Source organism: Dermochelys coriacea, chromosome 5 (assembly GCF_009764565.3).
Source record: "Dermochelys coriacea isolate rDerCor1 chromosome 5, rDerCor1.pri.v4, whole genome shotgun sequence".
Classification (NCBI taxonomy): Eukaryota; Metazoa; Chordata; order Testudines; family Dermochelyidae; genus Dermochelys; species Dermochelys coriacea.
In genome coordinates, this window is record NC_050072.1 from 44,845,903 (window position 1) to 44,980,299 (window position 134,397).

The 134,397-nt window shown below is 42.9% G+C and overlaps 4 protein-coding genes and 2 long non-coding RNA genes across 13 annotated transcripts; 5 read left to right on the top strand and 1 right to left on the bottom strand.

The window, feature by feature from the left end:
- Nucleotides 1–24,735: 24,735 nt before the first annotated feature.
- On the top strand, nt 24,736–29,523 carry CCNB1 (cyclin B1). Its single transcript, XM_038401496.2, has 9 exons — nt 24,736–24,964; nt 25,353–25,508; nt 25,589–25,702; nt 26,161–26,343; nt 26,966–27,124; nt 27,645–27,881; nt 28,316–28,456; nt 28,811–28,921; nt 29,284–29,523. The coding sequence occupies exons 1-9, from the start codon at nt 24,944–24,946 to the stop codon at nt 29,392–29,394; spliced, it is 1,233 nt and encodes a 410-aa protein (XP_038257424.1). The 5' UTR covers nt 24,736–24,943; the 3' UTR covers nt 29,395–29,523.
- A 3,636-nt stretch (nt 29,524–33,159) lies between these two features.
- On the top strand, nt 33,160–54,992 carry CENPH (centromere protein H). Its single transcript, XM_038401501.1, has 9 exons — nt 33,160–33,514; nt 35,183–35,238; nt 35,800–35,848; nt 37,922–37,996; nt 41,273–41,329; nt 41,923–41,986; nt 43,716–43,767; nt 44,619–44,782; nt 53,888–54,992. The coding sequence occupies exons 1-9, from the start codon at nt 33,363–33,365 to the stop codon at nt 53,978–53,980; spliced, it is 762 nt and encodes a 253-aa protein (XP_038257429.1). The 5' UTR covers nt 33,160–33,362; the 3' UTR covers nt 53,981–54,992.
- On the bottom strand, nt 37,839–61,394 carry LOC119855479. The gene is made up of 3 exons (XR_005292894.1): nt 61,280–61,394; nt 39,511–39,589; nt 37,839–37,934 (listed from the first exon to the last, which is right to left on the bottom strand). It is a non-coding gene; the product is annotated as an uncharacterized LOC119855479 (long non-coding RNA).
- MRPS36 (mitochondrial ribosomal protein S36) lies at nt 60,800–68,167 on the top strand. 5 transcript variants are annotated; one of them, XM_038401502.2, is made up of 4 exons: nt 60,800–60,943; nt 62,729–62,792; nt 66,372–66,595; nt 68,010–68,167. In XM_038401502.2, exons 1-4 carry the CDS (start codon nt 60,905–60,907, stop codon nt 68,025–68,027), a joined length of 345 nt encoding a protein of 114 aa, XP_038257430.1. In that variant the 5' UTR covers nt 60,800–60,904; the 3' UTR covers nt 68,028–68,167. The 5 variants fall into 5 exon arrangements, with proteins under 5 accessions (XP_038257430.1, XP_038257432.1, XP_043370234.1 ...); XM_038401504.2 differs by having other exon boundaries at nt 60,802–60,943; nt 66,393–66,595; XM_043514297.1 differs by having other exon boundaries at nt 60,837–60,943; nt 62,733–62,792.
- Nucleotides 68,168–75,263: 7,096 nt separating this feature from the next.
- On the top strand, nt 75,264–106,769 carry CDK7 (cyclin dependent kinase 7). Of its 4 annotated transcripts, XM_038401498.2 has the most exons (13): nt 75,765–75,782; nt 78,613–78,672; nt 79,952–79,985; nt 80,479–80,508; nt 85,232–85,299; nt 87,127–87,195; nt 90,169–90,279; nt 91,177–91,295; nt 93,499–93,598; nt 95,156–95,242; nt 96,624–96,773; nt 104,324–104,471; nt 106,548–106,769. In XM_038401498.2, exons 6-13 carry the CDS (start codon nt 87,178–87,180, stop codon nt 106,571–106,573), a joined length of 759 nt encoding a protein of 252 aa, XP_038257426.1. In that variant the 5' UTR covers nt 75,765–75,782; nt 78,613–78,672; nt 79,952–79,985; nt 80,479–80,508; nt 85,232–85,299; nt 87,127–87,177; the 3' UTR covers nt 106,574–106,769. The 4 variants fall into 4 exon arrangements, with proteins under 4 accessions (XP_038257425.1, XP_038257428.1, XP_038257426.1 ...); XM_038401497.2 differs by lacking the exon at nt 80,479–80,508 and having other exon boundaries at nt 75,264–75,782; XM_038401500.2 differs by lacking the exon at nt 80,479–80,508 and having other exon boundaries at nt 75,762–75,782; nt 79,925–79,985.
- A 15,711-nt stretch (nt 106,770–122,480) lies between these two features.
- Nucleotides 122,481–131,344, top strand: LOC122460155. Its single transcript, XR_006281262.1, has 3 exons — nt 122,481–123,118; nt 127,144–127,153; nt 131,333–131,344. It is a non-coding gene; the product is annotated as an uncharacterized LOC122460155 (long non-coding RNA).
- The last annotated feature ends 3,053 nt before the right edge of the window (nt 131,345–134,397 follow it).

Here is a 134,397-nt window from a genome sequence, read left to right on the forward strand (position 1 = left end):
ACCAGCTCTTTTCTCTAGCCATTCTCTTCCTGTTAAAACTGTATAATCCAGTCATTTTTAGATGCCTAGGTTTCTTTCTCGTTAACAGGGTAACTAATTATGGAATTTTATGCAGTTGATTATATGTAAGTTCTGTGGCATTGAATAGAAAATTGTGGAATATCTCAGCATTGTGCAAAGAGCTATTTCATAGTCAATTGAAGTTAATTTATAAAGCAGGAGGAGCAGCTGAATGAGCTGGTAGTGAACTCTTCAGTACCTTGTTTATCATTTGAAGACTCTTTGGATTAGGTGTGAAGAAGCTCACAGTGTTGTTCAGGAGCAGCTGAACAGTATCTGTCCATCAACTGAAAACGTAATATGTCTAGACAAAAAAGCATGGCTTTCTATTGTGGCTAGATAGTGGAGCCCTACCCTAAAGCTGTCATCTAGTTCAAAAAACTATCCCATAGACTGGATTTACTATATTATGTCTCTTCTCATAACAGATTTACTTATGTAAACTAGGTCATTGTACAGTACTAAGGAAAATGTCCCTGTAATCCATATTAACAGTCTGGGGCTTTGCAAGATGTGGCAAAATGTGTAAATTTAAGTGAAAAATATTTACTTTAGCCAATATATACATAACAGAAGAAAAGCCTTACTCACTGTTCTGTTAGCAGAAGCCTGCTAATAAAATAATCCACAGTAGTTAAGTGGGCACCTGTTTCTTACTGTGTGTGTTGGAGACAGACTTCCTTAAAGCTATTAATTTATTTCCCTGGGCCGTGCTCATGCTTTTTCTCTTCCTATATTAAAAACATGTACATGTGTCCTTCAAAATCAGCAATCACATAATGCAATGGTTAACTTAATGTAACTGAGTAGTTCTTTCATCATTTAGTCCACATATTTGCTCAATATTTTTATTGTGACACAAAGCTTGTCCTGTAGCAGGGGTAGCCATGTTAGTCTGTATCCACAAAAAACATTCTTGATGTCCAATTTGTGTCCATTTATTCTTTTACGGAGGGACGGTCCAGTTTAGCCAATATACATGGCAGAGGGGCATTGCTGGCATGTGATGGCATATATAACGTTAGTAGACGTGCAGGTGAATGAGCCTCTGATGGTGTGGCTGATAGTATCACTAGAGTAGATATGGGGACAGAGTAGGCAACGAGGTTTGCTACAAGGATTGGTTCCTGGGTTAGTGTGTCTTTGGTGTAGTTGCTGGTATTTGCTTCAGGTTAGGGGGTCGTCTGTAAGCGACGACACAAATCAGAAATGATAACATACAAAAGCCAGTAGCAGAACACTTCAATCTTCCTGGTCATTCTATACCAGATTTAAAAATAGCTATACTTGGACCAAAAAAAGAGATTTCAAACCATTTTAGATTTGGTTTTTGGTGAGTAGTGAGGACCTCATAGAAGAAATGGTTCTAGGGGATAATCTTGGTTCAAGTGATCATGAGCTAATTAGTTCAAACTGAACAGAAGGATTAACAAAAATAAATCTGCAACTAGGGCTTTTGATTTCAAAAGGGCTGACTTTCAAAAATTAAGGAAATTAGTTAGGGAAGTGAATTGGACTGAACTTGTGGATCTAAAGGTAGAGGAGGCCTGGGATTACTTTAAATCAAAGCTGCAGAAGCTATCGGAAGCCTGCATCCCAAGAAAGGGGGAAAAATTCATAGGCGGGATTTGTAGACCAAGCTGGATGAGCAAGCATCTTAGAGAGGTGATTAAGAAAAAGCAGAAAGCATACAGGGAGTGGAAGATGGGAGGGATCAGCAAGGAAAGCTACTTTATTGAGGTAAGAACATGTAGGGATAAAGTGAGACAGGCTAAAAGTCGAGTAGAGTTGGACCTTGCAAAGGGAATTAAAACCAATAGTAAAAGGTTCTATAGCCATATAAATAAGAAAACAAAGAAGGAAGAAGTGGGACCGCTAAACACTGAGGATGGAGTGGAGGTCAAGGATAATCTAGGCATGGCCCAATATCTAAACAAATACTTTGCCTCAGTCTTTAATAAGGCTCATGAGGATCTTAGGGATAATGATAACATGACAAATGGGAATGAGGATATGGAGGCAGATATTACCATATCTGAGATAGAAGCAAAACTCAAACAGCTTAATGGGACTAAATTGGGGGGCCCAGATAATCTTCATCCAAGAATATTAAAGGAATTGGCATCCGAAATTGCAAGCCCATTAGCAAGAATTTTTAATGAATCTGTAAACTCAGGAGTTGTTCTGTATGATTGGAGAATTGCTAATATAGTTCCTATTTTTAAGAAAGGGGAAAAAAAAGTGATCCAGGTAACTACAGGCCTGTTAGTTTGACATCTGTAGTATGCAAGGTCTTGGAAAAAATTTTGAAGGAGAAAGTAGTTAAGGACATTGAAGTCAATGGTAAATGGGACAAAATACAACATGGTTTTACAAAAGGTAGATAGTGCCGAACCTGATCTCCTTCTTTGAGAAAGGTTTCAGAGTAGCAGCCGTGTTAGTCTGTATTCGCAAAAAGAAAAGGAGTACTTGTGGCACCTTAGAGACTAACAAATTTATTAGAGCATAAGCTTTCGAAGTGAGCTGTAGCTCACTGTCTCTAAGGTGCCACAAGTACTCCTTTTCTTCTTTCTTTGAGAAAGTAACAGATTTTTTAGACAAAGGAAATGCAGGGGATCTAATTAACCTAGATTTCAGTAAGGTGTTTGATACCGTGCCACATGGGGAATTATTAGTTAAATTGGAAAAGATGGGGATCAATATGAAAATTAAAAGGTGGATAAGGAATTGGTTAAAGGGGAGACTACAACGGGTCCTACTGAAAGGTGAACTGTCAGGCTGGAGGGAGGTTACCAGTGGGGTTCCTTAGGGATCAGTTTTGGGACCAATCTTATTTAATTCTTTTATTACTGACCTCAGCACAAAAAATGTGAGTGTGCTAATAAAGTTTGCAGATGATACAAAGCTGGGAGGTATTGCCAATTTAAAGACCGGGATATCATACAGGAGGATCTGGATGACCTTGTAAACTGGAGTAATAGTAATAGGATTAAATTTAATAGTGAGAAGTTTAAGGTTATGCATTTAGGGATTAATAACAAGAATTTTAGTTATAAGCTGGGGACGCATCAATTAGAAGTAACGGAGGAGGAGAAGGACCTTGGAGTATTGGTTGATCACAGGATGACTATGAGCCACCAATGTGATATGGCCGTGAAAAAGGCTAATGCGGTCTTGGGATGCATTAGGCGAGGTATTACCAGTAGAGATAAGGAGGTTTTAGTTATACAAGGCACTGGTGAGACCTCACCTGGAATACTGTGTGCAGTTCTGGTCTCCCATGTTTAAGAAGGATGAATTCAAACTGGAACAGCTTCAGAGAAGGGCTACTAGGATGATCCGAGGAATGGAAAACCTGTCTTATGAAAGGAGACTCAAGGAGCTTGGCTTGTTTAGCCTAACCAAAAGAAGGTTGAGGGGAGATATGATTGCTCTGTATAAATATATCAGAGGAATAAATACCATGGAGGGAGAGGAATTATTTAAGCTCAGCAGCAATGTGGACACAAGAACAAATGGATATAAACTGGTTATTTGGAAGTTTAGACTTGAAATTAGACAAAGGTTTCTAACCATCAGAGGAGTGAAGTTTTGGAATAGCCTTTCAAAGGAAGCAGTGGGGGCAAAAGATCTATCTGGCTTTAAGATTCTACTCGATAAGTTTATGGAGGAGATGGTATGATGGGATAACGTGATTTTGGTAAGTAATTGATCTTTAAATATTCATGGTAAATAGACCTAATGGCCTGTGATGAGATATTAGATGGGTGGGATCTGAGTTACCCAGGAAAGAATTTTCTGTTGGGACCCCTGCAACGAGCGTGTGCTGTGGACCTGCGGGATCGGTCAATGGTACGCACGGCTCATGCGGCGCCTCATGGTCTCGGACACAATCCGATAGTCCAGGGACATCTACATTGAACACATCACTGGCCACTGACAGTACCAGGAGGTGTGAGCCGCTACAACATCGTGCATCGACTATGGGAAAGGGACTGAGAGACTTTTTTTTTTTCATTGGATCGTATGAACTGGAACCATAAACTCACTGAACATTAAATCCCACCAAATGAGGGTAGATCCATCCTCATCATGGCATCCACTCATTATACTCCACACCTGAACATAGCCATTATATGGACAACCTACCCCCATCTAAATGTCTGTACTTTGACCCGTTAAACTTTTACCCCCAATCGGGGAGATTGCAGATTATGTATTCCTTACGCCACCCGCTCCGAAACTGAATTTCGCACCCCTTGATACTCTGTACCTTATTCCCTGATAACCAGAAACTTCTATGCCTAAACTCTGTACCGTTTTCTTTTTACTTCAACATTATCTTAATAAAATTATTAAATTTAGCTGGTGAATCTTGCCCATATGCTCAGGGTTTAGCTGATCGCCATATTTGGGGTCAGGAAGGAATTTTCCTCCAGGGCTGATTGGAAGAGGCCCTGGAGGTTTTTCGCCTTCCTCTGTAGCATGGGGCACGGGTCACTTGAGGGAGGATTCTCTGCTCCTTGAAGTCTTCAAACCATGATTTGAGGACTTCAGTAGCTCAGACATAGGTGAGGTTTTTCGCAGGAGTGGGTGGGTGAGATTCTGTGGCCTGCGTTGTGCAGGAGGTCAGACTAGATGATCAGAATGGTCCCTTCTGACCTTAGTATCTATGTAGAAACAGCAGAACAAAAATTCATTTGCAAATTTAACACCATTAATTTGGGCTTGAATAGGGACTGGGAGTGGCTGGCTCATTACAAAATCAGCTTTGCCTATCCTGGAATTGATACCTCCTCATCTATTATTGGGAGTGGACTACATCCATCTGATCGAATTGGCCCTGTCAACACTAGTTCTCCACTTGTGAGGTAACTCCCTTCCCTTCATGTGTCACTATAATAATGCCTGCATCTGTAGTTTTCACTCCATGCATCTGAAGAAGTGATGTTTTACTCACGAAAGCTTATGCCCAATTAAATCTGTTAGTTTTTAAGGTGCCACCAGAAAGCTTATCCTGTTTATATAGTTTGGAGAAGGTACCTGAATTCTTATATTTTGATCTTAATTATGAAAGACGTGAACTAGTTTGTGGAATTTAGCATACAATGACATAGTAACTACTGTATCATATCAAACTGAACAATAATATAATTTAAAATATCATTTAGCAAACCAACTTCTTTTGTGATAAGAATTTTTCTTGCCTTCTGTATTAATTTCCAGTATGTGTGTGTTAAACAAGGAAATTCCATACCATTCTCTTCTCTTCCAATGGTGCTGAATTAGAATAATTTCTACAGCAACTGGACTGATTTTTTTTAAAAAATGTAGCTGGGGCCAGAAAAAACTTCTGTAAAAATGGCATCTTCCTTACTCAACAAATCTTACATGTATGGATTCAGTTGTGTTTGCAACTTAAATAAGTTTTTACTTCTGTAAGCGCTACAGAACCAATACAGCCCTGGAAGTGTGATCAGGATGATCTTCTGACTACATCAACAGAATTTCTAATGTTCTGATTGCATTTATTTTATTGATGGTGTGTGAGCTAGAAAGAAAACCTCTATCTTGAAAATCCTAATGCAAATTCAACGTGCAAAGGAGATTTTTTTTTCTGCTTTGATTTTTTTTTAATTGTCCATTTTTTTTCTGGACGGGCTCTGGCCAACTACGGAACTAGTAGCCTTATGTGATCGCAGCTATCATGCAACTTAAACCTGATTATTAGAGGAGGAGAATAATGTGTTGACAAACTGTTGAACAAGTCTTTCAAACAATGTTTGGGACCACCTTCACACATCATGGTCAAGCTTGAGTTGCAGTATTGTTAGTTGAGGTGGCTGTAAACTGACCAACCTGAGCAGGAAGCCAATGGCATGTCCTGATGGGCAAAAAAGTATGATACTTCAAGTTTTCAGCAATTGAATAGATCTCTTAATGCATATTAAGGTCTTGTCTAGACATGCTAACATCACACCATAAATTGTAGCCTAGATAAGGCCTAAGGCTAGCACATTTAAAAGCGTGTTCTGTGGTGGTGGTGGTGTAGCCTAAGCTCACTCTAGCGTACAGCCTATCATACTTTCAAACGTATTACCCTGCATCTTAATAAGCATTAAGAGGGCTCCTCAGCTGTTTTAGGGCAACAATTGGAAATCACATCTTTTTTGCCCATGTGGGATAGAGTCAGAGAGAGACATTCTGCCACTTCCGTAAAAACGCTTTTCAGGCTATAACCATATTTTTAAGCAAAGGGTTCAGGTTTCACTGCACAATCAAGTTGGACTGTGAGATAATTTTTCAGCTCTCACACAAGTTCCTGTTCTAGTAATTTGATTTGTGTACAGGTAGAGAGTGTTTTATTGTATGTTCTAAATCAGTTGTATCCTTGAAACTGCTGCTATCTCATTTCTATTTTTTGAATGTTTATCATGCACTGCATCTTGACTTCTGGAATTTTATTTTTGTCTTATGGGATGTATAAATAGGCAGATTAAAAATTTTATAGAAGGTTCAGTTTTACCTTTTGCAACGTGCTCGTGGTGCAGAAGATGAACGCAGACTGCTACTGCTCATATTAGTCAATACTACAGCACTATGCTATGTTCGATTGTGAGCTTTACTACTCCTTGTAATGTACACTTACATCTTACTAGCTTCAAAGAAACCTACTGTCCTGTTGTAAAGTGTAAAAATTTGCAGTTTTAGTAGGTATCTGATACCATCTTACTGACCTTGACATAGAGACTTCCTTCAGAAAATACTTACAGCTTTTCATGGAAATCCATTATAACTCACAATGCACTTTGGTTTTTGTTCTAAAATTGGTTGTAGCATGTGGAAATTAAGACAATACTGCATATTTCTTCTTGTCCATATCCCTAGAACACAAAATGGGGTGGGGAGATGCCCCTCTTCTGTAAAAGTATGTTATCTTTACATGTTTTGTGGTAGCCTGTGCCAATGCAAGCAGTGGGTTCCTCCTCCAGTTCTGTGAGCCACAATGATCAATTACCCTCCAGGATTTTTCCTCTCTTTAATACTATTTTGCAAAAACCTGCAGATGGCTCTAGATGCAAACTTTGTCCTGTCGGTGGTTGGGCAGGACTTCCACAGGAGAGCTTCCATTTGGCAGTAAGTGAAAGTCAGAGATTCACCATCTCTTTACCTCTGAGGCAACTAATTTAAGACTTTGTATTCACTGTGCTCTAACCTGCTGTTGGGGATCACAAGTTAATTATTGGAGCTGATCAGAAAATAGGATATTTTTTTCATAGAAAAAATCATGATAATTTGCCAATTTTTCCACAATTTTTTTGAGGAAAAATTTTAAACTGAAAAAATTCAATTTAGAAATGCTGCCATAGCATCTCCAAAGAACAGTAGTTGGGGTATATCATGCTTCCGCTCTCCTCTATATGGTGGGCTCTCTTGTCAGACTACATCTCCCATGATGTATCATAGTCTCCCCTCCTGAAGAGGGTTGATGGTGCATTAGGGGAATCACTGGCTTTGGTGTGTTATGGCAGATATAGTCGGGCCAGAGAGCCCAACCTGTAAAGGAGCCTGCAGAGATGCGACAATGCAGCAGCATAGCTGGATCAAAATATTTCCATTTTGGGACATGTTGAGTGCTTCACAATCAATGAGGAGAAGAGAGAATATTCTGGGGCAAAATGGATGGAAGACACTAATGGTTTGGAGACTCCTTACAGTCAGCCACTAGTGCCCCTCTTGATGCCTGTCCAGGGTCCACTACAGCAAAGGCAGTAAGATACCTCGTGCAGCTGGGTTTTTGAGCTGTGGGGTGAGTACACTGGGCTGATTCATGGGGCTGATCACATGTTGCTGCAGGAGGGTGACATGCACTAGACTTGTATGAAATAAATATGGTGAACTTGTCATTTTCTGTTTGTTGTGTTTACCCATTTTAACTCCAGACACACATCCACCAAAGCTTTATTGAAGGTAAACATATTTAGGCACAGTCCAGCTGCCATTACAAAGCTGAAACGTGGGCAAATCAAACAAGGGTGAAACAGCAACAGATGTACATAATATAACAGTGGAAAACTGTCCAACCACTAAAGAGCAAGATAAACTGAAAATAGTGATGTATTACATGTATTTGGGTAGCATATCATCAAGCTAGCTGTTTGCTTTCCCCTGCACTGGAATAGGGGGAAAGTGCAAGGGATGCTGCTGATGGTAGGCAGTTCCACAGCTCATTGACAGGCTCCCTCGCAGGTAGAGTTGTCCATAGGTTAAAGGCCATGGTAGTGTGGAAGCCAAACAAGCAGACTCCATAACCCATCCAACCCTCTGCCCCTTCTTAGACTACTTCTGGGGCTGCCACTCAGCCTTCCAGCACCTTTACCAATCCTGACTCAGCTATCTGCAGCCTATGGCATCTTCTCTCTCTCATCTGGCTCACCACTCCTTCATCGCTGTTGCTTCACTTTTACTCCAAAGCTCCTGATCCAACTGACTCCCTCTATTTACATCAAAGCTCCAGAGCTGCTCTAGTTTTTCCACGCTTCCTTCTCCACCCTCTATTTCCCAACTGCAGTTTCCTTTAGGCCACCCTCCATGTTCCCACTCCACACCCACACAGCCAGACTCACCCGGCACTGCAGTGCCGTTACTCAGGGTACAATCTGGACTGAGACTGTCACCTCAGTTTTCCAACCTGGGGTGCATAGGGTTTATATTGGTGTAGTTAGTTGGTGACACAGTGTCCATGCAGACAATGTGTTACTTACATCTGTGGTTGACTGACATTCTTCTCAAGAAAGGCTGGTAGGCTCCCTGCTGTGAACCCCACACCTGGCTCACAGCTCCACCTGTCACCCTAGGGCAGGTGGAGGGCTCCAGATAGAGTCTGACTTCCCCCCAGGCTCCCAGCCAGGTTGCTGCCCAGACCCTTGGCACACTGCAAGGACTGCTGCCCCCGGCTCCTCACTGGGCTGCTGCCCAGGGTCCCAGCTCCCTGCTCTGAGCCAGGTTGCTGTCCAGGCTCCTGGTGGGGAGCAGTGAGCCAAGAGTCCAGGGAGGCATCCCAGCTCCCGACAGGGAATTCCTCATGGAGCTGAAAGCCCCATGGTAGCCAGGCTTTCAGCCCCCTCCCACCACTGCCTCTCTTAAGCTGGTGGAAGCACTTGTTAGGGGCTTATCCCTTCACCCACTTACTTCCCTGGTCCTTCTCGCATGAACAGAGAGCAACAATATCCAAGTCCAAAGGGGCAAGCAATTCAATATTTATTGGGGTGAACTTCCAGGAAGCATGATTCCAGTTTCCTTCCTTAGTGTCCCCCTTCCCAGCTCTGACACCACAGAGCCTTACCTGTGTCCCTGTTCCCATTTCTTCCTTAGCAAAACATGATTCCAATTTCCCTGTTCCCATCTCCCCCTTACTTCCTGATTGACTGCAGACTATATAGTAAAACTTGAGTTCTGCTTAGCTATACCTTAACCAAACATTTTACTGAAATTTAACTAACCCATCCTAACATATTGTAACATGATTTGCCAACCAATTATATCCCACCACCTTAATTAGTTTACACCCAGCAAAATTAATTATACAGCAGATAGAAACAATCACAGAACCAGACAGAAAAGGAGTACTTGTGGCACCTAAGAGACTAACACATTTATTTGAGCATAAGCTTTCATGAGCTACAGCTCACTTCATCGGATGCATTCAGTGAAAAATACAGTGGGCAGATTTATATACACAGAGAACATGAAACAATGGGTGTTACCATACACACTGTAAGGAGAGTGATCACTTACGGTGAGCTATTACCAGCAAGAGGTGGGGGGAAGAAAACCTTTTGTAGTGATAATCAAGGTGGGCCATTTCCAGCAGTTGACAAGAATGGCTGAGGAACGGGGGGGGGGGGGGGCGGGGGGAGAAATAACATGGGGAAATAGTTTTACTTTGTGTAATGACCCATCCACACCCAGTCTCTATTCAAGCCTAAGTTAATTATATCCAGTTTGCAAATTAATTCCAATTCAGCAGTCTCCCGTTGGAGTCTGTTTTTGAAGCTTTTTTGTTGAAGAATAGCCACTTTCAGGTCTGTAATCAAGTGACCAGAGAGATTGAAGTGTTCAAACAATGGGGAAAAGGGGACTACAGTGATAGAACAACACAGAAATGAGGATTTCACATCCGAGCTATTGATAAGTGAGTTCTTGCCAGACAGGATGCTATCAAACTAAGTTTCCTTTTACATCTTCTAGGTACTTCCCTTTCTCTGGAGGTGATAGGCATTATCAGGACAGGATTGTATTTCTAACAGCCCAATAGCTCCTTATTTCAATGTGACTAGTTTGGAATGTGAGGAGGTGACCGGTCGCTTCCCAGCTTATGGCTGCCTCTGCTATTTAGCCAGAGGCCTTCGCCTAAGAACAGGGATTCAGACTGTCACAGTGAGAAAAGGCCTTATAGAGTCAGACAGTGATTTTGATTCTCTCTTTTATACCTCTATAACTAGCTAAATGATAAACATATATCTAAATTCTTAAAGTATAGGCCTTTGCAGACAGGCCTGAATATCGAAACCCTAACAGCACTCCTGATGAGGATGTGCATCACCAACAAAGGATGGCAACATGGGCATGAAAAAACACAGTAATTACTGCGGTGGTTGTAAATCAACCTAAGACGGGTCAACTTAGCCCCGGTCTACACTAGGCGTTGAGGTCGAATTTAGCAGCATTAAATCGATGTAACCCTGCACCCATCCACATGACGAAGCCCTTTTTTTCGACTTAAAGGGCTCTTAAAATCAATTTCCTTACTCCACCCCCGACAAGGGGATTAGTGATGAAATCGGTTTTGCTGGGTCGAATTTGGGGTACTGTGGACACAATTAGATGGTATTGGCCTCCGGGAGCTATCCCAGAGTGCTCCATTGTGACCGCTCTGGACAGCACTCTCAACTCAGATGCACTGACCAGATGGACAGGAATAGGCCCGCGAACTTTTGCATTTCAATGTCCTGTTTGGCCAGTGTGGCAAGCTGCAGGTGACCATACAGAGCTCATCAGCAGAGGTGACCATGCAGAGCTCATCAGCAGAGGTGATCATGATGAAGTCCCAGAATCACAAAAGAGCTCCAGCATGGACCGAACGGGAGGTATGGGATCTGATCGCTGTATGGGGAGAGGAATCCGTGCTATCAGAACTACGTTCCAGTTTTCGAAATGCCAAAACATTTGTGAAAATCTCCCAGGGCATGAAAGACAGAGGCCATAATAGGGACCCAAAGCAGTGCCACGTGAAACTTAAGGAGCTGAGGCAAGCCTACCAGAAAACCAGAGAGGCGAATGGCCGCTCCGGGTCAGAGCCCCAAACATGCCGCTTCTATGATGAGCTGCATGTCATTTTAGGGGGTTCAGCCACCACTACCCCAGCCGTGTTGTTTTACTCCTTCAATGGAGATGGAGGAAACACGGAAGCAGGTTTTGGGGACGAGGAAGACGATGATGAGGAGGTTGTAGATAGCTCACAGCAAACAAGTGGAGAAACTGGTTTTCCCGACAGCCAGGAACTGTTTCTCACCCTGGACCTGCAGCCAGTACCCCCTGAACCCAAGGCTGCCTCCTGGACCCACCAGGCAGAGAAGGGATCTCTGGTGAGTGTACCTTTTAAAATACTATAAAAGGTTTAAAAGCCAGCATGTTTAATGATTAATTTGCCCTGGCATTCGTGGCTCTCCTGGATGTACTCTCAAAGCCTTTGCAAAAGGTTTCTGGGGAGGGCAGCCTTATTCCATCCACCATGGTAGGACACTTTACCACTCCAGGCCAGTAGCACGTACTCGGGAATCATTGTAGAACAAAGCATTGCAGTGTATGTTTGCTGGCGTTCAAACAACATCCGTTCTTTATCTCTCTGTGTTACCCTCAGGAGAGTGATATCATTCATGGTCACCTGGTTGAAATAGGGTGCTTTTCTTAAGGGGACATTCAGAGGTGCCTGTTCCTGCTGGGCTGTTTGCCTATGGCTGAACAGAAATGTTCCCCACTGTTAGCCACACGGGGGGGGGGGGGAGAGGGAGGCAAAATGTGACCTTGTAACGAAAGCACATGTGCTATGTATGTAATGTTAACAACAAGGTTTACCGTGAAAGAGTGTACCCATTGTTCTATAAAAATTTGTCTTTTTAAATACCACTGTCCCTTTTTTTTTCTCCACCAGCTGCATGTGTTTCAAGGATCACAGGATCTTCTTCCCAGAGGCTAGCGAAGATTAGAAGGTGAAAAAAACACACTCGCGATGAAATGTTCTCTGAGCTCATGCTGTCCTCTCACACTGACAGAGCACAGACGAATGCGTGGAGGCAGACAATGTCAGAGTGCAGGAAAGCACAAAATGACCAGGAGGAGAGGTGGCGGGCTGAAGAGAGGGCTGAAGCTGAAAGGCGGCAGCAGCGTGATGAGAGGAGGCAGGATGAAGTGCTGAGGCTGCTGGAGGATCAAACTAATATGCTCCAGTGTATAGTTGAGCTGCAGGAAAGGCAGCAGGAGCACAGACCGCCGCTACAGCCCCTGTGTAACCAACCGCCCTCCTCCCCAAGTTCCATAGCCTCCTCACCCAGACGCCCAAGAACACGGTGGGGAGGCCTCCGGCCACCCAGCCACTCCATCCCAGAGGATTGCCCAAGTAACAGAAGGCTGGCATTCAATAAGTTTTAAACTTTTAAAGTGCTGTGTGGCCTTGTCCTTCCCTCCTCCACCACCCCTCCTGGGCTACCTAGGTAATTATCCCCCTATTTGTGTGATGAATTAATAAAGAATGCATGAATGTGAAGCAACAATGACTTTATTGCCTCTGCAAGTGGTGATCGAAGGGAGGTGGGGAGGGTGGTTAGCATACAGGGAAGTAGAATGAACCAAGGGACGGAGGATTTCATCAAGGAGAAACAAACAGAACTTTCACACCGTAGCCTGGCCAGTCATGAAACTGGTTTTCAAAGCTTCTCTGATGCGCACCGCACCCTCCTGTGCTCTTCTAACTGCCCTGGTGTCTGGCTGTACGTAACCAGCAGTCAGGCGATTTGCCTCAACTTCCCACCCCGCCATAAATGTCTCCCCCTTACTCTCACATATATTGTGGAGCGCACAGCAAGCAGTAATAACAGTGGGAATATTGGTTTCGCTGAGGTCTAACCAAGTCAGTAAACTGCGCCAGTGCGCTTTTAAACGTCCAAATGCACATTCTACCACCATTCTGCACTTGCTCAGCCTGTAGTTGAACAGCTCCTGACTACTCTCCAGCCTGCCTATCTATGGCTTCATGAGCCATGGCATTAAGGGGTAGGCTGGGTCCCCAAGGATAACTGAAGGCATTTCAACATCCCCAACGGTTATTTTCTGGTTTGGGAAGAAAGTCCCTTCCTGCAGCTTTTAAAACAGACCAGAGTTCCCGAAGATGCGAGCATCATGTACCTTTCCCAGCCATCCCACGTTGATGTTGGTGAAACGTCCCTTGTGATCCACCAGTGCTTGCAGCACTATTGAAAAGTACTCCTTGCGGTTAATGTACTCACTGGCTTGGTGCTCCGGTGCCAAGATAGGGATATGGGTTTCGTCTATGGCCCCACCACAGTTAGGGAATCCCATTGCAGCAAAGCCATCCACTCAGACCTGCACATTTCCCAGGGTCACTACCCTTGATAACAGCAGATCTTTGATTGTGTTGGCTACTTGCATCACAGCAGCCCCCTCAGTAGATTTGCCCACTCCAAATTGATTCCCGACTGACAGGTAGCTGTCTGGCATTGCAAGCTTCTACAGGGCTATTGCCACTGGCTTCTCAACTGTGAGGGCTGCTCTCATCTTGATATTCTTGTGCCTCAGGGCAGGGGAAAGCAAGTCACAAAGTTCCATGAAGGTGCCCTTACGCATGCGAAAGTTTTGCAGCCACTGGGAATCGTCCCAGACCCACAACACTATGCAGTCCCACCAGTCTGTGCTTGTTTCCTGAGCCCAGAATCGGCGTTCCACCGCATGAACCTGCCCCATTAGCACCATGATGCCCACATTGGCAGGGCCCATGCTTTGAGAGAAGTCTGTGTTCGTGTCCTCATCACTCTCGTCACCGCGCTGATGTTGCCTACTCGCCCGGTTTTGCTTTGCCAGGTTCTGGTGCTGCATATACTGCTGGATAATGCAGGTGGTGTTTAATGTGCTCCTAATTGCCAAAGTGATCTGAGCGGGCTCCATGCTTGCCATGGTATGGCGTCTGCACAGAAAAAAGGCGCGAAATTATTGTCTGCTGTTGTCCTGACGGAGGGAGTGGCGACTGACAACATGGCTTACAGGGTTGGCTTACAGGGAATTAAAATCAACAAAGGGGGTGGCTTTGCGAGAAACTGAATGGTCGCCTCAAGGATAGAACTCAAAACCTCAAGGAAAGAACTCAAAACTGGGTTTAGCAGGCTGTCGATTTCACAGAGGGAGGGAGGAGAAAATTAATACAAAACAAATCTGGTCTAGTTCTTGTTTTGAGCCACTTCATCTATCTTTAAAAAGAAAAGGAGTACTTGTGGCACCTTAGAGACTAACAAATTTATTAGAGCATAAGCTTTCGTGAGCTACAGCTCACTTCATCGGATGCATTTGGTGGAAAAAACAGAGTAGAGATTTATATACACACACACAGAGAACATGAAACAATGGGTTTATCATACACACTGTAAGGAGAGTGATCACTTAAGATAAGCCATCACCAACAGCAGGGGGGGGAAGGAGGAAAACCTTTCATGGTGACAAGCAGGTAGGCTAATTCCAGCAGTTAACAAGAATATCAGAGGAACAGTGGGGGGTGGGGTGGGAGGGAGAAATACCATGGGGAAATAGTTTTACTTTGTGTAATGACTCATCCATTCCCAGTCTCTATTCAAGCCTAAGTTAATTGTATCCAGTTTGCAAATTAATTCCAATTCAGCAGTCTCTCGTTGGAGTCTGTTTTTGAAGCTTTTTTGTTGAAGTATAGCCACTCTTAGGTCTGTGATCGAGTGACCAGAGAGATTGAAGTGTTCTCCAACTGGTTTTTGAATGTTATAATTCTTGACGTCTGATTTGTGTCCATTCATTCTTTTACGTAGAGACTGTCCAGTTTGGCCAATGTACATGGCAGAGGGGCATTGCTGGCACATGATGGCATATATCACATTGGTAGATGCGCAGGTGAAGGAGCCTCTGATAGTGTGGCTGATGTGATTAGGCCCTATGATGGTATCCCCTGAATAGATATGTGGACAGAGTTGGCAACGGGCTTTGTTGCAAGGATAGGTTCCTGGGTTAGTGGTTCTGTTGTGTGGTGTGTGGTTGCTGGTGAGTATTTGCTTCAGATTGGGGGGCTGTCTGTAAGCAAGGACTGGTCTGTCTCCCAAGATCTGAGAGAGCGATGGCTCGTCCTTCAGGATAGGTTGTAGATCCTTGATGATGCGTTGGAGGGGTTTTAGTTGGGGGCTGAAGGTGATGGCTAGTGGCGTTCTGTTGTTTTCTTTGTTGGGCCTGTCCTGTAGTAGGTGACTTCTGGGTACTCTTCTGGCTCTGTCAATCTGTTTCTTCACTTCAGCAGGTGGGTACTGTAGTTGTAGGAATGCATGATAGAGATCTTGTAGGTGTTTGTCTCTGTCTGAGGGGTTGGAGCAAATGCGGTTATATCGTAGCGCTTGGCTGTAGACAATGGATCGAGTGGTATGATCTGGATGAAAGCTAGAGGCATGTAGGTAGGAATAGCGGTCAGTAGGTTTCCGATATAGGGTGGTGTTTATGTGACCATCGCTTATTAGCACCGTAGTGTCCAGGAAGTGGATCTCTTGTGTGGACTGGTCCAGGCTGAGGTTGATGGTGGGATGGAAATTGTTGAAATCATGGTGGAATTCCTCAAGAGCTTCTTTTCCATGGGTCCAGATGATGAAGATGTCATCAATGTAGCGCAAGTAGAGTAGGGGCATTAGGGAACGAGAGCTGAGGAAGCGTTGTTCTAAGTCAGCCATAAAAATGTTGGCATACTGTGGGGCCATGCGGGTACCCATCGCAGTGCCGCTGATTTGAAGGTATACATTGTCACCAAATGTGAAATAGTTATGGGTCAGGACAAAGTCACAAAGTTCTGCCACCAGGTTAGCCGTGACAGTATCGGGGATACTGTTCCTGACGGCTTGTAGTCCATCTTTGTGTGGAATGTTGGTGTAGAGGGCTTCTACATCCATAGTGGCTAGGATGGTGTTTTTAGGAAGATCACCAATGGACTGTAGTTTCCTCAGGAAATCGGTGGTGTCTCGAAGATAGCTGGGAGTGCTGGTAACGAAGGGCCTGAGGAGGGAGTCTACATAGCCAGACAATCCTGCTGTCAGGGTGCCAATGCCTGAGATGATGGGGCGTCCAGGATTTCCAGGTTTATGGATCTTGGGTAGCAGATAGAATACCCCAGGTCCTGGCTCCAGGGGTGTGTCTGTGCGGATTTGTTCTTGTGCTCTTTCAGGGAGTTTCTTGAGCAAATGCTGTAGTTTCTTTTGGTAACTCTCAGTGGGATCAGAGGGTAATGGCTTGTAGAAAGTGGTGTTGGAGAGCTGCCTAGTAGCCTCTTGTTCATACTCTGACCTATTCATGATGACGACAGCACCTCCTTTGTCAGCCTTTTTGATTATGATGTCAGAGTTGTTTCTGAGGCTGTGGATGGCACTGTGTTCTGCATGGCTGAGGTTATGGGGTAAGCGATGCTGCTTTTCCACAATTTCAGCTCGTGCACGTCGGCGGAAGCAGTCTATGTAGAAATCCAGGCTGCTGTTTCGACCTTCAGGAGGAGTCCACCTAGAATCCTTCTTTTTGTAGTGTTGGCAGGAAGGTCTCTGTGGGTTAATATGTTGGTCAGAGGTGTGTTGGAAATATTCCTTGAGTCTGAGACGTCGAAAATAGGATTCTAGGTCACCACAGAACTGTATCATGTTCGTGGGGGTGGAGGGGCAAAAGGAGAGGCCCCGAGATAGGACAGATTCTTCCGCTGGGCTAAGAGTATAGTTGGATAGATTAACAATATTGCTGGGTGGGTTACGGGAACCATTGTTGTGGCCCCTTGTGGCATATAGTAGTTTAGATAGCTTAGTGTCCTTTTTCTTTTGTAGAGAATCAAAGTGTGTTTTGTAAATGGCTTGTCTAGTTTTTGTAAAGTCCAGCCACGAGGAAGTTTGTGTGGAAGGTTGGTTCTTTATGAGAGTATCCAGTTTTGAGAGCTCATTCTTAATCTTTCCCTGTTTGCTGTAGAGGATGTTGATCAGGTGGTTCCGCAGTTTCCTTACTCCCTGAAAGAGCACAAGAACAAATCCGCACAGACACACCCCTGGAGCCAGGACCTGGGGTATTCTATCTGCTACCCAAGATCCATAAACCTGGAAATCCTGGACGCCCCATCATCTCAGGCATTGGCACCCTGACAGCAGGATTGTCTGGCTATGTAGACTCCCTCCTCAGGCCCTTCGTTACCAGCACTCCCAGCTATCTTCGAGACACCACCGATTTCCTGAGGAAACTACAGTCCATTGGTGATCTTCCTAAAAACACCATCCTAGCCACTATGGATGTAGAAGCCCTCTACACCAACATTCCACACAAAGATGGACTACAAGCCGTCAGGAACAGTATCCCCGATACTGTCACGGCTAACCTGGTGGCAGAACTTTGTGACTTTGTCCTGACCCATAACTATTTCACATTTGGTGACAATGTATACCTTCAAATCAGCGGCACTGCGATGGGTACCCGCATGGCCCCACAGTATGCCAACATTTTATGGCTGACTTAGAACAACGCTTCCTCAGCTCTCGTTCCCTAATGCCCCTACTCTACTTGCGCTACATTGATGACATCTTCATCATCTGGACCCATGGAAAAGAAGCTCTTGAGGAATTCCACCATGATTTCAACAATTTCCATCCCACCATCAACCTCAGCCTGGACCAGTCCACACAAGAGATCCACTTCCTGGACACTACGGTGCTAATAAGCGATGGTCACATAAACACCACCCTATATCGGAAACCTACTGACCGCTATTCCTACCTACATGCCTCTAGCTTTCATCCAGATCATACCACTCGATCCATTGTCTACAGCCAAGCGCTACGATATAACCGCATTTGCTCCAACCCCTCAGACAGAGACAAACACCTACAAGATCTCTATCATGCATTCCTACAACTACAGTACCCACCTGCTGAAGTGAAGAAACAGATTGACAGAGCCAGAAGAGTACCCAGAAGTCACCTACTACAGGACAGGCCCAACAAAGAAAACAACAGAACGCCACTAGCCATCACCTTCAGCCCCCAACTAAAACCCCTCCAACGCATCATCAAGGATCTACAACCTATCCTGAAGGACGAGCCATCGCTCTCTCAGATCTTGGGAGACAGACCAGTCCTTGCTTACAGACAGCCCCCCAATCTGAAGCAAATACTCACCAGCAACCACACACCACACAACAGAACCACTAACCCAGGAACCTATCCTTGCAACAAAGCCCGTTGCCAACTCTGTCCACATATCTATTCAGGGGATACCATCATAGGGCCTAATCACATCAGCCACACTATCAGAGGCTCCTTCACCTGCGCATCTACCAATGTGATATATGCCATCATGTGCCAGCAATGCCCCTCTGCCATGTACATTGGCCAAACTGGACAGTCTCTACGTAAAAGAATGAATGGACACAAATCAGACGTCAAGAATTATAACATTCAAAAACCAGTTGGAGAACACTTCAATCTCTCTGGTCACTCGATCACAGACCTAAGAGTGGCTATACTTCAACAAAAAAGCTTCAAAAACAGACTCCAACGAGAGACTGCTGAATTGGAATTAATTTGCAAACTGGATACAATTAACTTAGGCTTGAATAGAGACTGGGAATGGATGAGTCATTACACAAAGTAAAACTATTTCCCCATGGTATTTCTCCCTCCCACCCCACCCCCCACTGTTCCTCTGATATTCTTGTTAACTGCTGGAATTAGCCTACCTGCTTGTCACCATGAAAGGTTTTCCTCCTTCCCCCCCCTGCTGTTGGTGATGGCTTATCTTAAGTGATCACTCTCCTTACAGTGTGTATGATAAACCCATTGTTTCATGTTCTCTGTGTGTGTGTATATAAATCTCTACTCTGTTTTTTCCACCAAATGCATCCGATGAAGTGAGCTGTAGCTCACGAAAGCTTATGCTCTAATAAATTTGTTAGTCTCTAAGGTGCCACAAGTACTCCTTTTCTTTTTGAGAATACAGACTAACACGGCTGCTACTCTGAAACCTGTGATTATGCAAGGCACTGAATTTAGCCGTATAGAGTGGAAATCTGTCAACTTCATGAAAAAAACTCGCACAGATACAGACAGACATCATCTTCCTCTCCAAATGCAAACAGATGGACATCATACCGAAAGGACTGAAGGTAAAAAATCCATTACAATCTACATACCACACAGACTATGCTGACAGCTTGTGCCACACACTCTCAAGGAAACTGCGGAACCACCTGATCAACATCCTCTACAGCAAACAGGGAAAGATTAAGAATGAGCTCTCAAAACTGGATACTCTCATAAAGAACCAACCTTCCACACAAACTTCCTCGTGGCTGGACTTTACAAAAACTAGACAAGCCATTTACAAAACACACTTTGATTCTCTACAAAAGAAAAAGGACACTAAGCTATCTAAACTACTATATGCCACAAGGGGCCACAACAATGGTTCCCGTAACCCACCCAGCAATATTGTTAATCTATCCAACTATACTCTTAGCCCAGCGGAAGAATCTGTCCTATCTCGGGGCCTCTCCTTTTGCCCCTCCACCCCCACGAACATGATACAGTTCTGTGGTGACCTAGAATCCTATTTTCGACGTCTCAGACTCAAGGAATATTTCCAACACACCTCTGACCAACATATTAACCCACAGAGACCTTCCTGCCAACACTACAAAAAGAAGGATTCTAGGTGGACTCCTCCTGAAGGTCGAAACAGCAGCCTGGATTTCTACATAGACTGCTTCCGCCGACGTGCACGAGCTGAAATTGTGGAAAAGCAGCATCGCTTACCCCATAACCTCAGCCATGCAGAACACAGTGCCATCCACAGCCTCAGAAACAACTCTGACATCATAATCAAAAAGGCTGACAAAGGAGGTGCTGTCGTCATCATGAATAGGTCAGAGTATGAACAAGAGGCTACTAGGCAGCTCTCCAACACCACTTTCTACAAGCCATTACCCTCTGATCCCACTGAGAGTTACCAAAAGAAACTACAGCATTTGCTCAAGAAACTCCCTGAAAGAGCACAAGAACAAATCCGCACAGACACACCCCTGGAGCCAGGACCTGGGGTATTCTATCTGCTACCCAAGATCCATAAACCTGGAAATCCTGGACGCCCCATCATCTCAGGCATTGGCACCCTGACAGCAGGATTGTCTGGCTATGTAGACTCCCTCCTCAGGCCCTTCGTTACCAGCACTCCCAGCTATCTTCGAGACACCACCGATTTCCTGAGGAAACTACAGTCCATTGGTGATCTTCCTAAAAACACCATCCTAGCCACTATGGATGTAGAAGCCCTCTACACCAACATTCCACACAAAGATGGACTACAAGCCGTCAGGAACAGTATCCCCGATACTGTCACGGCTAACCTGGTGGCAGAACTTTGTGACTTTGTCCTGACCCATAACTATTTCACATTTGGTGACAATGTATACCTTCAAATCAGCGGCACTGCGATGGGTACCCGCATGGCCCCACAGTATGCCAACATTTTTATGGCTGACTTAGAACAACGCTTCCTCAGCTCTCGTTCCCTAATGCCCCTACTCTACTTGCGCTACATTGATGACATCTTCATCATCTGGACCCATGGAAAAGAAGCTCTTGAGGAATTCCACCATGATTTCAACAATTTCCATCCCACCATCAACCTCAGCCTGGACCAGTCCACACAAGAGATCCACTTCCTGGACACTACGGTGCTAATAAGCGATGGTCACATAAACACCACCCTATATCGGAAACCTACTGACCGCTATTCCTACCTACATGCCTCTAGCTTTCATCCAGATCATACCACTCGATCCATTGTCTACAGCCAAGCGCTACGATATAACCGCATTTGCTCCAACCCCTCAGACAGAGACAAACACCTACAAGATCTCTATCATGCATTCCTACAACTACAGTACCCACCTGCTGAAGTGAAGAAACAGATTGACAGAGCCAGAAGAGTACCCAGAAGTCACCTACTACAGGACAGGCCCAACAAAGAAAACAACAGAACGCCACTAGCCATCACCTTCAGCCCCCAACTAAAACCCCTCCAACGCATCATCAAGGATCTACAACCTATCCTGAAGGACGAGCCATCGCTCTCTCAGATCTTGGGAGACAGACCAGTCCTTGCTTACAGACAGCCCCCCAATCTGAAGCAAATACTCACCAGCAACCACACACCACACAACAGAACCACTAACCCAGGAACCTATCCTTGCAACAAAGCCCGTTGCCAACTCTGTCCACATATCTATTCAGGGGATACCATCATAGGGCCTAATCACATCAGCCACACTATCAGAGGCTCCTTCACCTGCGCATCTACCAATGTGATATATGCCATCATGTGCCAGCAATGCCCCTCTGCCATGTACATTGGCCAAACTGGACAGTCTCTACGTAAAAGAATGAATGGACACAAATCAGACGTCAAGAATTATAACATTCAAAAACCAGTTGGAGAACACTTCAATCTCTCTGGTCACTCGATCACAGACCTAAGAGTGGCTATACTTCAACAAAAAAGCTTCAAAAACAGACTCCAACGAGAGACTGCTGAATTGGAATTAATTTGCAAACTGGATACAATTAACTTAGGCTTGAATAGAGACTGGGAATGGATGAGTCATTACACAAAGTAAAACTATTTCCCCATGGTATTTCTCCCTCCCACCCCACCCCCCACTGTTCCTCTGATATTCTTGTTAACTGCTGGAATTAGCCTACCTGCTTGTCACCATGAAAGGTTTTCCTCCTTCCCCCCCCTGCTGTTGGTGATGGCTTATCTTAAGTGATCACTCTCCTTACAGTGTGTATGATAAACCCATTGTTTCATGTTCTCTGTGTGTGTGTATATAAATCTCTACTCTGTTTTTTCCACCAAATGCATCCGATGAAGTGAGCTGTAGCTCACGAAAGCTTATGCTCTAATAAATTTGTTAGTCTCTAAGGTGCCACAAGTACTCCTTTTCTTTTTGAGAATACAGACTAACACGGCTGCTACTCTGAAACCTTCATCTATCTTTATACATCATGCTGGCAGCAGACTGTGCAGTATGACCGCTAGCCATTGTCACCTCCTGGGTGCTCGGCAGAAGACGGTGCAGTATGACTACTGGCCATCGTCTTCTGCTGGCTGCAAATTAAAAGACAGTGCACTGCCGGTAGGAGTCAATGGCCATGAGACGAAACAAAGGAAATGACCTGGCTGAGTCACTCCCATGTTTGCCCAGGCGCCCGATTAAAAGAGCACCCAGGACTACGTCAACGACGGCTACCAGTCATACTGCACTATCTGCTGCCAAAAGGCAATAAACTGCTGCTGTGTAGCAATGCAGTACCATGTCCGCCAGCAGCCAGGAGACATACGGTGATGGTTAGCTGAGCGGGCTCCATTCTTGCCGTGGCATGGCGTCTGCACAGGTAACTCAAGAAAAAAGGTGCAAAACTATTGTCTGCCCTTGCTTTTACGGAGGGAGGGAGGGAACGGGGGCCTGACAATATGTACCCAGAACCACCCGCAACAAAGTTTTAGCCCCATCAGGCACTGAGATGTCTACCCAGAATTCAAATGGGCGGTGGAGACTGTGGGAACTGTGGGATAGCTACCCACAGGGCAAAGCTCCGGAAGTCGACTGTTGCCTCGGTACTATGGACACAGTCCGCCGACTACATGCACTTAGAGCATTTGTGTGGGGACACACACACTCGACTGTATAAAAATGCTTTCTACAAAACCGACTTCTATAAATTCGACCTAATTTCATAGTGTAGACATACCCTTAAGTTTGAGTATAGACATGTCCTGAGAGTTACCACTCCCAGTCTGAGACTTTCTCCCAGAAGTGTATGCCTTGTATTGCCAAGCCCTCTCCTGGAGAAGACAAGCTCATATAAAATCTACCATTTTATTAATAGAACATGATATGCACAAATTCTATTATCGCAAATGGATTTTCCTAAACAATTCAATCCAAACACACTGATTTAGATAAAATAGTAAAACAAGTTTATTAATGACAGAAAGATAGATTTTAAGTGACTCAAGTAATGAGGCAAAAAAGTCATAAGTTAATAAAAATAAAATGCAACTAATGTCTAACACACTGGTTCTCAAATTTTTGTACTGGTGACCCCTTTCACACAGAAAGCCTCTGAGTGCAATCCCCTTTATAAACTAAAAACACTTTTAAAATATTTAACATTATTATAAATGCTGGAGGCAAAGCAGGATTTGGGGGTAGATGCTGACAGTTCGTGACCCTCCCATGTAATAACCTTGTGACCCCCTGAGGGGTCATGACCCCTAGTTTGAGAACCCCTGGTCTAACTGAACAAGATAGAGTGAATTCAAAGTAAAGGTCTCTCTCACCAGTCTTACTGGTTTCAGTCCAGCAGGGTGCACCAGGTCTCAGCGCATCTGCCCGTCAGGAAGTACTGTGGCTCCTGTGGGTTTGAAAATATTTACCAGAGCTCTGCTCTGGCTGGCTCTGGCTACATTTAAGCCCTGCTTTTGTCTATGGAGAACCAGTGTGTGACTGCTCCCCAAATTTGAAATATGTCTCAATAACATCATACACTAGAATCTTATAACTTTACATACAATGTTGCCACACATATTTTACCAGGATAATAATGATCAGTAACTTACAAATTTTCAAATGATACCTCACAAGGCATACTGTGTACATGATTTATTGTCGTCCTATAAAAAGGACTACAGACTGGCACACTCCCCATCCTACTTTCACTCCACATAACCCTATCCCCCTACAACCCTGGATTTCTGCTCCAGGAGACATGCCCCTGACTCTCCTTCATACATCTGTTCCTGGCTTACCTGCTTCACCCAACATCTCAATGAGATTTCATCTTTTAAAAATATTAATTCAGACACAAAGAGGTCAATGTTTATTTTACTTTTTAATTCCTTATTTAGACTGACAGTGAATTCTGAATCCTGAAGTACAGACTGTGTTGGAATTTCCAATAATAGTGACTAACCCTCAGAACCAGCACGATCAGGAAACAAAGCTCGATAAGGCACCATGCAGAATATTACATTAATGCTTCCCCCAGGCGAGCTTGCTTTTAAGAATTCCTGAGTTAAATGAATGAGACCGGACACAGTACACAACCACTGAAACGCTGTCCACCACGGATCCAGCCAAACTCCCCTTCCCACCCCCAGGCTCCAGCCTACGCAGCCCCACGTTCCTGAGACGAAATCATAAATGCAAAAGGCGGCACGTGATACGAACAGCCCCCGCCCCAATCGCCCCGCCCCCTTTTCGAACGTCCGGGGGAATCAGCGCCTGGTCTCCACGGAGACGCATTCGGGGTGGAACGAGGAGCGGCCAATGGCAATGGAGAGAAGACGAAGGGGCAGCCAATGAACGCAGTCCGGTGCGTGGTTTAAACCTGCGGCGGTAGGTGCTGCGGGATCGTGCATTTGTGAGCTGAGCAGCTGTCGGGACAACAAGCGGCAGCGGAGGAGCCGGGGTTCTGGGCTCTGTGGTGCAGAAGGCGCGGGGGGGGCCATGGCGCTGCGGATTAGCAGGGTAAGTGGTGGGAAGAAGGGGTCATGAGCCCCGCCTGGCTTCCCCCGTGGAGGGGAATGGGCGGCTGCGGCCCTTCCTTCTCCGGGGTGGGGGGGCAGATAGCGATCGTATAAGCGGGGACCTATCCGTCGCCACGCGGGGTGCTGCTACAGCTCCATCCCCGGGCCCGCTGCAGGGAGCAACCCTCACCCCGCAGTTTGCTCGTCTGGAGCAGGCTCGGGTAAGCCTGGCTAACGGCTTGGCTCAGCGGCGAGCCCATGGCCTGGGAGGACCGGGGGGGCAGCGCTGCGCCCGAAGAAGCTGCCGCCCAGACGGTTGCGTGGAGGTGCCGTAGGGTCCCCTCCCCGCCCAGGCATGCCGCGCTGACCGGTGCTTTTTTTCCCCGCAGAATACCAGAGTCCACACCGAGAACCAAGTGAAGAGCAATGTGGCCGCCGCCAAGCGGGGAGCGGCTGTTGCCAAGCCCGGCCTCAGGCCGAGAACTGCCCTGGGCGACATCGGCAACAAAGTGGGCGAGCAGCCGCCCAAAGCGCTCCCCAAAAAGGTAAGGCCCGGAGCCTGCCCCCGCCGCAGCCCTGAGCAGCCCGAGCCTGGCCCGCTCACGGCCCCCTTCTCTCTCCTCAGGAAGCGAAGCCCCCCAGCGCTGCGGTGAAGCCCCTTGCCAGGAAAGCGATCAGAGCCGCCGAGACGGTGATTCAGCCGGCTAAGGAGCAGAAGCCAATCACCGAGCCTGCTAAGGTATCCGTGCGGTGCCAGTCCCCTGGGCATGCAGCCCCAGCTCTGAGCTAGCCACAACCAGCAGGAGGAACGCGCTTCTTCACACTCCACACGTACCATGTCCTCACTGACTCCTGCGTGGCTTGGAGCCTCTGCCTGTGGAGCCTGCTGCTCCATCACCTACAAGCTCTGTTCCCTCCCCTGGGGGAAGGATAAAAGCAGTGGTGAAGTCAAGTAGCAGTCTGTGAGTGGATTATTTAGCTAACTTATCTGTTAGTAGAAACAATAAGGTATCTATATGGCCCCATTAGTGCAGTACCTGAGAACTTGCCTACACTTGAAAGGCTACGGGTGCACCTGTAGCTCTTCTTCCGTGTAGACTCTAACCACGTGAGGGGTTCTCCCATTGCTGTAGGCAATCCACCTCCCTGAGCACCAATAGCTTCTACTGAAGACTCAATCTTAAACTTTCTCCCCAGTTGGAGTCTCCATCCCCAAGCCCAATGGAGACCTCTGGATGTGTGCCAGCAGAGGAGGTGCTGTGCCAGGCTTTTTCTGACGTCTTGCTTGAAGTGAAAGATGTAGATGCAGACGATGGGGCTGACCCAAATCTCTGCAGTGAATATGTAAAGGACATCTATGGCTATCTGAGAGACCTTGAGGTTGGTACAAAGAACCATATCTGCTGCCATTCTACTTTACCCTGACTCTAGTATGTCTCCATATCTCTAGTGCAATGGCTATTTGGGAAACTGGACATCTATTCCTTGAGTCTTATGGTATTCCTAAAGTGCAGGAATCTCAGCAAGCATTTCTCTTAGTCTAACAACTTTCTAGAGAGACAAGGTGGGTGAGATAATATCTTTTATTGGACCAATTTCTGTTGGTGAGAGAGGCTTTTGAGCCACACAGAGCTCTGCTCTCTCGCAACAGAATTTGGTTCAATAAAAGATTCCTTCACCCATCATGTCTCTCTAATATCCTGTGACCAACATGGCTACAAATACACTGCATATAAGAGCTCTAACAGATTCTGAAAAAATTAGTGATTAGCAAAACTAGCCTGCTAAAACTACCAGCACTGACATTTACTCTACTAATGCAAAGTAGCTAACAATTGCCATGTACTGTTGCCTTCTTTGGCCAAGAGATATTTGAAGCGAGACTCTGCACTTTTTTTTGGTCAAGACTAGCAACCTCCAGCTTTCTAAAGGGTCTACAGTAGTGCCAATGCTCTTCACATGCAGGAATTGCTATCTAACAAACATTCCTTTTTCCATGCAGAAGCAACAAGCTGTCAGACCAAAATACCTGGCAGGCCAGGAAGTTACTGGAAACATGCGGGCTATCCTAATTGATTGGCTTGTGCAGGTTCAGATGAAATTCAGACTACTTTCAGAGACTATGTATATGACTGCTGCCATCATTGATCGTTTCCTGCAGGTAAGGGCATGATCTGGCACCTTGTTCCTTTGCCATGATTCCATTGATTTCTAGCATATAGCAGATAAGAGTGACATTTGAACACAGCGCAAGCTGAATGTTACTTAATGTTGCTATGCAGTCACTATGAAAAGCAATCAGCCTTTCCTATAACCCTTTTGAAATTAAAATTCAGACTTTAGGATCATTAAACATGACTAACTTTTTAAGCACCACATTTGTGGACCTAACTTTGTACTTGACACGAAACATTGTAGCTTTAGTGTGCTAATTACTAGAAGCTTCTTAATTGTTTTCCTTTAACCCCTTCATAAATTGCTGTAGCACATTAAACCTCACACTACCTTCTAACAGGCCAGGAACTTCAGTGTGGTCGTGACAGTGACAGGCAGTAAACTAAATGTAGTATAAAGACTCTTGTGTTTAAAGCTGACTTCATCAGCATGGTAGCCAGCTGTCCTGTGACAAATATGCTTTATTGGCTTTTGAAATTCCTGTCTTAAACACTTCCTTACTATAGGACAACAGTGTGCCCAAGAAGATGTTGCAGCTGGTTGGTGTCACAGCCATGTTTATTGCCAGCAAGTATGAGGAAATGTATCCTCCTGAAATTGGGGACTTTGCTTTTGTAACAGACCACACTTACACCAAGTACCAGATCAAACAAATGGAAAGGAAGATTCTACAAGCTCTAGACTTTGCCTTGGGCCGCCCTCTGCCACTGCACTTTCTAAGGAGGGCATCAAAGATTGGAGAGGTAAAATTCATGAGGCTCTATAAGCCTCTGTTAAAGGAACTTATTAGTTTAGAACTTCTGCAAGTAAGTCTGAAGGTTTTCATAAATGGACAAAATTCCATCCATGCTAGTTTCTCCAAAATGAGTCTCTTGTCCTGGCTGGTAGCTAGCTGCCACTTTAGAGCTCTGCACAAACACAGCTGATATTCAGGGGAATGGAGTTACTTGCAGACTTGACTAAGCTGCTGCTAGTACAGTCAAAAGGAGAAGCCACAACTGGCAGAAATAGGTGCACTAATAATGGGACAAGACTAGCATAAGCTATGCAATGAGAGCTGTGGGGCTAGGGACAGGCGTTTTCTCTACCTTGTGGAATAGAAGTAAAATGGGTTTGGTTCCCCTCCCCCCACATTAGGGCTTCCTGCAAGACAACTAAAGCTTGATTCTCATTCTAGGTGGACCTAGAACAGCACACTCTAGCCAAATATCTGATGGAATTATCCCTGGTGGATTATGAAATGGTACACTACCCTCCATCCCAGATTGCTGCAGCTGCTTTTTGCTTGGCTCTAAAGGTTCTTAATGGTGGAGAGTGGGTAAGTCTAACTTGGTGCTTGCCAGTTTTGAGACTAAACTGATCAAGTGGGTACAAGTAACATTACAAGGAGTACCCCCATCGAATTCTGTAGCAACCTACACTAAACTCCAGTCTATATTAGTGGCTAGGGTGCAATGTTCCATTTCCCAAAATGGGAACTCTGGGCTTAGTACCAAGCAAGTTCCACCTGAAATAGGATGGGCTTGTGGAAAGCATGACATCCTTCCCACTCTGGAAAGGGAACATGGGATGTAGGTTGTGCTCCTTGAAGTAAGGAGCATATCTTTGCCTCTAGATGGTGGTTAATAGGATTGGTGTAAACTACTGAATAACTCTAGTTTCCTTGTCTTAGACACTAACTTTAGAACACTACATGTCGTACACTGAGAGTGCTCTTCACCCTGTCATGCAACATATGGCAAAGAATGTGATCCTAGTGAACCAGGGCCTTACAAAGCACATGGTAAGGAACTTAGAGGAAAATAAGGATGGATATGGTGAAGGTGGGAACTAAGGAATACAGAACACTTGGTGCAGCACAACTCTTAACTCAACAAATGGCTCACTATTAGACTTGGATGCTAATGAAGTTTAACCAGTAAATACACTCTGGTCTATCTGCCTAGTGTAGACAGTCTCTGGTGTGAGCTCATGGAAAAGGTTGCTTAAATGTGGGTTTTGGATATTGATAGTTCATAGACCTGCTATGGCACAAGCAGACTAATTTTCAGCTCTTGTACAATGTCTAGTTGGAAGCTGACCCCCCCCCCCAAACATCTGGAATTATAATATGCAAGACTTAACCTCCTTTTCTTCTCATTTCAGACGGTCAAGAACAAATATGCCAGCAGCAAAAATGCTAAGATTAGCACTCTTCCACTGCTGAACTCTGCAGTCATACAGGATCTGGCTAAGCCAGTGTCAAAAGTGGTATAACTTTTTTTTATATAAAACTAGCAAAATTAGTCTAAAGTTGGCACCATGTGCCATTGTATGTTTGTGTGTATATAATATCTTTGACCTAAAGCTTTTAATAAAGCATTTTATGCTTCTTACTGTTTCCTATCATGAAGTCTAAGTATAATCTCTTTCCAGTGAGAAACCTTAACCTAGGAAGCTGCTTGCTTATTCTCAGCCACCTTGTAGCTCTAAGTTTACCTGGAGTGCTCACAGGGGTAGGGGTTGTCTCAGCTTTAATAAAAAAAAAAAAAAAAAGCTCTTTAGCACTAAGAGCAGAGGATCAGTGGGCCCTATAATGCCAGAGAAAATCTCAGTAGCAAAAGAGACCGTCCCCACATCTACCAACTGTATTTGCCAGAGCAAGGGCAGTTTTCCCATCATAGCTGCAGAAATGTTTATTGCACTGTAAAAGTGCTGTGCAGCTTTGCTAACATCAAGCTATGGGTTCATCCTTAAGAATACAGGGAGCGTATAACTTACCACTACCTCTTGCTACAGGTGTCCAGCTTCTCTAGTCCTTATCTCCCCTCTAACCTAAAGTGCCATGGGTGTCTTAGCCTGGAGAAATGATGGCCTGGGTAGGTGAACCATACACTGCATCCATCAGCTAGCAATGTAAAAGTTTAATCTCTCCACAGGAGATACAGTATGGGCAGGTGCCTGTCTCAGTCTAACTGGTTGGTCTCTCTCTGTCAGAGATGACATAGAAGTAGCAGGCATAATCTTGGAATATTAAAAGTGGTCTCATGACTACCATAAATCCATTCAGTGTTTGTAATGGATGTATATGACAACTAGTAAAAGTAAACTTTTGTGTAGAACTTGTACTGTCAATTAGTTGTATAGTTCACTACTATAATTGCATTTGGTTCACCAATCCCAAAGGATTGGACACATCCTGAGGTCAATATGAATCTCAGATATTTCCTAAATATCCTCCTGTCAATCCTTGATAACTAAATCTTAGATTTAGTATTAAAATGAAAGTTAAACATGGTTTAAAAGATCAATATACATACAAGTGATTCTGTGGTCATAGTTCAGGATCACAGCAGTGCTAGAATCAACTGCTGGCTTGTAAAAGTCTCTCTCGAATCATGTCAACAGATCAGAATGAAAAGGCAGCTTTGATGTAAAATCAGTCCTTCCATGCATTTTTCCAGTGTACTCCAAATCTCTATTTGGAAGAGTTCCATCCAACATGTTTTATCTATGCAAAGTTTAAGCAGACTAGAGATGAAAGGATCAGGCCCCAGGTTTCACTTTTCTACCTGAAGCAGCTGTTAAGTGTGTGGTGTGTGGTGTGGTTTTTTTTTTTTTTTTTTTTTGAGCACATCATATGACTGAGGATTCTTTGAGCACACACTGCCCCATCACTTTAAAGCTAACATTCTGTTTACGAGGCATGCATAGGGAAGCTGTTACCCTGATTAACATATGGCAATTAACCATAAGATTAAAGGTGTAAAATACTATAGGAAACTAATACCTACATTGTCTTCAGCTTATCTCTGTTATAATGGAGGACTGGTTAACTGGACAGTCACATAATTAAGACATGAAAGGAAATTAGCATCTACAAGAGTGGTTCTCAAACTTTTGTAGTGGTGGCCCCTTTCACAGAGCAAGCCTCTCACTGTGACCCTCCCACTTTAAATATGTATATATTTTTAAGTGTTTTTAATTTATAACACCATTATAAATGCCAGAGGCAAAGCAGGGTTTGAGGTGGAGGCTGACAGCTGGAAGAACTCCTGATCTATAAGCTATTTAGTTATTCTTTTAAACTTCTCACAGATTATAGGTAAACACAAACAAATATACTTAGCATCTACTCTTCATTTCTATTACTACAAATGAATTAATTGAGTGCTAGTCTAGTACATCTCTGAAATACACATAAAATAAACTGTCTTGATAAAGTGCAATACCTCTTGCTATGGTTCATACACTGGTTGGCTAGTCTGTCAGTGTCACAAAATTGGACTCAGAAGTGGTAATGTTCAAATTACTTTTATATATAAATTAAATGTGAAACAAATTTAGTAGCCTGCTCAATGAGATCTTATAATGCAGGGGGGGAGAATTACTTGCATGTATTGTTTCCTTAAAAGATCTGTGTGGGTGGATATAGAAGCACATCACTCTTAAACCTCAGGCTGGTCTTGCACAAGCTTTCAAGAAAAGGGATTGCATGCATTGTATCTTCAAAAGAGAAAAGAGGGCAATGGCCCAGGGGTCCCCAGCCATCTTATAAGGCAGGCTTCCTGCCCGCCCTCATTCCACACCACTCCCAGAAGCAACAGGCATATCCCTGGAAAGGGGGGTCTCTGTATGCTGTACCCCCCCCCACGCCAGCACCAACTCTGCAGCTCTCATTGGCTGGGAGCTGTGGGGGCAGTGCCTGCAAGCAGCAGCACACAGACTCTCTAGGCCCCCCCGCCTATTAGCCACTGCCAGAGAGATGTGCCAGTCGCTTTCGGGAGCCACCTGAGATAAGCGCTGACCACCTCCGCCCCAGCCTAGAGCCCACGCTCCTCACCCAAACTCCTTTCCAGAGACCTCACCCCTCCCACATCCAAACCCCTCCAAGAGCCCAACCCTGCACCCTCTTCTGTACCCAAACTCCCTCCCAGAGCCCACACCCTGTCCCGCACTCCTTCCCCAGCCTGGTGAGAGTGAGGGTGGCGAAGAGCAAGCAATGGAAGGTGGGGGGATGGAGTGAGCAGGGGCAAGGCCTTGGAGAAGGGGAGGGGCAGGGGCATGGTCTCAGGGAAGGAGCTGGGCCAGGGCCAGGGGCTTTGGGTTTGCATCATGATTAGACAGTTGGCAACCCTACAGGGCAGGCATGTGAAAGCCCTGGCTGTGCTGGAAGAGCACACCCAGCAGCTCAGCTGGCAGCCTGCTGGGCACCAGCCAGCACAAGCACAGCACCCCCTAAATGTCAGGTGGACCATGTCCACATGGCTTGTGCATGCAGGGGGGCCACTGACTGTTCGGCCCTGAGGCCTGGAATTTCTGACGGTGGGCCTGTTCAAAATCACTACACTTAGATGTAATGTTGCAAGTGCACTTGGCCCCAGGTATAAGCAGGAAACACTGCTACACCTCGGTGCTTGAAAAGTGAAGGCATAGGAGTATTTCTGATAAAATCCTCTTGGCTAGTGCAGCAGACCGTCAGGACAGGGCTGAATTGTGAAATGAGCGGGGTATGAAAGTTGATAAAGGAAAGAACATGGACGGGCCAGGTCACACAGCAGCTCTGTGCCTGGCTGGAGTCTAGTGGGAGGGCAAAAATACTGGCGGGTGAAGTATGCAATGCATTGTTCAGATTAGCCACGGGGTGGTGCGGGGTCAGAGCACAATAGTGTCTCGCCCTGCCCCGGGAGACCATCTACCCTTAGAGAGCTGCCTTGTCCACCAACTCCAGCTCACGCTGTGTCTGCTTGAGCCATCCTCCCTTTCGGCTGGGCACGCCGCTGGAGCCATGAACCCTCTCCCGCCTCCCTGCCGGAGCCATTCTCCCGCCCCCCGCTGGGTGTGCTGGAGCTATGAGCCCTCTTCCCCCCTCCCGGCTGTGCCAGCTGGAACTACGCTCCCCCCCAACCGCCCACAGCTGGCAACCCTACGGGGCGGGCACGTGGAAGCCCGGGCAGTGCTGGAAGAGCGCACGCGGCAGCCCGCCGGGCACCAGCCAGCGCAGGCGCAGCACCGCCCAAACGTCTCTCGCCCCCGCCCGCGGGGCCTATCCTCTCATCAGGCCTGAGAGGCGAAGGCCGAATTACGAGCCCGGGAAGCGACCGGGAGGGTTGCTGGTACCCAGCCGGGAGTAGCCGCTGGCCGCGCTCATCGATGGCGCTAGTGACGTGCGGCGGCGGCGCGCGGCTTGAAGGCGCAACCCGGCGGCGGTTGAGCTGCTGTCGGGCGTTGTTGCCGCCGCCCGGATGGAGCCGCTACAGCGAGTGGAGGCCGCGTCCAGAGCTCTGGGGAAGCTGGCGGCCCACAGCGCTGCCGCCGGTGGATCCGTGGAGGCCGGGGCGGCCCCGAGGCTGGGGGCTGCGGCTGGCGAGAAGCTGGACCTGGTGACCCTCCTCCGGTCAGTGCTGCGGCCCGGGGCAGGAGGGGGCCGCGCCCGCGCCGCGGGAGTCTCCAACGGCCCCAAAGCATCGGCCGTACCCGCGGCTCTCCGCGCCGGGCCTCTTGCTCAGAGCCGGACGCAGGGACCTGGACTGAAATGACCCCCGGGCCAGGCTCAGCCCGGCCCAGCCCTTTCTCTGTGACACCCGGCTCCTGGAGCCCCCCCCCCTCCTCCGGCCGCTGCCCTGGCACTCTCCGTCCCGGGCCCTGGCGTGGACGGGAGGGGAGCCGAGGGCGGGCCTAGCCCCCCTCCCAGGGGCCTACGTGACCTAGGGATGCAGCCCGCCCAGATCTGAACCCCTCCGGGCTGCTGACGCGTCCAGTAGTAACCATGTCTGGTGGCTTTGCTGGTGCAATATCCGTCTGGGGCCCCCTTCCGAAAGAGCCAGGGGTAAGCCTGGAGCCCTTCAGTTCTATGCTTACCATGACATTGTAATATGGAGGGGTGTGTAGCTGAGGTTATGTCTGTGTAAGGGGACTCTTGGCCCCCTTACTAAAATTCAGTGTTGGGGGGGGGGGGGTTGTTGGCTAGTTCCCACTATCAAAAGGAAGGGGAAGGGTCATTGGGAAATCAGAACCCTGAGAGTAATAGTCCCCAGGGGCAATGAGGAGAGGCCAGTGCTCCAGGGCAGGCAGGCTGATGGGGGAGTCAGGAGGCTGGGAGGGGGGCGTGCTCCATGTGATCTGGAATTGCCTGGGTCATACAGAGTGGGCCTGAGCTGAGCTGGGGAGCAGAGCTGTGCTAGTCAGGTAAGCAGCCCTGGGATCAGGCCAGCGCTAGGAGCGGAACCACAGAAGCATCCCAGAGAGTAGTCCTGTGCTGGGAGCACAGCTGCAGCAACCAGAGCTAGAGGGGCCAGGAAAAGCAGCCCAGGGAGCTGGAGCCAGAGCACCAGCAGTGCTGAGGCAGAGTGGAGCTGGGGTTGGAGCTGGAGCAGTCTGGAGCCAGGTGCAGTGAACAACTGGGGAGATGGTTCTTATCTTGGTTAATTCTCCACTAGGATTTTTACATCAAGATATCTATCCTGATGAAAACCCACGCTCTTCCCACCCTCCCCCTTCAGTGAAGATGTTGCCCTAGTCCATCGAGGTCATTGTTATCACAGTGACTGTGCTATTGTTATTCACTATTGGGGATGCCTTTAGAATAACAAAAAGAAAAGGAGTACTTGGGGCACCTTAGAGACTAACAAATTTATTAGAGCATAAGCTTTCGAAAGCTTATGCTCTAATAAATTTGTTAGTCTCTAAGGTGCCCCAAGTACTCCTTTTCTTTTTGCGAATACAGACTAACACGGCTGCTACTCTGAAACCTTTAGAATAACAGATGCTGTTAAAAAGCAAAAAAAAACCAGAACTTGCAAATATTTTGCTGGGTATGCTGCAAAATACTCTTTTGATAGTGTTTTTGGAGAGGGCTGAGGGTATACTTCCCACAATAACAAATGGATGGAAAGGAGTTTTTTTAGGTGTCTGACTTCGTTTTGAAGTGTCTGGGATTTTATTTGTTGTATTTATGATGTTTGGGGGTGTCTAGAGCTTTAGATTAGGTGTCTTTTTATTGTTTTAAATCTATAAAATAAAAAATATTTTATTTTATTTATTCTTTTCTTGTTTCCTCTTATAGACTAAGAGAGCAAATAAAACAGCAACTTATGGAATATAATACAACAGTTCATGCAGGTAAGTCTTTGTCTTTTTTCTTTTGATTCCTGTCCATTAGCTCCGCAGCAACGACGGAGCCAAACAAAGTCTTCCACCGCTTTCTGTTTTGTATCACTTTCCTGGCTTCATTCATCTTTAAACCTTTTTTTTTCTGTCATTCTTCACCGTGTCTATCCAATGCAAGTAAGTGTACATACTGTCATAACAGGAAAATAATGTACCTGCACGCTCTATCTTAATTTGACTGACCTTGCAGTAAAGTAATAAAAGATGAGAAACCAATAATAAATGTAAACTTGTAAAGTGTTTCTTACTTTACAAACAAGATGCTTGTTCAGATTTTTGTTAAATACTTTGTTCTTGCACTGAACATCCAACCTCTTTGTCTGCAAAGTCATAATCTTGTGAAAAGGATGTGGTTTTGGAATTTCAAATTAGACCCTTTTCAATATCATCACAAAATTAAAACTATAATAAAGACTTTCAGAAATCTGTTCAACTGACATCTCACATGTTCTGTATAAACAGATATTTTTTTTCTTTCAGTTTTGCTAACTTAAAAATACTATTGATTTCCAGGTGAAGAAAGCATTCCAGACCAAGCCATAGAAGAAAAGCTAATTGAGGCGTATGTCTTCTGATAACTATTTTTAACTTGGGGGTATGGGGAAAGCTGTCATAGGTTCTATTCTGACTGTTCTCCTTTTAATAAGAATGTTGGGTTAATTATCAGAGCTTTAATTCCACCCTCAAATATTTTTTTCATATGATGTGGACTCTGCTCTCTCATACTCATAGTCTTCAGAGTGTTGACTGGGATTTAGGTACAAATACCCAAGTGCTAAACTAAATTCCACTTTTAAATGAGAATAGGATCTTATGTAGAATCATAGTATTTTGCCTGTGTTAGGCATTCAGATAGCAAGTTGCATTTAGGGTCCAAAACTACATTGGACTTTCCGGGTACTTGTTCCTCTTATTAATTATACTTTTATAATAAAGATGCTTTAAAAAAGGGAATGTACTCTTGTAACTGGTTGTAGTGATCAGAATATTTCTAATATTCTCTTTGAGTTCAGATAAATAAGCATCAGAAGCAGAAACTCAATACAGATGCTGTTTTCAAACAAATATTCCTAATGATTCAAACAGTGGGAGATACAGAATTCTCTAAATAATGTGTTTTCTTTTCCTTCTGGTCTTTAAAATGCTGATTATGAATAGAAAAGTGAAGGCATTCACCTTCCTGATTTTTCTCCATCCCCAAATCTGTTCATAGTAGGATTTTTGTTCTATTAGATATTTTTTAAGCAACCATAATTGGAGGAGAACCATGATCTCAGTTTTTGGCACTAGTTCTGAGTGTTTTTTTGCATTACTGAGGGACAGCAGGAGCTTCTAGTATTATGGCCTAGAGGAAAAAAGCTAACACATTCATGTGGTGGTGCTAGTTAGTTCTGCAATATAAATATTCTTATATAGGAAAAAGTCATTAATATTGTTTAGGTTGCAAAACTGGACACAAAGTTAGGAATTGCCAGATTCATGATGGCTCATGCAATCTTAATTCAGCCCTTTTATGCATCCAATTTGTGTGTGGAATGAGACAGAGGTCCTACAGAAAAAATAGATTGTGATCGTGTAATTATAGATCATAATGCATATACTTAATGTGGTTGAATTAAGGTTGCATGGACAATTATAAATCTGGCACTTTAAATTTCAAGTGCTTGATTTTTGGAGGCTAAATAACATTCTTTTAACTTTGGGATTTGGGTTTGTTTCATGTGTAATTTCCTCAACAAAACTATTAGTTAGGATTTGGTACATGTGTCTCATCAGGAGGATTTAAACCCTCAGCTTTTAATGCTGCAGCACCAACTTCTACAACTTGGGCTACAAGACTAACTCTGATAGTGGAGGGCTGGCACCATGTGCTGAATCAAGGGGGTAGCTGAAGGGAACTAGGTCTGACTCACTCCCTCTGCCACTTTGGAGTTGAGGGAGCTTCTATTCCGTCTGGTGCCTTCAGAGTAGGGATGAGGATCTTTGGATGCTGGGGTCAGGAGAGTAGTTGCTGCTTTGGTGGCAGCGGGACTGGGCTCTTTAGCATGTTCATTGGGTTTGCAGGCTACCAACATCTTCCTGAGGAGCCTAATTACACTTTACAAAGCGGTTAAATCTGAATGGAATGTCATGGGACAAAGAAAAGGCACTTCTATAGGCTAGAGGATTTCTCCCTGCTGAGTATTAAAGATCTGCTGCAGACGATGGGAGTGACGATGGTTCTTAAAGGTCACAAGAATACTTCATAATAGAGAGTTTAGACAAGCAGGGGTTGCTATCAGCTCCCCCTATGGTTAGTTGTGGGGGGGGAGGGGGGTTTAATCTGTGAGTTGGTGGGTCTTAGTGGTTCTTTCTAACTTTTGTTCCTCCAAAATCATTATACAAATTCTTTCTGCCCTAGCACTGGAAACCAAGTTGGTATCAAAGCACAGCAAAACTCATGTACTGTGATACCGATGGCACAATGGTACCATAATCAGGAATCCTCTGCTTTTTAAAGGGGAAGTTCATCAATCATATATTGGAAAAGTGTCTTACTCCAAAAGAAGGCAGTGTAACCATGTTTTATTTAAAGTGTGTAGTTTTTGTTTGTCTGTAGAATTCTCAAGTCTTCTGCTATTGCATTTGTTTTTAGTGCCACAGAAGATCTGGAAAAAGAAATGGAACAAGTGAAAGTCTCCTTTCAAAACAAAACACTGGTGTTACAAAGGTAAAGCTCTCCTTAAAGTTTTATTCTGAAATTTTGTTTAAATAGTAACAGATCTACGTAAGACTTTATTAATGTTGAAGCAAGAAGTTAGAGTTGCAAATGACATCAGAAATGTTAGAATGGTAGTGTCATGTTTTGCGGTGCCATCCACACTAGTAAGGTTGTGTCAGTATCTGCCCTGTAACTCTGGGGTGCCTTAAATGCTCTGCTGCTGTGGCTCACAGTCCAGACACCAACAGTCAGCAAACAAGTATACAATGTCAGTTCAGCATTCTGACTCCACCAGCTGACCTAGAACACAACAGCCCCACCCTGGTCTTCACCAGCCTTGGTTCAAAGTAAATTTCTTACCAATTTTTTTCTTTCTAGCCATGACAGACTTTCAGTCAGGACATTCCACAGAAGTACAAGATGCTGGTTTTCCTTGTCTTCCTAGGTGAAAGATCTTTGCCTAAGCAGGTTTTTCCACTAGTATTCCGTTCCCAGAGACTTTAATTACCTTGGCTGCAGGAACTCTGACCCCTTGTGTGTCCAGCAGTGGATACTGTCTTCTCTCTACTTATATCTGCCCAAACTCAGTTTTTTCCCCAGACTCAGATGACTACATGGTATTCTTCCTTTCCTGTGGACTTCACATTCCCTGGCTGATTTGTGTGTAAATAGGGTTTCCATTGGTTTTTGGCCAGACCTTGCTTAATTTCACTGGAGGCAGATAGATAGTTCCTTTTCTTCCTGTCTGGGGGAAACCTGTTTCTCCCTGTGGTTGATCAGACTTTAAAGTATAATATCATTAAGTATCCATAATTCCTCATATACTGTTAATATCTTTGTGAAATGTATGTATTAATAACAAATGTTAGCTTTCATAAAAGATTTTACTTGATATACTTTTATAATACAGTAATATTGTGTACAGTCGATTCAATTGCTTATCATTTGAGGTTCATACTCCTGCAAGAAGCTGTCTCCACTCACTAGCTGATGGCTTTGTTTACCTTTTATGAAAATATAACTTCATTATCTCTGCCTGATGACCAGGCTGGTCAGACAAACAAATATATATTCCTTTGTCTAAGGCAGACTGGGCTTATGCATTGCTTGCCAAACACCTTTTAAGAACATAATTCTAACACATATCCATAACTTTGTACACACCCTCATACATACATCATGCAAGAATATTAATCGGTGAGTTATTAGTTTTCCAATGATATGTTAGATGCCACCTTGTGGGTATATATCATGACAACAGTGTGTTTGGTGTAGTGAGTATGCCAGGCTTGACGAGAGCTGTTGACACAGCATAATGAACCACCAATGGGCCTCTGTCACGGGTGACCAAAAAGAATGTAGACAAATATATCTTATAAAGGGACATGAAAAGGATAAAACAAATAATACTCCAAACATAAGTCATGGAAGTGCCCCGATGCTGAAAAGATGCATTTTCTCATCTATATTCAAATAAAGTCTTACTAAAGCTAATAGGACTGTTAACATGAGAAGTTACTTACATGCATAAGTCTTTGCAGGCATAGGCCCATAAACTGTACATTTCTAACACTTCAGTTGAAGAAGTAATCTCTGAATTTCCTGCACAGTAAATACAATGAGAGAAACGGGAAGCAGGAATTAAGAAAATAAAGCTTGCTTTTTCCAGCTTGGGTACCTAAGAGTTGATCTTCTTTAAGCTATTTATTAGGAAGCTCATAATACAACAGATCAATGAAGTTAACAGGAATAAAATATGGTACCAGTTCTGGAGTACAGGTTCACAAAATAAAACAATAAATCCAAATTCCTTCCTCTCTCTCATTATCAGCTTTTTAGGTATATAATTGAAAGGTCAGAACTGAATAATTTTTGGGGGGGGGGGGCTGATGAAAGTGGCAACACTGGCAAAAATGTTGTCTTAGTCGAAGGGTTTGTCTATACACAGAATGCTACAGTGGCACAGCTGTTCTGCTGTAGCAATTCTTCCATGAGGTTTTATGTCATCTTAACTACACCACTCAGGGATGTGGATTTTTCAAACTCCTGACTAGCATAGTTCAACCAACCTAATTTTCTAGTGCAAACCAGGCCTAAATTTCCACTAGATATGTCTTCCGTCCTCTCCCCTGTCTAATATTCTACCAAATCTCCAGTGGCTTCTGTCTCAAGGACTTTCTGAATAACCGCTTTCTTCAGATCCTAAATACTGCAGTGCTTCCCAATGTCCCACAACTGGCTAATCCACAATTCAGCTCCAGAGAGGAGAGCTGCTTAATCAGATTGTCTGTCTAGTTCTTCCTAACAGAACCCAGCTCCAGGGGATTCCTGCTTAAGGAAGTACTGAAAAGAGGTAACCCTCAAAGGAACCGGGAAGCATTCCTGGCCCACACATGGTTTTCAGGCACAGGAAAGAAGAGTCTCCAGAAGGAAGGAGACAGAGAAAAATTGTTAGTTGGGCTTAACCTAAGGCAAAGAATGTCCCTGGGTATATCTGAGTGAGCTTCTACCTGTGCTTATGGCTGTCAATAAATGAGACTCTTAAAAGGGGATGGAGGGGCACTGGTGTTTATGGCCCGAGGAAGGGTTGACCTGTGGTACCTTGCCTGACTGAAAGACAGTGACCTCCATGCCATCACACAAACCATCAAATTGTTCACTCTGCTTGTATGTTAGATCTTTTCCCCCAAAGTCTTTGTCTGTCTGGTCTATTTAGACTATAAACTCTTCTGGGTTAGAGACCATTATTCTACATACAAGGGCTAGCACGATGGGACCCTAATCTGTTAAGCTCCCTAGGTGCTATCCTCATACAAATAATTAACAACTGTTAATAATTAACAGTAATTAACAACAAATTCATTGGAACATAGGGACAGATTATTTATATAAAAATGCAGCACGTGTGGAAAGCGGTAGCTCTCCTGCATTGGTGTTTGATTCCCTCATAGAGATCAGTGTCCCTGCACACCACCTTCTCTCTCTTTCCCTCCCCCCCCATTCATAGTCTTCGATTAAGGAGGATTACTGAAAGAATTAGAGTGGTTGGGGGACATTCTCACTTTAACACACACACAAACTGGAGGGAGCATATTGTATTTTTTTTAATGACCATTAATAAGAGAATCCTCAGATACCCAAAATGTATTTTACATATGCACCAAATACATGAGAGGAGAAACAAAAGCTGAGTTCTGAGCATCTCTTTCAGATTTATCTAAGGTTTTGTTTTTTCTTTGGCTTTCTCATCAACCAGAATTTTTCCTCTTTCCCCACGATGTGTAGGATCCAGCTTATGGATGCCCTCAGAACCAAACTGAGACACAATGATGGCGACTCAAAGTAAGGTGCTTTTTTGTGTGCGGTGGGTAGGTGGACCTGACACTGTAGGGTAGAGAGCCTGCCAAATAACCTCAGTCACTTTTAATATGCTTTCCTCTTTCTGTTTGTTGCACAGTTCTGCTAGGTAGCTAGAAAGTGGTACTAAGGGATGCTGTCTGAACAATTGGCTTGGGCAATCTTCCTTCCCATTCTAGGAAATAATAATGCTCCACCTCCATGATGCCTTCACTGCTAGCCTGAAGACAAAAGTTCTAGGTTACTTCTTAACCTAGATTTTCTTTTGCATGATGCCGCCTCTATTGCCTTGATGCCTAGCAAGTTGTGTAACTTTTGCACAGCGCTAGAAGTGTTGAAAATTAAAGCCTGTCAGCTGGGTGATCTGATGAGGGTGCAAAGAGAATATTTAATTAATTTATTGAACTGTATTTAGCATAATATACCTAGGGAATAAATGTTTATATTTTCAAGTGTTAAGCACATTATGCTTTTAATGATGCTAAAGGAACAGTCTTTCCCTAATCCAAATCATTATGGTTAAAATGTTCATAGTGTTAACTTATGGTTTGGTAATTAATTATTTGTTCCCTTATTAGGTTGATCTTGGAAACTATAAAACACATAATAATGCTTAGTACTGCAATACTTGAATCTCAGCAGGCAAGTATCTTTGGTATTACTAATTATTAAATAATTTTCAGACTTTAGTGGGTTGCCAAAAAATTTTTTTTTTAAAATGTAGTTCTGAAAGGTGGTCTGATTCTTTTAGGAGAAAACTCTAACTTGGTCTAGACTGTTGACATCTTAGGTTTGAGATTTATGTTGATATTGAACCTATTACGATGGGGATAATAGATGCTATAGATTTGTGATTGGGACTGTCTATCTGCTGGAAATTACTCTACAGCAATTGAATCAACAGCTATAGAGAGGAAGGGACATTAGCCAGAGCGATAGAATTGCTGTGAGGAGCCTGAAACACAATGCATTAAAAATCTACTCTAGAAAACGAAGTTGTTTTTATTTTTCAAGGCATTGTGTGTTCCATATTTACAGTTTTGATGTAGTCTATATCAAATTTAGTCTACAATTAAAAAGACTGCTAGTCGTGGATTCACAGACTTAAATCAGTCATCCATTCTGGCCTTAATCTAGTCTAATCTGCATAATGATCACAGAATTTCACCCAATAATTCCTGCTATAGTCCCAATAACTTGTGGTTGAACAAGAGCGTCATTTAGAAAGACATTCAGTCATTGTTTAAAGACTGCAAGTTTTCCAGACAGGTCATTCATGGAGCCTTTATGAATCCTCAAATTTTAAAACGTCTTTCTCAGTATGTGGACACCAAAGATGGATGCAGTATTCCAGTAGTGGCTTCATCAATGACTTTTATAAAGCTAATATTGCATGCCTACTTTTACTTGAGATTTCCATGTTTATACATCCAAGAATCAGCCTAGCCCTTCTAGCTACAGCTTTCAGTTGGGAGTTCAGTTGGCTTTCTACCACGTCCCCTTATTCTTTTTTTATAGTTGCTGCTTTCCAGGATAATTCCTTGTCCTGCAGCTGTGACCAGCATTCCTAGATATATAACTTTGCAATTGGTTGTATTAAAGTGCATATTGTTTGACTGCACCCAATTTACCAAGTGATTCAGATTGCTCTGAGTAAATCTGTTTTTTACACTATTCATCACTCCACCAATCTTCGTGTCATCTGCAAAGCAGTGATGTGATATATATTCTTACAGATCATTAATCAAATATTGAAGAGCATTGGGACAAGAATCCACTAGAAACCACTCATTAATGGAGAATCCTCAAGAATTACATTTTTTGAGATCTGTCCAAATATGTGCCCTACTGACTTTGTATCGTGCTATTTATTTTAATCAGAGTATTGTGTAGTAGTAAGTCAAATGCAGAACTGATCTTGAGATCTGAAAGTCAAGCTGGATTTTTCATGGTTCATGCATCATCACCTTTAACAAATATTCTGCAAGCCAAATTGTGCCCTCAGTTACAACTGTACAGGTCTGTTGTCCTCAGTGATCTTGTACAGATGTGATGTAGGGCAGAATTTGAAAACTGGGAATTCACAAGCAGTCCTGCATTTGGAACTTAATAATACACAAACCAAAAAACCATAGTTCTCATTGACAGTAATAAAATTATTTAAAAAATGATTTTTTCACTAAAATAAACAGGTGACTGAATATACAAAGAGAGTCTGATCAGTAAAGTCCCTTTTTACATAGAACTGCACTTTACCTTATTTTATTCTATTTAATTTATTTTGTGTATAGGATTAGTACTTATTAAACGTAGTACTACAGATTGACAATATATTAATATCAATATGTCAAATCCTTTTTCTTTAACACAGCAAGCACGTGAGTTGGAAGAAAAACTGAATGAGATTAAAAAAAGGAGATTCGGTAAGTGTATACAACTTGCTACCTTCTGTATCTTTCAGATTGTAAACTCAAACTTTTGTGACAAGCTTTAAAAAGAGTCTGCTGACAACTACATTATCTTGTATAACTGTAAAACTCTGGTCTAGATGTAAAACTTTCTATAAATTAAGTATGATGTGTACATGAAAGTGAGCTGGTATGTTGAATGTCTGCAGGCAAACAGAACAGGTACTATGTTTCAGAACAAGGAGACTGGAGAACTTCAAAAGAATGCAGTCTCATTCCACTGTTTCCTACTAAACCTCATTTAGAGTGCTTTAGTACAATAAACCCTTATCTTACAATACCTCTTCACATACCATTTTATCATATTGTACCTTTGTGTAATATTTTGGCAGAAAAAAAAGTGTGATTCATAAAGATCTCTTTGTAAAGAATAATAATTTTGGGGGGGGAAGGACCAGGGGAGGAGGGAATGGTTGTAACATGCCTACATGACTTGGCCGGGGTAGGATTTGGATTTCTTTAAAACCATTCTTCAAACCTAAATTAATATATTGTATGCAGATCTTTACAAATATCAGTAACAGCCTTTTGAATGGCATAGTTAGTTAAAACTACTGACAAAACAATCAGCTTTGTTCTTTTACTGTCAGTTTAACATAGGGAAAGTGTGAGTCTATGTTTAGAAATCCAGGGCACCCAAACTTTTCTTTGAACAATCTCTTCACCGGATCATAAAAATTAGAAAGAGCAAGATATGTTAGGTAAGATGGGACATCATTCTGTCAGTCCAAGAATTGTTCTCTACAGTACGCTTGCTAGGATTTTATCCAGTCTAGTCTAATCTTTTTTTCTGTGAATTGAATTAGCACTAAAGCAAGATGGAGAACACAAACTGCTACAGATACACACTCTGAAGAAAAAACAAAAAGAGGAACTAGAGGGTATGGAAGTGGGTGAAATGTTAAAGAGAATATGTCGAAACTTGCAAAAAGAAACACAGATGACTACGTTAATTCAAAATATCTTCCAGGTAACTTAATCTGTTGCTTTGAAAATAGGACAAATTTGTAAGTCTCATTTCTATCGTATCTCAACCAAACACAATTTATGAACTTTTAGTAGACATTCAACTATTTTTTGGTGATGGCTATTTACTTGAAAGAAAAACATTATAGAATTTTTAAAAATGTCTGATTAACTTACTCTTTTAAAATTGTAATTTTTATAAATGCAAACTAGCCTGTATGTAAATACCATGATTATGGTACTTCAAATACTGAGAATCTGAAACTGTCTTAAACTCTTTTTGAAATGATGTTTACCAGATTTTTATCCATTTGTTATACCTTTTTAAGGTACTTAAATTATATGATAGATCTTCTAGTTGAATGTCCATTAAATCCCAATTAGGAATGAACATGGGATTAAAAGTCTAGAGTGGAAGAAGGGGGAGGAGCATGTTTTGAAGGTTTTGGATATTAAGAGGAAAGGGGCTGCTGGCTGTATCATCATCTTCTGTAAAGATGAGTGGCATTGGGGAAAATTTCAAAGGGAGCCCCATACATTTCTGTGTTGAGTGATCCTATGTTTACCAGAGGTTGGTGTGGATGTTAGCATTGCATTAGTAACTCCATAGTTAAGTATGAGAAGGTACTTCCATTCTAAGGGACTGATCTAGAACCCACTGAAGTCAAGATGGAGATTGCCATTGTCTTCAGTAGGATTTGGATCAGGCCATAAGTAAGGCTAAGATTATGTCACAGAGGTCGCAGAAGTCATAGAATCTATGACTTCCAGCAACCTCCGTGATAGTGGGGGCCGCACAGCTGACCAGCGACAGCCAGCTGCAGGGGACTCTGCAGCAGCCCAATCTCCACGGGTGGCAGGGGACACTCCCACAGCTGGTGGGGGTCCCCCCCTGCAGTGGTTCAGCTGCCACAAGCAGCTGGACACCCCTGCAGCTCCCAACTGCCCCCACTGGCAGGGCCCCTCCCCTGCAGCCGCTCAGCTGCCATGAGAGGCCGCCCCCTACCCCACAGCTCCCAGGTGGTGGCAACAGAGGGATCCTGGAGTTGCTCAGTGGCTGTGGGTTGGTTCTCTGCAGCTCCCAGCTGGTGCCAGCAAAGGGACCCTGGAGCTGCTCAAGGCTGGCAGCTTCCCCCCCACGCAGCTTCCCAGCCCCGCAGGGCAGTGGGGGACTCCCAGCTCCAGCCCCTGCAGGATGGCGGGGGGACCCCTGTCAGCTGCTGTCGGGAAGGGGGAGAAGGGAGTTAAGATGCTGAATCCACCTCCCTCCTCATTTTGTCATGGATATTTTTAGTAAAAGTCAGGGACAGGTCACAGGCAATAAACAAAAAATCACGGAAGCTGTGATCTGTCCCTGACTTTTACTAAAAATATCCATGACAAAATCGTAACTTTAGCCATAAGTACCTATTTTCTCTTGTTCTTTGAGTGGCTCTGCATATTCCCACTTGGGGTACTCTGCCACCTTGTGGTGCCTTGCAGTAGCACCTACTAGCAGTGTCAGCTGGAGCTGTGGTTCTTAACCTGGGATCTGCAGACTGTGTCTAATGGGTCCACTTAAACTGAAAACTGACTGAACAGAATTCTGTTATATTTACAGACAGTAGAATTCCAAAGGAGTCTACACTTCTACTTGAAATGTTTTAGGGGTTCGCAAATGAAAAAAGGTTGAGAACCACTGAGCTAGAGCACTCTTTTTGCGCCTTGATCCTCTCCCCAGCATCACTGATGTACTGAGGTCAAGGCTTTACGGGGCAGAGCATTCTGCCCACCTCAGTTCCTTCCAACAGCATGCCACAGACGGATGTGAACCTCTTCATTCTCACCCGAGCATCTTTTCTCAATAGTTAGTGTGAGCTGTTAGTTTAGTCAGTTAGTGATTCTTTTTCGGTTCCATGTTATGGTGGAACTAAAGAAACGGAAGAAGCTGGGATCTAAGGGGTGCTCTTTTGCCAAGCCATCTTTCCAGCATCCAACCATGTGCGGTGTCTGAAGTGCCTGGGTAATTCTTCATCTTCTGGGTGTTTAAACTGCCGGACCTTTATTCCCAGAGCCCATAAGGATAGGGAGACCCACCTTTAGTTTCTTTTGAAGGAATGCCTTGAGGCCAGGCCCTCTGGATCCGAACAGTCCTTTGATCTAACAGTCATCCAAAAAAGGCAAATTTTGGCCCCTGTGGCCCCTCAGCAGCAAAGGCTTGAAGGTTTTCAAGGGGCTGCATCCCCAGTCGGGACTGGATCTCTTCCCTGTGGCTCCCTCATTTAAACCTCTGAGGTGACATGTGGCCAAACACAGGGCCATGTGGCCAAACACTACTGCTCTTGTTCCAGAGGAGAGGTCAAAAGACAGTTCGGCCACCTTCATCAATGCCATACCTCATGCCTGACAGCTTTCCGATCCTGGCAGAACTCCTGTGACTGCAGGACCATGATCAACTTTGATGTCCGCTTCCAGATCTAGGAAGACGGACTTCGTTGCGGCATCAGAATTAGGAGTCATCAGTGTTTTTGGTGTCAACCACTGTGGTACCAAAGAAAAGGAGGTATGAGGACAAAGTGACCACTGTTAGCAGTGCTGGTTCCTGTGCATGAGAGCTACTGGAGCAGTCTGATTCATACAAGAGTGCTTCAGCCCCAAAATGCAAACCGGTTCTCCCTCACTGTCAGTATCATGGGAGATGGACTTGAGTCCAGCACCAGTTCCGATATTGTCTCAATCTTCAGATCTGCTATCTGTTCCCATGTCGTCAATTCCAGAGAATTCTATCGTTATGGGAGACCAGGTTCACTTCTTGACATCACTGCGCATGTCAGATCCAAGTGTGAACGCAAGAGGCTTGTGTTCTAAGAGAAGGCCCATTTCCCGAACTCAGATCCTCTTCCACATTCCCCATCAGGAAGAAGATACTAGAAGGCGTGTGGGGATCATTTCACAGATCCTCCTGTTCTCCTTCTTCCAAGGACCACTGCAGGTTCTCCACAAAAAGCCAGTTCCCCATATCTCCTGCTGGATCTGTTGTTATCCCTGGTTCACTCTATCTCTGATCCAGACCCAGGTTTTTACTGTGGGAGATATAGGAAGAATGCAGAGACTGACAGTGTGACTGGGACTTGCCTTTGGTCCTCCCCTGGCTGGCATATTCCCACATCCTAGTTGTTAGGGAGGCTGACAGCCCTGGGGCCTATGATTGTACTGGGGGCCACCTCAGGAATTTTTGAGCTATTCGCCATATGGATGGAGAGGTAATGTCTCATCTGCGAAGGATCCAGAAGCCCAGAGATGCTTTTATCCGACTCTTCTGGATCCACTGATGATACAGGCAGTGATTCCTGAAGCTTTGTCCAAGGGAGAAGAGTAGGAGGAGGTAGCTCCCCTCTTTTAACAGAAGCAGATAGACACGAATTATGAACCAAATCTATCACCTGACAAACATGTGGGAGTGGCTTCAGCATCCTCTCCAGTTGAGGATACTATGCAGTTCCACAATCCGGTGGACAGCATGGTTTCCATCTTGAATCTACCTGTGGTGTCTTTAGAAGAGACTTTCTGCCTGGTATTCAATATCTGTGGTGTTACAGCTAAGAGTAGGATATCCCTACCCATCCTGGATGGACTGTTACAGCCAGCCAGATTCATTTGGTCCACTGCTGCATCATCAGCCCATCTCCAAAAAGCCAGATAAACTGTACCAGGTGCCTTCTGAAGGTTTTTCTTATTTTCATGCCCATCCTATATTCAGTTCCCTGGTGATGGCTGCTGCCAGCAATAGATCAAGAACTGAGCAGAAGCACTCCATACCAGCTGATAGAGGGCAAAAAGATCAAGTCGATAGGGAAAAAGTGTTTTTCCTCGTCCCTCGGTATTAGGGTGATGAATTATCAATATTATTATGGCCCATTACCAATTCCATTTATTGGGTGGGAAATGACTATTTTTATTTGACCTGCCGAATGACAGAAAAAGGTTGGCTAGTGCCCTCTTAGTAGAGGGTCAGAGTGTAGCTAAACTTTCCATTTGAGCTGCCTTTGATGTTTCAGACTCTCTTGCAAGCGCATTGGTATCTGCTGTGACCATTAGGAGGCATGCATGGCACCATTCCTCATCCTTAACTATGGACACTAGACTTAAGTTAGAGGGGAAGGGGAAGGTTTAGTAAAAAGACAGATGAGTTACTGCAAAAACTGAAGGATATGAAATCGATGGCTCGTTATCTGAGTCTGATTCCCTCTCCTAGAAGGAAGCCCTCCTCTCCCCCTTTCAGGTATGAGATGTAATCCTGTCCGCAGATTTCATTGTCCTGTTTTTTTAACAGATCGGACATTAGCAATACCAGCTAAACTGGCAGTTTCTCAGTCAATATGAAAAAAGGCCTTTCAACCAAGGTCTAAACCTAAACAATCCACTGCATCAGCATCCTCATCACGAAGCCTCAAGCCCCAGTTCTGACAAGATATGCAAGAGTCAAAAAGTCAACTAAGACCAATCTACCCTTTAATTTGGGAACAGACTAACCTACTTCATCAAAGTTTGGAGGCAAATTGCCTTGGACCAGTGGGTCCTAGACACTATTGAAACAGGCTATGCCAAACAGTCCAAAGGTTGCCTCCCTGCAATCTTCCTTATCCTTCCTTCTTCAGGAATCCTAGTCTCAAGGTGATTCTTATTGCAGAAGTAGAAACATTTCTTCTGATAGAAGCAGTCAAGGATGCTTTCAAATACCTGAGAGTTCAGGATTTGCAGAAGGTGGCTGGGGGATTTTGACGGTTGTTCGACTGACAGGCCTTGAACATGTACATATGGAAGTTTTGGTTCCATATGTTGACTCTGGCCACCATAGTCCCATCACTGTCGGTCATGGATTGGTTCACAAGTCTCTATCTAAAAGACGCGTATTTTCATACTTTGTTTTGTCAGAATCATTGCAAGTACCTTTGATTTATGGTGGCTAGTTGCCACTCCCAGATGACCTTTTTACAGCACCCAGACTTTTTACAAAGTGTCCCTCTGTGTTGGCAGCCCATTTGAGGAGTCAAGGTTTACCCTATTTAGATGAGTGGCTACTGAAGTTCTCTTTGCACAAGGATCTGTTAAGCCCTATCGTCTTAATGACCAATCTCTTTTCAGACCTTGGGCAACTGAGAGAGCCCAAAGCCAGTCCTCTGCTTTTCACAAAGGATTCAGTTTATAGGTGCCTATAAAGGGAGAAGGGAGACCTTTTTCTGCCAGAGGACAGATTTATTAACAAATTCAGGGGTTGTCTGTCTATTCATTAAAAATTAATTTGGCAGCCATCTCCATGTATTACACTCTAGTTGGTGGTAGATTGTTGGTTTGTTCATTTGTTGGGTTAAAACATTTTATGAAATGTGTATCCCTCTGTTAGAGATCTTGCCCCTTCTTGGGACCTCAATTTGAGGTTGGCCATACTGGTAAAATTGTCCTATGAACCTCTACCACAGGGGTCGGCAACTTATGGCACGCGTGCCGATTTTTAACTGCACACTGCTGCCTGCCGGGTCCCAGCCGCAGGCCCTGCTCAGCCCGCTGCCAAATCCAGGCCGGGACCCCGACAGACAGCAGCGTGCCATTAAAAATCCTGCCCTCCCCGTCCCGCTCTTCTCCGCGCCCCCACCCCTCGCAGGGGCAAGGTGAAGAAGCCTGGTTCTGCCGGCTGCTGCTGCTGCAGGGTAGGCAAGTTCCCCCTCTGCCGCCTCATCCCCCAGTATGCTGCGTTCCTGCCCCTGCTCTCCCTCCCTGCTGCCGATCAGCTGATGGCCCTTGCGAGGGAGGGGGAGGAGGCGGAGAAGATGTGGGGATGGGGCCTTGGGGAAGGGGGTTGAAATCAGGGCATATCCCCTCCAGCCCCCTGCTGTGAGCCGCTCTGGGCAGGGGGCTGGGAGCACTCCCACGACCCTAGCCCACACCCCAGCCCCCTGCCCTGACCTCTGCACCCCCACACATACCCAGCCCCCCCACACCTCCTGCCCTGACTCCTGCACCATCCTCACACCCCCAGGCCCCCCACACCCCATGCCCTGACTCTTGCATCCCCCACATTCCCATCCCCATTCTGAGCACCAAACAGGAGCTCCCGCACCCCCCCACATTCCCACCTGCACCCCTTGCACCAAATGGGAGCTGCCCAGGTAAGCACTCCACACCCAAACCTCCTGCCCCAACCCTGAGCCCCCTCCCTCATTCTAGCTCCTGGTCGTACCCCACACCCCAACCTGCTCCTTCATCCCCAACCCTGTGCTCAGTGCACCCTCAGCTCAGTGCAGAGAGAGAGGAAGAGAATGGGCTAGAACGAGGGAGAAGGTAGGTTCCCACTCTATGTGGGCAGGGCTGGGATCCCAGACCGGCAGCGGGCTGAGTGGGGCTGGCAGCCAGGACCTTGGCTGGCAGGAGCCAGCGGATGGAACCCCAGATTGGCTGCCGGTCTGGGGTCCTGGCTGCCGGCCCCACTCAGATTGGCTGCCGGTCTGGGGTTCTGGCTGCTGGCCCCTTGCCAGCTGGGGTCCCGGCCGCAGGCCCCACTCAGCCTGCTGCTGCCCTAGGTGAACGGAACCCCAGACTGGCAGCAGGCTGAGTGGGCCGGCGGCGTAAGATCAGCATTTTAATTTAACTTTAAATTAAGCTTCTTAAACATTTTTAAAACCTTGTTTACTTTACATACAATAGTTTATTTATATAATATATAGACTTATAGAAAGAGACCTTCTAATAAAAATGTTAAAAATGTATTGCTGGCACGTGAAACCTTAAATTAAAGTGAATAAATGAAGACTCGGCACACCACTTCTGAAAGGTTGCCGACCCCTGCTCATCTATCAAAAGGGCTTTCGTTATTGCCATCTCATCAGCCAGGAGAGTGAATTGAATGCCGTTCTGGCTAATCTGCCTTTCACTTCTTTTCATAAGGACATGGTAGTTCTCAGACCTGATCCCAGATTTTTACCTGAGGTAGTGTCTGATTTCCATATCAGTTAGACCATTAATTTGTTGTTCCCCCCCCCCCCCCCAGCCACACACTAATAAGGGGGAATCTGTCCTACACACTTTGGATGCCTGGAGAGCCCTCACCTATTATCTGGACAGGACTACATTTTGTAAATCTTCTAGAGTCTTATGCCAAGAACCACATTAGAGATGCAGTTTCTTCCCAGACTTTCTCGATGGATTAAACAATTTATTGCTGAATGCTACATGCTGGCAAAAGCTCTGGTACCTGCTGCTATTTGATTTCATTCCAGTAGAGTCATGACTACTTCCTTGGCTTGTCTTATGCAGGTGCCAGTTGCTGAAATTTGCAAAGCTGCAACCTCGACTTCAGTTCACACATTCACTAAGAACTGTGCCTTGAATTTGGCTTCTAGGGCGGATGCCAGATTTGGCAAAGTGGTGCTTCAGTCTCTATTCAGCTAGGACTCTCTGTGCCTAGACGTCTTATGAGTCTGTCCCATAAATGGAAATGTGCAGAGCTAGGCAAAGAAGTAATGAAGGTTCTTCAAGTGATTGCATATGTCCATTCCACTCTAGGTGTTTGTGCCCTCCAAACTGTTGGAGAGATTTTACCCTTAGCAGTATCTGTCAGGGTGGCTCAAGCACCTGCTGCTGTCTCATGCACGCTGAGCAGGCATAAAGGACCAAGCTGCCACTGACCCTCCTCAGTTCTTTCCTACTGCTCATGACAGTTGTTGGAGCTCCCTATCCTTGCCTATATAAGTCTTTAGTCAAAATCTGTGAATAGTACCTGTGTATAATTAGTGTAGATTAGAGTGGAAGGTGGGTTGGTTGGTTGTTGTGTTTGTTTTTCTGTGGTTCTAGCACCCAGTTTGGATACTGGAGATATGCTGTACTCTCTGGGTTTCAAGCCTTGCCAGTCTTGTGATACGGCAATGCCTAATAGTGACCCTCACCCCAGCTCTCAAGTGCTTGAGGGAGGCTCATGTGAATGACAAGTGTGACATCTGTAAGGGCTTTAAGCCCCATTCCATCTGCTGATGGAGTTGGCGCCATGTCCTCCATCTGAGCCATCTACCTCAGTTTGGGTACCAAGCACCTCCATGTCTGTGCACATCACATGTTTGCCTCTTACTATGCAATCTCTCAGCAACCTAGAGACTATGCTAAATTTGGATGAGTGGTCCTTCCGCCCCTGTTCAAATAGACTCTAAACCCATCTCCAGATGGGACTGATTTTGAGTCACCTACAGTGGAAGGGACATGGGCAATTACTCGAAGAAAAACTGTTACTAACCTTCTTGTAATTTGTTCTTTGAGCTGTGTTTCACGTGTCCATTCCACAATCCACCCTCTGTCCCCTCTCTAATGGAGCTGGTCTGGTAGGAAGGAACTGAGTGGGGTTGGGGTAGCTCAGCCTTTTATGCCTGGGCAGTATGTGTGAGACAGTAGAGGGTGCTCAGGCCTCCCCATCAGGTACCACTAAGGGTAAAAACTCTCCAGCTGTGCACTGGAGCACACAAACACCTACAATGCAACACCTCTCAAAGAACAACCAGAGTTCGAGATGGCTCTGCATGTTTACACTTCCCACCCAGCTTACATCTCTGTTGGAGTCCTTGTTTTGTTCTGTCTCTCTGGCTTTGTGGTGGAAGGAACTGAGGTGGGAAGGGAGCTCAGCCCCCTATATAGCCTTGCCCGCAGTACATCAGTGATACCGGGGGCGGGGGCGAATGAGAGTTCTCGAGCTGACACTGCTAGAAGGTTCTACCACAAGATGGTGCAGTACTCCTAAGTGTGAATATACTGAGCTAGGTACAAGTTACAAGTAAGTAACCTTCATTTTTGTAAGCACTCGAATATTTCTTGAGCGGAGCTATCCTTTGAGTTGAAATTAATACTTCCTGTTAGCAGCTCCAAAATCGTATGCATGGTGTTAACAACACACTTTCTGTGTTTTGAGTTACTAAAACTACATGAACTGAAATCTTTACTTTATGTACTGATTCAAACTTTAAAAAAACAACAACTTGGGCAACTTCTTAATAAATGACAATTTAAAAAGTGCTTTAACATTTTAGGGTGTGGGGTTTTTTTAACTGGTTTTCCTATGGCATTTAAACTAATGATAACTGTCTTATTACAGAGCATCATTATTGGAAGTAAAGTCAACTGGGCAGAAGATCCAGTTTTAAAGGCAATTGTTCTACAGCTTGAGAAAAATGTGAACTGTATCTGAATAGGCCACAAGAATTTTTTTTAAAGCTATAGTTTTTATATAATATGCATCAATAAACTGGAGTTCAACTAGACTGACACAAGTAATGTTAACAATAGCAAGACAACTTAAGAGGCACTGAAAACAGGACCTTTCTACAAGTGCATTTCCTCTGCTATGGTGATTCAGATGTGCCTTTACATAGTTGTTGGTGCAAAACTGAATCATTTTAAGGGCTTAGATTGTAACATTACAGTCTGATCTGAGGTAAGTTCATAGCTGCTCAACCCCAGGAGCTGTCCAGGGAAAGGACTGCAGCTGTCTAAGTCCTGTCTGTCCCTCACACCAAGGAGCACAATGATCTTCTACTGGCTGGCACATTGAAGGGTGGAACCAAGGCACTGCTCTTTTCCCCCATCTTCCTGCCTGGGAGTGGGAGTAGCAGTCCCCCCTGGTGCTGTTCCTCCCTGAAGTGTGATTCTCACTGTGGGATAACCTGTGCAGGAAAGTATAGGGGCACCTCACTCCCCTTATTCCCCAGCATCCTTTCCTAAGGACATTTCCCAGTACTGCACATTGTGAAAATAGTATTCTTACAAAGGTTGTATAGTCATTATTTACTAAGGCTACCATTGATAACCAAGGTAGCACTTTGGCCAAAAGTGTTATGTATGATTTAAAACTTGTTGTGCTCATTTTATTTTTTATGACTTCAAAATTACTCTAGATGATCAAAACCAATTAGTCTGTGCTGTATCTGCTACTATAACTCTCTAACGCCAGCTTCAATAAAAATTGTCTGTCCTGAATCACAACAGCCAACATAGAGAAAATGGGGGCTGTGCAGAAGGCATGTGGAATTTTTATATAGGCCAGTGCCTGAGTTTGAATTGAGGACAAAACTCTTAAGATGAGAATGTGACTTCAGTTTTTGTTAAGCTTCAAAATGCAAAAATAGATTAAACTATATACTGTAGTTTTTAAAGTCTCTTTCTTAGTAATAACCTCAATAAAATGACTCATGCTGACTGCTTCCCTTTGTCTTTTCATGAATCTTTCAGTTCTTCTGAATTGGTGATAATATAGTAAATGGTCTGTATATTTGAATGTTCCCATGTGAAGTAATGTGTATGGATGACTTGGTGCTATTTTAGAGCTTACTGACATCCTTCTGTCGACTCAGACAGGCATGTCAGTTTATATTTAAGTGACTGCAGACAGAAAATTCAGTATCTTCCATTGTTACAGCTTTGTTGGTCCTAAGATATGAGAGAAAAGGAAAGTAAGGAAATGTCTGTTCTTGGACCAGTGTCTTTTGGTGAAAGATACCAGACCTGAAAAAAGAAAAGGAGTACTTGTGACACCTTAGAGACTAACAAATTTATTTGAGCATAAGCTTTCGTGAGCTACAGCTCACTTCATCGAATGCATCAGATGAAGTGAGCTGTAGCTCACGAAAGCTTATGCTCAAATAAATTTGTTAGTCTCTAAGGTGCCACAAGTACTCCTTTTCTTTTTGCTAATACAGACTAACACGGCTGCTGCTCTGAGATCTGAAAAAGAGCTCAGTGTAGCTTAAAAGCCTGTACCTTCCCCCAACAGAAGCTGGTCCAGTAAAAAAAAAAAAAAAAAAAAAAAAAAAAAAAATTACCTTAGTCACCAACTTTGTTTTTGTTGAGAGAGAAAAGGCTGTTTACCAGTCTAGCTTATGGTTCTTTATTCTCCTACTACCTCCAGTCTCTCCCCTCTGTCCCCACTACTGTGCAGTCTAAATTGGTATCTGCCTCTTCTGATTCAGCCCCTTCAAAGAGCACTATTGCAGAGTAGGGACAGCAGTAATATTCTCACCCTGCAAAAGCAAGGACATCTCTGAGTGAAAACACTGTCAGTGGTAATAACCTCCTTAAATCAGAGAGAAAATGTAGCTGTCACCATTTTTGGCAACAGGGCACCCTTTGAAAGAAAGTATAGTACCCCTACTGCTGGCTGGGGCCTGTGAAAGGAAACTGGCCCAATGCTCATGGCAATAAGGCTTCACTTCTCTCAGCCCTCTGGAAACGGCTGCTTCACAGAAGACGCCATCAACCTTCTGGCCATAGGCTCCTCTGAAAGAAATGCACTGGCCTGTCATAAGAGGGAAGTGTTAGCTAAGTTAAATTTGTCAAACTTAAGATAAATTTATGTTCATGTTACTAAGGTACATGGCTAAAACTAAAATTTAAATTAGTGGGTTTTTTTACCCTAATGAGCATTGCACTGATTATCACCTCCCTTTATAGTAGCAGGTGTGAAAAGTGGTAAAGCCAGGACCTCCATTTCCAGCTGAATTTTAGAAGGTATTAGTGGGTCCCTTGAGAGGAAACTTCAATACCATTCTATTAGGGGAGGAACTTCCACAACCTATGAAAGAAGCTACTATGGTGGTTCTCCCTAAAGCTGTCAAAGACCCTATCTTTATGCAGCTCCTGTTGACCCCATATCGCTGCTGCATCGTGACAAAGATTTTAGGAAAATTACTAGTTAGCCAATTGCAGTCAGTGTTCTCACCTTATATAAATCTAGATCAGACTGGATTTATTAAGGATAAACAAATGTCAGACAACATTTAGAAAGTACTAGCAATCATCCATAATGCCAGAACAAAAATAAATCTTTTATGACTTGATGCAGAGAAAGCCTTTGATTGACTGGAGTGGAACTTTGTTTCAAGTCCTGTCCTATATGGATATTAGTCTCAGTTCCTTAAAGGATAACTGCTCTTTAACTCTCAGCTGCTTTTGGAGTGGGGTAAAGGGGTTAAGTCTCCCCTGTTTGAATTACACAGAAGGACTAGGTCCGCTGTCTCCTTTACTTTTTGCACTGGTGCGAAGGAACAGTTAATGTGTCATAAGAATAAAACTTGCAGGAACACATCAGAAAATAACAATATTACATCATCTGCATATAAAGCTATCTCATTTTCCCAAAAATTAGTTTCTAAAGAAATCCAGGATCTTGGGGAAATGTCTGGGTTTAAAATTATACCAAATCTGAAATGCTAGCTATAAATTTTCCACACTTTAAAAAGTCACTCTTCCAGAAAATATCTGGGCACAAAGCAGTAAATAAACAAACTCTAAGAGCTCTATGATTTAAATATCAAACCATGACTTCAGCAAATGAAAAAAGATCTGTAGTGCTGGGGGAAGTCTGCCAATTTCTTGGTCGGAAAGAATTGCTGCAGTCAAAATGAACATTTTGCTAAGTATCTTTCTTGTTTCAAAATATTCCTGTAATCATCCCAGGTAAAACCCTAGCAGCAATACAGAGCATGTTGTTAGAATGTATATGGAATAAGAGAAGACCAAGAGTAAGTGTAGACATTTTGTACTATCCTATTAAACACGGTGGACTTGCTGTTCAAAATATTCTATGGTACTGTGAAAATCAGCCAGCTCAAAGCAGTAGTGGAGTGGTAGCACCCTAACATTGCCAAACACTGGGTCTTTATTCAATAAAAAAGTTGTGCCAGTGTAAACCTCACTAAGCTACCATGGATTAATTAAAAACCAAAAAAAAAAAAAACCACTCTCCATAAATGTATACATATCTTTTAGCAAAGACACTCTGGTTTTGATACATATCATCTTGTCTCTTGTTTTTTTTTTTTCTTTCCCAATGACACTTATTTACAAATAATCCAGATCTTAACCAAGTGCCAAACTAGAGCATTTTAAAGATTCAAAGAGCTATAGAATATATATGGTTGTCCAGCTCTTCAGTAAATAAACTTTTCTAACTTAGAGATCAAAATTAACTGGCCCGCTCTTGTGTAGCACCAGTACTTTTGAATCAGGCATTATGTCTCATCTTTCTAGCAAAAAATTGTTTTATACAGAGAGAGAACTTTAACAGAAGTGATGGCATAACAACTTATTTGGCATATACAAATATTTGGTCAAACCAAGCTACAGCATTCTTATCAATTATTTATGTATTGAATTGATAATATTTACAACTTTACTAACAAAAGTCCACGTATGACATACTGGGAAAAGGACCTGTAGAGAGAAATTACTTCGTAGGCATGGAAAAGAGGGCCAGCAACCTTAGTTTGTAGCACAATAAAATACATTTTAAGATACTTGTTTCAATGGTACCTCTCACCAGTCAGGTTAAAATGTAGAGAAAGACTGAATAGGGATAAATGTTAGAGAAATTGTGGTGAAAGAGGAGATTTTATGCATATATGGTAGACTTGTCCAGTCATTAAAGAGAAATAGGATGCAATCTGTAACCAACTATCACAATTTGGTGGCTATATTACCCAATGATCCTTTGGTAAACTTCCTGGGGCTTTCTACTGGAAATGATCACACGAAAGGAAATGAAGAATTGATCTTGTGTCTGCTAATAGCTGCTCAGCTATTGATAGTATCTCATTTGAAAAATAAAAATAGTCCAACTAAAGAGGAATGGTTCAAAAATTTGGGAGATTGTGGTTATGGAAATATTAACATGCCAATTATGTACCCAGGAAAATAGAGGACAAATAGATACTTAGGTATTTGATAATTTTGTATTCGATGCTCCAAATACATTCACCTGCAAAAACATCAGTATACCAGTCCAATTTTTGTATATTAACATTTGATAGACATGCCTAGTCTGTTAAATGTGTAATCATAAATTTCATTCAGTTTAATAAAATAACGAAGTGACATGCCATGCCTGTTGTAATTATGCCCACTCTAATACAGTAACATCCTTTTGAATAGAGAGATTAGTACATTCCTGTATGTCTCCTTAAAAGCTCACTGTTACAATAATTTTTTGTTTCTGATATTTATATAGCAAGGATTTGTGAACCTGTTAATATTTCCCAAATAAATAAATAGTAATAAAAATATGTAATAGTCTTTGGAGCTGAACAACATTGGAGCATATGTTACCTTAAAACTCAACAGAACTTCCCCATTTCTTCACCTCCCAGTCATTGGACCTTTTTCCTATCATCCTCACCTAGTAGGTTTAAACCCAGAAGAGACCGTTATGATCATCTAATCTGCCCACCTGTATTAACACAGGCTATAGAACTTCATCCAGTGATTCCTATATCAAGCCAAAAATTTATGATTGTACTAGTACACATCTTTTAGAAAGGCATCCACTCTTGATTTCAAAATCTCAAGTGATGGAGAATCCACCACATTTCCTTAAATCATTTTTTAAAAAGTGCCTTATTTCTAGTCTGAATTTTCAGCTTCCACATAATGGATCTTTGGTAGCCTCTCTCTGCTAGACTACTCTGCTTAGGGTGACCATATGTCTGGTTTGGCCAGGACAGTCCATTTTTTAAGCCCCGTCCCAGCTGTCCGGCAAGAACAAACTGGACAAACGCTAAAAAAGTGGGGTGCAACCCCTTGTGGGGTGTGGAGGAACGTGTGGGGGAGGCAAGGTGGACAAGTTGCAATGCCAGCCCTGCGCAGAAGGGAGGGCTAGGGAGAGTGGCTCAAGCACCATTCCAGTCACACATGGAGAGGGGGAGTCTTAGGCTAGCCCTGTATACCGGGGGTAGAACAGGGCTGTGGGCCAGCCCCATGGTCTTTCACTTTTTCTCCTTGGGAAAATATGGTCACCTTAACTCTGCTAGACTAATAAGCATTCTACTACCAGATAGCCTCTCCCTGAGTAAGCACATGATAACATCATCTCTTAACCTTCTAATAATACTTCTGACAAGGAAGTCAGGCTTGCTGGGATAGAAGGTGCAAAACTCTTTGGAGCAGTGTATTTAAAACACCTAGGTCGGGTCTAATAGTGAATGTACAGCCAGAGGTGCTGGAACCAAAGGTGTGGGGGGTGCTGCAGCACCCCCTGGTTTGAAGTGGTTTCCGTTGTATACAGGGTTTAGTTTAAAGAAAAGGAGTACTTGTGGCACCTTAGAGACTAACAAATTTATTTGAGCATAAGCTTTCGTGAGCTACAGCTTACTTCATCGGATGCATTTGGTGGAAAATACAGAGGGGAGATTTATATACACACACAGAGCACATGAAACAATGGGTTTTATCATACACACTGTAAGGAGAGTGATCGCTTAAGATGAGCCATCACCAGCAGCAGGGGGGGAAAGGAGGAAAAGCTTTCATGGTGACAAGCAAGGTAGGCTATTTCCAGCAGTTAACAAGAACATCTGAGGAATGGTGGGGTGGGGGGGGAAATACCATGGGGAAATAGTTTTACTTTGTGTAATGACTCATCCATTCCCAGTCTCTATTCAAGCCTAAATTAATTGTATCCAGTTTGCAAATTAATTCCAATTCAGCAGTCTCTCGTTGGAGTCTGGACTCCTCAATTCTGTTTTTGAAGGTTTTTTTGTTGAAGGATAGCCACCGTCAGGTCTGTAATTTAGTGACAGGAGAGATTGAAGTGTTCTCTGACTGGTTTTTGAACGTTATAATTCTTGACGTCTGATTTGTGTCCATTCATTCTTTTACGTAGAGACTGTCCAGTTTGGCCAATGTACATGGCAGAGGGGCATTGCTGGCACATGATGGCATCTATCACATTGGTAGATGCGCAGGTGAACGAGCCTCTGATAGTGTGGTTTGGTGCAATGGACCGCAGCACCCCCACTGTACAAATTGTTCCAGCATCTCTGTGTACAGCATAAGATTGTACTCAGCGTAGCACTTCGCTAACTGAACTAACACAGCCAGAGCTGCCACAATTGTCGTAGACAGCCTGGACGCGCGGGCCTCGGAGAGCAGCCAATACTCACGAGGCCGCAGAGCTCCGCGCAGCGAACCCGACTCCAGCCCCACCTTCCGGGCGGTTCTGGCCCGGCCACGCCCCCTGCCCGGTCCCCGCCCCCCGCAGAGATCCTGACTTCGGCCCCGCCCCCGCTCGCGGTGGGCCCCGTGCGCGCGGGTTGGAGGATGCCGTCAGCGGCTGCGGGGCACTATGGGCAGCAAGATGGCGGCCGCCAGCAGGGTCGTTCAGGTAACTAGAGTTGTTTCCCCGCGAAAGGGGCGGGCCCGGCGGGGGGAGGCTAGTGGGATCTGCCCGCCTCTGGAGCGGCCGATGCCCTTGGCCTGGAGGTGCCGTTAGGGAGCCGGGACGCTGGGGCCGCGGCGGGCCGATGTGTTTCTGGGCCCGAGTTCGGCGCGGGGGCGAGCGGGTCTGAGCTGCGGGGCGGGATTGCGAGGGCGCTGGGGGTCAGTGACAGCAGTGGGGGGCCTCACCTGGCCCGGGGCGGGGACTCTTCCGCGCAGAGGTGGGAGGGGTGGAGCCCGGACTGCCTGTCGGGCCTAACTTGGGGCCCAGGGCGAAACTCACTTGCCATGCAGTGCATACAGCCAGGCTCCCTTCAGAGCTGCTGCCAGCTTCCCGCACTGGCTTTGTCCTGTGACCACAGCTTGGCTCTGCTCCCACGCCCCGTGCTTTCGAGGCCAGTTTAATAGCTGGGAATGGGCCACATCCACCCTAGTTGAATTGGCCTCATTAGCACTGACCCCCCCTCCCCCCACTTGATAAGGCAACTTACATCTTTTCATGTGCTGTATATTTATACCTGCCTGCTTACTGTATTTTCCACTCCATGCATCTGATGACGTGGGTTATATCCCACAAAAGCTTATTCCCAAATAAATGTTTTAGTCTCTAAGGTGCCACAAGGACTCCTTGTTGTTTTTATTCCTGTCCTTTCCATTCTGGTTTAGTCATGTGGGCAACAGCCTGCTCTGATTGTCTTCAGCTTCTGCTTAAAGGGACACCATTTTGCAAATCGCACCTCTGTCAGAAATATGGACCAGCTATTAGTACAAGTAACCGTTAAGATACATGAAAGGAATTTGAGAAAAGTCATCTTTTCTGTTTTTTCCAGTCTTGTTTCCTTTGTGCCTTTGACAGCATAGTAGAATTTCTGTGTAGTAGAATTTACTTTTCTGCTTCTTGGACCAAGCAAACAGGGGCTCTACGGTATCATGATGGCCTCACATCCCTTTCTTCCCTGCCCCTGTTGACTGGTCACCTGGTCTGTTGGACCCAGTGCTCCATTGCCTGCTTCTCTTGTGGTATTATTCCTACTGGTATAGGGATGCCAGCAAATTGCATATCTTGCAGTAGCCCTCATGAGAATTATGTAGCCTCAAAATGACCTCATGAGAATTATGCAGCTTCAAAATGACACCTTCCCAGAAATGCTTTTTTGCAACTCATAAATTGCTGCTCTTGGGAATGAGGGAAAGCCTTTTTTTTTTTTTTAAAGAAATACACTTTTTGAAAAACCAATGGAAAAAATATCTTAAGGCATATGGGGGTTGAACTCCATACCTACTAATGTATAGCTGTTTACTTCTGAGACTAGTTAATTCTGTCTCTCCATCTGAGCTAATGTGAAAAGGCAGAAAGGAGCCAAAGGTCCCATGATCATAGCACAAAAACCTTAGAATCCGATTTATACTGCAATTATAGTTACTCCTCTATAAGCTATAGTTAGTTGTTTGAAAACTGAAAAAGCATTGCATTTGCTTTGTAGTCTAGCACAACTCTGAATCTGAAATGTCACTTGGACAGTTGTAGCCTTGATTAAAAATAAAATTTAAATTACTGTACATCTCCCAAATCTGATGTTAATGAAAGCACAAAGCAACAGTGTAAAAATAATTGCTTAGTGTGTAGCATTCTTGCCATGAAAATCTCATGAACTTTTACATTTTATTTATACAAACTTATATATTTTTCCCCCCTTTCCCTGCCTCCTTCCACTGCTATGTCTTGTTTTAGGTAGTCAAGCCACATACACCCTTAATCAAGTTCCCGGACAGAAAAAATAGTCCCAAACCTAAAAGTAAGTATTTCATTTGTAAATAAAACTTGTACCATATCATACTTATTTTCCTTAATGTTTACATAAGGACTATGACACATTGTTTCTTTTTGGCTTATGACTCAGTTATTTCTGAGCATTGACATAGTTTGGTGGCAGCTGCCTGATTTTACGCTTAATGTATAAAACTGAGATTACCTTATTTCCTCTTTTCAGAGTAGCAGCCGTGTTAGTCTGTATTCTCAAAAAGAAAAGGAGTACTTGTGGCTCTTTTGTTAGTCTCTAAGGTGCCAGAAGTACTCCTTTTCTTATTTCCTCTGTTGCCCAGGCAGAGTTTTGAGGATCTCCATTTTTATCCTCCTACTTTAATCTTATACCATGAGCTCATTTTGCAAACACTAATCTCCATTTAAGAGCGGCTGTGCTAAACTCACTTTTAAGCAGCATGGGTTTTCAATGAAGTTTGCAGCAAAAAGGAAGTCTTTTTTTCCTTGCTTTGTCTGCACTATTTAAATCCTGGTGGTACTTGAGAGGGCAGTTTACTCCCACTATGCATAAGGGTAAAAAGTTTATATTTTGAAAAACAGTACTTGATCTGACTTTACTATATATCTGTATATTACTACACTGATGCTTACAGAATACCAATCACTATCCTATGTAGATATCAAAGTTGTCATTTTGCTCCATTAAAATGGGATTGTGTATTGTTATGACTAACATTCCTCTTGATTCAATAAATTATTTGAAACCAAAATAGGAGCTGTTTTTATGAAATTCTAGCCTAATACTTCCTTTTGTTTGGAGGCTGTGATAATTCCTGGTTCCTTCCTCTTCTAATTCAGTACCTGTGAGAACTTCTTAAATATTGGAGTCAAACATGTTCAGCGCACCTAAAACAAAAGGATCCCTTCCTGTTGATGTCCCCAGAGCTCACCTACTCATTTTAAGGTTTTTCACTGGTGGTGGTAGAGGTAGATATAATGAACATTACAATACTATAGAATTTTGAAAAATGAGAACTTTAATTCTTGGAATCTGATGCCTTCAACCCTGGTGTTGGAAGCACTCCAAAAAAATCTTTTTCTTTTTATTAAAAAACAAATAAATCTAATGACTGTACGAGAGATTGATCTTCAGTTTATGACCTTCCTGCAAAATATAGTTGGAAGCCACTTTAATTATGCAGCTGCATTTTTTTGTCACCTGTATTACTTTGAACTGATTTACATTTTTCACTTGAGTAGTTGCACTACACATTTGCTAACAAACTACCCTTTCTCTTGAGTTTGAATACCAGTTAAATCACAATTGAGAGTTTAGTTTTCCTGTTAATGCCACAAAATATTTATTGGTTGGCTTGATTGGTGGTTTTGACCTGAGTTTGAATTCCCATTGAATACTTTTGTTAAAAAAATGAAGTGTATTGACAGAATTCTGTGCAGTGTCTTGGTCAGTTTTTGCCCACCCATCTAATTTGTATCCAGTTCCAACACCCTCTACTCTATTGAACATCTTTTTCAATGATGGAATAAACAACTAATTTCTCATCTCTTATTCTTCTAAATCTGATATGCAAGTTCTGATTAGAGCTGGCTGAAACTCAATTTTTGATTCATCAGAAATTTCAGCTTTTCAGAAGTTGGGCTTGTTCTCATCACAACAAAACCAAATTTGTTGAAATATTTCAACAAATCCAGAATTTCAATTTGGAGACACTGAAACATGGTGTTTGTGGAATGAAATATGGGAAACTAATCAGAATGCTATTTACTGAATGTCAGTTTAATTGATTCCCTGCTGGGATTCCCAGGGTCTGTGGTCCAGCATGATTCTTTAGCTTTCCTGGAAAATTTTGGACTAGCTTTAGTTGTGTGTGTGTGTGTGTGTGTGTGTGTGTGTGGATATAGACCTTCCTACCTTGATCCATGCCTTTGTCACCTCAAAACTGCTCTGTACGCTTTCAGTCAATTCATCCTATAGTGATTTAGAATATGACGGCCTATATTTTACCATGACATGATGCTTTTGTGGTTGGCTGTCTACTTGACTGGTTGGCCTTTAGGGCTCTGTTCCTGGTTCCCTCCTCAGTCTCTGGGAAGCCTTACCTATACTGAGGGTATCAAGTATAGTTTCTTCACTGTCAACTCCTAAATATATCTCTCTGCTGCTGTTACCCGCAGTGTTCAGTCCCACATCTTTTCCTCAATATCCTTGAATTAGATGAAAGTCCACACGGATAAAATAGAAAAACTCATCTTCCTCTACTTCTTTCTCTGACCTTATCAGCAACTTCATCATCCATCTGGTCACCTGGGTTGGCAAGTATAGTGTCACATTTGACTCCTTGTACATTTTGACTCATTTAAGATTGCTAAATCCTGTTACTGCTTATTCTGCAACTATCTTATCACTGCTGCTTAAATGTTGGTCTTAGGTCTGATCATTTCTCACCTGGGCTACTGCAGCCTCCTCATCTCTGGCTTCCTTGACTTTTGCATTACGCTCACTCTAGTCCACAAATTGAGTCTGGGGTGTAGTAGGATGGGAAATATTGCTCCCTTGGGACTTCAATTTGGAATCTTTACTTCCACAGGATAGTATAACTGTGTAGTCTACTGTGTTGTCAAGTCTAAATGATTTATGCTTCTAGTTCTTTTTTGTCCAGAGGAATGAATGCTTTATAAATATAAACACATTGCCACTAGAATAATTCATTATCTGTTTTGACCATCTGGCCCCCATCGAGTCCTTGTATTGCTGTGCAGTGCTGACTTGTATCACATTCAAAATCTTCCATCCCTGCAGCTTCAAGGTCTTTCTGACACCTAGTTTCCTACTCCTCAGCTCATGACCCAAGTGCTTATTTAGACTTGATGCTGTATTTTTACTTTTCCAGAAGTTATTTCATGCCTTCTCTGTCTCCTGATCCTGTGCATCTCAAATCCCTCAAAACTCGCCCATTTTGGTCAGTATTCAGCAACTGACCTCCACCCCGTTTAGCCTCCCTGTGACCTTCGTTTTGGGTGTTACCTACAAACTAGAGTATGTGAATTAATTAAAAATACAAACAAAACATTAAAAATGGGTATAATACAAACCACATTTTGTAATATTTCACACTTGCAACCTTCATCCTCCAGTAGACCTGTTCTTTGTCTGTGGACAACTTGTAAACTACTTGAGTAGAAATATAATGACCAAGCCTTAAAGAATCCCACACACCTATGGCTTTGTATAAATACAAATACACTGTGGGGCACTGCATATTCTTAATCTGCGGTTACAGCTTCCCAGTGTAAGTATTTGTAACACTATGTCCGATTTAGCTAGGGTTGCAACATCAGTAACTATCCCTTTCAATCTGTGCCGCCTCCTACTCTCAAAATTTGACTGTATCAATGTTCATTGCTGTATTAGTCCCTAAAATTGAAAATAAAAGTATATGGTGAGAAGGAAGGGATTTTAATTCATGCAATAGCTTTATAGTGAAAAATTCAACTGTACGAACAGTACTTCTAACTTTTACTGACTGCACTAATGAATAACTATATTCAAGCTCTTTAAGGTATTAAAATATTCTCTGTACTTCTATACATGGTTTTGAAATCTGGGTTTCAGTGCAGGAATCTCTACAAGCAAGGGTACCACCATTCCATGCTTCAGCAGCACATATGTCTGTAGGAGACAGACCACCAGCCCTTCAAAACATTTCATCCATTAATAGAGTACAAGGCACACCAGACACAACAGAATTAGTAAAAACATTACCTCAAAAGTACAGGAGAAAGCTGATGTCAGATGAGGAGATGGAATACATTCAAGTAAGTTTTATTATATTTGTTACTACATATGTCCTCTTTAGTTATTCACTATGTTGAAAACTTTGCAAAACAACTTCTTGACAACATGATAAATATCTTTGCTTTTAAACTATTGTTAACTTTACACTTACATCAAGCATTACAACTTAGTTTGCAGTAAATGCAAACTAAATATTCCTTGATACACAAATTGGGTAGATAAGGTATCCCTATTTGGCAGTTCGGGATGCTGACACAGAGAGGCTGTGACTTGCCCAAGGTCACACAGAAAGCCAGTGACACAAAATCAGGATTAGAATTTGTTTTGAATTCTAGACTACAATTAATCCATTAAACCATGTTGTTTCAATGTCTTTGCCTATTATATTTACAATTGTAGAATGTGCAATAAATAAATATACTAATTTTAATAGAAATACAATGTACAAAGGATTGATCCTTTCAATTATGAGTTTATTCATAGACTATAGAGGCTAAACAGGTAGTTTATGCCCAAAATATAGGTTGTTTAAAAATAAAAATTACAGAAACAAATATTCATGATTTATTTCACTGAAAACAAACTGAGTTTAAATGCTCCCTTATAGTGTTTACAAACTAATATTGCAGCATTGTGCAAGTGCACGGGAGGTAGAAAATTTTATTGACTACAAAATGGCATCGTACCTGTAATTTGTTTAGTTTTGAGCACTTCATCACTAGATGGTTACAAACTGGGAGATTAGAGAAGAACATCAAAATTAGAGCTGGAGGGATGGGTTTGAGGCAAGACTAAAGGAACTAAATCTGTTAGCTTGGTTAGGTGATGATTAAGTCCATGAGTATTCAAAGGATATGAACATTGGTGACTGAGAGGAATTTTTATATAGGGTGGAAAGAGGGGATATAACTAGGAGTAATGGAATTAAAGAAGGTGTGAAACTTCCTGATGTTCAGCCTAAAAGTTTCCCAGCAATGAGAGGTATTAAGCTGTAAAAATCTAGTGGGGAAACAATGGAAACATCATCTGCTGGACACCTTATATTATTAAAACAAAGAATGTTTAATCTGGTAACTTGCTTTTTGCTGTCTTTTTTGCACTTTTGAACTTGGACAAAGAAAATAACTAGTCAGTTTCTTTTGCAGGCTTTTATTCACTAGTGTAATGCTGCAGTGTTCATTTTTACACTGACCTATACAAAAAGTTACATAAACATTTCTCAGATTTTGTGAGGTTTTTTACAACATCTAAGACAAGTATAAATTTTGTGTCCCTTCATGAAAATAATAAATAAAAGGTAGAATTCTTAAATGTGCAATGACCCTGTATTGAAAACAGTACTTCCCTACTCAATAACGAAGTGCAAACCAGCATGTCAGCTTTCCTTTCCTTTAGTAGAAGACATGTAATTGTCTGTCTATTTCTCTTTTACAGCGTGGAGGTCCAGAATAATTACAGAAGATACTTGTTCCCTACTGTTGAATGAATTATTGAACTCACATTAAAGGCCTTCCTCACTCTATGAATGTTATAAACAGTGTAATAGCTTTAATAAAGACCCTGTATAAAGGGGTGAGAAAGATGAGACTTTAGATACTTGTCTTCTAATTTATGTTTTTGGGCCAGCTTTTCTGTTAAAGGCTGATTACAGTAATTGTCTGAATCCACTTTATAAACCTACACTATTAAAATGTAACTTAAACAATAAAATTGTCAAGAATATATACTTTTTTAGTAGTTGTTGATCCACAAACAAAGGTCCAGATGTAGTGCAAAATCTCTCAGGCCTATAAGATGAGCATTGCTACTTTTTATTATAAGAACTCTGCAATCTTAATGTTCAGACAGATTTTATATAAAAACAAGCTTTGATTCTGGCATCCAGCTGCATGATGGCTGCTTGCCGTGACAGATTAAAAGCTTCTTGGGGTGGGAACAGAATTAAGATAGAGGTGATCAACGTATTCTTGGACTAATTTTAGTAATTAAAATTGTGTGTGGAACAGATCTTAAACTCACCTCCCTACAGTTTTAGAGAAAACTACCATTCAGAACTTATTCTTGCTTTCCTGAGCTTTAGAGGTCAGGTACATCATGGGGCTGATGTGTTTGGCCTCAAGAAGAGAACTGCAGGTAGCCTTTACTTCTCTTCATGGTTGCTCAACAAATTAACCATAATCTGGGTAAAAGGGAGACTAAAAAATTAATTTGAGTCCCACATCTGTTAAATACTCCTTGTGCCTTGAGCAATTTTAATAGGTAAAAACTACACCACTAGCCCTGTAAGATGGAGAACTTCCCTTCAGTCCCTTGATGCCTACTAGTGCAGAAATCAAGCTTTTGTTTTGTACCTTTTAACCTATAAAAAATGGACTTCAGTCCTTTCTTAGAAGATACAAAAATGGCATTGGGGTGGAGTTGCAAAGTTGTGAGCTCATGCTGGGGAAAGAGCTTGCCTCCTTTCTCTTCAAGATTGTATCCGCATATAGTTTTCAGGTTCCGTTGCCAACTAGAGCAGTGAGTGCTCTATCAGATTAACTGGTTCTGTATGATTCACAGTACTTTTAGACACTAAAGCCTTGAAGTGTAGTTGCTGACAAATAAAACCCACTTTAAAATAATATGCCATATCTACAGCTAGGGATGGGCAATGCTATATCCGTTCTCTTTGGGTAGCAAAAAAAACCGCAAAACCCACTACCGGTCTGTCTTACTACTTAAACTGTCAATGACAACATTGTTCAGGAAATAAAATATTCCGTTACAACTAGGTCTTAATGCATCTTCAAGTCCTCCTAGAAAACCATCTCTCCAACTATCTCATAGAATTTTAAATGTATTAGTGAATTGTGTACACTGTATAACAATACTTTTTTGTCAGTGATATGGTAATATTGCTGTGACAGAAAAATACTAATCAATGTTGTACTGAAGAGGGGAGTTGAGGCACACAATGGTTGAATGAACAAGGAATATAGAAGCCAGAACTCCTGATTCTGAGTCATGAGCTCTGGTCACAGACCATTCTTCTTTTCCCAAAGTACAAAATGGTGGTTCAAGAACATACTGTAGAGTGTAGTAGACAAAGATGAGAGAAGTCTGTTCATATTATTACTATGAATTACATACACATGGACAAAGAAAAGAGAGTCTAATTCAACTCTTAGGTTGGTCTATCTGGAAGAATTAATTTGAATAGCTTCCCCACATCAACACTTACTTGAGAATAAGTATGTCCACACAGTGAGCTATTCTGGATTATTTTTTGTGCTTTAAATTCACACTTTAATCTGAAATAACTTTCAAGTGTACACAATGCCTTAGTTATTTAATGTGTCAATATGAACAATTCTAAGTGGGGGTTGGCTGCTACGTCCAGTATAATTGAGAGAGTGGCAGCAAAAGAAGAATTTTAAATCAATGGAATATGTTGCATAGAAAGGATAACACCCTGTTAAAATGCAGAGGAAGCAATGAAAAAGAGCATTTTCTTTCAAAAGGTAATTTTGAATTTTATGGGTCTAATAAACTGACTTGTTAAATCAATTGCACATTCCACTAGTCCTAGCACTGGTGGGAAGTCATATCCAGAATGTGAAGCATTGATGTAAGTAGGTCTGAGTCTAAGGAGTATACTATAGAATGTGTCCAAATTCTCCTGAAAATGATTCCACTTGAGAGCTGGAATATTAACCATAAAGTTCTGTTCTACAAACCAGTTTGAGTGCCCAAAAGCACACAAGTGAATGGATTTAGGGGGGAAAAAACCAAAAAAACCCCGTCTTCTGCCTTCCAAAACACCATCTTCCTCCAAAGTTCCGAAAATAAAGGCCAAAAAAAATCATCACTTTGAATATTCAAAGTCAATTTTATCCCTCTACTTCCGCTGCTGTTGTGTAATCCTATAGATTCATAGATACTAAGGTCAGAAGGGACCATTCTGATCATCTAGTCCGACCTCCTGCACAGCGCAGGCCACAGAATCTCACCCACCCACTCCTATGAAAAACCTCACCTATATCTGAGCTATTGGAGTCCTTAAATCATGGTTTAAAGACTTCAAAGAGCAGAGAAGCCTCCCTCAAGTCAACCATGCCCCATGCTACAGAGGAAGGCGAAAAACCTCCAGGGCCTCTCCAAACTGCCCTAGAGGAAAATTCCTTCCCGACCCCAAATATGGCAATCAGCTAAACCCGGAGCATATGGGCAAGACTCGCCAGTCAGATACTACAGAAAATTCTTTCCTGGGTAACTCAGATTCCATCCATCTAATATCCCATCTCAGGGGATTAGTCCTATTTACCCTGAATATTTGAAGATCAATTACTTACCAAAATCCCATTATCCCATCATACCATCTCCTCCATAAACTTATCAACTAGAATCTTCAAACCAGATACATCTTTTGCCCCCACTGCTTCCCTTGAAAGCTTATTCCAAAACTTCACTCCTCTGATGGTTAAAAACCTTCGTCTGATTTCAAGTCTAAACTTCCTGGTGGCCAGTTTATACCCATTTGTTCTTGTGACCACATTGGTGCTGAGCTTAAATAATTCCTCTCCCTCTCCTGTATTTATCCCTCTGATATATTTATAGAAAGCAATCATATCTCCCCTCAACCTTCTTTTAGTTAGGCTAAACAAGCCAAGCTCCTTAAGTCTCCTTTCATAAGACAAGTTTTCCATTCCTCGGATCATCCTAGTAGCCCTTCTCTGTACCTGCTCCAGTTTGAATTCATCCTTTTTAAACATGGGAGACCAGAACTGCACGCAGTATTCTAGGTGAGGTCTCACCAGTGCCTTGTATAATGGTACTAAAACCTCCTTATCCCTACTGGAAATGCCTCTCCTGATGCATCCCAAAACCGCATTAGCTTTTTTCACAGCCATATCACATTGGCAGCTCATAGTCATCCTATGATCAACCAATACTCCAAGGTCCTTCTCCTCTTCCGTTACTTCTAATTGATGCATCCCCAACTTATAACTAAAATTCTTGTTATTACTCCCTAAATGCATAACCTTACACTTCTCACTATTAAATTTCATCCTATTACTATTACTCCAGTTTACAAGGTCATCCAGATCCTCCTGTATAATATCCTGATCCTTCTCCGAATTGGCAATACCTCCCAGCTTTGTATCATCTGCAAACTTTATTAGCACACTCCCACTTTTTGTGCCAAGGTCAGTAATAAAACGATTAAATAAGATTGGTCCCAAAATCGATCCCTGAGGAACTCCACTGGTAACCTCCCTCCAACCTGACAGTTCGCCTTTCAGTAGGACCCGTTGCAGTCTCCCCTTTAACCAATTCCTTATCCACCTTTTGATGTTCATATTGATCTCCATCTTCTCCAATTTAACTAATAATTCCCCATGTGGCACGGTATCAAATGCCTTACTGAAATCTAGGTAAATGAGATCCACTGCATTTCCTTTATCTAAAAAATCTGTTACTTTTTCAAAAAAGGAGATTAGGTTGGTTTGGCACGATCTACCTTTTGTAAAACCATGTTGTATTTTGTCCCATTTACCATTGACTTCAATGTCCTTAACTAATTTCTCCTTCAAAATTTTTTCCAGGACCTTGCATACTACAGATGTCAAACTAACTGGCCTGTAGTTACCCGGATCACTTTTTTTCCCTTTCTTAAAAATAGGAACTATATTAGCAATTCTCCAATCATTCGGTACTACTCCTGAGTTTACAGATTCATTAAAAATTCTTGCTAATGGGCTTGCAATTTCAGGTGCCAATTCCTTTAATATTCTTGGATGAAGATTATCTGGGCCCCCCGATTTAGTCCCATTAAGCTGTTTGAGTTTCGCTTCTACCTCAGATATGGTAATATCTATCTCCATATCCTCATTCCCATTTGTCATGCTACCATTATCCCTAAGATCCTCTTTAGCCTTATTAAAGACTGAGGCAAAGTATTTGTTTAGATATTGGGCCATGCCTAGATTATCTTTAACCTCCACTCCATCCTCAGTGTTAAGCGGCCCCACTTCTTCTTTCTTAGTTTTCTTCTTATTTATATGGCTATAGAACCTTTTACTATTGGTTTTAATTCCCTTTGCAAGGTCCAACTCTACTCCACTTTTAGCCTGTCTCACTTTATCCCTACATGTTCTGACCTCAATTAGGTAGCTTTCCTTGCTGATTCCTCCCATCTTCCAGTCCCTGTATGCTTTCTGCTTCTTCTTAATCACCTCTCTAAGATGCTTGCTCATCCAGCTTGGTCTACAACTCCTTCCTATGAATTTTTTCCCCTTTCTTGGGATACAGGCTTCCGATAGCTTCTGCAGCTTTGATTTAAAGTAATCCCAGGCCTCCTCTACCTTTAGATCCACAAGTTCTTCAGTCCAATTCACTTCCCTAACTAATTTCCTTAATTTTTGAAAGTCAGCCCTTTTGAAATCAAAAATCCTAGTTGCAGATTTATTTTTGTTAATCCTTCCATTTAGTTTGAACTGAATTAGCTCATGATCACTTGAGCCAAGATTGTCCCCTACAACCATTTCTTCTATGAGGTCCTCGCTACTCACCAAAATTAAATCTAAAATGGCATCCCCTCTATAGCAGGACCCTGGATTTCAGAAAAGTAGACTTTGATTCCCTCAGGGAACCGATGGGCAGGATCCCCTGGGAGGCTAATATGAGGAGGAAAGGAGTTCAGGAGAGCTGGCTGTATATTAAAGAAGCCTTATAGAGGGTGCAGGAACAAACCTTCCCGATGTGCAGAAAAAATAGCAGATATGGCAGGCTTGGCTTGGCAGAAATCTTCGGTGAGTTTAAACACAAAAAGGTAGTTTACAAGAAGTGGAAACTTGGACAGATGACTAGGAAGGAGTATAAAAAATATTGCTAAAGCATGCGGGGTGTAATTAGGAAGGCCAAAGCACAACTGAAGTTGCCACTAGCGAGGGATGTGAAGGGTAACAAGAAGGGTTTCTACAGGTATGTTAGCAACAAAAAGGTCAGGGAAAGTGTGGGACCCTTCCTAAATGGGGGAGGCAATCTAGTGACAGATTATGTGGAAAAAGCTGAAGTACTCAATGCTTTTCTTTTTGCCTCGGACTTCACAGACATGGTCAGTTCCCAGATGCTGCACTGGGCAGCACAGTATGGGGAGGAGGTGAGCAGTCCTCAGTGATGAAAGAACAGGTTAAGGTCTATTTAGAAAAGCTGGACACGCACAAGTCCATGGGGCCGGATGCAATGCATCCGAGGGTGCTGAGGGAGTTGGCTGATGTGATTTGCAGAGCCATTGGCCATTTTCTTTGAAAACTCATGGCAATTAGAGGAGGTCCCAAGCGATTGGAAAAAGGCAAATATAGTGCCCATCATTAAAAAAGGAAAGAAGAATTCGGGGAACTACAGAATGGTCAGCCTAGTTGGCATCTGGTATCAAGCGAAGTGCCTCAGGAGTTGGTCCTGGGTCCAGTTTTGTTCAACATCTTCATTAATGATCTGGATTGCACCCTCAGCAAGTTTGTAAATAACTCTAAGATGGGGGGAGAGGTAGATATGCTGGAGAGTTGGGATAGGGTCCAGGTGACCTAGACGAATTGGAGGATTGGGCCAAAAGAAATCTGATGCAGGTCAACAAGGTTAAGTGCAGAGTCCTGCACTTAGGATGGAAGAATCCCATGCACTGCTACAGGCTGCGGACCAACTGACTAAGCGGAAGTTCAGCAGAAAAGGACCTGGGGATTACAGTGGATGAGAAGCTGGATACGAGTCAACAGTTGCCAAGAAGGCTAACGGCATATTGGGCTGCATTAGTAGGAGCATTGCCAGCAGATCGAGGGAGGTGATTATTCCCCTCTATTCGGCACTGGTGAGGCCACATCTGGAGTACTGCGTCCAGTTTTGGGTCCCCCACTACAGAAAGGATGTGGACAAATGGGAGGAGTCCAACGGAGAGCAACAGAAATGATCAGGGGGCTGGAGCACATGACTTGTGAAGAAAGGCTGAGGGAGCTGGTCTTATTTAGTCTGCAGAAGAGTGAGGGGGGATTTGATAGCAGCCTTCAACTACCTGAAGGGGGGTTCCAAAGAGGCTGGAGCTAGGCTGTTCTCAGTAGTGGCAGATGACAGAACAAGGAGCAATTGTTTCAAGGTGCAGTGCGGGAGGTCTAGGTTGGATATTAGGTAACACTACTTCACTAGAAAGATGGTAAAGCACTGGAAGGGTTACCTAAGGTGGTAGTGGAATCCCCATTCTGAAATTTTTAAGACCTGGCTTGACAAAGCCCTGGCTGGGATGATTCAATTGGGGATTGGTCCTGCTTTGAGCAGGGGGTTGGCAAAGATGACCTCCTGCGCTCTCTTCCAACCCTAATCTCTGATTCTGTGCTCTTCAGGAATGCTTTTATCTCCATCTAGCCTTGAGCAAGAGATTGTGACTATGTCAGGTGCAAACCGCACTACTGTGATCCGTGCTTGTTGCCTCCAGCCCATATCACTGCAATGCACTTTTCAAAGGGCTCACCTCTCTAGAAATTAAAGGGAGTGCATTTTGCAGCAGCCTGCTGCAGCTGTGTCTCAGCGGCAACCTGTCAGCGGTTCTGGGTGAGCTGCAGCGAGCGTTGGTGGGTGTCGGGGAGGAGTTTAAGGCGCTGTCCCTCATCCAGGCTCGAGCTCCCCTCTTCCCAAAGTTTGGTGGCCCTACCAGTGCCTCTCATGCAGGGGAATGGGCCCAGCCCCTTGCTACCTGCCTGGTGTGGTCGGACTGTATCCGGCTTAGCCTGCCCGGCTGGGCTTCAGGCAACCTCCCCCCCTGGGGCAGCACTAGGGGCGGTAGCGTGGCGCCCGCAGCCTCCTCACCCCGCCCTGCTCAGCGAGATGCTGCGCTCCCCTGCAGCAGCCCCAGCTCCGCCCAGGCGTCTGACGGGGCAGACTCGGAAGGGGCCGGAGCCCGGCGGCGCGGGAGCAGGGGCAGAGCCCGAGGGCGACGAGCGTGCGTCGCTTAGTAACGGTTGCTAGAGCGGGACGCCGGCGTCGTGCGCGGGACGCCGCAGCCGCTGGTAAAGCGCATGCGCAGGGAGCTCGGGGAAGGGGCGGGGTTCCGTGTGCGGGGCCGGAAGCAGCGGGCGTCTCAGGCAGGGACGGTTTTAAACCCCCCTGGCCCGGCCGGCGATGGACGCGCGGGCGCGAGCTAAGCGCTACGAGAAGCTCGACTTCCTGGGCGAGGGGCAGGTGAGGTCTGCGCTGTGAGTCGGGGCAGAGGGGGCCGGCCCGGCCTGTGCTGTGCTGTGCTGTGCTGTGGGGTCTCGGTTGGGGGCAGAGGGGGCCGGCCCGGCCCGGTGTGTGGGGTCGCGGCTGGGGTCTCTCTCATATCCTGGGAGCAACAAGGCGAGTGAGATAGGGCCGCCTGCTACCTATTATTTATACATTTGTGTTGAACTTAAGAAATGATGACGTATAGCAGTAAATTGTGCTTTCATTTAGATTTAGCTCTTTTGGTGTGTCATAGAATATGAGGGTTGGAAGGGACCTCAGGAGATCATCTAGTCCAACCCCCTGCTCAAAGCAGGACCAATCCCCAATTTTTGCCCCAAATCCCTAAATGACCCCCTCAAAGATTGAACTCACAACCCTGGGTTTAGCAAGCCAATGCTCAAACCACTGAGCTATCCCTCGTGAGGTCGAGGTCGTATTTCCTGCTTTGGTTGTGGTGGCATTAGAATTTGAATATTATTTTCTGTATATTTCTTAATAAGAGGAAAACATTCCTGTTCTGCTCTCTTCCTGTGCACATGGAGTATGTTTGCAGAACTGTAGATGTAGGGTTTCTGTTGTGGGGCTTATCCCAGTTAATGTCATTTGCTAAGTTGGGCCCTCCCAATTTCACTCCCATACGTAGAATGGGTTGGATTATTGTGTTGAATAGTTCTTAGTGGTTATTTTATTGGGGGGAGGGGAGAGTGGGGTTATGTGTTTCTATCAGAGTGGAAGGCCTGGAAGGTTATTTCTTTAATTCTGAATTAAGCCCACCTGAAACTTTGTGATGTATTTATTATAAGGTCTAGGTATCTGTAATTTAGTCTGTTCAATCATCAAGTCTCTCAAAGAAAAATGTCCACTGTTCTGGCTATTTAGGGACTTTTCTTTTATAAAAAAAAAAAAAAAATTCTCCCCCTTCCCCTGCCAAGGTTGACCTGTATTATAGTAGGTTTCTAAGAAGGAGTAAGATTCTTTGTGAATCATCTTGAGTAGATGACAGTACAACTAGGTTCCCAGCAATCATCTTATGAGTCCATTATTGAGAGTTCTGAATTTGGGAATTGTTCCACTAGAGTTGATAGGTCATTGATGTATGGATTGAAGAGAGTTGGTCTGGTTATATTCATGGACTCTTTCTTTATAGATCTAGGAAGTGCTCTATTCTGGGCTTTTTTTTTCCACCAAATGCATCCGATGAAGTGAGCTGTAGCTCACGAAAGCTTATGCTCTAATAAATTTGTTAGTCTCTAAGGTGCCACAAGTACTCCTTTTCTTTTTGTGAATACAGACTAACACGGCTGCTACTCTGAATTCTGGGTGAGTGGGCTTTGGTTATGTTGGTTTGGTATAAATTCTTTTCAGTTTTGCCACAAGAAACTGGTATCTATTGCATCTTCAATTTATGCTGTGGTGGAGCCCTGGGCTAACCTATGCAACAGAGGAGTGCTGTGCAGAGTGAGGATGGTGGCCATTTAAGGTCTGTACACTGGTTAGCAATGGAATTGAGAAGGATGCTGATAAGAGATGGCCTTGCGCTATGTACCTGCCACAAGATCAGGAAGGGGCAGTAATGGCAAATAGACACAGGGGATTAGATCCCCCACAGTGTGTAATCCTGTCCTTGGTGGATCATATGAGAGAGACCTGAGGGAAGTTTTTCTCATTCCTTGACAACACTTGTCATGCCAGTAAAGTCACAATTGGGGGGCTGTCATCACTTCTATTGGTAATTGGAGTATGGGGTCAGTGTTTGTGCCGTAAGGATGGGGAGGCATCTCTTTTGGGTGGTTGGGACAGGGTATGAGTATCGTACTTGAGAGTTTTATCCTTTTCCTCTGGTCTGGAGGCTTTTTTCTGATTTCTGGTACATTCATCTAGGAATATAAGTATACCTTGCAAACTTGTCCATTTAGTCTAGTGTCTAGTCTGGCAGAGGCCAATACCAGATGCTTCAAAGGAAGGTAGAAGAAACTCTGTAAAGCAGTGCTATTCAAAGCGGTGGTCATTGGGGGAACCACAGCCTTTACGTAGTAACTGAACATTTACAATTTATTCAGTGCCTTAATTGACACATTCATTATCACTCAATGAGGATCTGCTCCCTTTAGGAGGCTGCTATTCCTGCCCTGGTTTTTTTTTTTTTTCTTCTCCATCCTGCTTCCTCTGCTTCTTTTCTCTCCTCTGCCTTTGGGCCAGTCTTCACTCCCACTCAGTTTCCCATTCCATCTGCTAAAGTGATCAGCAGTGACATAGTTAATGTTGACACTGAAGTCCCACTGGTATCTAGAGTTGACACACCAATGGTGAGGGGGAGTTCATCTTTCTCAGTCACTGTTTTGGGCTGTCTGCAAACTCAGGCAGACACCACAATACTGGTTATGGTCATGTTTGGAAGGCTTTCTATGAGAGGCAGAAAGTTTTTAAATGTAAAAGCTTTGTTTCTGCACAGTATGAGTATTGTTTGGATCACACAAACCTATCACAAAGACTAGATCTCACCTGCTAGCCATATGTTGGACACCCCTGAATTAGATAAGAATATGCACAATTGTTATAGCTACTGCTAAAGAGTATTCATAAAACTTCATGCTTCTATGCTTAAGCCAATCTCTAATAACAGTTAGAGGACAGTCATGAGGGGCAGGGATTTTTATGTTGGCCACTGCTGAAGATGGGATACCGGACTTTAGGTTTGATCAAATATGGCAATTTCTTTGTCTCTGAAGAACACTAAATTATTCCTTACCTGTTATATGATTAATATGTTGTATGGTAAACAAGGACTACTGTTTTTTCTTATTAGTTTGCCACTGTTTATAAAGCAAGGGATAAGAACACCAATCAAATTGTTGCTATTAAAAAGGTGAGTGTTTTGTGTGCTGTTTTATATACGTACTCCGTAATCAGGTATCTAGTTGCTCTTGAAGCTGTTCAACAGCTTTATCCATTTAAAGAGAAGCTGTGATTATTTATTCCTATGGCACCAACAGCATGTTGGTTGGCCAATTGGTTGACCAGTCTGAATCAGCCATCTCAAATGTTCTTTCATAATGTAAAATGGTGGCTTCAACACCATTACATTTCTAGGTTTGTGATTGGTCACCCAGCTCAGAAGCTGGAATTTTAAATATTGCAGACAATATTTTGGAGGGCTGTTAGTTTTTTATTACATGTTTTGGGTTTTATTTTTTTAAGTATTTTCAAACATAATGTTAAACTTTGGGTCTTCCACAGACTTGAGTGTCTTCTTCAAAAGATGATTGTCTAATGTTTGTCCCCCTCAGATAGACCTTTTAGATGGTCTGGCTATTGGTGCTGGGGAAATCTTGCTCTTTTGACTGTCATAGATTTCTGTAATTTAGCCTTTTGAGTAAAATGTTTACAGTGTGATTGCTCTTTTCTGTTTTGAAACAACACAACCTGATGAGGTTACAGTAAATTGTAATATTGAATATAAATGTTTTAGATATGCTTTGAGGGAATCTTACTATGATGGAATTACCATAACGAAGAAGCAAGTACCCCTCAGCTTTGCCTGATAAGCAAAGTTGAGCCATTTCAATAATGCAGTCAGATTAAGTATTCATATTGTACTACTACTTCTCTACTACTGCTCCCATAAGGCTGTTGCTGTTTAAAATTGACATGGTGAACAAATTTGTCTGCACTGAAGAATTGCTGTAAGATCACGCAAGCCACCTCAAATTTACAGGCTATTCTGATTTTACCAGATTTATCCCATGCCAAACATTTTTCGCTCCTGAAGTTATTTTTTAACCAATAAAACCTTGCAACAGCCATGTGGATGCCAGTCTTAATAAAATTCGTACTTGGCATGACTAACTTTCTTGGGAGAAGCCCATTACTGGTGTAATATGGTTTTGCAGGTCCAGACTGGGGTTGCAGTTAGAAAACTCTTTGGTAAGATTGCATTATGTCTGGCTTTGGGAAACAAACTCCTGTTCCTTTTGTAAATACCAAAGCTACAAATTCACTTTTTTAAAAATAAACTACTTAGCTATCTAAGATGTTTTGTTAACACTAAAACTCACTTTATCTTTGAGAAACTTATTGAGATCATCTTCAGGTGTTGAGGAATGTGATTCTAATTACAGATAATACAGCACTTACTGTTTCTTTAGATTAAACTTGGACATAGATCAGAAGCTAAAGATGGTAAGTACTTAAAATACTTGTACACCATAACATGTTTTGTCTTTTTGCCTTTAGTGTGTTACTGTGAACTTCCTACTGTTTCTGTAGAGTAGTGAATTAATTATGTCATCTGTCCTACCTGGAAAAGTTGATAGCTATATTGACTGACATAATCCTACTTCTTTGATGTAGCTTTTCCACAATAACAGTACCCCAACACATACTGGGGGATGGAAAGAGAAACCAATATAAAACTTCATATACTTTGCAGTGTTGAACATGATATAAAATCCTAGTGTCAAAACAATTGATTTCCATTATCTAAGATGAGAAGTAGATGTAAATGAAATATAAATAGTGGTGCAAATATTGAATTTTAAAGCTTTTCAGTTTTTAATAATCTTTGACTAGTCACATAGTTAAATTAGTTTACAACATTGTTACATTGAGTTTACTATGCCTTTAACTTTTCTTGTTTGATTTCTTGCCCACATTTCTGTTGTTTTTTTCATAGTGCTGTTGATGTGCATGGCACACTAGATTGGTAAGAAGCTAGTCCTTTTGTATTTCTTTTCATACCGCTGTCTCCTGGTTTAATATCATTCATGTATTTCAATCATAGTTAGCAGAAGGAAGAATTAGGCTTCAAGTATGTGTCCGTTGTAGGTGCATGTGTGCCTCATGCATAAAAGATCAGATTTTTTGAATAGTGGTGTCTAGCAGGGCTTGTCATGCACACTATGCCTCCTTGTGCTCTCATGCAAGCGCATAAAAAGTAGGGCAGGCACAACCCTCCCTAAGATCACTCTGGGTTCCATCTTGCTGCCACATACAATCATAGAGTGTCCAACCCACTAGTCTCTTCAAAGACCCAAAACAGATTTTTTTAAAACTTTTTTAGGAAGAAATTTATCTTCACACTTTCATGCAAATGATGTTCCCAAAAAGAGAGATGAAATCAACTGACCCCACTATATTCTGGGGTGAGGCATTTTGTGCCAGCTACACTTTCATGATGGATCCAAAACCTCAGGATTTCAGCTCTGGCATCCTGCAACAGGCACAGATGATCTCTCTTCTGTCTAAGGAGAGCCACATCCCAGGCAGGTGCTCTGTGTGCGAATCTTTCTGTGCCATGATCCAGTGCAGGGGCACTTGGCTCAAGCTGCATCTCCCTGAGCAGTCCACGCTGGTTACTTCAGACCAAGAGATGATGGTTACAGCCAGAGTGGGGCTAGATAAAGCAGCATTGGCCAGCACTCTTTTGAGCGCTACTCACGTTTTGTGGTCGGGGGTGGAAAGAACACAAAAAGAGCAGTGTTAGTACTGATGATACTGACCACCTTAACATTGGTGAAGTCCCCAGTGCATGCAACCTCAGCACTGACAATGCTGGCACCAGTGACTTTGGTTCTTGTGCAGCTATCTTGACACCTCAGACAATAAAATAACACCTATGCCTGCTCATAAACGGGATTCCAACTTGCATAGTTGTACTGAGACCAAAGACTATAAGCATAGCCCTGAGACCAAAGAGAAGTCCCGGTTAGAGCACATGGAACATCAGTCCTCCAAGAACACAGTCCCTAAGCAGCTGGGAAGAGCAAGAGACCTGACACTGATCCCGTTAATATGTTGGATCATATTAAAGAAGTTCTGTATTAAAATCACAAATGAGTTTGATTCCCCATAGTTTAAATTCCAGGGTATTACTAGTTAAGAGGTCTCTTGGTTTTTGGTACTGTTTCTCTCCCTCTGTGTGAAACTTGCAAGCTGCTAATTGTGTTAGTACATTCTAAGACAGAGTCTGTTCTCAAAGCAATTCTTTGTAACAACTACTCACACAGAGAGACTCAAAGCAATACTCTGTAACAAAAGAAACCGCACCCAGAGACTCCCCGCTCTTTTGTTGTATTCATCTCGCTTTAACAATTGTGATTAAAATAGAGAGAGAGGGTGTATGTGGATGGATGCTTGGTGTGGATAATAACTGAATGATCAGGGAGGTGCCAGCCTAAGAATCCAGTGTCCATCGGCTGAAGGCATCAAGAGGAAATAACCAGAGGACCCCTGGAGGGCAGACTAGAATCCACCCAACAGCCTCAAGAATGGGAGAACCAAAGAACAAGATAACATCTGGCAGCACGGAGCAGTCAGGAATGTACCATCTGCTAATTGATTCAGCAACAGCATGATGAAGCAATTCCCATAGACTGGCATAGGAAGAAATTCCTATAGAAACTGACTCTAGAAAGTGAACTTTGGGGTCTGATTCTGCAAATCAACTTCCAGGAGCATCAGATGAACATCTGACTCCCTCCTCATGTCCAGGCCACCTGGTCAGTGGCTTGGCATGAGCAACTCTAGGGCAGGTAACTATGATAACAACCTTGCAGAACCTGTGTGTGTGTGTGAGTGACTGAATATGTGAATAAATATGAAATTGAATGGAATGTTATAGCTATAACTGCTTACTATGATTCTTTCTGTATTCACAATAAATGTGGCATTTTTCCTTTCCCCCTTTAAGATCCTGCTAGTTTTTATTTTATTGGTATAACAACTGTTACTTGTGATGGGGCTGAGCAAGGACCTAACGCTTTCTGTAGATGCACCCATATACTGTCCGCAAATCTTCCTAGTATTGAAGAGGCGGACTGCACCGGGACCAGTGCCTTGCCAGTTCCCTTTGAAGGGGATATATACACCTTGCCATTGCCCGTATATTCTTATCAGCATTGAGCAGAGATCCTTTGCCCCTGCCAATGGAGAGTGATCCTAAAGAGGGCACAAGGAAGCCCTCATTCAGAGCACTGAGTGCTGCGCCAAATGGCATGGGAGTGACACTGGGTCAGCCAACAAAGCCAGTACCCATGTAATGTCCCACCTTGGCCATATTGGTCTTACTGGGGCCTGTCCTTCCACACCAGATCAGAAGGTTGTGGTGCCACCTTCTGTTGCAGAACTGAATTGGTGGAAGGAATCCAGGAACTTTCATGGAGTGGTACCATCAAGTACTGGTTGGGAAGCCCACCTGAACAATCTACAAATTCAAGAGATTTTTGCCCTCTGAAGACATGGGGTTCCACATCAAGCCATCAGGTTAGCCTGTAATTCCACAGTGGGTATCTTATAGGACGACAGCTCTGCAATATGCTACATAAACAAATGAAGAGATGCATGCTCATTTTGTCTCTGCCTGGAAGCCATCAAGCCCTGGATATGGTGCCACCAACACTGGAGAACATCAGTGTCAGCATCAACCTGGCAAACTTCCTAAGCAGGCAGACAATTATCACTGTGCCACGTGCTAGAACTTTTGTCCAGAGTGGGCATGAGATTGAGGTTGCTACCAGGCGCCTTCTTTCTGCAGTGGTCCCAAGGCCTATCTTATGCCTTTCCACCAATTCCCCTGACCCTCAGGATGACCTCCAAAATCAAAAGGGACAAAGCCACAATTATTCTCATAGCTCCGTGCAGACTGAGGCAGTCTTGGCTCACAGACTTGCTACAAATCTCCATCCTGCCTCTGATCCAGCTCCCAGACTGCCTAGACCTCATCTTACAACACCATGGCAAGATACTCCATCCAGACCTGAAGCCCCTGCATCTGTTCTATGGCTATTGGCTAACTAAGTACCACAGATCTAGAATTCTTCTTACAGGTCTAGGAAATCCTGATACATACCAGGAAAACATCTACCACAATATATTCATCTAATTGGAAGAGCTTCTCAATGTGAGCATTGGTCCAGGCCTCAGTACTGAACATTCTCTACAACTTGTTGCATTTAAAACAGGTTGGCCTTTTGTTAATCTCTTGAGGTCCACCTTACATCCACCTATTCAGTGGTGCTGGTCTTTGCTCACCCCACAATATCTAAATTTTTCAGAGGGTTGCTGCACACTTACCCACTGTTCAGAGAACAGAATCCTGCCTGAGATCTCAGTTTAGTCTGCCTGAGTCTCATGGAGATCTCATTCCAAGCTCTCACAGAATGCAGCTTACACCACCTACCTCTGAAGATGGTCTTCCTGGTGACTCTTGCCTCAGTCAGGAGATTGAGTGAGCTTCAGGCACTTGTATCCAAACCTCCCCATACCGCATTACATAAGCACAAAGTGACGTTGCAACTTCACTTGAAGTTCGTTCCTAAGAGTCTCAGAATTTTATCTAAGCCAGTCAATCAAACTTCCTTTGTGGGTTTTTTTTTTTCCAAAGCCATACTCAGCACTGGGAGTGTGTGCATGTCCATGACTTGGCTTTATTATATTGACAGCACCAAACCGTGCACTTCATCTTAAAGTGCCCACCTATCTCTTCACAAAGAATATTGAAATGGATAACACAATACACCAGCCAGAAAGTAACACAGCAATATAGCTCTCCGATCAAATATCATGACTTGCTCCACCAGAGCTCAAGCAACATCCTCCACTTGCTTTAGGAATGTTCCAGTACTGCTGCCTCAGACTTCTAATGTGGAGAAACCCACTAACCTTTGTCAAACACTGTCTTGGACTTAGCTACCAGGTCAGCTGCCAAGCTTGGGAGAGCAGTATTTCAATCCCTGTTTTACTAATATAGCTGCAACTTATTCCCATCATCCTGAAGAGGATACTACTTGACTGTCACCTACGGTGGGATCTACGCTAACATGTACTAGAAGGAAGAATGATTACATACACTACAATAACTTTGGGTCTTTGATATCTTATTGGTGTGGATCGCACAGATCACATGAGGAGGCACAGAGTGCATATGCTGCCATGATGGACATTGCTATTCAAAAGAATCTCCTCTCTCATGGATGATGCTCATGTACAACCACAGTGGGATCCACAGTTACTGCTGGGTAAGTAACCATTTTTTTAAAAAAGCCTTAATTGTTTGATAGGTCAAGATTTGGTATACTCTTCTAGGTCTGTGCCAAAACTTCTTCTCTATTTTGCCAAAAGGGGACATGCACTGCTATGGAAACAATCACATCCTAAAGTGTGAGAATTTCCACCTACTTGTAGATGTGAAGTATTTACTGTTGTCTGCTATGACAATGATGCATACACAACTTTGAATTACAGTGATGTACTTAGTTGCCATTCTGCAAACTTAATGCATTTTTTCTTGCTCTGTAGTCTAGATCATAATTTCTCAATCATAAATGACCAACATTCAAAAGAAACTGAATTAGAAATTCTTATTGGTAGCTAAATTGAAGTTTTTATTTGCTGCTCCTGCCTTTAATGTGGTATTTCTTTCAATGTAGGAATCAACAGAACAGCCCTGAGGGAGATAAAATTGTTACAGGAGCTAAGCCATCCAAATATCATTGGTGTAAGTATAAAATGAGTACTGCTTGTGGCATCTGCAGTATGTCAGTCCCTGAATACTGTAGATGTAGTCTGCCGCAAAGACTTACTGCTGTGATCATGGAGATTTTTATCTTAATTCTTATACTGGCCATCTTGCAAGTTGGCAAACCATGATAAAATATTAACTTTAATAAAAAGGCAGGTTTCGAAATCCACATGCATTTTTGCCAAGGGTTAGTTGGAAACTTTTGCTGTTTAGGTGGGGGGAGAGTTGCAAATCGTGAAATTCAAATTTTAAAAATAAAATTTTGATTGTGCATCAATGCAGTGTGGCATTTCCCTGATTTTTTGCATGTTGTCTTGCCTCTGTTTCTACTCCACTTTCCTAAGCAACAGCATGGTGAAACTGACAAGGAGTGTTCAGTTTCACTAATGCTATTTAAAATCCAATGGGCAGCAGTAATACTTGTAGTTCAGAGCATGCATTTTTTTAGTTTTTTGACTTTCAGCTTCAGATAAATGTTTGTAAAGGTAAGTACTAGTGATGGGTGATTCTCTAAACGGTTGGTTCAGATAGACGGACAAAAGTTCAGATGTTTTATTTAAATATTTTCCATGGAAGTATACTGTTCTGCTGGATCTCAAGTCCCTTCTTACAGCACTTCCATACTTGTAGCTGAAACCAGGAGGTGCTGAAACACACGAATTAAAAAGCAGTTGACTGCAAATATTCAAAAAAGACTTTAGCTTGTATGTTCTCGAACTCATTTCGGCATCTTTACTAGGATGGGCAAAACTGTTTGTCTGAGTCTTTGATAACTTGCAAAACTTGGACTTTCTTAATTGTCCACTTATGAACTGAAGTCCTAAATGCTGTATTATGGCCAAGAACAGTTTGCCAAAAACATGCAAAACTGAATCCATGCAAGCAGGGACCATGGGTGCCTGATAATGGGGGGGGGATGGGGCAGAGGGGGGCATGCTCAGTACAAGCCAAGCAGCAAATGGGGAGTGGGGGAAGGAGGCATGTGACCCTCCCCTCTGCACTCAAGAATAGGTAAAGCATTTTTGAAAGAGCAAGAACAAGGAAGAAACTCCATGCTCTTGTCTGCTCTGTTGATTTTTGATACAACTCCCACTGTAGTTCAGGCTGTGAAGGTAATCCTATTTTATAGGAGTGTATAACTCTGCCACTGTTAAAATATTCTTGGTAAAATGTAGTAATTCATTGATATCTTGCTTTCCACAACCAACTCTCTGTACAGCTTTTTGTGAGTGATGTACCCAAATACTTGGATGCTAACATTGAACCTGTATTGTTAAATGTATTCACCTAAATTTGGGCGTTTGCTGATTATGTACTATATGTAGCCTATCGCTTTTTAAACAAACTTTACATTTGTGGATAATCCTAGCACTATACCCAGACATTCAGACACTCTTTTCTTAACCTGTGTATTATATATTTTTTAACATTATCTTTAATAAATTTTAATTCTGTACAACTACTACACCTTCCATTCAGGAACCAGTTTTTACAAAGACAAATTTAAGCCCCTTAACTTCCTTGTGAAGTGGGTTGGACTGGTCATTTCTACTTTACAGATGGGGAAACTAAGACAGTGTTTGTAATTTTCGAATGGTCACATAACAAGAAAGAGACGGACTGAATGTCAGATTTCCCCATAGTGCCCTCTAATCGCTACAGTATGTTCTCTTCCCAGTATGTGCAACTCTGCTTCCCCCATCCTGAAAACCCTCACAACACATACTGAAGTGTCACAGCATTAAAATGATATTAAAAGTACTCTGCAGTCAAATATATTTTCCATTTTGTGGTGTTTTCCAGCTTCTTGATGCATTTGGACACAAATCCAATATTAGTCTGGTCTTTGATTTTATGGAAACAGATCTAGAGGTAAGACTGCTTTAGCTGTTGCCTTCTTTTGATTCAATACTTGAAATGTTTTAATTTTCAATACTGTGTACAAAACCATTGAAATACTGGAAACCGTGATAATGTATTCCTTTATCATATTGATATGCAGATGCACAGTTCTATACTAAGTCCAAGTAAATGCTTTCTGAAAATACTTATATCAAGAAAGATTAGTGGTTTGTATTTGTAAGAGATCCTAATCTGTAACATGAATTAGACAAATACAACTTTGTCAGTTCAGGTCGTATCTTTTTAAAATCTGTTTTATAGTATATTAACATTCATGCATTCTTAATTAGGATGCAGTGCTTTACTTTTTAATATACTCTAGACTGTCAGTAGGCTTTTGTCAAGAAATAGTTTATTAATCTTATATTTGTATAGTATTAATATTTTGAGACCCCAGTCATAGACCAGGACCTCATTGTGCTAGACAATGTACAATCATTTACTGAATTTTGTAATTAGTAGTAATAGTCATGCAATCCTGTTTGAATCTGTTCTGTTAACCTGTGAATTGGGTGCATTCCAAGAAATATAGATCACACATTATCCATGGCTAGTTTTCTGTTTTGCTGATGCTTGATCCCTATTGGAATAGGGGTGAATAAATCTTCTCGGGGATTTGATATCACATGTGTTGATGCATTCTTCAAAATAAAGACACTAGTAGGCAAGAGTGCATGTTAAGTCAATGATGGTTGTGCATATGCAATGACTATCCATGCTTTATAGGAAAAAGAGCTTAATTTAATGGCCGTATGTCATATATAATGCAGTGAGCAGCCAGAAGAGCATATACAAACATTAAAAGACTAGTCGTCTGTTTCGCTAATATCTGTAATGCCTGTCATAAAGGAATATCTGCTTAAACTAGAGGAATACAAGATCAAAACAAAGTTAATATATTACTAATCAAAATAAAAGTTTTTTGCTAATAGCAATGTTTACCCTTTCCTTGATGCTGTGCTCCAAATACTCATAGGAATTCAAGTTGAGACTTGTAAAATATCAACTATTAGTTTTGATCTATGTATTTTTTCCTAATATGTTTACTTAGTTTTGAATTAGATTTTACTTTACTTATCTATATATTTGTCTAGTGACAAGCTAGGACAAGGAAAAACAAAGCATTCATTTGTATTTTGGTAGCATCCAGAAGACCCAGCTGGGATCAGGATCTGTAATGATTAGCATTGTACGACATATAAGAACATAAGAATGGCCATACTGGGTCAGACCAAAGGTTCATCCAGCCCAGTATCCTGTCTACCGACAGTGGCCAATGCCAGGTGCCCCAGAGGGAGTGAACCTAACAGGTAATGATCAAGTGATCTCTCTCCTGCCATCCATCTCCACCCTCTGACAGAGGCTAGGGACACCATTCCTTACCCATCCTGGCTAATAGCCATTAATGGACTTAACCTCCGTGACTTTATCCAGTTCTCTTTTAAATCCTGTTATAGTCCTAGCCTTCACAACCTCCTCAGGCAAGGAGTTCCACAGGTTGATTGTGCGCTGAGTGAAGAAGAACTTCCTTTTATTTGTGTTAAATCTGCTGCCCATTAATTTCATTTGGTGGCCCCTAGTTCTTATATTATTGGAACAAGTAAATAACTTTTCCTTATTCACTTTCTCCACACCACTCATGATTTTATAGCCCTCAATCATATCCCCCCTTAGTCTCCTTCTCCAAGCTGAAAAGTCCTAGCCTCTTTAATCTCTCCTCATATGGGACCCGTTCCAAACCCCTAATCATTTTAGTTGCCCTTTTCTGAACCTTTTCTAATGCTGGTATATCCTTTTTGAGATGGGGAGACCACATCTGTACGCAGTATTCAAGATGTGGGCGTACCATGGATTTATAAAAGGGCAATAAGATATTCTCCATCTTATTCTCTATCCCTTTTTTAATGATTCCTAACATCCTGTTTGCTTTTTTGACTGCTGTTGCACACTGCGTGGACGTCTTCAGAGAACTATCCATGATGACTAAGATTAGTTGTAGCTAAATTAGCCCCCATCATATGGTATAGTTGGGGTTATTTTTTTCAACGTGCATTACTTTACGTTTATCCTCATTAAATTTCATTTGCCAAGTTTTTATATAGAAAACTTAATGCAGTCTAATAACTATTTTAGATATTTTACAAATTTCAACTTGAATTTTTAAACGTGTTGGGAAATGGAAGCTACTGTAAGAATGCAAAGCATTATTAGTAGAAAACAAGTGGAGGGAGCAGTGTGTAGAAGCAGAGAGAATGTTTAAAAAATAGGATGGAGCAAGTTCATGAAAGAGCTATACAAAAAAGTGGAGGCCATTTTTATTTGGATTCTGAAACAAGTGGATTTGTTAAAATGGTAGTCAATAGGTCATACCTACATGCGTGTTCAGAGGGCTTTTGTGCTCTGCCAAGGCTAGAGTTCTGGAGCTATATTGAAGGAAGGTAAAATAGTTCAGGCAGAGCACACAAAAGTATAAATGTGGATTTATGTGAAGAAGGACTTACCGCAATAGCATATGCAGTATATTTTCTTGAGGTGGTAGAGTTATAGTTAAGCATATTCGTCTTGTCTAAGAGAGGCACTTTGTCTCTTGAAATAACTAGCTGGAAGAAGTTGAGATTTCAGATCAAGCTTATGTTGTCATGTGGTTAGAGAAAACATGGAGTCAATATAAACTTAACACAAATAAGCTATCAGGAATAGCTGTGGTCTCCATTTCAATTTCCATTCTCCAGTGTAGATAGCTATAATTTTTTCTAGAGAAACTTAAGAATTTCAGCTACTTTTTACATAACTCAGTGGCATAGAATCTTATTAGCAATTGCACCATGTAACATTCAACTTTGCTTAAAGGAAAATAGTAACATTAAGCAAAGAGAATTGTAATAAGATAATTAAACATAGTTAGCTTTTTGGTAGAAAGTTTCATAACGTGCTTTTTCCCAGGTTATAATAAAGGATAGTAGTCTTGTGCTGACACAATCTCACATCAAAGCATATATGCTGATGACACTTCAAGGACTGGAATATTTACATCAGCACTGGATTCTACACAGGGTAAGTAAGAATATTCTAAAGGGAACAAAGTCCCTTTCAGTAAAAGAGTTGCTAAAGGAAACTTTACACCCTGTAACAAAATGGTGACACTTCGGTAGAGCTTAGTAGATCCAAAAGTAATTTCTCTCTGTAAAGTCCATGTAGCATGGTTTTATAAAAGGGTGGGGGGCACGGGCGGGTGCTGAGGGAGAAGGAAAACTTTAGTGGTTTTTATTATGGAGACACAATTCTAATGCCTGCAGCCCAATAGCTGAGAAACCTTACAATAACAATCCACTGTACAGTTAGGAAAGTATTCCTATTTACTTATGAAAGTCTTCACTTTCAAAATTGCAGTAGAGTACTGTATAATGTTACTTTAAATCTTTTGATTACAACTCTTATCTTGGCTGTTCTAAACTGGGAAGTACCAACTTATTGTGATGAAATAAATGACTAAATGGAGTTTAATAAAAAGGGTGGGTTTCAAGTATGTAACTTGAAGGCTTGGAGGAAGGCTGCTAAATTGCAAATCACTTTCTAGTTAATATATTTTAAAAATCAATTCAAATAAACTAGTGTACTGCACTTCAGGGAGCAAATGCATCTCAAACTTTTGTGGTAACTGTCGGAGTAATGCCACAAAACTAAACTGCTGCTTTTTGGCAGCAAAGATATGGCTACACTTAAATCAGCTTTTTAAAGATGTTTGGAAAATCTGCAGCTCAAGTAGCAGAAGCACTACAGCCAAAGACACTCATAGGTGTAATGCAGAGTTTATTTTTTGCAAAAGGGGCTTTCTATAAAGATAGAAGCTTGTCTCCTAGAATAACTTTAATAAAAGAGTGCTGGGGAGCTCATTATTAATCATGCTTTTATTGATACAGTAAATTTTATTGTCTTTGTCCTTCTTGACAGGATCTCAAACCAAACAATTTGTTGCTAGATGAAAATGGGGTTCTAAAATTGGCTGACTTTGGCTTGGCAAAATCTTTTGGAAGCCCAAATAGAGTCTATACACACCAGGTAGTAACAAGGTAAGAAATAAACAACTCTGCTTGGCTGTTGGATAGATGGGGTTTCTTGTAAAATCAGCTCTGTGCACAAGTCCAAGAGTTAACTTTATATGAATGTGGCAGTGGGAACCTGAATAATTGCTATAAAACCTGACCTCAGTGCTTTGCAAGGTTATCTAATTGCTTTTGAGAACTGCCAGTAAAAAGGATTTTTGTACCTGTGTTGGTCCCAGGGTATTAGAGAGACAAGGTGGGTGAAGTAATATCTCTTATTGGACCAAATTCTCTTGATAAAGACAAGCTTTCGAGCTTACACTGAGCTCTTCTTCAGGTCACATGTGTAAGCTTGAAAGCTTGTCTTTCCAGGAACTAACCACTAATCCAGGAACCTATCCTTGCAACAAAGCCCGTTGCCAACTCTGCCCACATATCTATTCAGGGGACACTATCATAGGGCCTAATCACATCAGTCACAATATCAGAGGCTCGTACACCTGCACATCTACCAATGTGATATATACACCATCATGTGCAGCAATGCCCCTCTGCTATGTACATTGGTCAAACTGGACAGTCTCTACGTAAAAGAATAAATGGACACAAATCAGATGTCAAGAATTATAACATTCAAAAACCACTTCAATCTCTCCGGTCACTCGATTAGACCTAAAAGTGGCAATACTTCAACAAAAAAACTTCAAAAACAGACTCCAATGAGAGACTGCTGAATTGGAATTAATTTGCAAATTGGATACAATTAACTTAGGCTTGAATAGAGACTGGGAGTGGATGGGTCATTACACAAAGTAAAACTATTTCCCCATGTTTATCTCCTCCCCACTGTTCCTCAGACGGTTCTTGTCAACTGCTGGAAATGGCCCACCTTGATTATCACTACAAAAAGTTCCCTCCCCCCCCCCCCCCCCCCCCGCTCTCCTACTGGTAATAGCGCACCTTAAGTGATCATTCTGGTTACAGTGTGTATGGTAATACCCATTGTTTCATGTGATCTATGTGTATAAATCTCCCCACTGTATTTTCCACTGAATGCATCCGATGAAGTGAGCTGTAGCTCATGAAAGCTTATGCTCAAATAAATTTGTTAATCTCTAAGGTGCCACAAGTACTCCTTTTCTTTTTACCTCACCCATTGTCTGTGTAAAAACGATTATGGAATACACGCCTATACAAGATCTTTTGTAACTCTAGTGTAGCCTTTTCTTCAGAAACACGAGGAAATATGTACACTAGTCTTGTAAGTCTGGTTATAGTTAACTTCTGAAACAATGAGGCTTATGCTCTTTATTTTTTTGTGTATGTTAACCAAATTATTTGCCCTAAATGTAGCATTCCTAACCACTCGCTCATGTGCCTCTTAAGATAACTAAATGGTCTTAATTGACATCAGATAGAGCTGTTGGGTTTTTTAAAATATTTAATACACACTTCTAAAAACAGAGTGGGGGTGCAAGGCACAACTGAACAGCCAGAATATTTTTTTCGTTTGTCTACACTAATATGAATAGTTGGGATTTATTTTAAATGTCTTTTTCTACTGGAAGAAATGAAGCTAGATTTGTTATAGATGTTTGATTAATGGAAGAAATGAGACGATGGTTCCAAATGTTGGCTATTATGCCATCTACTAAGCTGCTCTTGAATACTAGTGTATTCATCACTGCAAGTGGAATCTAATTAAAATGTTATCGTCATGTGTCAGGTAAACTGAATTGTTTTAGGCAGTGATACTAGCTACTTTGCATTAATAGTAACTGCCAGGATTCATTCTACACAAGAATCTCAGCACTTAGATCATCAGAGGCTGTCACTGTCACTTTTGAAGTGTCTGGATATTGGCAGGAATTTTGATGTCTACTTGTTTTGTTTCCTGACAAATAACCTTGATTGTTTTCACTTATTCAGACTGCCAGTTATCTTCTGTCTTTTGAGTTTGCAGTCCAGTTGTTTGCTAAGTGCAAATATGAGCTGCAATTTCACTTCATTTTGGGGAGGTGTGTACAGCATTGGGATGTTGAACCACATCCTTAAAGGGAAAAAAATTCTCTCCAAGATGTAGATCTTTTCAGGAATTAAACTGATAAATATCCAGGGAATGAGCAATAAACATTCTGTAACACTTCCGCTCAGTTAAATACTTAATTTGTATAATACAGTAATGCAAATAAATAATCCTTGCTTGAAAGTGTTCCTGCTTGCTTTCCAGATGGTATCGAGCACCTGAGCTACTGTTTGGTGCTAGAATGTATGGTGTAGGTGTAGATATGTGGGCTGTTGGCTGTATCTTAGCAGAACTGCTTCTTAGGGTAAGCCTCGAACACAAATATTTCTGTTAATCTATAATATAATGTAGATCTTGTACATTTAGTATTTTAACCTTTGACATTTATAACCCCATACTATCAATTTTAATTAATCATTAACAGAAATCTGATCTCATCTCAATCACTTTTATTAGCAAAATCATGCATTGTTTGTATGTCACTAGTGACTCTCATTCCATATGCACTGAAGTACAGTGTCTAGGAATGTTAAAAGTATGTACTAACTTTCCATGTGTTGTCCTTCCCCTACTAACCATGGATTGGCAGAACACAGTTTAATGTCAACATCTGTCTAACCTTAAATGTGGTGGTTCTCCAATTTTGTGCATGGATTTTGTGCTCTTGTGCTTTTTTTTTTTTTTTTTTTGCTAGTGACTTAACTCATTTTAGTGTGCCCCTTACAATACAGTTCCTTAGGAAAAAAGGTGGAGGAGGAAACAAAATTCTTTCCACTTCTGTTCAAAAAGCTAAAATTTCTTTAAAGTAGGACAAGCTTGAGAGAAATTATGTTGATATTTAAGAGGCTTAATGATGGAAAGGGTAGTGTCCTATTGGACAATCTAATCCAATCCTGCAATGCAGGATACTGCACTACAGCACACTTGCTGTTACTTTGTCTAGTTTTAGACAATTTTAAGAAACTTTTATCCAAAATGTCTCAAACAGAAAACACTGAGAAGAAAATATAAACTAAACTAAACGTCACAAAAACATTGGGTGTCCCCTTTGCCTTGATTTTTTTAATGAATATCTTAATACACTGACTTTTCTGTTTTGATTTCAGTTACCCTCACTGTCATCTATTAATGTGTTAAGCGTGAAGAATTAGATAATATTAATAGTCACCTCATTCTTCAGCTTCTGTCGCAGAACTCTGTCTTCTGCCTTTGGCCTAATTCAGTCTACCATGTACTTACAATACACAATTTCCTCCTCTACTTCCAATATCATTTAAACTTGACAAATACTGGTTAGGCAATTTCTAACCCAGTGAATCAGTACCCCATTAGTTTTGCTTGAATGGAGATCATTTAATTCCTAGTATTGTCATCACAAGATTCATTCGGAAGTTCTGAATACGAAACCTAGATGGTCTCCAATATCAGTCTTCCTCTTTCTTCCCTAGTTGTGGGCACTGGAAAGATCACAAAGTGATTGAGGAAAAAATTAAAACATGCAACTATACTGATTTAGGTTGCTTAACATGGTATGTTTAAAACTTTAGTAGGTTAAAAAGAGGCACACCTTTGTACAATCTCTCTTACATAATGGTTGTTTAGCTTCGTAATAGAAAATCTAGTGATGAGGTAAATGTCATGCCTAAATGTAAATAACATTTGAAACCTATTTCGACATTATGGTGAAGCCCCAAGCATTCCATCAGTGCCCATCTACGGTAGTTAGTATCCAAAACTATGTTACTGTAACAGTAGAATACTTTCACAAAGGGAAAAATCAAAGTTGTTCCCTGGGAGTCCAAGTTCGGAAGTTGATTTAAACTTTTAAATTAAAACGGCTGTTGCATTTGCCTTCTTACAGGTTCCTTTTTTGCCAGGAGACTCTGATCTTGATCAGCTGACAAAAATATTTGAAACGCTGGGGACTCCAACAGAAGACCAGTGGCCTGTAAGTCCTTTAGTTAACAAACCTATCTCAACATTCTCTTTTTATATTACTGTCAACTGCTTGAATTAAATTTAAAGTTGTATCAAAATATTTGGAAATTTACTTTAAAAAGATTGTTAGTGGAATTTACAAAACAAAGTACAGAGGACAATTAGTCGGGGTTTCCAAAACTGCTATTTGGATTAGACACCTGCTAATATAATAGCATGTGGTAATTTAAGAGTGAAACTAGAACTTCTCATGATAGACTCTCATCATATGATGATAGCCATGGGGCACATGGAAGAGTGATAATTTAATGCTTTTTCATTTAATCTTGTTTGATGTAGTCAGGTAGTTTGTAGGCATTTGCAAATGCATTTTGATTCAAAACAGTTATATGCTTTCATACCATAATTCAAAAGGAAGTTGTTTAAAGATTCTTGCAATATTTTATCATGTTCTTGGTGCTTAATGAAAATTTTATTCTAGAAGAAATTCTTGTTTGTAGGATACTTGGCCAAAAGAGAGGATATATTCTGAAATTAATTCACAAATCTTCAAAATTAAGAATCTTCATTCCCTCACTTCTGTAAACTATACAAGAGATGTAATTCATTCATCATGTTTACTGCCACTTTAATATGCTGTGGTGTGCTTGGTTAAAACTTACTGCAGTATAAATGATGTTGCTAGAAATATTTAGCATCATTTGGCTATTTTAAGTTTATCAATGTAACTTTGTATGATAGTGGGGGAAGAAGAGAGGTGACTTGCAAACTGGATGAAAGCAACAGTAAGATATGCATTATTGCAACTTGAACAGGTGTTAATCTGTTTGGCTCAATTCTTTTTTCAAAAATTCTTCAGTTTCCCACTCCAGAAGCAGTCGCAGAGTATTACTTATGCGAAACAGTCTCCCATGTTGTTGATGCAAATGACCTCCCTGTTAGAGAGGCCAACTTAAATTGCTTTGTCTGAAAATCTTGTGTGTTCTTTTACTGTAAATCACTCCTAGGATTACAATAATGAGACTAGAGGGGAAATTTTTTTTTCAATTTTGTTAGTGCATTTTATCCTCTTGGGGAATAATCATTTTTGTTGTTTCCCTTCTATAGTCATTAACTTTCCCGCTTTGTGTGGAGGTCTTTACGCTGCATAATAGGAAAAATCCTTTAGAGGGGAATGTGATTGTAAAACCACAACATTGATAAGTTTGTTGCCTGAAACTAATGTAATAGTTTTTATTAAACTGACTCAATTTCAGATTGACAGTATGCTTTAAAAGTTGACTATTACTTCTGATCCATAAGCTGCACTGTGGCAGTTCCTTCAGTTGAGGGTATAAGCTTTTTTTTTTTGTTGTTGTATTTAAAATCTAATTCCCATTTTGTTTTCATAGGGCATGTCTAGTCTTCCAGATTATGTAACATTTAAAAGTTTCCCTGGAATGCCACTTCAACATATCTTCAGTGCAGCTGGTGATGACTTGCTAGATCTTCTCCAAGGTCTATTCATATTTAATCCTTGTACTAGGGTCACAGCTACACAGGTATGGTAGACTGTTTTTATTGTATGTTATAGATTGTGTACATTCTAACATCTCTTGTTAACATCAGTTAAATCTCTTGGATGCGAGGAGTGATAGTTTAGGTTTGAGATAAAATGTCATCTTATTTATTTGTATTATAGTACATAGGAGCCCCTGCCATGGACCAGAACCCCGTCTTGCTCCGATCATATAACTACTATAAAACCTTCTCATGCTATGGAGATCTAGGTTGAAGTTGAGGATGAAAGATTTGGGGCTCCTAGGCTTTTTTGACACTTTAATTACATCCTACCTTTACAACACTATTTTCATTACCACTACCATAGCTCCTCGGAGCCCTAGTCATGGGGTAGGACCCTATTGTGGGCACTGTACAAAGAACATAAAGATGGTTCCTTCCCCAAATGCGCAGTCTAAGTATAAGATAAGAGACAATAGCTAGATACAGACAAATGAGGGAATACAAGGAAACAGTGAGTCCATATGGGTCTGCTTGATAGTCTGTGGTATCAGTACACCGTTCAGCTACCTGGTGAACTTTGAGCTTTACATGTCTTCATACAGGACCTTCCATCCCTTATTTTATAAATGTTTAAATCCATATATTCATATTAATATTCCATTTTTCTCAGTTTCTGTTGAAACTCTTGACCCTCTTTGGTTTTTTACAGTGGGAGCCTTATCCCAGAATTTTCATCTCAAATCTGTTGCTGAAAGTCTCTGACAACTTTTCTTTGTCACTTTGTGGGGGGGGATGGATCCATATATTCAGTACTGATGGGTTCTTTAGCCTCCATGCTATAGGAGGCAGTCAGATGTTTTGATTGGCTGGGCTGACTCTCCAGGTAACTGCTCTCACTGGGAAGTAGTGACTTAAAAAGATTTGGGGCTTTTGGTGGATAAACGGATAACTATAAGCTCCCAGCGTCACACCGTGGCCAAAAGAGCTAATGTGATCCTAGAATACATAAATGGGAATGAGGCATAGAAGTAGAGAGGTTATTTTACCGCTGTATTTGGCACTGGTGTGACCTGTGCTGGAATACTGTGTACAGTTATGGTGCCCACAATTTGAGAGAGGATATTGATGAATTGGAGAGGGTTTAGAGATGAGATTAGAAAACATGCTTTATAGCAAAGGTTCTCAACCTTTTTCTTTCTGAAGCTCCCCCTTCCCCGAACATGCTATAAAAGCTCCACTGCCCACCTTTGTCACAATAATGGGTTTTCTGCATATAAAAGCCAGGGGTAGCAACAGGGCAGTTGCCTGGGGCCTCATGCCACAGGAGTCCCCACAAAGCTACATTGCTCAGGCTTTGGCTTCAGCCTCAAGTGGCAGGACTCAGGGCCTTGGCTTCAACCCCATGCAGCAGGGCTTCGGCTTTCTGCCCTGGGCCCCAGTGAGTCTAATGCTGGCCCTGCTTGGTGGCCCCCTGAAACCTGCTTGCAGTCCTCCTGGGGGCTTCGGACCCCCGATTAAGAACCGCTGCCTTATGGTAATAGACTCAAGGCGTTTGTCAAGCTTCCTTCCCTACTCAGGACTCTAGGGTACAGATGTGGAGACCTGCATGAAAGACCCCCTAAGCTTATTCTTACCAGCTTAGGTTAAAACTTCCCCAAGGTACAAACTTTTACCTTTTGTCCTTGGACCTTATGCTGCCACCACTAAGTGTGCTAAACAAAGAACAGGGAAAGAGCCCACTTGGAGAAGTCTTCCCCCCAAGTCCTACCCCCCCTTTCCTGGGGAAGGCTTGATAAAAATCCTCACCAGTGTGCATAGGTGAACACAGACCCAAACCCCTGGATCTTAAGAACAATGAAAAAGCAATCAGGTTCTTAAAGAATTTTAATTAAAGAAAAAGTAAAAGAATCACCTCTGTACTCAGGATGGTGAATACCTTACAGGGAAATTAGATTCAAAACATAGAGATTCCCTCTAGGCAAAACCTTAAGTTACAAAAAGACACAAACAGGAATATACATCCCATTCAGCACAACTTATTTACCAGCCATTTAGACAAAACAGAAATCTAACGCATATCTAGCTAGATTACTTACTAAGTTCTAAGACTCCGTTCCCTTTCTGTTCCTGGCAGAAGCATCACACAGACCCTTTGTTTCCCCTGCCTCCAGCTTTGAAAGTGTGTTGTCTCCTCATTGGTCATTTTGGTCAGGTGCTAGCGAGGTTATCTTGGCTTCTTAACCCTTTACAGGTGAAAGGACTTTGCCTCAGGCCAGCAGGGATTTTATAGCACTGTATGCAGAAAGGTGGTTACCCTTCCCTTTATATTTATGATAGTGCTCAATCTATTTATCTTAACAGAGAAGATTAAGAGGTGACTTATTAGGTATAAGTAGCTATATGGGGAAGAAATAATTATTAATGAGCTCTTCAGTCAAGAAGAAAGTATAATACTATCCAATAGGTGAAAGTTGAAGCTAGACAATTTCAGACTGGAAATTTTTAAGAGTAACCCATTGGAACACAACAGTTTACCAAGGGTTGTGGTGGATTGTCCATTACTGACAATTAAGTCAAGATTGGATGCTTTTCTAAAAGACCTGCTCTAGGAATTATTTTGGGCAAGTTCTATGGCCTGTGCTGTACAGGAGGCCAGACTAGATCAAAATGGTCCTTTCTGTCCTTGAAATGTAAAAAGAGCCCCTCCAGAATTTTCTGTGCCTCCAAAGACTCAGCACGCTAGAAGTAAGGGTCTTTGTAGGCTGTCCAAAACCTGATTGATTTTTTTCTTTTTTTCTTTTCCCCCCCAGCTGCTTTTTTTCCTGAGCTGATCTACTTTTTTAGTGTATGGAGTTGCTGAAAATATTTTCCAATGGGCTCCAAAACTGATCTTTGCAATCCCTTCCTGGCCACCCTGTTTAAGATGGAATGGTAAACCTAGTGAAGACAAGTATCATGGGGTAGCCATGTTAGTCTGTATCCACAAAAACAACAAGGAGTCTGGTGGCACCTTAAAGACTAACAGATTTATTTGGGTATAAGCTTTCATGGGTAAAACACCACTTCAGATGCATGGAGTGAAAATTACAGATTCGGGTATTATATGACAACACATGAAGGGAAGGGAGTTACCTCACAAATGGAGAACCAGTGTTGACAGGGCCAATTTGATCAGGGTGGATGTAGTCCACTCCCAATAATGGATGAGGAGGTGTCAATTCCAGGAGAGGCAAAGCTGCTTTTGTAATGAGCCAACCACTCCCAGTCCCTATTCAAGCCCAAATTAATGGTGTTAAATTTGCAATGAATTTTAGTTCTGCTGTTTTTCTTTGAAGTCTGTTTCTTAAGGTTTTTTGTTCAAGTATAGCTACCTTTAAATCTGTTTATAGAACATCCAGGAAGATTGAAGTGTTCTCCTACTGGCTTTTGTATGTTACCATTCCTGATGTCCGATTTGTGTCCATTTATTCTTTTACATAGGGACTGTCTGGTTTGGCCAATGTACATGGCAGAGGGGTATTGCTGGCACATGATGGCATATATAACATTAGTTCTAGTGAAGACAGCATCTGACTTAAAAGTCCCCTCCCTCAAAGTGTTCACTGTCAGAAGGGTGGAATCAGCTCTCTGCAGAGACTATGAAGAATTCTTAGCAGCCCATAGAATAGGATTGATGATGGTCAGGTTTTTTGTGTGTGGTTTTTTGGATTTTTTTTTTTTTTTTTTTTTTTTTTTTTTTTTTTTTGGCCAGAGCAGTACGTTTGGGTTTTTGTTTTTTTTTTATTCTGAGTTCATGCTCTGACATTCCAAAAAAGTGAAAAGGGCCAAGGAGTTGGGATCATCCTTAAAGAATTTCCCTTACATCTGCTCTACTTTGACACCTCCCTTGATGCTTTCAGGTCATCCACCAGATAGAGGACTCGAGCATAGTGGCAAGAAGTCTTCTATGACTGTGGGTGTGGAAGGTGGATATTTCCTCAAGACAGGTTTTTGCTACCAAAAACCTATGTTTGGGGGCAGGGCAATACAAAAAGGAAGATCTAAAGCACAGGACAAAAAACCAAAAAACCTTTGTTAATGATAAAGCTCAATACAAATTTTTAAATCATTTTAGGCATCCCTTTTGGGGTTATGGAGCTTCATATAGATAATGGTAGGAGAGATGACAGATTCTTTAAGAATAGATGGGAGAATACCAGGCCTATTAAATGCAGAGGTGACTCTTTCTCTGGGAATGTCTCTAAGAGCAATCAGTGACTACCTCCCTCCAATATCCCACATCGGGGAGTGGGAGTGGGAGCTTGGTGGTTTGGGTTTTTTTTGGTTCCCACCTGGTTTGCTGCCACCACCATGGACAAATGATAGACACATCATTTCCAAATGTGGTGCTACAGAATCCTAAGACGCCTCTCCTCTCCTAGCTGCCCAACCCATCCCAGAGGAAGGCTATGCTCAATCTTCTCCATATCAGGGTGATTGAGCCTGTCCTAGATCAGGATCAGTATTGGGGCTTATAGTCCATTCTATTCCTGGTTGTGAGGGAATCATGGAGGACAGGGCTGTCCTGGATTTAAAGATTCAACAAGCTGATCCACTTCCACAAGTTCAAAATGGACACGGCTCCTGTCTGTCATGGTAGCTACCACAACAGGGATTTCCTAATCTTTTTTTGACCTCAAGGAATCATATCTTCGTGTTTCCATCCTTACACAGACTGTACCTGAGATTTGCATACAGCACTCTGCACATGCAGTACAAAGCCCATTTTTGGCACTGCCACTGCCCCCAGGGTAGTCACAGATACTAGGGGCATCTCTGAACAGTATCTGTATATTTTTCTCAATGGCATTCTGATAAGAGCCTCCTTCCTCCAGAAGTCTCTCAAGTACACCCAAATGACCAGTGCAAAAACATGGATTTATAATGAATATGGAGAAAAGCCAGCTTGTCCCTACCCAGACAATGGAACACCTGGGAGTTTGGCTGAACACCACACTTCACAGGACGTTCCTCCCCAAAAACTGGCAAGTACGGATTCTGGAGAAAATGTACAAAATCCTTCACAGTCAACACTACTGTATGAAGACCTTCTAGGCATGTTCATTTCATGCATATACCTACTGTTATGGGCAAAACTTCATCTCTGGTGCCTGCAGTACTGCCTACTCTGCTTTCCTGCTCACAGTCACAATTTCAACTCTCACTATAAGACTTCTCTCCACAGCAAAAGGTCCTTCAGATGGCAGTTGCCACAAGATTCACAGACTGCTTGGCAGAACCACAGAGACTCCATAATGATAGATGCTAGCTCGGAAGGGTATGGAGCCGACACATCTCAACACATGGTACAAAGTCTGGGTCACTGGCAGAATCTCACTACACCATAAATAATTTTGGAATTGCAGGTGATTGACCTAGCCCTTCAGGCATTCCTCCCACCTTAAACTCAAGACCCATATTTGTAGTCCTAGTCAGCATGACTGCCATAGCATATGTAAACAGATGGGGCACATGGTTGAGCCTGCTAAAAGCAGAAGCCACATCTTTCTTTGGATGGACTGAGAGAAACATTTTGTCACTTTGAGCCGCATATCAAAGTGCAACTGAATGCCAGTGATTGGCTCAGCTGCAAAAGCTCGGAGCTGGGGAAATTGTGTCTTAATCGTGTCTCCACTAGAGGTGTTCAACCCCATAGCCCAGACCTTTGGAAAACTAACATGGAAGCTCCTAGGCATCCAGTTCCAATGCCAAAAACAACTCCTATGTCAGGAAGTGAGATTGTCGGACCTGGGGAATCAATGACTTCTCTCAGGTACGGCCAACAGCTCTGCTATATGCATTCCCTCTTTTTCCCATAATGTGCACCATCTAACAGACAACAGGTTGAAATTCTGATTGCACTCCACTGGCCTGAACTTCACTGGTTTTCATACATCATGGAGATGTTTGTGATCCCTCCATCAACATTACAATCCACCCAGGATCTGCTATCATAGGAACCTCTGCTCCATCACATCACAGCATCTCTGAAGCTGGCAGCCTGATTATTGAGAGGTCACTTTAAAAATAAATGAACACAACCCCCTACCCACAAACTAGTAAATTCCAGTGATGTGTTCTCAATCCTACTCAAGTCCAGAGAGTTTTCAGCCACTTCTTGGTATACAGTAATACAGAGAAGATTTTATTCGTGGTGCATGTTGAGATACATGGCAGGATCAGCATCTATATTTAGAGAACAGTCTCTTAGTAAAACATCTGCTTTGTTCATTATAATACAGGTTTAGGGGACAGAAAGCTTTGAGATCCTCTACAGCAAAGTATATATATTTTGAAGCAAATGGGGGAAGATTTTCCAAGGCATGTAAAACTAAGAGGTAATCTCCTTCATTCAAGATTAAAGCCAATAAGATAATGCAGCCTCATGGGCTGATGGTTCCCTGCATATGTTTACTAAAGTCTAGAAGACTGGTAGACTTCAGTCAGATGAAGTCCAGATTTCGACAGGAGTTCTGCGAGCTATGGCCTACCCTTAGCCCAGCCAACAATTGATAGTGAGGGCAGGACTACTGCTACAAAAATCCCAGCACTGCTGAATTTATGGATCCATCCCCTGAAATGAGAATGAGAAAATTTGTCTCCCTTATCTGGAAACTTTCATTCTGGGTAGGGGATATGGGTTCATAAATTCATCCCAACTCTGTTTGTCTACTTCTGGAAGGTGATTGGTCAATTGTGCGCTTGATCCCTCTTTAGGGAAGAGTGGATGGATAACCATGCTCTTAAAATTAATTAACCCTCAGGGTTGTCACAGTTTGTTTTTTTTCCCCCAGATTGTACAGTTCTTAGTTGTTTGACATTTTTTCTGCTATTGTTAATATGTGAATGAGTATTTTATTCACTTCTTCCTTCTGAACTGTGGTTTATAGAAGCTGTGGAACTGAAATCTGCTTTAAAGTGGAGGGATGAGGAGGGTAGAATTAACTTCCATAAAATAGGTGTCAATTTTACATATCTGCTTCCTGTGTGTTCAGGTCCTCTGTGTACTCAGTAACAAGCTTTTCCTTCTGGCATTGCAGAACCCAGAGCAATTAGGGAAGAGTAGAACGGAACCCAATTTACTTTGTAAATCAACATAAGGATGGGGTTCCAGAAATCTGGCTTCAGTTCCTGGCTCTGCCAGAGGTGTCACTGGTGACCTTGGAAAAATCAATCTCTGTGCCCCTTTCCTTTTCTATCTTATCTATTCAGATTGTAAGCTCTTCAGAGCTGAAACAGTCTTAGTGTACATGTACAGCATCTGCCACAATGGGGCTGGGATCTTGGTTGGGGAGTCTAGGCACCTACTTTAATACAGATGATAGACAAATTATTTCAACTGGTAAATTGAGCAAACTGTATGTATGGAAGTCGCTGAGAGAATCTGAAATCTTGGATTTTGTAGGTACTCTTGAGTCTTCAGTCTTAGAACCCCCAGAAATGTCCTAAGTTATAAGCAAGGAGATTAAGAAAAGGAAAGAATATAGCTTCAAATCAATTTTGTGCACACTATTAACTTGACCAGCTTTCTCACCTTTTTATCTTTAAGGCATTGAAACAGAACTATTTTAGTAATCGACCAGGACCAACACCAGGAATTCAATTGCCAAGACCAAACTGTCCTGCAGAAGCCTTAAAGGAACAACAAAATTCACTTTTAAATTTAAAAAGGAAGAGAACCGAAGGAATAGATCAAGGTAATTTTTCTTCTAAATCTTTGCATTTTTATATTTTTAATTTTAAACTGAAGATGCATAAGTATATATGATACTGTCCCAATGTTTAAGGAAATATAGCCTATATATAGTCCTCCATCTTATCAAATGAAATATTGCTCTCTAAATGGGCCAAATCTGAGCCCATAACACCAACCGGAGCTGCTTGGTGACTTGTAGTATTCTTTTTACAAGAGGTGTACATTGTTAACAGAAATATCTTGTATTCCAGGTAGATTCTAAGGTGTAGAAAAATTTCTATATCACAAGTTCTGTCAATATCTAAAACTATACTACAGTATTTAATACATCTTATCTTATGACTATGACTACTGACTGAGAAGTTCTCTTAGATCCTTATTTAAACAGAATTACTTAAATTTTAATTGAGACATTTGATTGAATTCATTGAAAATTCTGAGCATTTTAGTACTGGTGTACATTAAATGTTTACTTCTCTGGTCTGCACATTCTTAATTTTATAGCCAGACTTCATCTGACTACTGGCCTCTACATGTTTTCATGTGTAGAATGTACTTGCTCAGAGATCCTGAGCTTTGAGAACCTTTTGGACAGCAGCGTCCTCTGGAGCTGCAGAAGCAAAGCCTTAAAATACCAGATGTTTTGAATCAAGACCATAAAGGATGATATGGCCTTCACCACTTCCTTTTTTTTTTCCTCCTCCTGGCTGAGAATCTGTGGACCTTGTCCCTGTGTCTCCAAACTCTCCCTCTTTCTTAAATTGTGCACCTTTTAGTCATTTTGACTCAGACCTCTGAAGTTCTGGATATGGTAGATTTAAGCACGTTCCCATTGTTTGTCCTGCTTAGGGGAAGATAATATCTATACTGCAATTTTAGAGCCCTGCACCCTTAGTCAGCTGAATAGGCCAGCCCGGGGTTTTTACTAATGTAGACATACCCTAAGTGATAGTGTAGGCAAGATCTAAGTCCTTTTGTGGCTTTTCTCTGAGTTTTAACAAAGGATAGGAAAGCAGTCTAATAACTTGGCCTATTTTACACTACAGATACAACTAATGATTGTAAATTCTTCAGAACAGTGGTAGAGAAAATGTTTGTCTAAAACTCCTTGTGCAGTTTGGCATTAAATAAGTTGGTGAGCCTGGTTGTCAGTGACTTATAGTGTGGATGGGACCAAACCATTTTTAAACAAAAAGCCTCAGCTTATTTATAGGATGGTAGGAGACAGTCATGTTTTAGTAGGTCACATTTGTAGTGTAGGTGGACCTCCGGAAAGAGGAATGGAGTAGTGCTACTATCCTGCCAGTCTCTGGGGAAGAACCTAAAATAAGTCTAGTGTAACCCCTAAGCAGACGTTGAAAGGGTCTTCATTTCCTCCACTGTACCAACATGCTGCAGTTACTGTGTGAAACTGGAAAAACTTACTATCTTCATTACAATACCACCCAACCCATTGACACTTGCAGCTTTTTTTCTCGCTAAGCTTAATTCTATTTTAAACCTGTAGCTTTTTATGTCAAATGGAAGGAAAAACAGGTGGCGTCTAAAATGTTTTGTCACACAGCCTTGCACAAAGATAGCTTGGAAACTTTTTAGGAGTACAAAACGGCTTTCTATAAATATAGCTTAATTTTATATTGCATGTTTCATGTAAACATGTATGAGAAACGTTCTGGACAACTTTTTTCATGCACGGTTATAGCTGCTCTTACATGAGCCTGCTCCAAGACTAAAGAGGGCCTAAAGAGTAGTTAGGCTATAGCTACAAGCCAAAGCCATGTATGTTTATCCAAGCTAGCCTAGGGAGCAGTGCAGGCATCAGTGTGGGCTCAAGAACTGAGTCCACAGGTTGGGTACATACTCAGCTCATGAGTCCATACTGATGCCTGTGCTGTCTTCACTGCTAGTGTTACCTATGCTAGCTTTGATAAGCTAGCCTGTTCACAGCTTTTGCTGTTCAGACATATCCTAAATAACTAGTAACACTTTGAGTTGGGGATTGGGACCTTTACCTCATTTATCAGTATTGATACAAATTCAATTACTTACACTATAAAATTAATTTACCATTTTTCAGGATTACCAAAAAAGTTGATTTTTTGATTACCATGGATGATGATTAAATGGCCTGAAACACCAAGAAGATGGGAAAATGCTGCAACATTAACTGAACTTTGATGAAAAGTGAATTTGTAATATATTTACGTGTGTAAAATGTGAAACTTAATATTTCAGTGCTGAAACCATGTGGAGTGTTTCATTAAACCTATTCTTTGAATAAATATATTTTTTAAAAAGAGCAAGATTCTTTGAACTGGTTTGCTGTATAATTACTTTGAAATGTGCTTTTATATTAAGTATGGGAAGTCTCCTTTATCGCCATAGGGCTTGGATACACTTGCAAGTGAGAGCGCATTAAAGCAGCCCTGGGTGCCCCAACTCATGACCTGTCCACACTGGCAAGGCACATAGAGCACCTGGACTCTGAAGCTGGAGCGCTCCTGGTAATCCACCTCCACCAGAAGCATAATGCTTGGTGTGTCTCAGCTGAAACGCCCTAGCGTCAGTGTGAACAAGGTGTTGCATTACTGCGCTGTGATCGGCCCCCGGAAACGTCCCATAATCCCCTTAAGTCAAGTGGCCACTCTTGTCATTGTTTGGAATCGGCTGCAGGAATGTGGATATGCCCTTTCAAAGCTCCATTTCTGACAGCTGGCATGCTTATCTGCTCTGGGACAAAGCAACCATTTCTGAGGAATGCCGCTTAAGAGGCGGGGGGCGGGGGTCTGCTGCTGTCTGAACTTACAAGACCGTATGCTGACATGCTCTCAGCCCCCCAAAAACCCACTCTCCCCCCACATATACACAACACACTCCCTGTCACACTACACCCCTGCCCCCCCATTTGAAAAGCATGTTACAGCCACTTGCATCCTGGGATAGCTACCGCAATGCACTGCTCTCTGTGGCTGTTGCAAGAGTGGCTAATGTGGCCAGCCAGTGCATTTGAATCTGCCAGTGTGGATGCACTGCAGCGCTTTCCCTACTGCGCTCTCCAAGGGCTGGTTTAACTCTCAGCGCTCTACATCTGCAAGTGTAGCCATGCCCTTAGACTCTAACTTGAGATGCAGGCTTTGCTGAATGAAGTGCTATGCTGGTGCAAACCCTACTCTAGGAGAGAGCCCCAGGTGAGGAGCCTGTGTTCAGATGAATGTTTGTTAGCCCATATACAGTTGTTGGTTGTTTGCAGCCATCTGTACTAGACATAAGGGGATGCCACAGTGTTTTAACTTTGTTCCAGTTAAATCTGCCACTGCAATAACAAATGGGTGAGCGCATGTTCTCATAGCTGACATGTAGATGAAAAGTCTTCAAGGTGTATCCATGCTGAGTTGCGAACTACAAAAATACTCCTCACTTTGATCCTCCAAAAGAACCAACTTATTGGAAAAAAGAAATACAAATATTTGGACTAGAACGCTAAGGAGATGAAACAAGAAGGCCTTGTAGCCTATAGAACTGCAATACATTTAAAAAGGAATGGAGGGATGTCTGAAGAGTAATGTGGCAGACCTCTATATGATTGACTCATATTTGTACAATATGATGGTTATGTAACAAAGTTCAGTATTTAGTCATCCCAAGAAAACACTAAGGGGGAAAATATCATTGTATTTCCTATGACTGTGTACTGACCATTGGTCATTTAAAATTAGCTTGGATCTCCTCCAAGACTTAATGGACTCCATATGTAGATAGAAATTCATATTTAATAACATTTGGTTTGACAAATTCTGTTCAGAAGTTACTTTAGCTTAAAAATAGAACTAATTGTACATGTGTAATAAGTAAACAATTACAGGTTCAGCATTCTGATGGAACAAAGAGCTGTGTACTCATTTGTAGCAGGCATATACTCAAATGCACTTATCTGAGATCACACTGTGTAGGAAGGGAGGTTTTTATAAACTCGCTTTGCATTCAGCTTCCATGAGGTAGTTACTGCTCCCTGCTGGATTTCAGGGCCCACATACTGTTCTGAAATTTAAAACTCTAGCCAAAAGTAGGATGCAAAATGAGAATAATACCTAGCTCTTGCGTATGATGTAAACTGTTTGTAGAACTAAAAGTGCTAAGTATTATACAAACCACTTCCAGATTATTTTGCACTGCATGACAAGGGGGAATTACTGCAGGTGCACATGAGCCAGAAGACATTGCCATTGCCCGGAAGTCAGTTTCCTAAGAGGAAACATTCTCTGATGAAATAAGTAATGCCTCTTGACACTTGTATTGTTTGGGAAAAGATTGATTAAATGAGGCCCTGTCAGTTAGTGTTTTTTTTTTTTTTTTAGTTACACAATGTAGGTAACGACCTTACTTTGCTAAAGCACACTGAGGTTTCACATGAGCACCGGTGAGTCTGAGTCATGTTGCATGTAGCAGTGAGAGACTAAGAATGCTGGCATATACAGCATCTTCTCCAGATTTCTTTGGGGGAGCAAGGAACTTTTCATTCCCTCGGAAGCTTGGCAAGAAGGGTAACTGCCTGCTAGAAGGAATCTGTGATGTGTATAAACCAGAGGAGTGGGATTCATGAGGTAAAGGCACTTGGAAGATTCTTCTATCCCTACTGCTGATCAGCTGGCGTAGGGGATGTCTGCTCCTGGCAGGAATCTTCACCTTCTGAAGGAGGGGCCTAGTTGCTGTGCCTCCATGGGAGGGTTCCCCTAGTTTGTAGGTCAGTGGAATAGGATCTCCATCATTTCTCTTCCTCCTTTGGGTATATCTATGTATAGGATAGAAGGTATGTTAGCTGCCATGTTTAACCCTAGTGCTGATGGGGCCTTTTGTAATTTTAACATTGGAGCTGGTCCAGGTGCATACTAGGTTCCCTGCTGGGTTTCACCTCACCAGCTGCACGGTCTTCTGTAAGATTTTAAAACTCATTTGCTTTCATTTTAAAAGTTGTTGTTTTTTTTCCTAGTGTGGACAATGGGGTAGGAATCGGTCCCTGTCCTGTTTGTGGGGGAGAGAAGAAAGAGTTAACAGCTGTGGGCTGGGCCTTGTAGATGGTGTGAAGATTGCTGAAAAGGGAGGCTGCTTTTGAGTGGTAGACAAGGTAGGGAGAGAGCCTGGGTGTTGAATAGCTACATTTGCTACTCCTGGGGGAATTCTGTGGGCTTGCAGAAAATGTTCCCCCTCTTCTCTCCCCCCCCCCCCCAATTCCTGTGCTTTCCTGCAGAAAATGGGAGAGAAGCAAAGGGAAGCCATGCAGGGGGGTGGGAGAGGAACAACCATGGTTGCAGTGTTTGGGGCGGGGGATTGCCCCAAACAGAGGCAAGGCATGAGGGGCCCACAGCGTTACATGCCACTGCCCCCCCTTCATTTCTGCAAGCATAGAGCTGCCCAGCTGAAGGAGGCTGCCTCTGCTCTGCTGACTCTGCCTCTGAACGCTGCCTCCTGGGTCCTAGTGCCAGTCATGCTCTCCTTATTTGTGCTGGGAGCCTTCCTATTTTCTGTCCAACAGTGACTGCCCATGGTGGGGCTGAGTTAAGGGGGGGGTTCAGGTGCTGGGGGGGAAAGAAGGGGGGTGGAATAAGGCAGGAGGAGGGGAATGGATGGAGAAGAAAATGGGATGGGGGAAGCAGGATCCCAGCATGCCATGTCCCCTTGGCAGCAGCTGGGGCTCCCCCATTAAGCCAGTCCATCAAACCCTCACCCTAACAAGCCCTACACCTGGACCCCTCTCAGCCCCCCACACTCAGACTGATCTCCAACCATTCCACTGATCTCCAACCAGTTGCACCTGGACACCCACCCCATCAAGCCCCACTCCGCTGGCATTTAGACCCCCAATTGAGCCCCCTGGGCTCTCCTACTGAGCCCATTTTCCCACTCCCAGAGCCCCCTGCTGAGCCCCAACCAGCTTCACCTGGATCCCCTGCAGGGTCCCTTTGTACCTGGAACCCCCAACGAGACCCTGTGCATCCAGATCTCCCACGGAGCTGCCTACACCTAGATTGCCCCACACAGAAACCTCTCATGGCACACCTGGATCCACCTAAACTAAGCCCCTCCACACTGGGATCCTGCTGGTGCGCGTGGCACAGAGAGGCAGGGCCCTGGGGTGTTTCTGGGGCAGGCCCAGCCCTTGCATTTTGTGAGGGTCAGGTGCAGACTCACTGCTGAGTCCCTATTCCAGTGCAGGTGGGGGCTTCAGGGTGATCTCCCACCTCAATGCAGTCAGTGGCCTGTGCTCCCCACTGCTATACTAGAGCCACATTTATTTATTGACAAAATTTGCAGAATTGTGCAGCATTTTAAAATACTGTGTGCATAATTTTTATTTTTTTAGTGCAGAATTCTCTTAGGAGTACTCTGCTAAATACCTGCATGTGAATTAAAGCAAATATTTGGCCAACTGAATATCTGAATTTCCTATTCATGCTGGAACATCCTTGACTCTGCTGAACTAAGCAAGGACCCAAATACCACCTGTTGGCTTAAGTAGTTCAGAATGCAGTTGTGACCCCTGGCACCCCAATATTAATCTTGGTGATATAATTAGGATATGTTCTGCACAAGTTTGCTTTATGAGGTATCATTCTAAAAGTCTTGATCTGCTAGACAATATCTCATTGGATTGTATGTGCTATCATCATATGTGAAGTTACGAAGTTTGGCTATGTGTGTGTTACTGAAACACGTGAGGTTGAAAACACCCACAAACAGCCTTTCAGGTATGACAGTAAAAAGGCCAAACAATGCTAATGGCTGATTGAGGAAATGCACACAAGCACAAGGATTACTCCAGAAACTGTGTACAATAGCAACCTCTCAGAGATAGCACTACACAATGGGAACTGTTTGACCCAGGTCACAGCAAAAGAGTGTTCCAGCAAGTGGGAAGAAGACATTAAAGGGGGACAATGACTTCATGATGGTACTTCACTCTCCTTACAACACACCTGGAAACACCAAAGGAAGTAGAACTGAACTGTGGGAAGTGATGGTCCCAGGCTAAGGGATTGCTAGCCTGTGTATGAAAACCTGAAAAACCCAAGCTGAAAAGCCAAGGCCACTGGTGCCTTAAGAATCTGTCAGCCTGTTTATCGCTCAGGATGAGAATTTGCTAATTCATATCCTACCTATCTAGTGTGTTTAAACTCAGTTTGTGGTTGTGGTTTTGTTTATTTACTAGGTAATCTACTTTGATCTGTTTGCTATCACTTACACTTAAATCTATCCTTTTGTAGTTAACAAATTTATTTTATATTTTAATCAAAATCAGTGTGCATTTGACTGAAGTGTATAGGGAAAATCTCAGCTTGGTTACCACAAGTGTGCATGATCTTCTTCACATTGCGGGAGAAGTGGACCAGGTGTTAAACCGATATACTGGCCAGATTTGACCAGGGCAGGACAGTACTGCTCTGGGGTCCTAGGCTGGGAAGCTGGATGTACCCCTACTTGTATGATTGTGAAAGTGCAAGTTTGGAGGGCTTTGCAACTTGTCACAGCAGCACAGTGTGAGAGGGAGCCTATGCTGGTGGGTCAGAGGGCTCAGTGGTACCCCAGTTCCAGGTGGCACCCTGGGAGGAACCCATCCCAGCAGGACCACCAGTGATCCTGTTGAGGACTCCAGAGAAGCAGACTGATCTCTCACATTGTGAAAGAGTCCCTGGAGTATATGCTCATCAGAACTCCTGAAGGAAGGTCAATTCCCACTGTGGAAGTTTGCCCTCACCACTGGCGGGGTCAGCTTGTGGGATAGGGAAATGAGATCCCTCAAAGGGCCAGCTTGATGGAAATGGGAAGACAAAGCTGTAGAGGTAAGGGTTAAATGCATAACCTGGCAATAAAATAGTGTTTCAAAATAAGGTAATTGAAATGGAAGGCTGGAATGAATGAGAGTGTGACTCTTCAAGCCCATACTGCAATACAAAATAACTTCCTTGCAGAAACTCTTGCACTGCTCAGTAAATAACTGATGAATAAGCTGATGTTCCTGTTGTAGTGCTAGATATCAAATTATCATAATTAACATAGTTACTCTCTTTTCTTCCTTTCTGTACTTCTCCCCACACAGAGCGTGATATTTTTTTAAGTTGAGTAACTCTGTAGATCCCATAACATTCAGCAAATAGGAGCAGTTCTGCAAATCAGGACACTTTTTAGGTGCCAAAGTTTGAATATCTGTGTGTTTAGTTGCTACACTGCCATGCCTTTTCAGACTGTCAATTTTGGAGACTAGTATCATGTGACTTGTCTCAGTTTCTCTTTGTGACTGAACAAAGTCCATGATTAAACTATATTGCCTAATAAAAACTGGTGTGAAATTATGAAGAACAGCCTCAACAGATATTTTGCAAAAGACATGAGTGCTTGTACTTGCCCTCTTTCTTATTTACATTTACATTTATTTACATTACATTACATTACATCCTTCTTGCCATCGAAAGGTGTTCCATTGCTGATGTAAAATATTGCAATGAGGCAGTGTTTATAACTCATGCAAATAATGTGCCTTGTCCCATGCCTGTGGAGTGTCTCAGGAAAAGCTGCACCATGCATGTGATAATGAAATGGGGGTGCGGAGAAAACTGAGCTCCCATGCACATGTAAGGTAGCCAGTGGAAAGTGCTCAGGACTGCAAGCCTAGAGATTATAAGTTTTGGTCACCGCTCCTCCTCCTGATAATATTTCTGCTTCCTTTCAAACCCTTATAATAAAGTAAAGTTTCAGACCTTGAAAGCAATTATTATTCACTATGTTCACAGAGAAGATAACAGAACCTGCACAAGGTCATTTCAAACAGAACTATGAACAGAAACAAAATAATTAGCATAGCAGAGCCAAGTCTTATCTACTCTGCCAGTGTCTTTCAGAAGGAATATTTCAAATAATGTGCTTCTGTAACTTATGCTAACACAGTGTGACTGTCACCCTCTAGCACCTCAACCATATATAGCAGTATGAGTGCTACCACTTCTGTGCTTAGAGTTCTGGAATTTTAGCTAAAGAGTAGGGACTTTCACTTTTCCAGCCACAGATCTCGGGTTCAGATCTCAAATAACTCAAACACAAGAGCAGGGAAAAGGAGTTACCTTTGGTGATGCTATCTATAACCACTAGATTACAATCTATCCATGGAGGCAGGAAAACCAGAATCCTAAAGCCTAGCATTCTACTGCTGTCCCACAGGTACTTGTCTAATCCATTGACATGTGTGGCGTTTCCCTGTGTGGCCTTGTCCACATAATATGCTTTTCCCACAAACAGTTACTCTAGTATCTAGTGTGAAAGTTTCTGCACTATTGGTTCAAACCCTGCTTCTGATTCATATGGGGTGCAAGAATTAGTCTTGCCAATCCCAAATGTTCAAAAATCATGAGTCAGGCTCACCAAAAATCATGAGATAGGCTTTGAAATCATGAGATTGTATAACAATAATAGATTTCAGAGTAGCAGCCGTGTTAGTCTGTATCCGCAAAAAGAAAAGGAGTACTTGTGGCACCTTAGAGACTAACAAATTTATTTGAGCATAAGCTTCATGAGCTACAGCTCACTTCATCAGATGCCAATAGATTTAGTGTTCTTTGTATTTGCTTTCTGCTTTTGAGCCTTTAGGTGCACTGGCGGTCACATTTTGAATCTTTCTCCACAGCCACAAGGGCTAGAAACTTTCTTTAAGCATGAAGGCTGAAATCACATATCCACTTGACTCCAGGAGCTGTGGCTTTAAGGAAAACAATAATTACCATGAGACTCATGACAAAATCATGAGAGTTGGCAACACTGAAGAATATACAGCTGTGCATAAAAGTTATTGTAAGGACTTTGAAGTAATTCTTGGATTGATTTTGTATTGCACAGCATGGTATTTGGATGATGTGCTAATTTGTTTTACTGTTGCATTGTTGCTTTTACTAGGTTGATGGGCATTGTCGTCTTAAGAATTAGGTGTGTCTGAGACAAGAGCAGTGTTGGGAGATTTTATCTGTGTTGCCTGTCCAGAGAGTAGAAGACCTACTGGCATAAATTCCTAAAGGTCAAAAAGTGAGTTAATAAATTTACCTTTCTAGAAAGCAAGCCTGATTCTCAGTGTAAGTTTAGCACTTCTGTGGGAAAGGTGCTCATTGCTGCTAAGCCTTTTCACTTGTAGCTCACTACTTAAACTGTTGCCCATCTCAGCAGAGATTCAAAGTTGTCCTTACCTAATGGAAGATTGGTAAACCCCCTAGGAGATAAGGATAGTTGCAGCTCCCACATTGTCTCTCACCTATACGTTGGGGGAGGACAGAGAAAGTTAAATCAAAAGACAGACCAAAAAGCACAACTGAATCTTGGGGGAAAAATCTTATGATTTTGGGAGTTGTTGAGTGTCTGACTCATGACTGCCTTTTTTATATATTGTGAAAAGAATAGCCATGCCTTTGAGGGGCTGTAGTTTAAGGGATCACCAAATGTGGCCGTCCATCTAAAACATATAAAAATGCCAGGTATCCGATCTGCTCTAGGAATTATTTTGGAGACGTTCTATGGCCTGTGCCATACAAGGGATCAGACTAGGTGGTCACTGTGGTCCTTCCTGGCCTTAGAATCTCTGACCGGGTTATTTTGTGAGCTTTATTCCTCATTAATTGTAGTGAGGCTCTGCGGAGAAAGTACTTGTCAAAAACCAAGATTTTGGTGGACAACAATTATCATGTAGAAGGGGTTAATCCATCCCTTTTAATGTGAGATCCAACATGAGGTTAGCAGAATGGATTCGTTCCTTTGTTTTGTGCATCTTGTGTAATAAATTGCATTTAAAAGAAATGTCTCCTCCCTTCTGGGAGGCCAACACCCCTTTCTTTGCAAACTTAATGGCTCCATTCCTGAGATAATTGACTCTTATCCCTACTTGAATTTGAGTAGTTTACATGCACTGTACTGTAGTATTATCCCTTGTGTAATAAGCCTTTTCTCTCCCAGTCAATTGCAGGTTTCCACTGGAGAGAAAGAAATGGAAAAACCCAAGAACAAAAACATCACACCCATATACCTTTTAGTCACAAAAGAGCAAAGTAATTAATGTGATTTCTTTGAATCTTCTTGCTTCACCTTTGTATTTAATTTCCCATGGTATTCTCCTCCTAACTGAACTAGCTTGTTGTTTCTGAATGACTTTGATAAAAAGGAACAAGGAATGGTCTGAAGAGCTAGCTTTGGAGGTTAAAATGATGGATTTACTTCAAGTCTGTAAGGGCAGCAGGCTGCTTTGGTACAAAATGGAGCAGCAGGCACTGCACCGGGCAACCAGGGGAGTTCCCTGATTCACTGCCTCCCCCAGTAGAACTCCTGGGAATTAAATCCTCTCCTCGTTGGCAGAAAAACCAAGGCATTAAGGCAGTGTGTGATGGCAGAAATGCCATTGGTCTTGTCTCAAAAGTGAGTCAGTCCCTGCTGGGTAGGAAGGCACTTTGCTGGTGTGGAAAGCTGCAACTTTCATTGCTCTCTAACCACTCTGAATCATTTCTGGCACCCTGCTAGATGGACTTTCTCTGGTTAATATTTTTGCCTATTCTCCTTCTTTTGTTCCATAGTCTGAAAAGAGTTAGACTACAGTGTTACTAGTTTGGATTATAGTAAATCTTCCTAAACCACCTGAATGTTCTACAAAAAAAAAAGGAGTACTTGTGGCACCTTAGAGACTAACAAATTTATTAGAGCATAAGCTTTCGTGGGCTACAGCTCACTTCATCGGAGGCATAGAATGGAACATATAGTAAGAAGATATAGATATAGATATAGATATACATACAGAAAATATGGAAAGGTGGAGTAAGAGGCTAATTAATTAAGATGAGCTATTATCAGTAGGAGAAAAAAAACTTTTGTAGTGATAATCAAGATGGCCCATTTAGACAGTTGACAAGAAGGTGTGAGGATACTTAAAATGAGCCCTACTTTAGATGGGAGATCAGCATTAACACTGTCTTGTAATCCTGCTCATAACAGATTTGATTTTTACTAAGCCCTGGTCTACACTGGGGGGGGGGGTCGATCTAAGTTACCCCACTTCAGCTCCGTGAGTAACGGAGCTGAAGTCAACGTACTTGCATCAACTTACCGTGGTGTCTTCACCGTGGTGAGTCGACTGCTGCTGCTCCCCCGTCAACTCTGCCTGCACCTCTCGCCGCGCTGGAGTACAGGACACAATAAATCGATCCCCACTGGATTGATCGCTGCCCACCGATCTGGCAGTTAGTGAAGACATACCCTAAGATAGATGAGGCCAAAAAGGGACCCCAGAAGTGCATGCAATGAATGCACTCAATTCTTCAGGTGCTAAGCTTTTATTTTTCAAATGTAACATTTCTGCTTTTCTTGGCTGGTAAAGATCCAATGTAAACCAGCAGTAGGCAGAGTCAATAACAGCCTGCTCTGGGCTGTGCAGCAGTTTCTGTTAGTCAATATGAGCAGATCACATACAATAATCACTGTCTGCCATTGCTCAGGAGAGCCCTTGTTTTCCTTGGGATGCCCACTTCATCTGTTCGTTTGCTCTCTCGTCTGTGATAGCTGCTCCACCCTTCAGACAGGCTAGAAAGGGATAAATACATTCAAGAATCTGTGAAGGCTATTTGGTGAGAATGTCAGCTTTCATTTTTGTTTAAATGAAAAGTCCCCAATCCTACCTACCCCAATCCTAGGGTTGCCAGGTATCTGGTTTTCAACCAGAATGCTGGTCAAAAATGGATCCTGGTGGTGCCAGTCAGCACCACTGACCAGGCTGTTAAAAGTCCAGTTGGTGATGCAGCGGGGCTAAGGCAGGTTCTCTTCCTGCCCTGGCTCTGTGCAGCTCCCAGAAGCAGCCGGCATGTCCCTGCAGCCCCTAGGCCAGCGGTTCTGAAACTGTGGATCAGAACCCCAAAGTGGGACACAACCCCGTTTTAATGAGGTTATCAGGGCTGGTGTTAGTCTTGTTGGGGCCCAGGGCTGAAGCCAAAGTCCGAGCCCTGCCACACAGGGCTGAAACCGAAGCGCAAGGGCTTCATGCTTGGGTGGCAGGGGTCAGGCTTTGGCTTCAGCCCTGGACAGCGGGGCTCAGGCTACAACTCCCCCGCCCTGGGCTGAAGCCCTCAAGCTTTGGCTTTGCCCCCACCCCTTCCAGGTGGCAAGGCTCAGGCTTTGGCTTTGACCCTGCTGTATGGGGCGTGGGACTCAGGCTTCGGTCTCTCTTTCTGTGGGTCATGTAGTAATTTTTGTTGTCAGAAGGGGGTCGCAGTGCAATGAAGTTTGAGAAACCCTGCCCTAGATGCAGGGGCAATCAGGGAAGATCCGCACACTGCCTCCACCCCAAGCGCTGGCTCCACAGCTCCCATTGGCTGGGAATCACGACCAATGAAAGCCGCATGGGCAGCATCTGTGGGCGCGGGCCGCTGGCAGCACACACCACACACAGCTGCCTGGCTGCCCCTGTGTCTTGGAGCCAGACATGCTGGCTGCTTCCAGGAGCTGCGCAGAGCCAGGGCAGGCAGGGAGCCTGCCTTAGCCCCTCTGCACCACGGATCAGGAGCTGCCTGAGGTAAGTGCTGCCTGAAGGGAGCCTGCACCCCGAATCCCCACCTGCACCCCAACCCCCTACCCCAGGTTGGAACCCCCTCCTGGAGCCCATATCGCAACATGATCCCTGAGCCCCCTCCCGCACCCAAACTCCCTCCCAGAGCCTGCACCCCCTCCCATGCCCCAACCACCTGACCCAGCCTTGAGCCCCCTCCTGCACCCCAAACCCCTCATCTCCACCCCCACCCCAGAGCCCACACCGCCAGCTGTAGCCTACACCCCTGCCCCAGCCCTAAGCCTGCTCCCGCACTCTGAATCCCTCGGCTCAAGCCTGGAACCCCCTCCTGTTGCCAAAAAGGCTAATGGCATTTTGGGCTGTATAAGTAGGAGCATTGCCAGCAGATCAAAGGACGTGATCATTCCCCTCTATTCGGCACCGGTGAGGCCACATCTGGAGTACTGTGTCAAGTTTGGGGCCCCTCACTACAGAACGGATGTGGAAAAATTGGAGGAAGTCCAGCAGAGGGCAACAAAAATTATTAGCAAAAAGAAAAGGAGTACTTGTGGCACCTTAGAGACTAACAAATTTATTTGAGCATAAGCTTTCATGAGCTACAGCTCACTTCATCAAATGCATTCAGTGGAAAATACAGTGGGGAGATTTATATACACAAAGAACATGAAACAATGGGTTTTATCATACACACTGTAAGGAGAGTGATCACTTCACCTTGCTTACAGACAGCCCCCCAACCTGAAGCATATACGCACCAGCAACCACACACCACACAACAGAACCACTAACCCAGGAACCTATCCTTGCAACAAAGCCCGTTGCCAACTCTGTCCACATATCTATTCAGGGGATACCATCATAGGGCCTAATCACATCAGCCACACTATCAGAGGCTCATTCACCTGCACATCTACCAATGTGATATATGCCATCATGTGCCAGCAATGCCCCTCTGCCATGTACATTGGCCAAACTGGACAGTCTCTACGTAAAAGAATGAATGGACACAAATCAGACGTCAAGAATTATAACATTCAAAAACCAGTTGGAGAACACTTCAATCTCTCTGGTCACTCGGTCACAGACCTAAGAGTGGCTATACTTCAACAAAAAAGCTTCAAAAACAGACTCCACCGAGAGACTGCTGAATTGGAATTAATTTGCAAACTGGATACAATTAACTTAGGCTTGAATAGAGACTGGGAATGGATGAGTCATTACACAAAGTAAAACTATTTCCCCATGGTATTTCTCCCTCCCACCCCACCCCCCACTGTTCCTCTGATATTCTTGTTAACTGCTGGAATTAGCCTACGTTGCTTGTCACCATGAAAGGTTTTCCTCCTTTCCCCCCCCCTGCTGCTGGTGATGGCTTATCTTAAGTGATCACTCTCCTTACAGTGTGTATGATGAACCCATTGTTTCATGTTCTCTGTGTGTGTGTGTATATAAATCTCTCCTCTGTTTTTTCCACCAAATGCATCCGATGAAGTGAGCTGTAGCTCATGAAAGCTTATGCTCAAATAAATTTGTTAGTCTCTAAGGTGCCACAAGTACTCCTTTTCTTTTTGCGAATACAGACTAACACGGCTGCTACTCTGTAACCAAAAATTATTAGGGGGCTGGAGCACATGATTTATGAGGAGACGCTGAGGGAACTGGGATTATTTAGTCTGCAGAGGAGAAGAATGAGGGGGGATTTGATAGCTGCTTTCAACTACCCGAAGGTTTCCAAAGAGGATGGATCTTGACTGTTCTCAGTGGTAGCAGATGACAGAACAAGAAGTAATGGTCTCAAGTTGCAGTGGGGGAGGTCTAGGTTGCATATTAGGAAAAACTTTTTCACTATGAGGGTGATGAAGCACTGGCATGGGTTACCTAGGGAAGTGGTGGAATCTCCTTCCTTATAGGATTTGAAGGTCAGGTTTGACAAAGCCCTGGCTGGGATGATTTAGCAGGGGGTTGGATTAGATGACCTCCTGAGGTCCTTTCCAACCCTGATATTCTGTGATTCTATGATCTATGATTCCTGCACCCCAAATCCCTCATCCTGGCTCCACCCCAGAGTCCACACCCACAGATGGAGCCCTCACGCCCTCCTGTCCCCCAACCCCCTGCCCCATCCCAGAGCCCCCTCTCACACCCTGAGCCCCTCATTTCTGGCCCCTCCCCAGAGCCCACACCACCAGCCAGAGCTCTCACCCCCTTCTGCACCCCAACCCCCTGCCCCAGCCCAGTGAAAGAGAGTGAGGGTGGGGGGAAACGAGGGTGTGTGTGGAATGAGTGCATGCAGGGCCTTGGAGAAGGGGCAGGGCCTCGGGGTGGGGCCATGGTTTTTGGTTTTATGCAATTAGAAAGTCCTTGGCAACACTACTACCAACCCCCATCCCTGGTTGCAGATAAAAGTTTGAAAATGTGACTCCTAAAGGCTTAAAACCCAGAAGGCAAATAAAAAAGAACCCAACCTTCTTTTTAAATCTCATAATTCTTGGAGCCTGACTCATGATTTTAACAGCTAGGCCTGAATCAGATGTGAACAAACAGAACTTGACAAGCCCTGGATAAGAGAATAGCCTGAAACTGTTGGTGAGTACTGGAGTGGCATTGGAGCCGATGGTTTGGTTGTCCTCTGAATGAGCCAGGCCCCAGCTACAGGACTCCACTAGACAACCAAATCTTTAGGACAGCACCAACCTGCTATGTAACCATCAACAAGGCAGGGCCTGCTCAAAATGTGTTGGTGGAGTTAATATTTTTGTCCCGTGACCATGGCTGTGCTGAACCAGGCTATTACTCTGCCAGCATTCCTGGTTTGATTCCTTGAACCAGTGGCTTTTAGATTTCCAGAGGCCTTCTGGAATCCGCCAATAGCCTCAGGGAGACGTAGTCCATAATTCCCAGGGAAATTCCCTGAATCACCACATGCTGATGCATATCCAGTTGGTTACACCAACTTTCTCCAGAGTAGACTAGGCCTATGTGACCCCCAGGGGAGGCTCCACCAGGTGCCCGGTTGAGAGGTTTGGCCGGGGACATTTTTGCTTTATTGTGTCCCGTGCAGGTTCTGGGCAGCTGAGAGGCGGTATGTGCTATTCAACTTCCCGGGTTCATCAGTAATCAATCTGGACTCCAAGGAGATTACTGGTGAGCCCGGGAAGCCGAGTAACACATAATGTCTCCAAAGCCGTCCCGGAACCTGCACAGAGCATATCAAAAGACTTTTGGGAAGAGATGCTTTTCCTCTGGGGAGGGCTGGCACGGCGCGGCTGGCCCTGGACACCTCCGGGCAGGTGGGGGAGGGCTCAGGACTCTGGCCGTGGGATAAGCAGGCAGTCTCGGGGCTCTGGCTGCAGGAGGGGAAAGCGGGGCTTGGAGCTCTGGCTGTGGGGGTGAGGGGCATGGGCAGAAGGGGCTCCACTGGCTGCCCCTGGTGACCACCTATGTGTAAGACCACCATTATCTTGCAGTTCTTGTACAGATAAAACCCCCACATTAGACACATTCAGCGAGAGTGTTTGACCTTGTTTTTCATAGCCCTGTATACCCTGATGTTCCCCATCACTGGAATGTCTCTTCCAGAGGAAACTTGCAGTTCTAGCAACAGTCAAGGCAGTTAAATAACAGGCTGTGACAGAGGGGTCCAATTTGGGCATGAGTTATTGGATTAACACCACACACACACACATACACACACATCGTTTGACTGGTGTCAGGTCAATTACTCAAGTAAAATATATAGTTATTTTTAAAACCATTTCCAACTGTTTTATATTGAATTTAATGAGCACGTAAACTGTCAAATACACCATAAAAGTGAGTTAATGAGATGAAACTGGCTAACCTGCAGAAGTATTGCAATCTGTTTTTTTTCCTTTCTTCAAAATATGAACTACACTAGAAGAAATTTCCCATTCTATTCCCCTCTGACAAACATCAAAACTGTAGATGATTCCTCCCTGCTTTTGCAGATTTCATTTTCTTCTCTGGTCAGTGTGACACTGGCAGACCAGGTGCCAGCTCATGCCAAGGCCCTGGGCCTCACTGAACACTGACCAAAGAATAGCTGGAATCCAGTCCTCTGTTTTTTCCACCAAATGCATCCGATGAAGTGAGCTGTAGCTCACGAAAGCTTATGCTCTAATAAATTTGTTAGTCTCTAAGGTGCCACAAGTACTCCTTTTCTTTTTGCGAATACACACTAACACGGCTGCTACTCTGAAACCTGGAATCCAGTGTGGCTTACCTGTGTGTTACTAAGTTAAAACAGATATTAGTGTTATAAGAATGCATTTAGGGTTTAGACTTTATGGAATGCTTGTAGGATGCTGCATATATTAATCCTACTTATAATATCCGTGTCCCGTGCTATAAGGTAGTGCTTAAATGTTTGCTCTATAACTGTAAAATGTTTATTCTGAAACTCTAACTCACCAAGGTGGGGAACCCAACCCTTCACTTAATACAAAATGCTGGATTCCTACAGAAAGTGTTATCTCCTGCCTAGCAGGAAGGACTGTTGAATCCAAATGGGCCATTGTAAATCAAAGACTTTGTTAATTGCTCCCCTCACCCACTGGTGATGAGGTTACATGTAGAATCCCACGTCTCATCAGCTTGGACTCTAGGGCAGTGGTGATAAAAAAATCCCTGACCAGAAGGAATTGGGGTCTCTTTATGTTGTCTGAACTCTAATGGGCACAAATTCCTAACATAAGCAAGAGATCCCCAGGCCTAACCTGGGTTAGCCCTAATAGACATACGGAGCTGGCATATTTCAACAGCTGTATCACCATCTGAAATCTAAGACTGTAACTCGTTTGTGTGTATGTTTATCTGTTTTAATCTTGTAAATAACTCTAATTTCTTTTTCCTAGTTAATAAACCTTTAGTTAGTTTGTTACAGGCAGGACCAGCTCTAGGCACCAGCAAAGCAAGCATGTGCTTGGGGCGACACAATTCCAGGGGCGACATTCCGACCATCCTTTTTTTTTTTTTTTTTTGATTGCTCAGTTGCGCTCTCGGAGTTTGGGGAGGCAAATTTTTTGCTTGGGGCAGCAAAAAACCTAGAGCCGGCCCTGGTTGCAGGATTGGCTACCAGTGTTATCTTTGGTGTGAGATCTAAGGTGACCTGGGGTAAGTGACTGGTCCTCAATATTTAATGATCTTTGGTGTACAGTGACCCTCTATCACAGAATCGGGCATGCCTGGGTGACAAGATAGACCGCTATGCCCAAGGGGACTGTCTGAGACTCCATGGTAAGGCTCTATAATGCCTGAGGAGTTTACACTTGTGACTTGGTTAGTGAATTCTATACTTAGATTTCATTAACCAACCAGTTGGGGGTTTGTGCCCTGGTTCTTAATAGTCTGCCCTGAAGTTGATATACTCGCTCATGAGCCACTCCAGATAGTGTGACAGTCAGTTTGTCCAAATCCTCCCCTGGTTATTGAAACATCATTATATCATAAAACATTGAGAACATGATTCTAAATTGATTCTACTGGAAGTTTAGGAAGTGTGAGTGAGGCAGGGTCAATCTCTTACAAAAGATGAACATAAAATACAATCAGCTAAGTTAGATCCTCTTCTCCCCTGGGAGGTAAGCACAGGGCAAACAACATCACTGAGTTTTCTTGCAATTGTCTCCTGAGGAGGGAAGGACCTGGGGGAGTGCAGAATGGGAAAGAACCATGGCTTCCCCATCCCATGGATCCTAGCAATCTCTGCAGCAAGGGAGGGAAAACCACTGCTGAACTGGGAAATGGGAGAAGAAATAGCTGAAAGAACAAACTGAACTTAAACAAGAGAAGCCCTGGATGAGAGACCTTTTGATAGTTTCATGCGGAATGAAACAGCGTTGACTCACCAGTGCTGACTTGTCCCTGCTCCCTTGCTAACTTAACAAAAGTTAGCTTATTTTTAAAAGAGGAACTAATATGATGCATAACATGCAAAAGCAAGTAGCCTTGTGACCTTCCATTTTTACCCCTCATGAAGGATAATAGCTGCAAAGGACTGACTGACATGCAGTGTAAGCGTGTTAGACAATCCGTTGTAACTTTTGGGGTGGTCCTGCACAGTTTTTGTGTGAATTTAACTACTTAGGTTAGGGGTGTAATTTTTATCCTGAAATAGTTACATTGTTGCAACCCCTCGTCTGACTCAGTTATAACAGTGTAAAGCCTCAGATTAGTATAGATTGCTCCCGAAAACTGACTAGTGTAATTGCACCCCCAACCAAAATGAATTGGTACAAAAACTGTGGAAACCAGGTCTTAGAAACCACCACTAGAGACTGTATAAAAGCATCTATCTACCTTGAAGTCTTAAACCATGATTTGAGGACTTCAATAGCTCAGACATAGGCGAGAGGTTTATCGCAGGAGTGGGTGGATGAGATTTTGTGGCCTGCATTGTGCAGGAGGTGAGACTAGATGATCATAACGGTCCCTTCTGACCTTAATATCTATGAATCTATGAATCAATGATGTCTCTTCCCTGCTCCAGGCAGGCACTGCCATCAGGCAGTCAGGCAAGCTTTCTGAAAAGTTCACCTGAGTTCAAAGTGCTTTCAGCTACCCCTTAGCTTGCTGCTGAATGACTCCCTGGCTATGCCCAAAGACCAGTTATCTGGGTACCTTTTTCTCTTTGGTCTTTAATGTGTTGACTCAGGTATTACCCACACCGGCTTGATACTGCAAAACTTGCTCAGAGGATCAATCCTTCCTCACACAAGAAGTTGACTTCAGGCTCACGTGATTGCTACTCATGTGAGTAGCATGAGCTCTGGCCCCCTCTGACTTCAATGTATGTGTTAACTATTATTTTCTTTATTTGGATTGTTTAAAGGATGCCTTTCTTTTCACAAAGCATGCAATATTTTCTTCAGAAGGGTGTGAAAAGCAATCAACATTATGAGACATTATGCAAATTGCCTACATGCCACCCACTGCGGAAATATAGTTAGGCTTGGCAAAATTTGATTTATTTTATAATTTTGACAGATAATATATTTATTTTAAAGCATTTTTCCCTATTTTTATCCATTTAAATTTCCACAGGAATTCAAAATTTTCAGGAAATTATGTGTGTGGGGCAGTGTCAGATAGTAATTATTTAATGACAGGAGATACTGAGATTCAAAAAGTGCAAATTTTATAACTTTATAACTTAAAATATAAATTGTCAACATCACATGTCAAAATATACAAATATCCTTAAATCAAACTCTTATAAGTTCTCAAGAAGCATTTTTCTTACTTTGCCTATATGTAATTTTTTTTTATAATTTATGGAAATATTTTTTCATCAGGTTTTTTTAGTAGGGGTTAAATGGATGCTTGTCAACATTTACTGATAAAAATCTAATCCTCCCAAGCCTAAATATAGTCAGTGGAAGTGAGAAAGAAAGCCTAAATGCACATTAGTATTTTGTAAGTATTAACATAGGGAAAGAAACAAAAAGCTGACCTGAAGCAATATGACCCAGTCCTCAGAAGTGCTGCATGCCTGCTACTCCTAGAGTAAACTCTGTGGTGTATAACAGAAAGAAATACATTGTGTAGTGTGTATTAACTAAAGAACAAAGATATCATGCCTTGGCTGGGCATTGGGCTAGGTCAGCCTTCAGATTTTGATTTGATTTATAAAATGTGTTTATATGCATATAAAAAGAAGCAGAGCCAGAGCTTAAACCCTGATGCAGGGCAGAGGAGAAAGACAAACTTATAACACTGCATGAAGCCATTGTAGGATAGTCAACATCCAGTGGCCTTCGCAAACATGTCAATATTAGCACACTGCTGTCATGCCCCTTCACCTGCACTGGTACTGTATGTGTCCATGAAAAGCAACAGAGCCATCTGGGTGCATATGCCCATGATTGATAACACTGCAACTCACTGTATCGCTCTGTGCTTGCGTTTGCAGGGTGGTGTGGGGCACTGGTCTGTTTACCCTGGGGATTGTGGGAGGAAATGGTCCTGGGAAATTTATTTCCTGGCAGTAACCCAGTTGGTGTGGTGGTGACTTACCAAAAGCTATTGATCCTCCTCTCCCTAATTACCGAGACTGATAGAAACTGCTCGTTTTGGAGGCAGTGCTTTTTTTTTCATGCCTCTGCAGAAGCGGCTACCAGGAGATGTTGACAAGGGTTTCAGAGGCTGCTTTTGGGCCAGAGAAGTTGAAGGCAGCAGCAACTTGCACTTAGAAGCCCAGCAACAGCTGAACAGGGTGATGTGGACATGGAATGTCAACTGAGCTGATGCTGTTTTAATGTCAAATAATCCTTGCGCAGACTGCTGCTTCTGGACCAGGACCACAAGCACACCCTGATGGGAGCACATGAGGAAAAACACATTAATGGAGCTGTGTGAGGCGCTCGCCCAGGCATTCGAGTGGCAGAGCACCCAGATGAAAGAGCAAATAATGGTCCAGAAGCATGTTGCATTTGCCCTTTGGAAACTGGCAGTCCCAGATTGCTTCAGATCTGTTGGCAATCCGTTTGGCATTGGGAAATCTACCACTGGGCAATGATCATGGAGGTTTGCCAAGGCAATCAATGGTGCTGTGCTCTGGGATTGCCAGAATTGGAAATATCCCTGCAATTATGGAGGTTTGAATGTTCAGGCTTCCCGAGCTGTACAGGTGCAAGTGATGGGACATATATCCCCATCCCATGCCCCTTTTCAAACAAGTGACTGGTAAGAAAGGCTATTACTCATCATCATTATGCAGGCCCTCGCAGGTCACTCTGGCATACTCATGGACTCATACATTGAATGCACTGGCAGGGTGCATGATGGCAGGGTGTTACAGCGGTCTAGCCTGTTTCAACGTGAACAAGAGGGTACATTGTCCAACACAGTCACCAAAGGGGTGTTCATGCAAACTGTGATTTTAGGCAAGTAGTGTATCCTTTGCTGCCTTGCCTGATGAAGCCTTATCCTGATGTGTTCTCCAGAAGGACAAGAAGCAGTTTAACAACATGCTGGGCAGGTGTAGGATGGTGGTGGAATGTGTCTTTGGCTAACTACAGGCAAGATGACATTGCTTATGGACTCTTTTGGACAGTAACATCTTTAACTCCATAATGGTGATTAGGGCATGTTGTGTGCTTCACATTATATATGAGGATAAAGGGAAATTCTTTGGGGTGGATTGGGTTGCCAGCAATGATATTTTGTGATCTACTTACAGACAACCACCAAATGCACCAGTTAGTCTGTTATGCAAAGGCCATAAAGGATGCCTTGTGTGTTTGCATTCTTGAGCTGTGTGGGGAGCACACAGGATCTGATTTATGGGGTTTATGGTACATTTGGAGCTGTTGCCTTGAAATCAAATGTAGTGTTTATGCGCTCATTAAAGAAATAAATGTTCCTTTCTCTTTACCTGTATTGAAATTGATTGGTGCTAAAAATATGAACAGACCAGCTGTGCTCACGTTATCAAAAGGTGTGCAAACATCACATACAACTTTGTCACAAATAAAGACACTGTATCTGTATCTGTTCTTTTTTCCTGTATAGGAGCAGATACTGCCAATGGTGAGAAGCTCCATGGCTCATTTACTGGCTCCCCCAGGCATTGTTGTCCACAAGTTGTGGGACATGATAATGTTGAGGCGAGGATGCTCATCAGCCCTGTGGATTTATATCCATGGCTCATGAGCCCGACTAGTCTCTCAGACATGTCCCTCTGAAAGGCCATGTCTTGCTCCCTCATCTCACATTTGTGGTGGAGATACTCTGCCAGCAGCTTCTCCTCATCCTTGCTTCTCCTCCAATTCCTTGTCCTCCTTCCTTCGTTTCTTCTTCCACTCTGCATGCTTTCCAATCACCTGTAGCACTCTTCATGCACCTCCACGATCAACTCACCCTGGCTCATCCATCACTTGGCTCCAAAATGTGAAACTCTTCGCTTACAGTGGTCTCCTAGGAGCTTGATGAGTCTGATACTGTCAAACCCTTGATTGAGTCTGATACTGTCAAACGTGGTCCTGACATAAAGGGGTGTGGGGGAACTTTGCGAGTGCTCTTGAATCCTTGTATTTTCATACTCCATGTATACATGTGCCAGAAAAAGTAGCATTATTTTGAGATAAAAGTTGAGATTCTCTTCCTGATTCTCTAGGCCAGCATCTGTCTGTTGTGAAGCCTGGTAGAAAAGTTTTCCCAAGAAAATAAATGGTGAGTTACTTTTACTTTCCAACTCTCCCCCAAATTTCTTTTTGGAGAAGGATTGGGTATGGAGCTGGGGGGAGGTCCAGGTCCTGGGAGACGTAATAGTGCAAGAGTGATTATGTTAAACCCTTTTCATTCTGCTGCAACCCTACAAGATGTCATGCTCCTTCACAAAGGAAGAAGGTCCAGTTATTCCAGGCCTCAGGGAGAAAGCTCTCCATCTACACAAAAGAAAGCTTTCTATGTCTTGTGGTAGATGACCCGGTAAGTGACCGAACAGAGATTGCAAGTTACAGCAGCAGGAGAGGGAGGCTTGCCTTACTAATGAATCTTGGAGGCCTGGTCTACACTACAGAGTTAGGTCAACATAAAGCAGCTTAAGTTGACCTAATTATGTCAGTGTCTACACTACTGTCTTGTCCCGTTGATATAAGAGCCCTTTTATACCAGCATAATAACTCCACCTCCATGAGAGGCATAGGGCTTATGTCAGTGTAGTTAGGATGACACAGTGTCTGTGTAGACAGTGCATTACTTACATTGGCTTTTGGTTGTCTTTGGCTCCATGCTGGAGCCCTGAAAATGACAAGAAAGCCTGGCAGGAAATTGAGAAGAAAGCTAGAGCCCGTCTGCCCCTGGCTCCCCATTCAGGAAGCTGAGAAGCCAAGGCAGATGCACCCTCCTCCTGGTGGGGAAGTAAAAAGCCCAGGTGGCTTCTCCCCGGCTCCTGGCTGGAAGTGGAAAGCCGAGAGCCCGGAGGGCAACTGGACTCCCGGTGGGGAGCTGTGTGCAGCTGTAAGATCTGGCTCTCAGTCCCCAATGCTGCCCCTCTTGAGTTGGTGGAAGTGCTCCTGGTGAGGACGTGCACCAACAACAGAAAGAGGGTAGTGTGGACATCAGCTACTGCAGTAATTAGGTCAACCTGACATAGGTCGACTTAAGTCTATAGTTTAGATATGCCCAGAGATGGTAAAAATACTGAGCGAAACAATTCTATTTTAGTACTCATCAAGAATGGGCTAAAATCAAATCAGCAATAAAGTGGTTTCTGCATTAGTGGGCAGGTGCATTAACATGCAGGGGTGTTTTCCTGTTAGTGCCTGTTAGAGTATTGTTTAACAGCAAGTAAACTGGCCATCAATAAGTTTAGACTTGAAATTAGACAAAGGTTTCTAACCATCAGAGGAGTGAAGTTCTAGAACAGCCTTCCCAGGGGACTAGTGGGGGCAAAAAACCTAAACTGTTTCAAGAATGAGATTAATACATTTATGGAGGGGATGGTAGGATGAGATTGCCTACAATGGCATGTAATCGATCTGCGACTGCTTTTAGCAAATATATCCAACAATGATAGATGTTGGATAACTAGATGGGGAGGGCTATGAGTTACTAAAAACCTGAAGTCTTTAAATCAAGATTTGAGGGCCTCACTCATCCCAAAATTATGGGCCTACTACAGTTAGGGTGACTAGATGGCCCGATTTTATTGGGACAGTCCCGATATTTGGGGCTTTTTCTTATATAGGCTCCTATTACCCCCCACCTCCTATCCTGATTCTTCACACTTGCTATCTGGTCACCCTAACTACAGGAGTGTGGGGGTGGGGGTGTGTGTGGTGGGGGGAGGTTCTGCGACCTGAGATATTTGGGAAGTCAGACTAGATGATTGTGATGGTCCCTTCTGGCCTTAGTCTGTGAGTAAGTTACATTTGTCCAAGCTACAGCCAAAAAGCTATTTACTTTTGTGCACGCGTTTTTTTTTTTGGAAAAAATGCTACTGCATTCAACACTTGTCAGCCACCAGTTTTCAGGGGAGAGGTTCTGCAGTTGTCTGTAATGGGAAGCAGTGTGTTAGCAAGTGTGGGAAGGGAGAATTGGGGGAAGAGGTGGCAGGACAAACAACAGAAGCAGCCGCTAAAATTATGGGGGAACCTTCCCCTACCCCCAGTAATTTCAGTGATGCTGTGGAGGGAAAGAAGGATCTTTAAGCCAGGTGGCTGCATGCTGGGACAGAGGCTTACACTGGGCATTGATCTGTTGTACCAAACACCTGAGATCAGTGAAACTGCTTGCAAGCAGGCAATCATTGTAGGCCTGAGGACGCTGAGCAGAGGGAATATGAAGGTAGGCCACTTCCAGTCAGGGGTCAGAGCATAGGTAGATAGCAAGACAGTGCACATGAATGGGTGCCCAGTGGCCTTGTGGGAAGGGATTGGAGGACCAACATACAAAACTAATTCATTTACATTTTTGATTCCAGAGCTGGTGCTCACACTTTTGCACATCCTTCTGAAACAGTTCTTGTTCCACCCCCAGAAATAACTCATGGTTGCTCGCTATCCCCATACCACTATGCACTGGGCTGGACTGAGGATTCTAGGGGCAAGGAGTGAACTGATTCTTTGGGCTACACCCCAAATGTAAACTGCTTAGTTTCTGAGAGAGGCAGTGTGCTCCAGTGGGTAGGGCCTGGGACTCCAAAGACTTGGGTTCTGCCACTGATCTATTAGGACCCTGGGCAAGTCTCTGTGCCTCTGCTCTCCCTCCCAGATGTTCTCTGTGTTGCTTTCTGGGCAGGGACTGCCCCTTACTATGTGTTTGAACAGTGGGGCTCAGCTCAGGAGGGTAAATTAGGGGAATATGAGTTTATTAGTTTACTCATTTCTTTTTTTAATCACTACACCATTGGCTCAGCTGGGGACTCTAGATGCTGGTGAAATACAACTCACTGTGTGGGGTGAGGAGAGTTTGTCAGGTTCTTTCCGCACTCCTCACCTCCTGCTGCAGAAATGGAGCCCAGTTGCTTGTGCCTTTCAACTGTACCAATCTGCTTACACTTTCAAGGTTCTCTCTGCAAGAAAATGGGCTAAAGCCCGAGTTAAACAGCCCCATGCCCATCCACAGACTGACGTTGGCAAGTTTACCTCATGGCAAAACTAATGTGCTTTGTCTTCACTGTGTTTTGACCTTGGGATAGCTCATGCCAGTTAGTAGACTGAGGTTAAAAAAGAAAAAGTGCCATTTGTAGTAGTGAAGACAAGCCCTGAGTGAATCAGGAGCAGAGGTAACAATTGAATAAAGGGCCTGCAATTACCCTTCCAGAAGAGTGCTGTCAGGAAGCTGCCTGAGGACAGGGTGAGTAGTGGGAGAATGAAACGACCTGAGGGAAGCCAGCCTGGGCAACAGCGAGGGGATCAACCACCACGCCAATGTTTAATTGTGAAACTGCGTTGGCTTTTTTGAAGGGTGGCTTTGTGGCTAAGACACAAGCATTGCAGGAAAGCAGCAGATCTTATATGCTTCCCATTTCTGCCCCGGACTATTTGTACAGCAGTGGACAAGGTGACTAATCCTTTGTTTCTCTTTGGGTCAAATGGAGATGATGATGATGATATCCGTCTGACAGAAGTGTTGGGAGAGGAGCACTCATGTGGCCTAATGGTAAGTGCCTTAGAAATGTCTATAAATAAATAATGAATATATTTGAGAAAACCACAAAATAGAGTGCAAGTCTGGATACATTTTTTTTATTAAAACTGCACCATTCCAGTCCATTTGGACTGCATAGTTGACATTAGACTACCAACTTGTATTGCACCTAGGACTGCTACATCATATTGCATCTTCTGTGAGCACAATGCCAAGTTAGTATTTTTGTTTGCATAGACAACTTACAGGAAAGAGTTTTGTGCACTAAATGCTTTTGGCTAAGATTGTGTGTGATTAACTCTTTTAGATTGATTTTTACCCAGAAGAGTGCCTCAACCAATTATCCTCTCTGAGTTTCCATTCCAAGGAATGCATTCAAAGACCGTTACTTTACAATGGATGGGAAAACACAAATTACAGTTGCAAAAGCAGAAGTTGCAAAGTTTTTGGTAAGAGAGTATTTTATATGTAAATTTTCAAGGGACCAGGCTCCAGGTCACAGTGCCAGTCACTCAGGTTTGGCCTGGCCTCCTTTTGTCATAATAGCAAGGACTTATAAACTCAATTCTGTGACTGGAGAATTGCTAATATAGTTCCTATAAGGAAAAAAAAAGTGATCCAGGAAACTACAGGCCTGTTAGTTTGACCTCAATTATATGCAAGATCTTGGAACAAAATTTGAAAGAGAAAGTAGTTAAGGCCATAGAGGTGAATGGTAATTGGGATAAAATACATGATTTTACAAAAGGTAGATCATGCCAGACAAACCTGACCGCCTTGTTTGAGAAGATAACTGATTTTTTTTAGACAAGGGAAATGCAGTAAATCTAATCTAACTGGATTTCAGTAAGGCATTTGATACAGTTCCACATAGGAAATTATTAGTTAAATTGGAGAAGATGGGGATTAATATGAGAATTGAAAGGTGAATAAGGAACTGGTTAAAGGGGAGACTACAACGGGTCATACTGAAAGGTGAATTGTCAGGCTGCAGGGAGATTACTAGTGGAGTTCCTTAGGGATTGGTTTTAGGACCAATCTTATTTAACATTCCTATTACTGAACTTGACAAAAAGTGAGTGTGTGCTAATACATTTTTCAGATTACACATAGTTGGAAGGTATTGCCAATATTGAGGAGGACCAGAATATCATACAAGAAGATCTGGGTGACCTTGTAGGCTGGAATAATAGAGATGGGATGAAATTTAATAACGCAAAGTGCAAGGTCATGTATGTAGGGACTAACGACAAGAATTTTTGCTGTAAGATCAGGACTTATCAGTTGGAAGCATCAAAGGAAGAGAAAGACCTGGATGTATTCATTGATTACAGGATGACTATGAGCTGCCAATGTGATGCGACCGTGAAAAAAGCTAATGCAGTCCTAAGATAAATTAGGCGAAGTATTTCCAGTAGAGACAGGGAAGAGTTAGTACCATTATACAAGGCACTGGTGAGACCTCATCTGGAATACTGTGTGCAATTCTGGTCTCCCATGTTTAAGAAAGATGAATTCAAACTGGAACAGGGGCAGAGAATGACTACTAAGATGAATAGAAAACCTACCTTATGAGAGGAGACTGAAAGAGCTTGGCTTGTTTAGCTTAACCAAAAGAAGGCTGAGGAGAGAGATGATTGCTCTCTATAAATACATCAGAGGGATAAATACCAGGGTGGAAAAGGAGTTATTTAAGTTAAGCACCAATGTGGACACAAGAACAAATGGCTATAAACTGGCTATCAATAGTTAGGCTCAAAATTAGATGAAGGCTTCTAACCATCAGAGGAGTGAAGTTCTGGAACAACCTTCCAAGGGGAGCAATGGAGGCAAAAAACCTAATTGGCTTCAAGACTGCGCTTGATAAGTTTATGGACGGGATGTTATGATGGGACTGCCTACGATGGCACGTGGCCCATTGGTAGCTGCCTGTAGCAAAAATCCCCAAAAGCCAGAGATGGGACACTACAGTGGGAGGGTTCTGAGTTACTACAGCAAATTCTTTCCCAGGTATCTGCCTGGTGGGTCTTGTCCACACGCTCAGGGTCTAACTGATCACCAAATTTGGGGTCAGGAAGGAATTTTCCCCTGGGTCAGAATGGCAGAGACTTGGGAGGTTTTCACCTTCCTCTGCAGCACAGGGAATGGGTCACTTGCAGGTTTAAATTAGTGTCAATGGTGAATTCTCTGTAACTTGAAGTCTTTATGATTTGTGGACTTCAGTAACTCAGCCAGAGGTTAGGGGTCTATTACAAAAGTGGGTGGGTTAGGTTCTGTGGCCTGCAATGCATAGGAGGTCAGACTAGATGATCACGATGGTCCCTTCTGATCTTAAAGTCTATGAGTCTATAATGGAATGGCAGCCCAAGCAAATTTGAGTGAGTGGAATTGCAACCTGACAGATGGGGTTGCAGCACCACTCAGGTTTGGCCTGGCCTCCCCCGACACCCTAGGCAGAATCTGCACTAGAGTTGTCCCTGGCTATACAAGGGGCCATATCTTTTGAGCACCACCTTCTGCTGTCTATGATGATGCTGCCCAAGTATTTGACAGTTGCCACCGGCTCCATGTCCCATCCAGACAGGTTAATACTGTGCTGATTTTAATCTGGAGCTCAAGGCTGCTTGGTGGTAATGACCAGACACTTAGTTTTCTCTGGATTAATAAGCAGACCGTTGTGTACCTCTTCTTGTCTGACCACATCAGCCATCAGCTGCAGAGATTCACCAGACTGAGCCAACAA

Bases quoted from the DNA above. Each gene is read 5' to 3' on its own strand.
- CENPH (XM_038401501.1), top strand. From the start codon at position 33,363: ATGGAGCCGCTACAGCGAGTGGAGGCCGCGTCCAGAGCTCTGGGGAAG. The intron at 33,515-35,182 runs GTCAGTGCTGCG...TTCCTCTTATAG, and splicing joins GACCTGGTGACCCTCCTCCG to ACTAAGAGAGCAAATAAAAC. The intron at 37,997-41,272 runs GTAAAGCTCTCC...CACGATGTGTAG, and splicing joins AAAACACTGGTGTTACAAAG to GATCCAGCTTATGGATGCCC.
- CDK7 (XM_038401497.2), top strand. From the start codon at position 75,723: ATGGACGCGCGGGCGCGAGCTAAGCGCTACGAGAAGCTCGACTTCCTG. The intron at 90,280-91,176 runs GTAAGTAAGAAT...CCTTCTTGACAG, and splicing joins AGCACTGGATTCTACACAGG to GATCTCAAACCAAACAATTT. The intron at 95,243-96,623 runs GTAAGTCCTTTA...TTGTTTTCATAG, and splicing joins CAACAGAAGACCAGTGGCCT to GGCATGTCTAGTCTTCCAGA.
- CCNB1 (XM_038401496.2), top strand. From the start codon at position 24,944: ATGGCGCTGCGGATTAGCAGG. The intron at 25,509-25,588 runs GTAAGGCCCGGA...CTCTCTCCTCAG, and splicing joins CCAAAGCGCTCCCCAAAAAG to GAAGCGAAGCCCCCCAGCGC. The intron at 27,125-27,644 runs GTAAGGGCATGA...TCCTTACTATAG, and splicing joins TCATTGATCGTTTCCTGCAG to GACAACAGTGTGCCCAAGAA.
- MRPS36 (XM_043514297.1), top strand. From the start codon at position 60,880: ATGCCGTCAGCGGCTGCGGGGCACTATGGGCAGCAAGATGGCGGCCGC. The intron at 60,944-62,732 runs GTAACTAGAGTT...TGTTTTAGGTAG, and splicing joins CCGCCAGCAGGGTCGTTCAG to TCAAGCCACATACACCCTTA. The intron at 62,793-66,371 runs GTAAGTATTTCA...CTTCTATACATG, and splicing joins AAATAGTCCCAAACCTAAAA to GTTTTGAAATCTGGGTTTCA.